Source organism: Sciurus carolinensis, chromosome 17 (assembly GCF_902686445.1).
Source record: "Sciurus carolinensis chromosome 17, mSciCar1.2, whole genome shotgun sequence".
In the NCBI taxonomy this organism is placed as follows: domain Eukaryota; kingdom Metazoa; phylum Chordata; class Mammalia; order Rodentia; family Sciuridae; genus Sciurus; species Sciurus carolinensis.
This window is the reverse complement of record NC_062229.1, coordinates 746262-856693: the sequence shown is the minus strand read 5'-3', so window position 1 is coordinate 856693 and position 110432 is coordinate 746262. Positions and strand designations below refer to the sequence as shown.

Below are 110432 nucleotides of genomic sequence, written 5' to 3'. Positions count from 1 at the left end.
GCGTGTGTTAGTTAAAGCTTGCTCTGGGGGAGCCCATTCTGAACCCTGAGGTGCCAGACTCCACAGGCCCAGAACTGGGACCAGGCTGCCTCCTTTGCAAATGGGAACAGATACCGAGGACACTGGCAGGTCCATGGATCTCCCCAGGGATCTGGGCTTGGGGCTGGGGTTGTGGGGAGCGCTTCTGCTTAAGATCCATCCAGTACTGGTCCTTCCAGACACGCCAGATCTTGCACCCTCCTGGGGGCCTTTTGAGTTGTGCTGTGTTCTCCCCGCCCTCCCATGCCCTGTGGCCTCCAGGGCGGGAGCCCTAGAGCGGGAGCGGGCTCTCCCCGACTCCGGGCCAAGCATCCGCTCGGCCTCGTGCCGCGCGATCAGCCCAACGGGGGCGAGGCCGAGCCCTAGTTTGCTGCACCTTTAAGGGCGGGCGGTACTGAAGCCCGGCGGGGGGGGTTTGGAGCGGGAGCACAGGGGCGAGGCCTTGAGCTGCGCTGCGAGGCGGAAGCGGAAGTGGCGCCGCGCGCGTCCGGAAGTGGGTGCGGCGGCCGTCGGACCGTGGTAAGTGGCTGCTCCTCGCGCTCCGCCGGAGTTCTCCGGGGCCGCTTCTGCCCGGCTCCGCTGCTGCCTCGGCGTGTCCCGCGGACGGGAGCGCGGGGAGGCCGCCGGACTCGCCCACCGCGGGCGCCCCGGGCGTGGGGCCTGTGCCGCGCCTCCGCCGCCGCCTGGCGCCGCTGGGCCCTCGGCGCCCCAGAGCTGCTTGCAGGGCAGGAGGCGCGTTCGGGCGCCCGGCGGAGAGGAGCCCTGGAGGGTGTGCTTCCCGCTCTGCCGCGGCCAGCTCCTCCTTAGCGTCGACCCGCTGTGACGTCCACCCCCTCGAGCGTCTGCAGAGGGGTCACTTGCTGGGGCCCTTAACGTAGCGTGGAGTGGACTGTATATTCGGACACTGGTTGCCCAGTGTTTGCACCACTGTGCTTCATTTATCCTGTCTCCTGTTGATAGGAACGTGGGTTCTTTCCAGCCGTCCATAATGAAGAGCACCGCTCCCAGTGTAGGTTGACTAATTTATCTTCTGAGACGTGTTCTGTGCTGCTGGACTTGGAACCCAGAGCCTCAGGTGCAAAGCCCTGGCTCTGCCACTGAACCACACACCCCGCCTAACCGCACCATTCTTGCCTTTGTACTCCAGCAGGAGTATTTCTGTAGGCGGAACTCCTCGGTCAGATCCCCGAAGGTGTTCCTTATCTCTAACGAGTTGTTCCAAGTCGCCCCCGAAAAATAGGATGGGTCTGGTGCCCTCCTTTCCTCAGGCTTTGTTTTGCAGAGCTGGTGGGCATGACATGCTATGTCATTGTAAGATTATTTGAAATTCCTATAATCAACATTTTAATACTAATGTTAGTTCATTTTTATGTTAATTTCTACCACTATTAATATTTTGAAATTGGAAAACATGTTATAAACATGTATATATTTAAAAGTCATTTGTGTTTCATATTATTTGCCCATTTTTGTATTGGGTCAGTGGTGTTTATTTTTTGGGAATAATTTACATATTTGGGAAGTTAGTATTTTTTTCTGTCAAAAGTGTATCTCCCTCATCTTTCATTTGTGAGTTTTTTTTTTTTTTTTTTTTCAAAGCTAGGTATTTAAAGTTATTAGGCATCATTAGTTTTTCACTATGGCTTCTATGCTTTGTGTCATGCTCAGAAAAATACTATTCAACTCCAATTTAAAACACTTGATAGTTTCTTTTAGAGATGTAAATACTTTTTCTATATATATATAATTTTTATATGACTTTACATATAATTTTTTTCTAATATTAGACAAAAATGTTGTCAAATATTATAAAATACTTCTGGTAAGAAGCAGAACTATTTCCAAATCATTTGCCCTGACTTAAATTTTCCAGGAACATTTTTCCTCCACTGTCCTTATTGCATGCTGTCCTAGAGCTTGATTCTAGCCTGTTGCTGGACTTGCTGGAGCCCCCACTGTCTAACCACATAATGTCCCAAGGACCTGTCTCCCCTCGTTTTCTTGGGCAGATTTCTTTTTTCTCATTGACACCAGGCGACTTCATCTTGTTCCTCTACACTGTTTTTTTCTAATTGGGATTGCTTAGATTTATAGATTAAGTTGCAATAAAACTACCATCTTAAATACTTGATGCCTTGTATGTAATCCTTGTGATCTCATTCTTGTAGGTGCTCTGTGATAGAGGAACCTGGGGGCTTGGGGGCCTCTCTTCCTTCCCCATGGTGAATACTTGCTGTCTGGGGTGGCAGGTGTGAGTGAACTCAGCTGTCTGTCCAACAGGCTGACAGGCACCTCAAGGCACACGTGGGCAGCCTCAAGGCACTGTTTCCTCTGGTGCCTGCCCAGTTCACATGAGGCATAGGGTTAAGGCTGGACGGTGAACAGCAGACTAGACTGGACCTCAGTCCCTGGGCCCTATCTGGGTACGGGAATGCACCCCTCTCCCTCAGCCCCTTCTCATCCACCTTGATCTGGATTCCTGGGAAGCCATTTCAGGAAGCACCTCCCTTTTCTTCTGTTGTCAGGATTCCTGGGACAAGGGTCAATGTCCAGTTCTCTGTTTTGTAGATTTTCCAGGATATACTTGTTCACACCCCAACAGCAGCAGTGTCTCCTAGCCCAGAGGCTGATTCACGGACCCTCGCTATGTCATCTGCCATTGACATGCTTCAGAAAAGATCTCCAAGAGCAGAGACCGTGCTCTGTTCCCTGGCCCACCAGGCAGGTTACCCTGTAACCTAGGCATGCTGTGGTTCTCAGAGACCCATGGGGACAGGACTGGTCCAGGCAGATAGACCTGGGCACAAGCCTTCTAACTGGCCAGGTCTGGGGCAGCACTCGATGCCACCCACTTCTGGCTCCTCCCCGGGGACCTGAGCACCCCAGGTTGGCATTCCATGAGGGCCCAGCACCTGTGAGCAACCATACTTTTCTCCATCACTCTGACAGCAACAGGTCTTGGTGTCTTCCCCTGATGCTAGGCTGGTGGGACCCAGCCAGTGGTCTTGGCTCTGCCTGGACAGAGGGTGGAGAGGTTGGATGCTCTCTGGGGTTCTGTCCCCTCCACTCAGTGGCCCCTGGTCAGAGATGAACCTCTGGGGCAGTGGCACCTCCTCACTCCCCGAGGGCAGGGGAGTGTGCTCACGGCACTGTGAACCTGGTTTCAGGTATGCGTGCTCCCCAGGAAGGGCTGGTCCATCTGTTCACATGGGTCCAGGTGCGTGGCCAGAGGTCAGGGTGCAGGACTGACCTGTTGACTGTGTAGCTCAGCCAGATGGGCTCCCGCCCTGCATCACGTGGCCCGAGGGCCAGCCTGAGTTTCTGGTCCACCTCCTTCCCATTTGGAAGCTCCTGCCACAGACCATGGTGGCCTCCCATTGACCCAGAGAGAAGCCCTGAGACCCCAGCCTCCAGAACACTCAGTTGCCCTGTCACAGTAGCACATGGGGCTCAGAAGTAAAACTTTGACACACAGCTGCAAACTCTACTGCCTGGTTCAGAGCAGGCACAAACAAAGGGCCATTTGTGTAGAATGGAGGGGGTTCAGAGGCACAGCCTTAGCCAGGGTCACTCAGGGAGTGCCCATCCCACAGCTCTGAAGTGCACCACTCTTGGTGGTACCCTTAAAAACCTCTGAGTCCGGCTGGTGCAGTACCGTAAGCCTGAGGACTGAGTCAGGAGGACTGGGACCAGCCTGGGGGACACAGCAAGACCCCATTTCCAAAAAACTCACCCAAAACAAAAACCTCTGCTCACCGGCCCTGTTAGAACTGAGCAGCTCTTAGGGCTTTTTGTCTTCAAGGGGAGTGGGTGCGACTGGAGAAGCCCAAGGCCTGCCTGTGGTGGTCCAGAGGCCCTACCCCAGTCTCAGCCTTGCAGATAAGATCCCCTTTGCAGTCGACTGGCAGTCTGGACGGTGTCTTTGTGAGCCATTCTTCCTGGGGTCCAGGCTCTGGGTTCGCTTGAGCTCCTGGGAGCATGTGTCAGCAAGAGGTGACCCCTCCTGCTACTCTGGAGGTGCTGGGAGCAGGCTTGGAGCTCCTAGCATGGCGGGTGTGCAAGACCTCTGGGCTGGTGCTTCCTGAGCAGCGTTCTATAGCCTCGCTTTGTTCTGTCCTCCATCTGGGGGCATGTGCCCTGCATGGAGGGGGCTGGCCACTTGCCCCCTCTCTCCAGGCCTGATGTTTGAGCTGCTGTCCATCCTGCGTGTGGGCCACCACCAGGCCATGGTAAGTTATTGAGTTCATGTTAGAGATAAATGTAGATGGTTATGGGGATAAGTTATCAGTTATGTAACAAAATGTGCCATAATTTAAATAAACGCTTTGTCACCAAGGCAGTTCATCCGGCTGCGTCTCAGCCTCACGTGTGGTGGGGACTCCTATTCACGGGCAGGCACAACAGTAGAGAAGGGGCAAGTGGTCTAGGTGCTGGGTGGTGTCGGGGCTGGGCACTGGCTGCCCGGGGTGCCACTGAGGAGGATCTGCCACCCCCTCACCACTCACGCCCCCTCACGCTGCAGGCGAGGGAGCCACTGACAGGTCGGAGGACTGCCCCCTCAGGAGGCGCTGGCGGAGACCCATGGAGACAGTGGGTGGGCCTGTGATCTGGTCTTCTCCTCACCTGCCCAGGCCCCGAGTCTGTCCCCTTTATCTAGTAGCTGACATTTGTTCTTTGTTTCATTGTACACAGGCAACTTTTATTGAAAGCCTGGGACAGGTTTCCTGTGAGTGAGTGGGCACCTCAGTGGGCAGGTCCAAGGGCAGGACTTATTTAACATCTTGGTAAGCTGTACCCAAAAAGCAAGCACAATGCCTGTAAAGCTTTGTGTAGGAGCTTTGTGTTGGCGGCCACACCTGTGATCCTTGGTCTGAGGCTGAGCCAGAGGGATGGATTGCAAGCCCAAAACCAGCCTGGGAAACTTAGTGAGACCCTGCCTGAAAATGAAAAATAAAAAGGGCTGGGTGTGTGGCTCAGTGGTAAGTGCTTGCCTAGCATGTATGAGGCAGTGGGTTTCATTCTCAGCACCACATGTAAGTAAATGAATAAAATAGAAGTCCATCAACAACTAAATATTTAGAAAACAAAAAGAAAAGGTGGCTGTGGGGGCCCAGCCTGTAATCCCAATGATTCAGGAGGATGAGGCAAGGGGATCACAAGTTTGAGAACAGCCTCAGCAACTTAGGTCCTAAGCAACTCAGACCCTGTCTCAAAAAATAAAAAGAAGGCTGGGGTTGTAGCCCAGTGGGCGCGTGCCTGGGCTTAATCCCCAGTACCAAGGTAGAAAGAGGAAACACTCCTGTCATGCCACCAACTCAGGAGTATGAAGCAGGAGGATCCAAAGTTCCTGGCCTGGCTAAGCTATTTAGTGAGATCCTCTGCAACTTGTCAAGACCACGTGGTAAAAAAGAAAAAGGACTGGGGATGTGGCTCAGTTGGCGAAGCACCCGAGGTCAAACCCCAGTACTAAAAACTCAAGAGCTCCACAAGTGCTGCGGTGAGCTGCTGATGTGACCTGCCCCACGCTTGCGCACAGTGCTTTGCTTTATTTTTGCTTTTGTTTTGGTGGAACTTGAGTTCAGAGAAGTTGGGGAGGTAGTGCAGAGGCCCATCACCCAGCCTGCCTCCTGGTTTCGGGCTCTTCCCTCCACGTCCTGTCCTTTTCATCCTCAGCCGGAAGTGTGGAGGATCCCACACCGCACAGCTTCACATCTCCTCGGCCTTAACATCTGGCATGGTTTTTGAGGCCCTGGAGATCCTCCTCGACCATCTTGAGGAGGACTGACCGACCAGGTGTTGTGTGAAGTTCCCTGACCTGGGTTTGTCCGTTTTCTGATGATCAGACTGAGATGAAGGGTCTGGGGGAGAACATGCAGAAGCGAGGCCCCCGTCACATCCTGTTAGGGGTACCCCAGGCCCACACCACAGTACCCGTGATGCACCCGGACAGCAGATGGAGGTGGGGCCCACAGGTTCTCCACGGGCAGTCCCGTCCTCCCCTCCCTGCTGTGTTCTTGGCAGGCCAGTGTTGGCCTGGCCCATCTTAGGTGCGTGACCCTGGGTATCTGTCCTGGGTGTGTCCTAGTCCACCTGTGCTCCTGGCACTTGTGGTCCCCTGCCCACGTTGTGGTCCTCTCCCCATCCCAGTGACACCTGGCTGCTGCCTGCTGGTTGAGCTGTGCTCTGAGGGGCTGCTGAGACCAGTCCCTGAGCCCCCTGGGGCCACCCCATTTAGCGGCAGGAAGTGAGGTCTGCAGAAGCAGGGTGGACACTCAGCTGTGTGCTGAGCTGTTGTCAGCTTGGTATTTTTCCAGAACCCTCAGCTCCAGGTCTTGGTGCTCCAGCTTTGACTTTTCTCTAAAATGGAGGTGAAAACAGGACAGGGTCACACCACAGGCAGTGTGATAGTGGGGTGCATGGGCCACCCCTGGACAAGCAGGCTTCTGCCATTATACATATATGGCCCTCTGGGGTCTGAGTAGAAACCTCATGGGTGGAGTGTGGGCCGTGGGGGCTTGTTACCTGCAGAGTGGCTGGCATGGTCACAGGCTTCGATCCTGGTGATGGATGGAAGCAGCAGATTCCTGAGGCAGGATACCCAGACAGGGACCCACCTTGCCTCGGCTCAGCCCTCCTGCCTGTGCAGCAGCAGTGACTCCGTGGTCTCTCCCCTTCCCTGTGGCTGCCCCTCACACTGTCACTGCTGCACACACCTGAAGGTCTTCAAGTCTCAGCAGTACAGCCCTCAAGTGTGCCTTCAAGCTGCAGGTGGGGCCACCTCTGGAACACAGCCTTGCTGCCTTGCCAGGGACTGTGAGCCACTTTGCCCGCCTCTGGACCCAGTAAACCTCAGTGGAAGGAATGAAGAGTCACAGCTGCTTCCTCCTGTTTTCTGCAGAGGTGTCTGGCCTGGTGCTCTGGGGAAAAACCCACCAGGCACACTGTCCTAGTCACAGCAGATGGGAGCTACTGAGATGAGAGGGGCTGAAGGCCTGCCCAGGTGGTCCACCTGCTCCACCTTCAAAGACACAGGATGCTTCAAAGACATGGCTTCAGAGCCCTAGTCTGGTGAAGAGGAGCAGGTATCCAAGGGAGGGAGACTGTACCCTCCCAAGTCGATCTTTCTCCCTACCTTCCTCCGTCCAGCCACAGCAGCACCCACCACTGGGGTCCCCAGAGGGCTCAGCTGGGGGATACTAGCGGGGATCACCAAATGTGGGAAGCAGGGAGCTAAGGAGACTCAGGGGAAGTGGCCAGCCAGAGGCAAGAGAGGCTCAGTCAGGCCAGGTGGGTTAGCTGGGGGCAGGTGGAAGGGGATGGACACGGAGATCGAGCATGGGGCCAGGGTCGCGATCCACTCCTTGCCTAAGGGCAGCATCTCTGATCTGTGGGGTTACTGAGACCTGCCAGCAGTGGAAGTGGCTCCAGGAGGCCGCTACTACCTCCTGGAGGCCCCAGCGGCTACTGCACGGCCTTCACCGACCAGCGGGAGTTAGGAAGGGGCGGGAGCCTACTGGCCGACTCAACCACGCGCCCAGGGCCTGGGCGTTTGGGGGACCATAGTCATTTGCATCCCCAGCGTCCTCGCTGCTACTTAACAACTTGGCCTGGACGTCCTTGGGAATTTCCAGGGGCCTCCATCAGCTGACCTGTTTTCCGCACCCAGTCGCTGGGTTCCCAGCCTAAGGCCAGGAAGCGACGCCAGGGACCCCTGTATCCCAAAAAGGGCTGGCTTCCTCGCTGTGGCAACTTGACCCCGGCCTGCCCTTTGCGGCCTTGCCCGCCTTCTCCTTTCCTCTCCCTACTGTGGTCCTCCCCAGTCCCAGTGGGCCGTGCACGCGTAACTCCGGAACCCAGCGCGAAACAGGAACTAACATACGGAGGGTCGGCCGGGCTCCCCACCCTCGCGGACTCTGCCACGTTCGACACCTGGTGCCCAGGCAGTGGGAGGGCCTCCGGGCGCTGGGAACACGGAATGGAGGACTTCGGAGAAGTGCGAGAGAGAAAACCGGTAGCGTGGTCAAAGCCCGGCTCCAGGACCGGGAAGCGGGGGAAGGGTCGCGCACGTGGCCTGGGGGCGGAGCTGGCTGCTTCCGCACCCCCACCGCGGCCACGTGCGGATCCGAGCCCTCCCCATAGCGAACGGGGGCGCGCCCAGGACGAAGGTGGAAGTGTCCGGGGAGGGGGCAGGCTCCCGCCGGCCGCGCGCCCCGGCGTGGGGTGGGCGCGCCCGCCAGGAGGCGGGGCGCGCTCCGAAAGGAGGCGTGGTACGCTCCGCGAGGAGGGGCGTTCCGAGATGGGGCGGGGCGCTCTCCCGGGAGAGGGGCGTGCCGGGGTGTGGGCGGGGTTCACCAGTCGGGCTCCGGGTGTGGGGAGGGGGTTCTCCGGGAAGGGCACGATGCGCGCGCCGGGACAGGGTGGGGCTCCCCGGTCTCGCGCCCTAGGATGGAGAGGGCGCGCTCGGGGCAGGAGACCCAGGCGATCTCCTGCGCAGGAGTGGGCGCGCCGGGGGGGCGGGCTCCTCTGGCTTGAGCACCGCCCCCCGAGCCCGCGCGCTGCTTAGAGTGGTGGAGGGCGCGCCGGGCGGGGGGCGTGGCCGCGGAGCCCCGAGGGGGCGTCCTCCGGGCGGGGCGGGCCTCGGCCGCCCCCGCGGGCTCCGGTGCGTCAGGGCGCGTCAGGCGGGGCGGGGCGGGCCGAGCGCGGGCGGCGGCGGCGGCGGCGCGCGCCCGGCCTCCTCCTCCTCCTCCTCCGCCTCCCGCACTTGAGCAGCCGCTACCGGCAGGACGGACTCAGCTCCCGCCGCCTCCGCTCAGCCCGCTGCGCCTGCACCGCGCGTCCTTGCCCGGCATGTCGGCGGCCGTGGCGTGCGTGGATTATTTCGCCGCCGACGTGCTCATGGCCATCTCCTCTGGCGCCGTGGTTCACCGCGGGCGGCCCGGCCCCGAGGGCGCGGGCCCGGCCGCCGGCCTGGATGTGCGCGCGGCGCGCCGTGAGGCCGCCCCGCCCGGGACCCCCGGGCCGCCGCCTCCGCCCGCCGCGGGCCCGGGACCTGGCGGTGCCGCGGCGCCCCACCTGCTGGCCGCCAGCATCCTGGCCGACCTGCGCGGCGGGCCCGGAGCCGCCCCAGGGGGCGGCTCGCCCGCCTCCTCCTCCTCGGCTGCCTCTTCCCCGTCCTCGGGCCGCGCCCCCGGCGCCGCGCCTGCCGCCGCCGCCAAGAGCCACCGCTGTCCCTTCCCGGGCTGCGCCAAAGCCTACTACAAGTCCTCGCACTTAAAGTCGCACCTGCGGACGCACACAGGTGAGCCCGCACGCGAGCCCCGGCCGCGCGGGGGTGGCCTCCCGAGCCCCCTCCCCCGCCGGGACCCCGAAACTGCGTGGCGCGTGGGGGGCGGGGAGGGGGGCGCGCCCGGGCCGCCGCCGCGCCGCCGGGAGGGCGGGGCCTCGGTGGGTGGGGCGCGCGGGGGGGCGTGGCGGCCACGCGGTCCGGCTGCGAGCGGAGGGCGGCGGCGGGGCTCGGGCGGAGCGGGGCGCCGGCGCGGCGAGGTCCGCGGGCGCGATCGCTCTCCCGGCCGGCAGCCCCTGGGTCTCCTTTCGAGCTCCTTTGGGTCTTGCGTCCTGGTCTGGGTGGAGGGCAGGTGGTTGGAGCATCCGGTTGCGAGGTTCTTCTTGGTTCTCCCCCTCCCCCAGCCTCAGTTTCCTTATCTGTGAAGAGGGAGGAGGATCCGGGTCTCTGCCTCCTGGGTGGCCGCGCGAGTTCTCCCACGAGGGCGGCGAAGCTCCTGGCGCTCGGCCAGGGTGGGGGTGCCCGACACGTTTTTTTCTCCGTTCTCTATATTTTTATGAGGTGGAGGGCGCGTCCGGGAGTGCCGGTTGGGGCCCGAGGCTCGTGTGGAGAGCGTTGGAGAGAGACCCCCACCATTTTTCTGCACCGTGCTTGCCCGTCTCTTACACCTCGTGAGGGATGCGGAAAGGTGCGCGGGGTCGCAGCGGGAAGGAATCCAGCCTCTGGGCGGCTGCCGATCCTTGTACCAGCTCTGTGCTGGTCATTTTTTGAGTCAGCTCCTCTTCCTGATCCCCAGGGTTCCACCCACTGGGCTGGGAGTTCGGAGTGGGTGATGGAAGGTGGCCCTTTTGGTCTGGCGATGGGCGAGTTCACCCCTTCGGAAACCACAGGGAAGCAAAGGTGGTGACCTGGGAGCAGGCTGTGGGGCTGCGTTGGGATGGGGCCTCCATCCTGTCTTGTCTACTAGTAGGTGACTTACCTGCTCTGGACTGGGTTTCTCATCGCTGTAAAGAATGCAGGACCGCTTTCTTAAGGGTCCTTGTGGGGGGTCACTCAGGGCAACGGGCACCCAGAAGGGACTTGGTCCACAGCCTCCCACGGAGGATTTAGGGAAGCAGAATTGGCCAGGGTATTGCAGCGGAGGTGGTCTTGGAGATGGTTTGCAGGCAAGCCCCAGGCACATTGCAGGGCCTCCAATGCCAAGTGGAGGGACTGAGGTCCCACCCTTGTGGTGTGAGGAGCCCCACTTGGAGGCTGGAGAGGAGGAGGGAGTAGAGTGGGTATGAAAGTGCTTGTTTTCTACTTTTGTTTTGTGCTCATAGCCTGGGGCCAGGACACTGCCCACCTTGGAGCCAAGCAGTGCAGAATATAGGGTGGACTCAACGTTTCATGCCCAAGGTCTCCACCTTTTGCTGAGCGGCTCCAGTGTGTGTGTCGTGCATGCATTTCTGCAGGGTTTGGGGAGGAGCTGGGGGACAGAAGAGGAGAGCCTGCAGGCAGTGGGCTGGGGCTGAAGTGAGCCCTGGCTGCTTGCTGATGACTTGCTGGTCTGAACTGTAAGGTGAAGTGGAACCCGAGGGAATCCTGCCTTCTCCACTCCCTGCTGCACATCTCCTGTCCCACTTCAGAAAGTGACATGTTTTCTGATGGTGTGGCTCTAAGCACTGGTTTGGTTTTTCCCAGAACATCTTACTTCCTGGGTTGGGTCAAGGGGGAAGCCAGGCCACCTCCCACTGTGGCACCCAGGGGACGCTCCTCTAGGCTCCGAGGCGCTGGCAGCAGCGCGCCTGTGCCCTGCTCTGCGGTGTCAGTGTGGTCATCCTATGTGTAGTGAGAGAGGGGTCTGCAGGTGATCAGGCAGACTTTTTACTACAGCTCCGTGCGTGCTGGGGGAGGGCAGGGTGCCTGCCTGGGGTGAGGCGGTGGATGTCCTGTCCCAAAGTCCCCTCTGTAAGAAGCTTTGGGGGGCTAGGGGGGCAGTCGTGGACCCAGGCACCTCTGATTTAATTGCTGGTGGGTTGGGGACGTTTGCATGCTCGTTCAAGGCCTCCCTTGCTCCCAGGACCACCGTGGGGTTGGTGTACAAGGACCTCCTAATGGAAAGGGCTTCGGTTTCTCTAGCCCTCAAGGGAGGTCACGGCAACTGTCAGGTCCCTTGAGGAGCCAGAAAGGCCTACTTGGTCCTGAGTCCAGCTTGGTTCACCCTGAATGCAGTTGTCAGTCACGTGCTGTGTGCAGAGCTGTTTCCGAGGGCTGTTGTCCGGGAGAGTCCTACCCTTACCCACCTCTGCCTGGGGACTCTTCTACATTAAGGGGGCAGCAGTCTGGACAAGGGCACCACCTGGGGCAGTGGGTAGATCCTGGACCACAGGCTCCTGTGTCCACAGCCCTTAGCCCTGTGGAGCCTGTGTGGGGCTGGGAAGGGCTTTGGAAGCTGTGGGAGATGTTGATGCCGTTGCTGTGGATACTGAGAGTGAGCCAGGAATGGGGTGGGGGCGGGGGTGGGAAGAGAGGCTGGCTGTGGACTCCTTGCTCTTGGAACATCCTCCGTCCCTGGAAGCCCCCTGTCCCTGGCCCCCAGTGCCCAGCGCAGTCAGCAGGAGAGGCACTCAGACCTGGAAGAGGTGTGCTAAGCCACTCACTGGGCACTGAGGTCTTCCCCAGAGGGCTGCCCTGGGCACTGCAGGCTGCTGAGCCGTGTCCCTGACTCTACTTCCTCCACTCCAGGAGCATCCCTGGTTGTGACAAATACCAGTGTCCCCTGGAGGGGCTTCAGGGGTCGGCCCCGGTTGCACTGTCCTCTGAGGAGCCTGTTTACCCAAGTCTGTGAGGGATTCCTGGGTGTCTGCTGCGTGGCAGGGCCGTGCGAGGCCCTGTGGAGAGGACACCAGTCCCTGTCCACTTTCTTACCACTGAGCCACATCCCAGCCCTTTTCATTTTTTATTTTGAGACAGAGTCTTGCTAATTTGCCCAGGCTGGCCTCGAACTTGTGCTCCTCCTGCTGTAGCCTTCTAAGTCGCTGGGATAATGGGTGTGTGCTGCCCAGCCAGCCTTGTCCCAGGACTTGTGAAACACTGGCCAGCCGAGGGATCGAGGGATCGAGGGATCGAGGGATGGGGAGAGCAGTGCTGCCGTGGAGAACAAGGCTTCCTGAGGGAAAAGGTTTCAGATCTGAGGCTGGCTCAGTGGGCGGGGTGGGAGCCGCATGCTGGACCTGGGCATGGATTTTGAGGTGGGGAGGGGCAGGGCAGGCAAGGTGAAGAAGAGCTGTGTCTGGTCCCCGGGGCGGGGGCGGGGGAGGCAGGCTTGGCTTTGCAGAGGAAAATCCGTTTATGGAGAAGGGATTAGGATGGAAAAGGGTGCAGGGTGGGGCAGGTCTGGGAGGGAGGGAGGGAGGAGGGCCAGTCTACCAGTTGGGGTAGGGGAGGAGTTTGGGGCATGGGGTGCAGAAGGCTAGGGCGAACCCAGTTTTCTGATAGGGAAGCCCAAGGTGTCAGCCGGGTGGTGACATTGCTTGCTGAAGAGGGACCCAGGAGGGCAGATAGGGACTGGGCCTCAAAGGGAAGCAGTCCATCTCCTGGCAGAGCTGTGGGTACCCATAGGGGCAGGCTGGCAGTGCTGGGAGGGGGTGTGCCGGGCCCAGGGGCTGAGGTGCACCCCCAGCGAGGGCCTAGGGACTGCCTCCCCCACTCTGCAGGCTTCCTCACTGATGGAAGGGGCAGGGCCCCCCAGCTTTGCAGGGGGTGATAACCACCCCCACCCAGACTCCCTGATAAAAGTGGCCCACAGGGGCTGGGAGTTGGTGAATGATACCAGCCAAGGCTGGCCTCCCTGGGGGGAGCCTCGCAACCTCCCCCTCGGGCCCAAGATGCCCTAGGAGGTGCCAGTCTAGGTGTGAAGTGGCCAGGCAGGCTGGATGGCCCCAGAGGGACAAGGAGCCTTGGGCTCTTGGTGGGCCTTGTGTCCTCTTTAAGTAAATGGGGAGGTGACAGCTCCTGCTTGGGGTCGTGTGCCCCTTCCTTCTCCAGGACACTGCACAGGTGCCTGTGCTGGCTCACAGTGGGGTGTGAGGGACTAGGTAGCATAGCATGAGATACAGAAAACGTGACAAAGGGCACAGGAGGTGGGGGCCACCAGCAGTGGGGACCCTCTGAGTCACGGTGGAGCTCAGGAAGCAGGCGCAGATGAGTGGCCCCAGGGCTAGGTGTACAGCTGCCGCTGCACTCACCCGGCGGGCGTGGGAGCTGGGCAGAGCCACGGGGTCTGGAGATTCCAGAGGCAGTGGGATTTGCTGGAGGCGGCAGGTGAGGAAGTGAGGACCCAGGGATGTGTCTGCTGGTGTTTTTGGCGGGAATAGCACGGTGATTCCAAGGGGAAGCTTGTGGCTTGGTGGAGGTCGAGGGCAGCAGCGGTGGAGTGGGTGGGCTGGTCAGGGGCCAGATGGAGCTCAAGAGCATGGGGCAGCTGTGCCACCCCTGGCTGGCCTTGGTCTCCCGGCCTTTCTGCTGTGCTCCCAGACTCTCCTGTGGGTTCTCTGGGACCTCTTCAGGGATCACGTCCTTCAGGAAGCCCTCTGCCCCTCCCTGGCCGTGCAAGGGGCCCTCCTGCACCCACTGCTGTCTGCTGCTGGGGTGCCTTCTCCCTTACCTGTGTCCCTCCCCATAGTGGGCACAGCCAGCCAGGACACCCGTTCCACTCCAGGCCATCCCAGGTGAGGATTCCCTGGCTCCCTGCCCTGAGCCCCAGAAAGGCTGACACCTGCAGGCCCTCCTGCCGGCGGCTCAGGAGATGTCCTGGCCTCTGTTTTTCTTAAGTCTAGTGCTCTCACAGCTGAGCTATTTCAGCAGGGTGGCAGGTTGGCCTCCATTTTTCTGATCCTGCATGGCACTGAGGCAACCCTGCTGTCCTGAGCTCACCCTTCCTGCCAGAGTCAGAGGGTCAAGTCCACCTTGGCGCTGCCCACAGTGCCTTGCCTGCCTGGGCCCACCCACTACATCCTCCTCCTGCTCCCACTAGCCAGGTGGCTGCACTTGGGGCTCTGGTGGACTCAGTTCTGAGCCATCTCCATCTGCCTCCAAAGTTACCCCCAACGAGTGGACCGAGAGGGGGTGGGAGGGCTGACCAAGCATTCTGCAGGCATGTGCCCAACTTGTGGGGCCAGGAAGCTGTGCACCCCCATGCTGCAGCCCATGTGTGCACGTGTGTGTCCTAGCCACCAAGTGTGGGGCGCAGTTGGCAGGCGCTCAGAAAGCGACCCTGGCCCGGGCCCCTGCCCCTGGCGGGAGCAGGACCATGTGACCATGAGCGGTGTTGGCTGGGGCTGCTGATGTCCCAGCCGCCACCGAGCTGCTACGTGCGGCAGCTGTGTTCCCAGCGGCTGCGGGCGGGCGCTGGCACCCCTCGCCTGCCTCTCAACCTGCTGGTTGCAAAGTGGAACTGGTGGGGGGAGGTAGGGGGCCCTTGGGAGGCGGGACCAGCTTTGCAACCCTGAAAGGGGAAGTAAGTGTCTCTGCCTTCTCCCTGCTGCAAGATGGCCACAAGGACAGCTTGCCTCTAGGGAGGACTGTTGCCCCTTCATCTGGGTCTTCTCCAAAGCCACCAGCCTACAGCTCATGAACAGACTCCCCTCCCCCCAGACTGTGACCCTTCCGAGCTGTCAGATCTGTGTGGCCAGGATTGGGGGTGGAGCTTCCTTCCTGGCTGTGTCCAGCTTGGTCCTGGTGAGAACTGTCCTGCTGGTTGCCCTCCAGCCACTGCCAACCCTGGGTCCACGGACTTGGGGCTGCTGGTGGTCTTGGAAACAATGACCTGCCTCTAGCTCCCATCCGCCAGCTGCCTGGGGTCCCAGCCTCTGGGAACTTGTGGCTCCTCCTGGTGTGAGCATGACCCAGAGCTACCTTGTAAATGCTTCCTTGGAGGGTGTGCGTGGGCTTGGACCCAATTGTCTGTCTGTACAGGGGTGTTGGGTGTACGGGGAGGGCGAGGGCATGGGGGAGGGGGGTTTTCCTTTGGCACCTTTCAGGGTGGGATGAGGGCAGGTGTCCTCAGCAGCCCAGCCCCACCATTTCCCCTCTTCCTTAGTCCTTCTCCCCTTGAGCCGCTTAGACCAGAGGTGTCACCAAGTCATCCTGGGCACAGTTCTGGGCCTTGCCCATGGTCCCTCCTGCTGGTTTCCAGTCACCTCTGTACCCCCGCCCCTGTGGGTTCCGTTTTGGGGCCTTTCCTTGTCCATGGCTGCAGGACCCCCTTCTCTTGAGGTCTGTGCCTGACTCCTGGCATCTCCCACACTGGTGTTACCTCAGGCTGCCCCCACCTGGACTGCTACCTGGCTGTGGGGTCGTTCCCGAGGCTAGGCCTCGGGGCCACCAGGGTACCTGTTGCTTTGTCTCCCTTATTCCTACTTTGGGCTCCATCCAGTGTCACAAGGGGAGCCACACATTTGAAGACTCCCATGCACCCCACCCTTCAAAACCCTTGAGCAGCCAGGCAGATGGCTCACATCTGTCATTCCAGCTAGGGGAGAAGATCGAGGCCAGTTTGGGCAACTTAGCCAGACCCTGCCTTCAGAGGGAGGGCGGCGCTGGAGATGTAGCTCAGTGCTACTACGAATCACCCTTGTACCCGCAAGCTCGCGCCTCGGAACCCCAGCCTTCTGGGTACTCTGCGCGTGGCCCAAACTTGGTTCTTGGGTGTGTTTGGCACCAAATGCCAGAGCTGGTCCAGAGCCCTTGGCGTCCCAGGTAGACCCGAGTCTGAATGGGACTGGCTTGTCCCTCCCCAGGCCTTGAGATCCCTGTTTGCTGGGGAGACCCAGACCACTCGGTTGTCATGTGCTGTGTGCCCAAGGCCGGGTTACGGGGGGCGACGGGGGACCCAGTTCTGGAGCAAAGTGGAGGGACAACAGGCGGCTGGGCTGGCGACGCCTGGGTCCCTCTCTGGTCCCAGGCAGGATGGGCGCGGCCCTCCCGGCGGTGGGAGGGCTATTTGCAGAGGAAGTTGCCCGCCCCTGCCCAGCGCCATCTGTCTTCCGGGACCGGGCGGGGCGGCCAACTGCGGGCTGCCAGGCCCCGCCCCTTCCCAGAGGCCCCGCCCTCACGCTGCGCCCTTATCTGTACGGTGACCCTCCTAGCCCGGCGGCTCCTGGTCATTCTCCGAGAGCTGGAACCAGGCTACGCTGCCAGCCCCAGCTTCCACCCTGTGTCAGGGGCCGTGGAGACTGAGACCCGCTGAGCCTGATCGTTGGAGGCTGCAGGTGGCCCTGGGAGTGCGTGGGGTGGGGATCTTCAGGTTTCTTTGTCCATAGAGGGGCCACAGTGGTCAGTGCAGAGTCTTCGGCGTGGCAACTTGCCAAGCCTGCTTCCTTCTTTACCACCCGATGGTCATTTGAAAGAGGAGGGGTTTGGTTGGGCTCTCTGAGCCCTGGGAGGCTCTTGGATGTCCCACAGGAGGGTGGACTGGGAATTGGGTGGAAGTCTCCTGGGGAGGGCATGGAGTGGTTCATCCACCAAGCCCAACGCGCTGGTTCCAAGCGGGTAGAGACACTAAAACTAGGCGACCTTTGATCCTTCCCAGTGTGGTGCGCTCCCATCTTGGGAAGGGGAAAAAACAGCAGACTGGGGACGCTCTGGCTTCAGGTGTCTCCAGGTTCTGCACACGGCCATCAGAGCAGGCTCCTGGTACTATCCTTTATCGAAGTTTCTAGGACATAAGGAAGGAAAGTGGGAGCTGGGGTCGCGGCTTAGTGGAAGAGCACTTTCCTTGCATGCGCAGGGGTGCTGGGTTCGATCCTCGGCACCTCGTGAATAAATAAAGGTATTGAGTCCATCTAAACCAAAGAATGAAAAAAGGAGGAGAAGGAGGAAAGTAATCATTAGGGTTGTTGTGGGACTCCAGGGTGGGTGGGTTGAAGGTAGTGCTGTCTGTCCGTCTTATTTTCCTCCCTTTGGTAGTGCTGGGATGGAGCCCAGGCCCGAGCACCCGCTGGGCTGCACCCCATTGCTCCCTGCAAGTCCATGTTCCTGTTGGAGAAGGGACTGAGACATGAGGTGCTGGTACCCTGGGGGGCTCCGTGGAGGCCTCTGGCCTCCCTCCCCTCTGACTGCTCTCTGCCCTCTGTCCAGGTGAACGCCCCTTTGCCTGTGACTGGCCCGGCTGTGACAAGAAGTTTGCTCGCTCCGATGAGCTGGCCCGCCACCACCGGACGCACACAGGTGAGAAGCGCTTCCCCTGCCCCCTGTGTACCAAGCGCTTCACCCGTAGTGACCACCTGACCAAGCACGCCCGCCGCCACCCTGGCTTCCGCCCGGAACTGCTCCGTCGCCCGGGTACGCGGAGCACCTCACCCAGCAACTCACTGCCCTGCAGCCTGGCTGGCAGCCCTGCGCCCAGCCCAGCGCCCAGCCCAGCCCCTGCAGGCCTGTAGGGCTCTGGTCCACCCTCTCTGGGTGGGGGCCCCCTGCTAGGCCTCGGCTTGGACCACCAGCAACAGGAGGACACGTCAGCCCTCCGGGGCCCACATGGTTACCAACCCAGAGCCCCAGGCCCCTTCCAGCAGACCCAAGACGCCCCTGCTCACCTCAAGAAAGCAAGGAGCCTGAGACTGGACCTGGGTCAGCCTTGGAGGTGGCCCTGGACAGCATCTGTATATAGCCATGATTGTTAACTGTCTTCCCATCTGTTCTGCAGGGACCCCAGGTGGGCAGCCAGCAGGCCCTCCCCCTCCCCCTCCAGCACCCTCTGCCTTTCCCCAGCTGTAGTGTTTGAGGGGCGGGTGGGCCCAGGGGAGCTTCCCCTGTCCAGGGCTGTACTAGGGACTGAGGCCTCAGGCCGGCCACTCTCTCTGGGTTGGGATGAAGTGTGCACAGAGCCATAGACGGACCAGGGGTTCCCTTGAACCCCTGCCTGTCCCCATCCCCACCCTACTGAAAGCCATTGGAGATGTTCAGGGAAATGGGGGTGCAGCCTGGCAGCCCCCAACTTGGTTACTCAATCTCAGGTGTCCACAGGTTCTGCCCCGGGAAAGGGCTGCTTAGCACCCAGGCCCGGGGAGGGGGAGGTGTTTCCAGAGGGCTCCAGGCCCTGCCTGGGGGAGGGAGGGAGACCGGCGGTTCCCAGGGAGGGTGGCAGCCAGGAGGGTGCTGGGTTACTCATGCCACGCTGTCTGCTGGCAGGGGCCTGGCTCCCCCTCTGGGTGTGTGTGTGAGTGAGCGAGAGACCAAGGGGAGGCTGGTGCTGCGGGCCCAGCCTCTTTGCTTCCACTGGGGTAGGGTCCCCATCCCCGACTTCGGCCTTTGTGGCATTGTGTGACAGACAATCTTGTACAGGACCCCGTTGGCCAGCTGTCCCTGCCCTGCAGGTGGGCTGTTGCCCAGCAGGCCAGGCTCTCAGGCTCCATCCGATCTGGGGCCTTCTGCCCCTCAAGTCCCTCTTGCTCTTGGGTGCCTGGAAGGAGTGGCCCCTGGACCCCCGACTGGAAGCAGGAGGCCCAACTCTTCAGCCTCCTGGGATAGCTCGTTTTTTTTGGACCGGATAGAATATTTTTTCAGGCCCCAATCCCTTTCTTGTTCGGCCCCGTGGGTGGTCCGATGTCCTCAGGGGTGGGTGGGGAGTAGTCTTGGGGATCACCTGCCAGGCAGAGCCTCTTCAGGGTCTTCCCACTGTGGTTTGGATTTCTTTTGGAAGAGGGACCCAGGACCTCCCTGGAGTGGAGAGGGATCCAGGCTTCCTACCCAGACCCAGGAAGGGTCTCTGCCTGTCCTGAGGCAGGTGCAGGGTACCGGCACCCCCACTTGTTCAGAACCTTCCAGTCACCTGATTGGGGGCTTTGGATGACTCTGGTTTCTACCTGGCTCCAACTCCAGTCCAGTGGGACTCAGGGGTGGCGGGAGGCAGGGGTGATGCCCTTCTGGAGCTGGGCTCGGAGGGTCTCCCTGATCCAGTCTGCGCCGGGTCCTTCCCAGGGGTCCTTCCAGGCAGGTGCGTCTGTCTGCACACCCTCCTCTGGCCCTGTCAGATGCCTTAGTCCCTGGGGTGGGCTGGGGGCTGGGGCCCCTTTTTCCTGTGTCTTCGGATGTGTCTTGCTTGGTCCCAGCCCCTGTGCCTGTCCTCTGCAGGGTGGGACTGTGCTTCCAGGGCCTAGGAAGCTGGGGAGCCCTCTGAATCCTTGGCCTCTCTCTGGTATCTAGGGGCACAGACTCTAGCCCGCTTTCCCCTACCCCCACCCCGGGAGCTAGTGGTCTCTGGGACCCAGTTCCAGCCATTTAGGGGTGGCCTCTGAAGGGCAATGGGGGGGGGGAGCCCTAAGGGACTTGTGCTTTCCGTGGGCAGCGCCCCTCCCTCACCCTGCCTGGCCTCGTCCTTGTATTTAATGAATTAAAGCCATTTTTTAAACCCTGCCCCAGTCTTCTGTGGTTTGTTTCCTTGGAGGGCTCCCCGCTGGAGGGCTCCCCGCTGGCGGGCCCTGGGGACTCCGCCCTGCCCGCCAGGGAAACCAAGGCAGTGCGCTGGCGCCCGGGTTGGGTGCCCGGAGAGAGACAGCGCGGCCGAGGCCCCGGGAGGGTGCCTGCTGCAGTGCGCAGCGCGCATCACCCACGCCGGTGCGCCGCGCCCCCCGCCCGCCCGTTACCTAGCAACGAGGCAGGGTGACTCGACGCCCGCCGGGGGCGGCAGCAGCCTGCCCCCTTCGCTTTCCGGCTCCGGTGGGGCGGCCCGGGCTGCATCCCCCCGTGCGTGGGCGAGACCCGCTGCACCCCACTTGCCCATCTGTCCCCCCACTCGGCTCCTGGGCCCGGCCGTCCTGCAGCTCAGGTACTGAGTGCCTACTGTGTGCCACCTTATTGAAAGGGGGGTGGGTGCCGAAGGGGGAGGGACCTTTGCCACTGGGGTCTTAGTGCCCCCCATGAGCGCCCAGAAGCAGGTGAGAACTTTGAACCCCACCCTGGGAAAAAGACTGGGATCTCAGAGCCCTGGGGCCTCTGGCCTCGCCAGCGCCAGGCAGACCCTCCCCCACACACCTGTCCTCTTCGGAGTCCCGCCCAGGTAAGGCTCTGGCCCGCCACCTGGTGACCACCCTGGGAACTGCGCAGCTGGCGTCCACTTGCCTTAACTCTTTCCCCAGGTTCCTTACTTGGTACCAAGGGACCACCGACCTGGGCATGGGCTCTTTGCCTTTATGGAGGACAGCCCCCCTGGCTCCTGACCCACTTATTCCCCAGCCCTGCAGACACGGGACCACTCACCCCTTCAGATCCTGCCTAGTTCTCTGCCCCTTGGGGCTAGATTCTTAGAATGTGGGGTCTACAGTTGCAGCTTTGTCCTAGGTACACGCCCGCCGGGCTTTGAACCCCCCACATGACCCAGAACCACCACCGTTCTTGAGGGGCCTCTGGACCCCTGATCCATGTGGGTGAGCCCTCCCCCCACCTCCTGTGTACTCCCCCATGCCACTCAGCAGGGGCTTCCAGGGAGGACAGCCGCAGTACTCCCGGACGCTTCCCCCTCGGGCATGGCAGCCCCATCTCAGCAGGTTCCTCGGCCCACACCCCGGGGCCTCCTGGACTTGCCTTTCTCTTCTCTTCCTTTGTCCTTCATGGTGCTGGGATGAAGCCGAGGCCCCTGCACAGGCTACGTGAGTACCCCACCACTGAGTACACCTCAGCCCTTTTTACTTTCCGACAGGCTCTTGCTGAGTTGCCCAGGTTGGCCTCAGACCTGCGATCCTCCTGACTCAGTCTCCGGAGTTGCTGCGATGACAGCTGTGTGCCACCCTGCCTGCCTGGACTCACCTTTGTTACTGCCCACATCCAGTCCATCTGAATCTCCCCTGTGCGCTACCTTCAAAATGTATCTGGGCTTGATCCCTAGCACCAAAACCCCACAGAATATACCCAGATCTATCACTTTTTCCCACTGTTTCTTGGTGGGAACTGAACCCAGGGCCTTGCAGTGCTGGGCAAGTGCTCCACCAGAGCCACACGCAGTCCTCCCCACTTCCAGGGCCTCCGTCTGGTCTGGTCCCAGCATTCCTCACCTAGACCACAGTAGTCTCTGCCCTAGTTCTCTGGTGCCCCCAGGCTGTCCTTCCCACAGTAGCCACCAGAGGGGGCCTGTGAGCACCCAAGTGAGGTCCTCTGCCTTCAGTCCTCCATGGTAACCACCTCCACTGGGGTCAAAGCCCAAGTCCTCTGCACGGTCAAGGAGGCTCTGCACGACCTGCCCGGTCCTCTTCCTGCCTCCCCTCCTACCTTTCTCCCGCTTGCTCCCTCTGCTGCAGCTACAAGTGTCTCCCCAAACCCAGGCCCAGTCCTGTTTCAGGGCCTTGGCCCTCTGCCTGAACACTTCTGACATTTTCTGGGTACTCACTCCTTCCCTCCATTTAGGTCTCTATCTAAACACTACTTCCCCCCGTGAATTCCCCTGTCCTAAACAGGAATTTCTCTAAAGAAGATATGCAAATGGCCAGTGTGCACATGAAAAGATGCTCAACAGCGTTGAGCCACGAGGAAAATACAAATACTCACCACAATGGGAAGCCACTTCACACACACCAGAATGGCTAGGATCCAGAGACATATACTACCAGACGTTGGGGAAGATCGGGAGAAGCTAGAGCTCTCGTGCACCTCTGGTGGGAATGTAACACGTACACCTACGTTGGAGACATCAATCCGGCAGTTCCTCAAGGTGAATGTAGTTAACATGTGGCCCAGGGAGGCCTTTCTTAGGTATCCATCAAAGAGAAATAAAAACACTTCCATGCAAGGACTTGTACACAAATGTTCAAAGCAGCATTACCTACAACAGCTGAAAAGTAGAAGGAACCCAAATGCCCCATCCTTGGATGAATGGATATATAAAACAAGATGGCCTGTCCCACACTGGAATATTACTCAGTCATGAAAAGGAACAATGTTCTGACACATGCGACATGACAGAACCTATTCCAATATAACTATTTAAAGCGCACAGTTCAGCGGCTTCAAAGAGCATGACTGTTGTGCAAACGTCACCATCCTTGTCTCCAGAAGCCTCATCGTCCTAAAGTGAAACTGTCCCCATTCCGCACTAACTCCCCATGCCCTCCCACCATGCTACTTCCTGTATCTGGATCTGAGTACTCCCAATTGGGAACCCTTGTGAGTGGAGTCCTGCAGTGTGTTGCCTGACTTATTTCATTGAGCATAACGACCTCAAGGTCCATTTTACGACCCCACCAAAACACACCGGGTTATTCTTGCAAGCTCCCATTAAGATGCGGGCCTACCGCACGGGCCTGTGAATCTCCGTCACGCCTGGCTTCCCCTTTGTACCGTTTAGTGCAAGACCTGGTTTACAGTAGGTGCTCAATAGTTCCTGAACAAATAAGAGTGTGGGCCGGGGGATTCCACCGCTGATGGGGTTCATGCGGGGGAGAGCCAGGCATTCCTTGGGAGCCAACAGTACTCTGGGCGAGGCGAGTTTTTGAGTGCGGACGCAGTGACGCACGCGCGGGCCTCCGCGGCGGCCCGGCCCGGCCCGGGAGACCCGCCCCCGGCCGCGGGGCTCCCCAGCGGGCGCTCCTGGACCACGCTCGAGAAGCGAAGGGGCGCCGCGGGCCCGGATTTCTCTAGTCAGGCGCGCCGTGGACAGCCCAGTCGCCGCGGCCGCCCGGGGCGCAAGATGGCGCGGCGGTAGCCGCGGAGGGCCGGGCGCCGGAGCCCGAGCGGCTTCCGGGGGCCGGGAGCAGGGCCCCGGCGCGCCCCGAGGTCCCCGCGCGCCGGCGCACGGGCCCGCCGCCCCCCGCGACCCCGCGGCGGCGGGCGCCTCTGAGCAGGCGCGCCGCGGGCAGCCCGTCCCGGGGGCCCTTGCGGCGGCGTCCCGGGGGCCTCCGGGGGCCTCGGAGCAAGATGGCGGCGGCGGGGTCCGTGAGGCGCGGGCGGCGGCGACCGCGGCGCCAGTGAGGGGCCCCGGGCGGCGGCGGGCCGGGGCCCCGCCGCGGGACGGACCATGCTACGCTCCACTGGCTTCTTCCGGGCTATCGACTGCCCCTACTGGGCGGGGGCGCCCGGGGGGCCCTGCCGGCGGCCCTACTGCCACTTCCGGCACCGCGGGGCCCGGGGGCCCGGCGCGCCGGGCGGTGGCGGAGCGGCGTCCCCCGCAGCAGGTAATGCCCGCCCGCCCGCCCGGGCTCGGCTGCGGGTCTGGGTCGGGATGCACCGCCGGGCCGGCCCGCGTCCCGCCCAGCCCCTCGGCGCACGCCGGCGGCCAGGCCGCCGCCCGGAGCGCGAGCCCCGGCCTCCTGAGCCGGGCCGGCGCGCCCGCTGGCGCCCTCCCGGCCCCGCGCCCCGCAGCCCCCGCGTACTCTCTGACGCCTGCAGGCCGCACCTCGGGGGCAGGCGCCGCGCCGGCCCGTGGTCGCGTCCGGAGGGTCGTGGGCGCACTGGCTCTCCGCGGCTGTCGGGCGCTCCCGCGGGCCGCACGGGCTGCCCGAGGGCGTCCTGCTCACCCCGCTGGACGGAAGGTCGCGGCAGCCCGTGGTGAGTGCTGCACGGGATCAGGCAGGGTTTCTTGTGAGCAGCGGGAGGTGAGGTGAGGCAGGGCAGCGGTGCCTCGGACGGGAAAGGCCCGAGGGAGGACCCAGCACGGCGTGGTTCCCACCACTGCGGGACTTCTGTCCCTCAGGAGTGGCTGTCCCCTCCCCTCGGGCCCTCGTTTCTCACACCCCAGGTTTTCTCGTCCGGTGTTGGTTTCATACATGTCTCACATTCTCCTTAGGGCAGTGATTTTGGGCTCAGGATCTTCCGACTTAAGGAGCACCCTTGCGAGGTTAGATCGCAGGTCTGTTTTCCTTTGTCAGAGAAAAAGAGTGTTTTTCCAAGAAGACCCACACCTGCACCCAGCGGCCTGGTCCAGCTCTGCGCCTGCTGCCTGGCACCCGGCACCCTTGCCGTGCCAGACGTGGTGGGTTCAGAGCTGCATAAGATGCAAGTCTCCTTTCAGGAGGCTGCTGTGGAAGTGGAAGGGTGGTATGCCCACCGATGCCTTAGCCACAGGTGGGGATGGCCAGGGAGTGCATGTGGGAGGCTTCTCTGTAGCCACGAGCTTCCCTTGCCCCTTTTTATCCTGTTCAAGTGCAGTTTCTCGACGTCTTGTGTACTTGCTGCTCTCGTGTGTGATGTTCTAGGGACGGGGCCCAGGGCCTTGTGCACGCCAGGCATGCACTCCACACCCCGCCTGTCTTGGCTTTCTGAGTCCTCCAAACATTGCCTTCCAGCTTCTTAAGTCAGGAGCGTTGATTCCTCAGGTTGCCCCCTCCATGCCATGTCAGCCTCTTGGTAGGTTTCTAGACCACAAATGGCCAGTTTGTTTCCAAAAAGGTCATTTTTAAAATTTCTTTTGGTGATGTCCTGTGTGCCTCAGAGTCCCATAGGAAAAACCTACCTGCTTGTCTTTACCCGGCCAGTGGCTGCATTTCCTTTTTGCTGGTGGAGAATGAATAGCCCTGTTCCAGTTTCTGGCAGGGAGGAAGTATCTCTGCCTTCTGGAAGGAGGCGCCTTGCCTCGTCTCAGTTCGGCCTTCATGTGGTTTGTTTCTTTTTTTGTTTTGGGTACCAGGAATTAAACCCAGGGGCACTTAACCACTGAGCCACATTCCAGCCCTTTTAATTTTTTGAAATTTTGAGGCAGGGTTTCACTAAGTTCCCTGGGGTCTCAGTCCTCCTACCTCAGCCTCCCAAGTCACTGGGATTACAGGTGTGTGCCACCATGCCTGGCTCCAGTTCAGCCTTTTCCCCAGCCTTTACCGTGTCCATCTGGGCTCTGCGGAAGAACAGAGGAAGAAGCACCCCTTCTGCTGTCCTTTGTTTTTATCCAGCTTGTGTGTGTTCATTCTGATTTCCATCTTGGTTTCTGAGCCCCTATTCTTTGCCAAGCACTTTTGTATGCACCTTTACTTCTGCAGCAAATAACAGGAGAACAAACTCATGTCCATGTTCACTTGGCCTCTCTAGGGGATTCCAGGGGGACATGACAGTGACCTTCCAGAACTGAATGCAGATAGAGGGAGAGGAATGATGCCAGTGTCCATTCTGGAGCACTGTGGAACTGGACCTTTGGCTCAGCTCACAGATCACCATGGCCTTGTGCTTGGTGTGGTGGTGGGGAAACCAGGCTGAGGGAAGGAGGGCGTTTACCCACAACCTACCAGCAAGGCCAGGCTTGGGGCCTCAGGGATCTGTGGGCCATCCGAGGACAGTATTCCTACCTACTGGGTCAGAGGGTTGGTGGTCACCCTCTGAGGACAGGTCAGAAGGACTCCATTTCTCTCTGGGCTCTGTCCCTGATTCGCTTGGCTCCTTTGGGGATGGCCAGGGGACGGGATGGTGTTGGGGATGAGAAGACTGACCTGGCAGGCTTTGTGTGCCCCGAATCCCTGGCTTCCCCACTCCTGCTGAAACTCTCCCATATGACAGCTTCCTTCTGAGTGAGGGAGTGGATGAGAGGAGCAACAGTGATAAGACCCTCAGGGTCCATGGCAGCTTGTCCCTCTTTGGTCTGCGTAGCCACCCGGGAGAGTCCTGTCCAGAGCAGGTTAGACTGTGAGTGATAGGCATAGGCAAGATATACCTGCTTCAGCCCCCAAGGATCTCTGGCTCTGGTCTGGGGTGTCAGACTTGGATAGAAGAGTCATCCTTGGTGGGGCATTGACAGCGTCCAGGGCATAGGAGACTGGAGTCAAGTGCAGAGTTTTCTAGAGTGTTTCCTAGTACTGTGCTTTCTGGAAGGAATAGGATTTGGTTGAGCAAGGCCAGAAAGGAGGGAGGGGTGTTCCTGGGCATGGGAACAGGTAGAGGGAGGGGACCAGATCAGGACTGGGTGTGTGGTTGGAGCAGAGGTGCTCAGGTCACTCCCCTGTAGCTGGCAGGGTACCGAGGTGCTGCATGGGCCTTGAGCTCCCTATGTTGGTGCCACAGCCCTGGCCTTGGGCAGTGGTCTCCTGAGCCAGCACAGTGTATGGCCAGGAAAGATTCCAGTTCCTTTTGGTTCTTGCAGTGTGTGCTTGATCAGGCTGTGTGTGTTCTCTGCACACAGTGGTTGTAAGTAAGGATTGTCTCCATTTCACAGATGAGGAAGCCGAGGCCCAGGGAGGGGAAGCCTCTCCCCTGTGCACATGGGCCAGTGGGTGGGAGCCAGGCCGAGTGCAGTGGTGAAGCCCCAGTGCTCCCTCCCACCCAGTCTTGCTGCCAGATCCCTGGCCCCAGGATCACCTGGTGCCCAGTATGGGTCAGGCTTGGAACTCTACCTTGGGAGAGACAGAATTACTGGACTTGGGGAAACACCTCCTCTTTGAAAGGCTGAGGAAACTAAGCCCTGTGTCTCCAGGGAGACCCAACCCAGGCAGGGCTAAGGCCAGGGAGGTGGTGATGGTATTTCTCTATTGTCAGAGTGGGTTCTTCTTTCTCTGAGTTGACTCAGAACAAGGAGGGGGCCTGGCAGCAATGTCGCCCCCAAGGCTGGGTGCTCCCTGAGCTCTCATGAAGTGTAGGGGTGACATCCTGCCACCCTGTGCCCTCTTCTCAGAGACCTAACATGCTGGGCACTCTCAGGACCCAGCTCTTGCATGGAGAGTGAGTGACTTTAGACTTCCCTCCCAGGGAAAGATCCAGTTTCTCAAAGAAAACCCAGCAGAAGGCAGCGCTGTCCACATCAGGAGGCTTGGCCAGGAGGTGGGGTGGGGGTCTTCACTAGATGGTGGTCAGTGTCAGGTCAGCCTGGCTGCCTCCTTTGGGGTAAGAGCTATGGAGCTTATTAGTACTCTGGATGTCCAGGCCAATTGTTCTGGGTGGGGAGGGCTGTGTGTTGTAGGTGCGGAACAGCATCTCTGGTCTTGCCCTAGTTGCTGATGGTGGTACTCCTCTCCTACCTCCCAGTTAGGACAGTCACAAATGTCCCAGACACTTGCAAGTTCTTTGAGGGACAGTTACCCTGCCAGAGAACCCCAGGTTGTGGATGGTTTCTTGGGGAAACCACTTTATTTTCTCTTTAAGGCTCTTACTATCCAAGGAACCTGAGTCCAGCATGGCCAGGCCTGGCTCCAGAGGCCTAGGATGCAGCTTCACCCTGCGCAGCGGAGAAGCTCTAAGTTGGAGCTTACTGCGGCTGGTGGTGGGCTGGGTGGCTCTGTGGTTCTGTCCTCGTTCTCTGGGAGCTGGGTGGAGGAGAGACACTGGAGCGCAGCAGGTGCTGTGTAAGTGTGGCAGGGCTGAAGCCTCCCTCCCCCACATCCACACGCACAGGTGGGTTGGCCCTGTGTGTCCCATGTGCTGCCTCTGTTTCCTGGTCTTTATCTTTCTGGGCTGGACGTGTTGTTCATTCTAGAAACACAGGGGAGCACAGAGACCTCAAATGCTTCTTAACTGCCATGATCCCTCCCAGACTGGAAGCGGAGGGCCTGGAGCCTGGTAAGCCTTTACAGTAGTCATGAGCTTGCCTCACAAATCGAACTGGATGCTGCTGTCCCCAGTTCTGGGTGTCCTGGACAGCCGGTGGGCTTTGAAAAACTGGCTTCTTGGCCCATTCTAACCTGGAGCAGAACCTCCAGGCTTGGACTTTTTAAATAAGGCCTTCCTGTGCAAGGCCACTTTGGCATTTCAGGATCCTCTACTTAGTGTGGATCAGTAGATCTGGGATCTCAAACTGCAACCTGCCTCCCTCTGGTGGGCCCTGCGCCAGGTCTGGGGACCTTTGTGACTGTTTCAACTGTGGGAGCTCCTGGCCTGGAGTAGGTAGAGGTCAGGGTTGCTGCTCAGCACCCTGCTGTGCCCTCAGCATCCCAGCACCTGGCCAAGGACCTGTGGAGACAGGTGGAAACGATGAAAACACCTGCCCTCCCCCAGCCTGGGTGCTCAGGCCTGCTAGTGTCGCTGGGGACCACCTGTCTGCTGGGAGGTGCCCAGAGGACCTGCAGGTCCCGAGTACTCACCCAGCCCCAACCCTCACAGCTCTCCTGCCTGCTCCAGGGATTTCAGATGCGAGGTGCAGGTGCTTTCAGCCACCTTGGGGATAGTGGAGTCCCAAGTGAAGGTACCTAGCTTGGCATCCTCTGGTGCAGGCCCTGGCTCGGCGGGGAGGTGGGCTTGTACCTTGTCTTGGTTGTCTCCTGCTCAGTGGGCGTGCAGCATGTGTGTGCCCTGCCTGTGCAGGCGATAGGTCTACGCAGTGCAGGGCAAGGGCGTTTCCCTCTCCACCCTCAGCGTCCTCTGTACCTGAGCAGCAGTGAGGAGCAGATGGCTTCGGCTGAGCGGGGGTGTGCAGGGCTGTGCTTACTCTTCAAGCTGTCCATATGCAGTAGATTGCTGTGACCCTTCATGCAGGAAAGACTAAAAGGAATCAAGAGGGAGAACTGGCTGGTCAGGGCAGATGCCAAGGAGTTCCTGGCACTTCTCGGAATATTTCTGTCTGCCTTTCCCATCTTTCCTCGGTGGCCCAGCCCCAGGGGCTCTTGTGGTGACCATGCCCTCCTTGAGGAAGTGGATGTGAGCACCAGCAGTCCTAGGGCAGGTTGCCTGGGCCCTGTGGTGCCCAGCAGTTCTCTAGAAGCAGTTGTGAGGATAACAGGTTCAGGGTGGGAACTTGAACTTCAGGGTGGGAACTAGGTGCTGGCTTCCTAGGGAAACTGCTCTGGTACTTCTTGCCTCAGTATGCAGGAGGGTCCAGAGCCGGATGACCTGGGGTGACATACTGTGGTCCTTATTGCCTTCTGTAACACCCAGAGCTTTCCCTGGCGCTCCCTGGGACTCAGGAAGTACTTGTGGGACAGATGGAGGGGAAGGGTGACAGGCACAGGGTGGGGGAAAGCACAGATGCAGGCTAGTCTCCAGCAGAAAGAGCAGCTGGAACTTGCCGGGAAGTCTTGTGGGCATCAGGTAGTTGCTTGTCTGGCTTTGAAAGATCTGGCTTCCAGGAGTTTGCTTGAGGGCCGGAAGTGGAGTGGAGTGGGGTGCTCTGCTCAGGGTTCTGGACTGGGCTCCTCCCAGAAGGGGCGTGAGGTAGCCCCAGCACTGCTGCTGCCCCTGGGCCAGCAGGGCTAACCGTTGACATGCTTGCTTGTTACCTGTCCTTTTCTACACAGGTCCTGGAGGGCTACTTTGGACCTACTAGTCTGTGCAAAGTCGGGGACAGGGACTTGTGCCAAAGATGAGGACCTGAGAGACTGATTAGCTTTCCTGTTTGGAGCTGGGGATGTGACTCAGTGGTAGTGCCCCTGGGCTCATTCCCCATACCACATACACATACACAGAAGCGTGACCCTGTCCTTATGGTGTCTTCTGTCACCACAGAGGGTTGGGGTTCTGGGTTAATGTTGTGTTCATTCATCTGATCACTGTACAGGTGCTTGTACTGGGCCTGTCTGGTCACAGCTGGGCCCTCTCCTGGTTCAGTGCATTGAGCTGCAGGGTGATGGTGGCTTGGCCAGTTCCCCAGGGAGGGCATGTTTGGAAGACTCTGGGCGCGACCTAGCAGTGTGGCTCATATGCTTGTCCCTTAGTCCTGGCACAGTCTGCTTGTCTGGGGAGACCCCACAGTGGCTCTGAGGTCTCAAAGAGCAGGAGCCACTGCTCAGGCCAAAGGTGGGGTGAGGCCAGAGTTTTCACCTCACTCCCCTCTCCCCACTTCCAGGTTGCCATGCCTGTGGGCACATAAGGCAGCTTCCCTAGGGAGGGTCTTGGACAGCTTCCTGGAGGAAGTGGCTGTAATAGGGAGGGAGTGGTGAGCCCCTTGTGCTGTGCAGACACGGGCCCTCTGTGGTTCTGGTTGAGGAGAATGGCCAGCTGGAGGAGTAACTGAAGGGGTGGGCAATCCCTCTGGAAATCTGGCTGTGTGTCACCCTGCACCTGCCTGCTTTGTCAAGAATAAAACCTCTGATGCTCAGTTGTGACCCTGGCATGTGGGCACTTTCTTAGAAGACACTGTGGCCACACTCTTGGAAACAAACAGCCTTTGAAACCCTGGCCTAGCAAGGCTACTGTGGAGTAGGGTGGAGAGAGGCCAGCAGTGGTCCCCACCCTAGCTTCCTGTGAGTACCCAGGTTCCTCGGTGTTACTAGGCCGGGGGTAAAGGAAAGGTGGCCCCTACAACCCCCACTGGGAATGCGCTTTAGGGTACTGAAAATGTACTAGTGAGGAAGAGTGAGAACTTGATGTTTGCAATTTGTGTATTTGGGCCCTGACAGTGATTCCTGCCCATGTTGGACTATGGGAGAGGCAGGAGCAGTGCAGGGGGAACAGACCACCTCCAGCCCACCCTGGAGGCGACTTCCTTTCCCTCCCCCACTGCCTTCTCTGGTCCTTTGCTTCATGGGTGGGTGGTGGTTGGAAAGGCAGCCCTGATCTCTTGTTCTGACTACATCCTAGCCCCCCACATCATGCTGTGAGCATTTTGTGGGCCCTTTTCCAGCCTGAGCAATGGGCATAGCTGCTTGCTGGGTGTGGAGGCGCAGCCCAGCAGTGTGCTTAATAAATGTGTCCAGGGCAGCTCTTGTGGTCTCTCTGTCCTTGCCTCAGAAAGCTAAGCAAGTGGCATTTGAAGTCTGGCTGGGGAATTGTTTTCCTAGGTCTGGGTGTGTGGCTCCAGCTGCCGAGAAACCTTGCCATCACACCGTGGGTTGCCTTAGGGCAGAGAAGGCTGGGAAACAAGTCCTGGAGGCAGAGGACCCTCTGCCAAGGCTCTGATTCCTTCAGGGAGGCTCCCTGGGAGAGGCCTGTAGCTGGGCTGGGCTTCAGTGAGGCTGGGGTCAGTGCTGAGGCCTGGGCCTGCTGTGGTGCCTGTGTGTGACCCTCTCCAGTGGTCTACTGTGCTTGTGCCCCAGGCGCGTGGGGTCCTCCTAGAGTCAGTGGTCATGGAGATGTGGTGGGGCTGTGTCTAGAGGGCCCTGGGCACCTGACATCCAGGGTGCGACATAAGGAGCTCCTAATGTGGTTGGGAGGGGAGGCCCCTGTGAATCACCAAGGGCCTGGGAGAACAAATGAAGGCCTGCAGTGGGGACCTTGAGCTATACTGTCATCCACTGAGGTGGCCTTTGGGGGTTACTATTTGCTGGAACATATTCCTTGGAAAACCTGAAGTGGGTGGGTCGTCTGACACTATGAGCCAGTGGGCAGCTCTGGGGACTGTCCTTTTTACCTTTGAGTCCTCAGGCCACCCAGGTGACTTCCTGGGGCTGGGGTGAGACCCACTGGCCAACAAGCCTGTGACTTCTTGTGTTCTAGTTGAGCTCAGGGTGCAGGGCCTTGTCTGCTTCCCCTGGTGGTCCTGCTGCCTTCTGGGATCAGTGTGCTGGACCACCACCCGAGTGGGGAGCTGTCAGTGCAGTCTCTTGTCCTTTATCAGTCTTTGGGCCTTGGGCAGAGGCTGGGAGAGGAGTGGGTGTAGGTGGTCCCTTAAACCCATTGGGCCTCCCAGTCAGTGAGGGGAAACCTGGGCACAGGGCTCTGCTGCTCCCTCCCACTCTGTTTCTGCAACTGGGACCCCAGCTCAGGGTGCTGGCAGGAAGTGGAAAAGGCAAAGCTTCAGGGAAGTACTGAGAATTTAGAGGAGGTTCTGCCGTTCATGTCCTGGTCATTTTCAGAGTCTTCTGGTCATTCCGAGTGTAGTTAGAGCTGATGCCAGGCTTCCTGCTCATCCTGGGGGACCAGGGCCCCAGTTCAGAGTCAGGTAGGGTATGGCAGGGGCAGAGAACTGTGACCAAAGTGAGGTTAGGAGGGATGGAGAACTGCTGGGTCCTAGACCCAATGCCAGGGCTCCAGAAAGAAACCCCACCCTCTTGCAGGTGTCCAGCCCTCCTGGCTCTGCTGTTGGGCACCTCTGAGGAGCTGGTGACAGGGCTTCTGATTCAGGACTGGGTCATGGAGAGAGCTGGCCCCGTTGGCTGGAACTCTAGCAGAAGGAACCAGCTCCCCCTGGGACATCCCTGAAGTCACTGTCAGAGGGGCTCTGGCTTGGAGACTGCTGGAGCTGCGTGGGCTAGGTCGGGAGGAAGGGTGTATTCTAGAGGAGCCTTTAGGGCCTCTCCAGTCACCCTACTCTGAAAAAAATGCAATTAATCTTGTTTACTAAACAGTGCTTACCTCTCCAAATCCCTGAAGGAGTTCCCATCTGCTTCCACCTGGATTAGTTCTCAAAATTGGAAGGTACTGTCCAAGTCTCCCTGGTAGGCCCTTCCCACCTCAGAGTCCTCCTTTTTAAATTGTGATTATTTTGCTGGGCATGGGGTGCACACCTGTAATCCAGTGGCTCAGGAGGCTGAGGCAGGAGAATTGCAAGTTAAGCCAGCATCAGCAACTTAGTGTGGCCCTAAGTAACTAGTGAGACCTTGTCTCTAAATAAAATATAAAAAAAGGGGCTGTGAATGTTGCTCAGTGGTTAAGCACCTTAGTTCAATCCCCAATACAAAAAAAAAAAAAAAAAAAATTGTGTTTATTTTGCAGCACTGAGCCACAACCCAGCCCAGTATCCTCCTTTTTTGTGTCCCCTCACCCCACACGAGAAGGTGAGCCCCCAGGTGCATCGAACAGCATGCAAAACATTTTCCTAGGCTGGACACGTGGTGCCCACCTCTCATCTCGGCTGCTCAGGAGGCTGGGGCACAGGGATTGCAAGTTCCAGTCCAGCCTCAGCAATTTAGCAAGGCCCTAAGCAACTTAGTGAAACCCTGTTTCCAAATAATAAAAAGGGTTGGGGGTGTGGCTCAGTTTTTAAGCGCCCCTGGGTACCACTCCCTCTCAGTACACTGGCCCTTCCCTCTGCCCCAGCCCAAGGGTGGGGCAGCTGACTGGGTAAGAGCAGTGGCCCTCCTGGCGAAGCCCTGTCCTCTCCTCAGTGGATGTGCTCAGTGAGTGCTCCCACTCAGGGTCCCCAGCTCCTTGCCCTTGCAGATGGGAGGGCCCCACTTCTCCCTGACAGAGGAGCAGTGCAGCTGCACTTCCTGATTCTGGGGCCCTGGATGTGGTCGGGCCTGCTGGGGCTGTGATATTGGTACCGACCTGGCACTGCCTGCCCACCCCCGGAGAGCCCCCACTGCACACCTTTCCAGCTGCTGACTCTGGCTTTCCTGGTTTTCTTCCCACCCCTCCTTACTGCACAGCTCTCTCTGGAGTTAGGTAAATGCCTCACTTCTGCTTTCTGAACATGGTTTTTAACATGGGCGCAACTTGTGGTTTCAGGGTGAAAGCAGAACAGAGTGAAGATGCGCTATCCCACCTAGGTCCCTGCAGAGTCCCTGTCAGATGGGCACTGGGGCACCCTCATTTGCTGTAGCTGTGTGGTAAATCCTCACAAACTCTGTGGTTGGATCATGGATGTGTGGCTGAACTGCACCCTTCCAAGGCCCTGCAGCCCCCTCCTCCAGCTCCAGAGCCAGCAGCACCGCACCATCCAGTCTTTCTCTGACTTTGGCCCTCCTTCCTTCTCTCATGTGAACCCAGTGGTGACCCTGGGTGACCTCCACTCAGGGCCTCCCCTGATGGCACCTCAGGGTCCCTTCTGCTATGGGAGGTGCCATAGGCACGGCCTCCTGGGATGAGAATGGGGCTTATTTGGAGATCATGTTTAACCACAGACGCCAGGGAAACCTACCAATTCTTTCCTACCATTGAGCGAGACCTGGAGGGGTCATAGCCTGTGTCTGCAGCTGCCCAGCTCTCTGTAGGAAGGTCTGCAGGTCCTACTCAGGATGGTAGTGGACCAAGGACACAGGTTTGTTATAGAAGAAATAAACAGGTTGGGGTGTTGTTCAGTGGTTAGTGCTCGCCTAGCCCTGAGCTTCCTAGTACAAAAAAAGACAATGAAGCAAAAACTCCTGATAGTAAGTATATGGAGAATGTGTGCATTCGAATATGGAACGGAGGGCGGGGTGCAGGCCGGTGGTAAAGTGTTAGCTTGGTATGTGCGAAACCCTGGGTTCAGTCTGCAGTGCTGCCAAGAAAGAAAAGAAAAGCAGAGTCAGAAGCAGACAGTGCCTTGGTGCTGGAAACTCCCAGAACTGGTGCCGGGCTGCAGCCTGTCCATCGCCTTTTGCTACTTGGCTCCCCAGCTTGTCTCATTCCTTTATCGGCCTGTCTTGGATATGCCTGTCCCCACTCTATACAGAAGGAACGAAGATACCGTTGTCCTTGCTGTCCACAAGGGCTCCCACCCTCTGAGGCCACTGGCCAGCTGGCATGATAAGGACCTGGTGGTAGCCTGGTTCCCGTCGTTGGCTTAACTGAAGAGGCTTGAAGGGCACAGACCATGCTGATCCTGCCCCCACCCGCATGGCCTTGTCTTTCGCACAGCAGAGTAACTTGGGGGTGGGCTTAGGAGGTGCTCTTCTTTAACCCCATGTGACCGGCAGGCTTTGGGGGGGGGGGCTCTCCTTTATTTGCTGCTGCTGGTGCCTCCGGCTGTGTCTGCACATCTGTCTATGCATGTGTCTGCGGGGTGGGCTCTGGGTGAGCCAGGATACTGCAAGCGGCTCTCAGAGAACCCTCCCACCCCATCCTGCAGCAAGGCTGTGGCAGAGCCGCTTCACGTGGTGGCCTCTTGGCTGTTGCTGTCCTCTCTAAGCTTCCCCTTCTCTCCTGCTCTGTCTCATTTGTTTCCTCTTGACAGCTGGGTGCAGTTCCCTGTGGAGTAAGCAGGTTGGGCTTTTGTCCTGCTCCTTTGACCTGTGCATTTTCTCCCATCTGCCTCTCAACTCTGTGGTAATCTTTACCAGGCAAGAGTTCTCTTTTTCAGGCTATTGGTTTCCTGTAACAAGTTATCACAAAATTGGTAGCTTAAAACAATGCAGATGGCTGGGGATGTAGCTCAGTGATTGGGCGTTCTCCTATCGTGTGCAAGGCCCTGGGTTCAGTCCCCAGTATTGCAAAAAATAAATAAGTAGAACAGGTTCATCCTCACACAGTTCTGGAGGCCAGAAGTCCTAAGATCCAGTTGTGGCAGGTCTGGTCCCTTCTCAGGCTCCAGGGAGAATCCGAGTCCCGCCCTGTCCAGCGTCTAGAAGCTACAGCCCTCCGCTGGCCAGCAGCATGACTCGCCACACCCCATTCATGGTGTTTTCAAAGCATTTGAACAGCCAGTGCTTTTGCTTTTGTACACCAGGGTGATCCCCATAGACCCTGCCTTTGCGAGTCTGTGTCGGGTGGGGGGATGGCGCACCAGGTGGCAGACTTCCCCCTCCCCCAACATGCTTAGTGCTGGGTGCTTTCTTGGCCTCCGTTTTCTCCCTGGTGAGCGCTGGCCTTGTGAACTTTACTGTACTCAAGAAAGTTTGTGGGAGCTGGGCAACATAGGGAGACCCCAGCTCAAAAAATAGAAAAAGAAAAAAACTGTACACAGTGGTGCACGTCCATAATCCCAGTGACTCCCGAGGCTGAGGCAGGAGGATGGCAAGTTTGAGGCCAGCCTGAGCAATGTAGCAAGACCCTGTCTCAAACATAAAAAGGACTAGGGCTGTAACCCCTGGGATCCAATTCCAATATGAAGAAAAGGGAGGGGCCTGAGGGAGACACTGGGCAGAGTGATGCACACAAACCACTGGCTTGCAGAAGGCCTCACCTGGCGTCCACTGCCAGGGCTGGTTGGTGGCCCAGCCCAGAGCCTGGAACCGTGAGGCTTTCTGGCACACTTGCCAGTCTGTCATGTCTCTGTTGCACTGTGAGTTCCTCGTGTGACTTCCTCGAGCTGAGCTCGGAAGTCTGCAGGACCCTGACCCTCTTTCCGCCCCCCTGCATGGGCCCTCAGGACTGCGGGACCTGGGGCAGCGCCTAGTGCTCTGCAGGCCCACTCACGGCCCTCTCCTGTCTTACTCGCAGGGCTTGGCTATGACCCGTACAACCCCGAGCTGCCCCAGCCCCCAGCACAGAGGGAGAATGGCTCCCCGGGCCAGGGACTGGAGCCCCGCCCAGACATCCTGGAGCTGGAGCTCGTCAACCAGGCCATCGAGGCCGTGCGCAGTGAGGTGGAGCTGGAGCAGCGGCGCTACCAGGAGCTGCTGGAGACGGCCCGCGAGTGCGGCTCGGCTGAGTATGGCTCTGGTGGGGCGTCTGCCCTGGCCCCCTGTGGCCCTGCTGCCAGTTCCACCGCGGCCCTGGACAAGGACGCCTTCCCGCTGACCTTTAGCTATGCCTCCAGCAGCCATGGCCTGCTGACCCCTGATGCCAGCTACCAACCCACCCCACTGGCCACCCCTGCTGAGCTGTGCAGCAAGTATTCACTGGCATCTCTGGAGAGGGGTCAGGGCAAGGTTGGTGGGGGCAGCAGCACCCTGGAGTATGTTCCCAAGGCTGTGAGCCAGTCCCGGAGGTATGGCCGCCCTGTGCCCAGCGGCAAGTATGTAGTGGACAACTCGAAGCCGTCCACCGACCTGGAGTATGACCCACTCTCCAATTACTCAGCCCGGCACCTCAGCAGGGCCAGCTCCAGGGATGAGAGGGCCACCAAGCGGCCCCGGGGCTGCCGTGGCAGCGAACCCTATACGCCTGCTCTCAAGAAGCCCTGTGACCCCTTTGGTGGCTGTGATGCCAGGTTCTCAGATTCTGAGGATGACACCAGTCCAGCTGCAGCAGATGGGCCGGCCACAGCTAGCTCCCCCCCGGCTGAGGCCAGTCCCTCCACGGCTGGGACAAGCCCCAAGAGCAAGGTCCCTGGGAAGCCATCCCTGAAGGAGGGCTTGGAGCCGGAGGAGGGCAGTCAGCGGGAGACCAAGGAGATGGCTGTTCAGTATGATGTGGGGGACCTAGGGCAGCCTCCAAAGGGCCCAGGAGGGGCATCCCCGGCCAGGGCCTCACAGGGTCAGGGTGGCCCCAAGGAGGGCAAACCCAAGAAAAAGAAAAGTGGGAGCTCACTAGCCCTTGGCCACAAGGACAGTGCCCGGAAGAAGGACAAGACCAAGGACAGAGACCCAGGGCGGCCTGAGAAGGTCAGCTCAGAAAAGATGGGCCTGCAGACTGGCAGCCCCCGGCACAAGACGGAGCGGCCAGAAGGGACCAAGAAAAAGCCATCTTCAGCCACGCCAGTGGCCAGCTCAGGGAAAGGGAGGCCTGACCGCCCAGGGCGGCAGCCGAGCCCCACTAGTGGGGGCCCCCGGCCCCAGGACTCTCGTCCCAGTCCCCACCAGCCGCCCGACAGGAAGGGCAGCAGGAAGACGCCATCGGGGAAGCTGGTGGAGCGCAAGGCCCGCTCACTGGACGAGGGTGCCTCTCAGGAGGCCCCCAAGCTGAAGAAGCGGGCCTTAAGCCACGCGGAGCTCTTCGGGGATGAGAGCGAGGATGAGGGCCCAGGGCCTGGGGCCCTGCAGGTCTTGCCCCCTGCCCTCCCCAGCCTCAGCTCTGACTCAGAATCTGACTCGGACTCCAGCCTGGGCTTCCCTGCCCCGCAGCTGCCCAAGCGTCTCAAGGCCTCCCCGCCCCCATCCCCTGTGCCCTCCTCCTCCTCCTCCTCCTCAGGGGCTGGGGAGGGTACAGAGGAGGACGTGGACTACTCGGCCCTGGAGAAGGAGGTCGACTTTGACTCCGACCCCATGGAGGAGTGCCTGCGGATTTTCAACGAGTCCACCAACGTGAAGACGGAGGACAAGGGCCGGCTGGCCCGGCAGGTGAGGGGCACCGGGCACTTGAAGCTGGGCTCCTGGTCGGGCCAGCCTTGGGGTTCAGTCCGGGCCCTGCAAGGGGACGTGCCGCCCTACAGCTGTTTCCGGACGACTCGAGCCTCAGCATCCAGGAGAAGCTGCTCCTTCAGCACTGGCCTCTTAACTCATTTAAAATTCAGGAACCCTCGGTGGCCGCCTGCTGCCCCCTGCACCCTCTCCAGAAAGAGGACCTTGACTTACAGCCCGCCCAGCCGGGTTCCCGCGGCAGCGTTTGGACTGACCGTTCAGACTGACCGGCAAAGGGGTATCGGGCCCGACCCGCCCCTCGCCCTGCCCTTCCAGCCCCCTCCCCACTCTGACCTCTCTTCTCACTTCTCTTCTTTCCCCTGCCTTTCCTTCCTTCTAACCCCTCTGCTCTCTTTCAGCCTCCCTGATTTCTGGTCCCTGTCCCTGTCTTTCTTCCCTCACGCCACAAAAGCATTAGGGATTCCTGGTTTCCTGTGGCCAGCCCTGACCATTCTGGGCTTCCTCATCCAGTGTCCCCACATCCACCACCAGAGGGAGCTCTCCTCAACCAAGTCGGACTAGGCCTGAGCCCTCCAGATACTGGCCTCCCAGGGCCTGTGTTCACAGTGCCTGAATTCCTGCCTGTGTCCTGCGGGAGCAGGAGAGGTGGGACGGGCTGTGTGGAATTCCCTGCTCCAGCCAGGACAAGGCCTGGCACTGGGGCCTCAGCTGCAAGACCAGCGCAGTGTCCAGCCCGCCCCAGGTTTAGGGCCTGGAAGGGCACATCCTCCACTCTCTGGAGGCCAGGGTGGGGAGGAGGGCATGTGCCAGTGTCGGGTCGTCGAGGCCTGGCGGAGACGTCCATGTTGAGGGGCGGCCGTGTGTTTCAGCCCCCTGAGGACGGGAGGAGTGAGGAGAAGGGGCGTGCAGGCCTGACCACCTTGTTCCCAGGGCAGAAGAGGAGAATCTCGCATCTTTCTAAGCAGGGCAAGGAGGTAAGAGCTGGCCTTTCTGTCCTGGGTGGAGACTGGCCAGGGGAGGAGGGTGTAACCCCATTTGTTCCTGCCCAGGGAACTTGGCAGATTTGTTTCTAGCACCCCCGCGTCCTGCCTGCATACTATCCTCAGGTTCTCCCCAGCGCTGGGTAGGTGTCACAGCAGGGGAGGCTGCCTTGAGTCCTGGCCCTGGTGGGCTGTGATCTGGTGCAGGTTGCTCAACCTCTCTAAGCCTTTGCTTCCCGTCCTGTATTTATGGGGTATAGTGAGTTAGCACCAGAAAGCCCGGGATAGAAAACCTGGCTCCAAGGTCAGCAACAGGAGTTCCAGTGGATTCTGTCATCAGCCCTTCCTGGGAGGAGGGGCTGAGAGATTCAGGAAGCTAGAGTCCAAAGGAAGTTTTTATCAGGCAGGATTGGATTGAAGCGTTGCCCTAATCAGAGGCCAGGGATTCCCGCCCCACCCTGCCTGTGTATCAGGATCCAGTGGCATGACCTTGGTCCTGGGGAGACTGGAGCCAAGGAGGCAGGCCAGGCAGATGCTTCTGGACCTCAGGCAGTGTGAGCTTAGGTGCCAAGACTCTGTGCCGGTCCCCTCCAGAAGTTTGGGGGTGACTGGGGGGCCACCCACCCCTGGAGCCTCTGCTTCCATGCTGGCAGCCTCCCTGGGGCCACCTGTGCTGGGTGCTCCAGATATGCAGCCAAGCCCCAGGATGTGACCTCATCCAGGCGGAGCCCCCGAGGAGGGGCCCAGCGGTGCTCCCAGCCCGGCCCCCAACTGCCCAGGAGGTGTGCTACAGGCGGGCCCAGCAGATGCAGAGGGAGTCGGCCAGCTGGCTGCAGGCTGCCCCACGGCCAGCCGAAAAGCCCTCCTCCGTCCACATTGCTGCACCTGGCGAGAAAAGGAGGATCGCCCACATCCCCAACCCCCTCTTAGCCGCGGGTGAGTCCCCACCCCAGCCCTGGCTGTTGCTGATAGAAAGGCGGGGGTGGAGGGCCTTGGGAATGTTTCCCGTTGGTATAGGAAGAGGCAGAGCCCCATAGTCACTGGGCTGCCCACCCTGTACCACTTAATTAACTTGAGCGCCGTCCTGGGGCCCTTGGTTAACCTGTCTGTAGAGTGGGGTAGGAGTGTTCTGTCTTTGGACCATCTTCATTGTCCTCCCTGACCCAGCCTCCCTGGGATGTTAAGAGGCCAGCAGACCAGTGGGGCACTGGCCTGGGCTGCCAGGGTGGTGCCAGCTTTAGCCCAGGTGTGGCTTCGAATCTGGCAGGATCTGAGTGAGCAGGTGTGGCCTCATGAATCTCTGCAGCCATCTTTGCTGGAGAGGTGGGACTGGGTTTCTGAGGGGGCACTTTTCCCTATCATGCCACACCTTAGTGGGCGGGTGGGCAGGACATTGAAAGGGGAGACAGTCCTGTTTTGTGTGAGTCTCCTCATCTCTGGTCACCCTGGAGGCAGGTGACCAGTGGAATCACCTGGGGGACTTCTCAAAGTGCAGCTTCTGAGCTGGGCGTGGTGTCACCTGCCTGTAATCCCAGTGGCTAGGGAGGCTGAAGCAAGAGGATCTCGAGTTTGAAGCCAGCATCAGCAACATGGCGCAGGCCCAAGCAACTGGCAAGACCCTGTTTCCAAATAAAATATAAGAAGGGGCTGGGGATGTGCTCAGTGCTTAAGCATCTCTGGATTCAATCCCTGGTACCCACCCCCCAAAAAAAGTGCAGCTTCTGCTGGGTGGGACCAGGGCAGCCTGAGCACCTGCCAGGGAGGCAGGCCCTGCAGATCTGCCCATCTTAGCGACCCTTGTGAGTCTAGGCTCCCTGCAGCCTTGGGTCCTGTCCATGGCCCAGGACCTTTCTTAGAGAAAGCTCTCTGGGTGAGTCTAACCCTGCCCTCTCCAGAGCCACTGGGTTGCTACCCCCTTTCCCAAGTCTGTATCTTCCTGGGGTCCCCTGCTCATAGTTGATGACTGGGTGGAGCAGTCACAGAGCATCCTGGGCAGCGTGGCACTCCCAGATGCGGTGCACCCCACCACAGGACTGCCCCAAGTGAGGCGGGGTCCCTGGGTGCTCGAGCTGCCCAGCCTGTACTCCAGAGCCTGCCAGCTGGCTTGCACCAGCCAAGGGGAGTGCCAGCTGGAGGCAGGAGCACAGGGCATCTGCAGCTTGCTTCCTCCCTGGGGCACCTCCCTTGTTAGGTGGGGCCTCGCATGGCCCTGCTTCCCAGGATGGGCAGGAACCATCCTAGGGGCACTGTGGTCCCAGCTGCAAGGCCCACCAGGGGCAGGAGGAGCTCCGGGGAAAAGCTGCCCTTCCAGAGCCTGAGCAGGAGCGTGGGAGCATGTACCCCAGCCGCGACCCCTCCTTCTGCGTGTTGCCCCAGGCTCAGGGCCGACCAGACACCCCACCTCACAGACACAGCCCAGCCCCGCTGCCCTGCACAACCAGTCCTGGAAACAGCCCCCTCCCCCACAGGCCTGCTCTCCTCCAAGGGCGGGAGACTATTTGGTTTGTGACCTCATCAAAGGGACAGGCAGAACACAGAGGCAGTGCCGGACAGGCAGGTGGCTTGTCACAATGACTGGCCGGGGCCGTCCCATACCCTCTGGTCCTTTGCCCAGGAGCCAGGGCGTCCCCCTCAGACGTCAATGCCTCGGAGTCGGGGGCCGGAACATGTGGCAGAGGCCCAGCGTGCCCCTCGCCACTCGCCAGACCACCCCGACGGCGACGTTGCCTGAGCCGGCCTCCACAGCTGATTTTTGTTCCCCGTCTCGATGGACTTGCCAGAAAGCAGATAGAGCCTAATGTCGTTCCGCAGCCCGAGCTCTGCGCCCCGGCCGCTCCCCCTGCACTCGGAGATGCACGTCCTGCTGACTCTCAACGACCGAAGCTGCCTGGTTCTCCGCAGCTCGGTGATGGGCATTCTCTCTTCCTGCACTCACGTCCCCTGTACCCCGCCAGCCCCCACAGGTGCCAAGAGGACCCTCTCGGCCAGCAGCAGCCAGGCCTCCCATGGCCCTGAGCCTGGCAGCCAGCCGCTGAAGACTCGCACGCTGTCAGGGATGGCGTCCAAGACCACCACCACCATCACCCCCAAGCGCGTCGCTCACAGTCCATCTCTACAGGTAAGGCGCCAGCCGGCTGCCCGCCACAGCCTGTCCCCGACTCCCGGCGGCGGGCTCCGTGCCTCCTACCCTCTGTGAGCTGGTGTTTTCGCACGTGTTTACCTCATTTCTGCTGTTTTTCCTTTGTGTGTGTGTTCAGTTAAATAACCTTTAATTTTAGATTGTTTTGTGGATGAACCCAGAACCTTGGGCTCGCTAGGCAAGCGCTCGACCACTGAGCTGCGCCGCGGCCCCGAGACCCTGTTTTTAGAACTTCTGGCCTGGGGAGTCCCAGCCCACACGCCCTCCACCCTCGGGTGCCCTGTGCTGCCAGTGGTGGGGTGTGCTGTGGCAGCTCCTGCTGGTGCCGCTGGCACCCACAGTTCGTGGTGGGGCTGGTGGGGGGCAGCACCCTGCTGAGCGTCCACCCAGGGCCCCCTGCTGGCTCTCTTTTTCCTCCAGAGTCTAAAGAAACCCATTATCCCAAAAGAGTTTGGGGGCAAGGTCCCCACCGTCATCCGCCAACGCTATCTCAACCTGTTTATCGAGGAGTGTCTCAAATTCTGCTCATCCAACCAGGAGGCCATAGAGAAGGTGGGGGTCCCGGAAGTGAGTGTCCTGTTGGCTGGCTGGGCAGGGCTAGCAGCTCGGGCTGCTGTGTCCAGTGGCTGGGGGCGGGGACAGTCCTCAGACATCTCCCTGGCTGTCAGCTCTTGCTCTGGTGCTGAGACTTGACCCGACTGGTCCTGGCAGCTCCCCGGTCACTCCTGCTGCGGGGCTCCTGGGTGCCTGTCAGGGCCTTCGGGCTGAGTGCCGTGTGCCATCTCCAGGCGCTGAATGAGGAGAAGGTGGCCTATGACCGCAGCCCCAGCAAGAATATCTACCTGAATGTCGCCGTGAACACACTCAAGAAGCTCAGGGGCCTGGTCCCCAGCACTGTGCCCGGTCTCAGTAGTAAGTTCTGGAGATTCAGGCCTGTCGCCACCATCCCAGGGACGGGGAATAGGGCCTGGGCAGGTCAGGCAGCCCTTAGCCCACCAAGGTCCCAGACAAAAGCCCTGACGGGAAGCATAGTACCGCCAGACTGCGTGTGGCTCCCTGCGCCCGGGCTGCTGCGAGGTGGGACTGGCCTCCTGCCCTGGGAACAGCCTCTTCTCACCATTAACCACCCGCCTTGGTGAGCACGGCCTCGGAGCTGAGGGGCCGCCCGCTAATGGAGCCGCTCACGGCCTCTTCACAGAAGAGGCTGTGGCTCCCGGGCTGCGCTCTGTGCATTAGCTCTGGGGAGGAAGAAAGAGCCAGGTTAAGACATTTCATTACTGCCTCTCGAGAGGGTGCATTAAGCAATCAGCTGGCGCGTCCCCGACTCGCTCTCGCCTCTTGTGCTGGCCTCTGGGCCCCCCGCCTCCATTAGCTTCTCGGCCCACACGCAGGTGTCTGGGTGGCCCCTGTAGGCTGGGCGACTGTAGCAGCACAAAGCCCTGGAGACCGTCGGGGGACGGTTCCCGCAGCCTCAGCCCCTCCCGCTCCGCTCCTTTCCAGGTCTGAAAAAGCCCCTCCTTGGGGCACATGGGCTGGCAGGCAGCAGAGGCCTCTGGTCCCCACGGAGCCCTGCCAGGGAGGGGCTGCTTGGCACTGGGGTGACTGCACAGGCTGTGCCCCCTGGTGCTGGGCGCCGCCCTTTGGGCAGCAGCAGGGAGCTGGGTGGCCGCCAGGGGGAGAGCAGTCAGTGGTGACCGCCCAGCCTGGGACAGATGTACGTACACCCCTCTCTTCTCTCTCTACCCACTTTCTTCCAGAAGCCAGTGGCCGGAGGGTTGTGTCCCACGAAGTGGTCCTAGGGGGGAAGTTGGCTGCCAAGACCAGCTTCTCACTCAGCCGCCCCAGCAGTCCCCGGGTGGAGGACCTAAAAGGTGAGCTGGCCTTCCCAGCCCTGGCCACCTTCCCAGCCCTGGCCGGGCTGCCTGGGCTGACAGGCCGCTGTCCACAGGGGCCGCCCTCTACAGCCGCCTCAGGGACTACCTGCTCACCCCGGAGCAGCTGCAGGAGAATGGCTACCCTTTCCCCCACCCTGAGCGGCCCGGGGGCGCCGTCATCCTCACGGCCGAGGAGAAGAAGCCCAAGGACCGTGAGTGGCCTCCCCACTGCCTGGGAGACTGGGTGCAGAGAGGGGCCGGGGCCCAGCGCCCAGCACCCAGCCCTGACCCTGCCCTGCGCTCTCCACCTCAGCCTCCTGCAGAATCTGCTGCCGCTGTGGCGCCGAGTACCTGGTGTCCTCCTCTGGCCGCTGCGTCCGTGAGGAGGAGTGCCACTACCACTGGGGGCGGCTGCGGCGGAGCCGAGGTGAGGCCCGGCCACGCCCCCAGACCTGGCGCAGAACTGAGCCTTCCGGCACCCGCTAGCCCTGCTGGCTCCCTCCCACTTGCTCTCTCCTGTGACAGTGTGCGAAGGCCCCACTCCTTGTCCCCACTGCCCTTCCCGTCCTCTGAGTCAAAGTGGAAGCTCGGAGGCGGTGGCCACCCTGGGAACAAAGGGTTCTCGGGTTCTGCCGTTCCCAGGCCCACTTGGTGCGCCCTGGCAGTCCCAGCGCAGGGCACGCGGCGTACCTCGTTCTGCCTCGTGGCTGTCCGCATGGCCCTCCGTCAGCCCCCACTCCTACAGGGCTGCGGGGCCCAAGCCCCTGCTTCCCAGCTTCCGAGCTGCTGGGCGGGGCGGTCTGCCTCCTGCTCAGCCTCTGGGCCCGTCCTCACCCCATGGGGAGGCCTGGCTGCCACAGCAAGGAGGGGCTGGCCCTGTGCTCGGGAGCCCTGTCCTGGCACTGGCAAGGCCCAGTGGTGGAGGAGTCGGGAGGGCCGGCTGTGCCCTGACAGCTGCCTCTCCCTCAGTGGCCGGGGGCTGGGAGACGCAGTACATGTGCTGCTCGGCCGCCGTCGGCTCCGTTGGCTGTCAGGTCGCAAAGGTGAGTCCCCGCCTGCCTGGTGTCCCCTCTGGGTTCCTGCCTTCCGACTCTGGGCTGGAGTGGGGTCAAGGGACACAGTGCCACCTGGCCTCAGGTCCTGGCACAGGGCCCAGTTAGCCAGCCCTCACCACGGTGTCATGGAGCCCACCTCAGGGGTCTGGGCCGTGGGTCTCAGCAAGCTCCCAGCGCAATCCCGGCGTAGGCTGAGGCTCACTGCCAGCGTGGAACTTCCCGAGGTGGGATCTGGCCTTCTCTCTGTGAATGGGCTTGAGGTGACCAGCATAGCCAAGCCTGGCCCGTCCTGAGTCCCCTTCCGTACCCCCAGCAACACGTGCAGGACGGCCGGAAGGAAAACCTGGAAGGCTTCGTGAGGACCTTCGAGAAGGAGCTTTCGGAAGACACCCACGCGGGGATCTACGCCCTGGACTGCGAGATGGTGAGTCCTGTGGGCGCCATGCTCTCAGCTGTGCCGCAGGGGCTGGAGCCAGCAGAGCCTACTGCCCTGAGGCCTGGTTACCCTGAGGCGGGCACCTGCCCAGGAGGCTGCTCCCTGGAGGGACGTCCAGGGTGTCCTGGGCGCCGTGCTTGATGCAGCTCCCTTCCCGTGGCTGAATCTCCCCTGGGGTCCCTGTGCCACTCCAGGGGTCTGCAGGCCACCGAAGTCCTGAAGGCCTCTTGCCTGCTTCCCTGTCTGTGAGTGGGCTGTACCTCCGCCCCACAGCCCTCAGGGACAGGGACGAGGCTGTGTCTGAGGCCTGTCCCTTGGCTCCCGCAGTCCTACACCACGTATGGCCTGGAGCTGACGCGCGTCACGGTGGTGGACACGGAGCTGCGTGTGGTGTACGACACCTTCGTCAAGCCCGACAACGAGATCGTGGACTACAACACCAGGTGTGGCCCAGCCCCTCCCAGCCGGCCACCGGCCGCCGTCCCCTCCCTACCACCTGCTCAGCCCACTGTCCATCTCCCCCACCGCCAGGTTTTCAGGGGTGACAGAGGCTGACCTCGCGGACACGAGCATCACGCTGCGGGATGTCCAGGCTGTCCTGTTGAGCATGTTCAGCGCCGACACCATCCTCATTGGACACAGCCTGGAGAGTGACCTGCTAGCCTTGAAGGTAGCCCCCACCTGGGCTGGACCGATGGGATGTGGGAGCCACACCTGCCCTGGGCCTGAGGTGCCTGCCCACCCTCTCGCAGGTCATCCACAGCACCGTGGTGGACACATCTGTGCTGTTCCCTCACCGCCTGGGCCTCCCCTACAAGCGCTCCCTGCGGAACCTCATGGCCGACTACCTCAGACAGATCATCCAGGACAACGGTGAGTGGCCGGCTGGCCCGGGGCTCCTCCCCGGCAAGGGCGGCCAGTGACCCTGTCTGCCCCACAGTGGACGGGCACAGCTCCAGCGAGGACGCCAGCGCCTGCATGCACCTAGTGATCTGGAAGATCCGAGAAGACGCCAAGACCAAGCGATGACTCCCGCCCGCCCGCCCGCCACCCACCCACCTCTCCTGCAGCCCCGGCCCGTCCTTAGCCCCAGGCCTCTTCCAAAACAGTGCAATAAATCTCGAGAGCTAACGCTGTGCGCCTCGCCAAGACACGGAAAACAGAAGCGGGAGGAGCCAGCGCCATGAGAGCCACGTGCAGAGACCACCCTGGAGCCCCGGCCCCTGCCGCGGCCCCTCATGCCTGTCCCCACATCCTTGCCCCTCCTAGGCCTGTCCGTCTGAAGACTGCTGCTTACCAGGCAGACCCAGCCCCCACCAGGTCCCGGTTGTATGTCCAGGGCAGTGGGACCTGGTGGGGGCAGGGCGGGCTGTCGTGGGCTTGTGTGACAGGGGTTCTTTTTTATTTTGTATTGTTATTTTTATTATTCTTAATTTAAACCTGTTGACTTGCACAGTTACCTCCCCCACTGGAGGAACAAGGCCCGGGTGCCACCTTCCCTCCTGGGGGACAGGGGTGGGCTCAGCCAGACCCGAGCCAGTGGCCCGGGTGCCTTTCACAGAGGTCCAGCCCAGGTGGGCCTGGCTGTCCTGCTCTGGGCTCCAGGCCGCTCCTTGTGCTTGGGTGGCTGGCTCCCAGAACCGCCTCCCCGCCCACTGAGGCTCCGCGACCTCTGAGAGCCACGCCAGTCCCCAGGGCCCGCCAGCCTCTGGCCACTGTCTTCCCACCAGAGCCCTGCCCTCCTTCCTGTGGGGTCCTCTGTGCCCCATCCCCACCCTGGGCAGGGACAATAAAAGTTTGTATGGATTTTAGACGTCATGGTCTGGTGGTGCTCCTGGTGCCCAGCAGGGCCTCCGCACACACCCTGCAGGGGCCGCCGTCTCTGTGGCTGGGTGAGGGAAGCAGGCGGGCCATGGCTGACTTTCATCAGATGACCTCTCCGGGCCCAAGCCATCCCTGCTCTGAGGACCCTGTCCTGCAGCAGCCCTGGAGCCCTGGGTGGCTTAGAGCAGCCTGCCATGCTTCCTGTCCCCTGCCTGAGGGACGCTGGGTGAGGGTGGGTCCAGCTCCCCCCCACTCGCCTGCTCTGGGGTGGGGCTGCGTTGAGACAGGAGCGATGCCTGCTGGTGTCTAGGGAAGGCCTGGCCCACTGAGTGCCTCTCTGTCCCCTTGCCAGGAAGTGCCGTAGATGTTGCATGACTAATGCTCTCAGCTCCACCAGCTGTGGCTAGTGTCCCCATCTGTGAATTGCACTGGCCGGGTAGGGTAAGGGGAGGCCCAGGACCATTAGGCCCTCAATTCTGTGTGTTGAAGGAGTCAAGCTGCAGTGCCTCCTGGACCAGGAGACAGGGAGGGACCTCAGTTTCAGGGCAGGGGTGGAGGCCTGGGTCAGGATGCCCGTGGACTGCTGGGAGGAGGCGGCCTGCCATCCTGGTCTCTTAGGCTGCTGGAGGCCAAGAGACAGGGCCCAGGCCTCCGGACATGGAGGCTACTCCCCCAGCGCTTTCTGTCCCAGGCTGCAAGGAAAAAGGACTCCTCCAGCCCGGGGTCCTTGTTGGGGTATGCCGCCCTGCAGGTGTCCTTGGTTAAGTCAGGCCATCTCCACCCTTGGGGGCTGATCTCGTGACCAAGTTGACTCTCCCCCACCTCTATAAGCAAGGCATTTTCTAATAAAAGGTGCCGATGTATTCACAGAAGCCCGCGTCTGTGTGTTGCCAACTCCCTCTCCCCAGGGCACACCCGCTGCCCCAGGGAGGGTGTGGGCAGTTGGGGAGCTCCAGAGGCTGGCCCTCAAGCCAGCTGGTAGTTAGGGCCAGCTCCTCTTGCCTGCCAAACTGAGCTGTGGCCCTGGGGGCCTCACCTGATCTATGTTTGGGAAGTGCTTTGTCCTCACTGCGATGACCCCCCTGCGGAGGGTGGGGAGGTCAACCCCATAGCTCTCCCTAGACTTTTCTAAAGGGTACTTGAAAAACGCGTTGGTCTTTCTCATGGCCACTGGTCGGGTACTGGCCAAGTGCTGTGGCATTAGTGAATGAGAGGAGCTGTGCCCTGGCACCCCGAGGAGTCGAGCAAGCTGCACTTGGTCTCCAAAGGCAAGTGTGCTCCCTGGGAGCCTCGGGGACCTGCCACTTGCAGGAGGGAGGGGGGCCCGTGTATTCCCCACTCACTCAGCTGGCATCTGCCTGTAGGTGACACTGGGGGACAGTCTGATGCACACAGTCGCCCTGGTCTGTGGGTGAGGGCTGGATGGGCAGGGGCAGGCAGTGAGCCCAGTCTGGTGCCCCTGATTTCCAGGTCTCAGAGAGTTCCTGAAAGCGAGACATTAAAAGGGGAGCGCGATCCTCCCGCAGACCCTGCCTTGGACCCCAGCTCAGGAAGCCCTCAGGGGTGTCCCTTCTGTCCCCCCTTCCCCACACCCTCCCCTGGCCTCACCTGAACTCCAGCTGGATGCTCCCTACCCCAGCCCCACCCGCACCCTCAAGGGACCTCTTCGGAAGGACCGTCCTCTGGCGGCGCCTACTCGGACACCATGGGGTCCCGCGGCCGGCAGGCTGCGCGATGGGAGGTGCTCTAACCTGCAGGAACCCCGGACGCGACTCAGGCGCCTGCACGCACCTGCGATGGCTGTGTCCTTCCACTCCCAGCCCTGCACACGGCCCGGCCCGCGGGACCCGACTCTAACCGCCCCGACCTGCCTTAAAGATCTTGTCTATCCCTCCCTGCGGGATAAGGCGCCGCCCACTCATCATCCAGCCCGCAAGGCCCGCGCAGGTGAGCGGCGAGTGCTCCCGCTGCTGTGCGGTTTTCTTTTTTAATAAATTTAAATTTAAAATTTTTGAGACAGGGTCTCAGTTGCTTAGGGCCGCGCCCAGTGGCTGAGGCTGGCTTTAAACTCGCGATGCTCCGGCCTCAGCCTCCCGAGTAGCGGGGTACAGGCGTGGTCGCCCCGCCCCTCCCTCCCGGCCCCGCCTCTCCGTTCCCGGAGGCCCCGCCCGCGGTCTGGCCCCGCCCCCGAGGCTCCTCCCCGCCCCTGGCTGATCTCGGCTAGGCCCCGCCTTCTCCCTGGCCCCGCCCTGATCCCGTGCCGCCCGTTTCAGACCCGTTGGCACCGGACTAACAGCTCCACCAAGTCCACAGCCTGGATGCCCAGAGGCCCGCCCTAAGCAGCCCGGCCCCGCCCGGCCGGCCCGCGCAGGTGAGCGGCGAGTGCTCCCACTGCTGTGCGTCCTTGGGCGCCTGCGCGCCTTCTCTGAGTTTTGGCTTGGGTTGCAGCTTCCGGTTACAGGGCGCCCCCTAGAGGTTCGTGCATAGGACCCTGGGACTGGGTACCAGAGAGCCTGGTGCCCACTGGACAGAGTTCCCTGGCCCGGGCGGAGCTCTGGGCCTTTGAAACCTGCACTGCTGCCGCCGGGCAAGTGCCTGGGACTTGGGTTACTGGGGCTCTGGTTAGCTGCGAGTGGGGTGGGAGCAGGCCAGCGCTGTGTCCTCCTGTCCCCAGGTAAACTTTGGGGGATTCTGGCCATCTGAGTCTCCTCCAAACCCAGTGCCCACACACTGGATCTTCCCACTGCCAAGCCCCGCTTCACCTCAGCCTCACTTTCCCTCATTTGGTGAATGGACACTGGTCCTGCTCAGGTTCCAGGGAAGGCCAGTGCTGGCCCTGAGCCAGGCCCTGCCCCACCAGGCCCTGGGGACACTGATGACTCAGATGCCTGTGATCCCAGCTCCAGGGAGGTGCAGGGTTCAGCAGAAAGGGAGAGAGTAGAGGACACAGGTGATCGGAGCTGGGATGGGGGACACCCTGGACAGAGGGCCAGCTCCAAGGAGGCGCAGGGCCCAGCCTGCACGGTCACTGATGTACAGAGTGAGGCCAGCGGGGTGAGGAGGCTGCCCCCTGCGGAATGGGGCTCTGGTGGGGTTTGGTGCCACAGGCTTGGGGTGGGCCTCCACCCCTGGGTTCGCTCTGTGGGGTGGGGATTATTTGGGGAGCTGTCAGGGAGGAGCTGCTGTATAGGGGTGACTTGCGTGGCCTCCTAGCAGCTGGACTGGGGCTCCTGGTGAAAAGCCAGACTCAAATTCCTGAGCCTGTTAGCAGGAGGGTTCCCAGCTAGCGGCAGACGGCACCCGCCCTTCCAGGGCAGCTGCACCTGGCTGGACCCTGCCCAGGCTCCCCAAGGCCAGACCCCACTGTGGGAAGTATGACCTGACCCTGGGCCCCATTTGGTTCGTCAACAAACATGGACTGAGCACCTGGCCTGGGCCCCAGGGAGAGGGGCAGGGACAGCATCCGGGCAGTGGAGTGGAACCCCTCCTCGTCCCTCAGCCTGGCTGCAGCAGGGGTGGGGGCCGGGGAGACTGGTGCACGTGGGAAAGGTTTGGTGACTGGATCTCTGAGCCCAGGGTGGTGGCTACTTGTGGGGGTGAGTTTGGGGGGTGAACCCCTAGGCCCCGAACTCCTTGAGGGCCCAGAAACGGGCAGCATCCAGCCCAGGCCAGGGACACAGACGTGAGCTTGTCCTCGGGCTCTTCTCCCTGACAGCCCCACCAACATGGGCAGTGATCGCCGCAAAGGAGACCCGAAGAATGAGGCACACACAGGTGCATTTCCCGGTGGAGGGAGGGGTTGAACGGTGGACTCAGGGTTTGAGACCAGCCGAGCCGGGCACAGGGTCCCAGGTTCCTGCCTCGCGGAGCCTCAGCTTACCCCGTCTCGTGGGCTCGCAAGGGACGTCAGCGAGTCTCCAGGCCCCTTCTGAGTGGAGGTGGCTCGGGAGGGCAAGCTGCTCCTGGGACCCCTGGGCCAGCGCCCGCAAGCACTGTGGGAACTGGGTTGCTCCCCAGAGGTGCCTCCGTTTGTTTACGAGCCGCCCAGGCCCCGGGGACCCTCCGCCCCGCTGCCGCGCCCTCAGCTCCTGTCCCTGCAGCGTTCACCTGGGAGGTGAAAGCCAACGACTGGGGCTACTACAAGCAGTTCAAGCAGAAGTCCTGCCTGTGCTGGCACAGGGACAAGTACAAGGTGGGCCCCGCCACCCGCCAGGGCCTGCCCCGCCAGGGACGATGTCCGTCACTTGATGCACAGCCCGAAGCTCGGTGCCCGTGGGCTGCCCGGGACACCTGGAGGCTCAACTCCAGCTGGCACTTGGTCTGCTCGTGCCCGGGTGGCCAGGGACCTGTGCAGGCTGGGCAGGGCAGCTGGGGTCCCCGGCTGGGCAGCACCCCATGAGCCTGCTGGCGGCTCCCGTTGCAGACCAACGTCATCCACACGGCCAAGTACAACGTCTTCTCCTTCCTGCCGCTGAACCTCTACGAGCAGTTCCGCCGCGTGTCCAACCTCTACTTCCTCCTGATCATCGTCTTGCAGGTGGGAGTCAGGGCTGCCTTGCCCGGGCCACGTCCTTGCCTGCAGGCAAAAGCATCCACGTCTCCTGGGAAACCCTCCCTGGCCACCCGTTGGGGGCTCCTGTTGACGTCCTCCTTGCCCTTTGCTGGGTCCCGGCGGCCCTGGAACACAGGAGGTGCTCACTGTGCTGCATGAAGGTGGACGCACACGTCCTCCAACCTCACTGGCTCTCGCTGACTCCCTGGGCCTGGCCGGCAAAGCCGACCGCAAAGAACCAGGAAGGAAGTGCAGATGGGTCCTCAGGACCCGCCAGCAGGGATGGTCGGTCAGCACAGGGCAGGCATTCAGCCGGAGCCTCCTGTCCCAGCCGTGGGCACTGTCCCCACCAGCCCGCCCATCCAGCATCTTGTTTCTGGTCTAGCTAAGGCCAGAGGCCCTGCGACCATCCATTGGGTGCTTAGGCATGAATTGAGCAGCTTGTGTGTGCAGCTTCTAGGCTGGGCACAGGGTAGAGGGACCCAGCAGTGACCTTGACCTCTGTCTGCAAGTGACTCAGGACCTGGTGGGGGGTCGGGGGCCCTTGGAGGAGTGGGGATGAGCTCAGACCTGAAGGACCAGGAGGAACGGGTTGCAGGAGGTAGGGGTGCTGGGGCTGAGGCTCCGGGGGGCCGTGCTCAGGGGCCCAGCTGACCTGCCGTGCGACCCGCTCCTCCGTGCAGGGCATCCCTGAGATTTCCACGCTGCCCTGGTTCTCCCTCTTTGCCCCACTGGTCTGTCTCCTCGTCATTCGAGCCTCCCGTGACCTCATGGATGACATTGTAAGTGAGGTCCGGGGGAGCCGCCTGGGGAGGGACCGTGCGGGAGACCTAGCTGACCCTCCCTGTGGGCCCAGGGGCGGCACAGGAGTGACAAAGCCATCAACAACAGGCCCTGCCAGATCCTGACGGGAAAGAGGTGAGGCTGCAGCGGTGGCTTAGGGACACGCCAGAGCCAGCGGCTCCCGGAACCAGGGCCTGGCCATGCAGGGCAGGTGTCTGCAGCTGGCTGGCACCTGGGTGCTCCTGCGCCTCCTGGGCGAGTCCGGTCAGGACCCAGGTCTGCCATCTACCAGGCCAGAGGTCAGCCCTGGGGTGGGGACAGAGGACCAAGACCTGTTCGTCTGCTCCCGCCATGTCTGCAGTTGAGATGAAGGGCAGGATCAGGCCATGCTGACCAGCTTTTGGACATAGGCCCTGGGCCACTGGACAGGCGCAAGGACTGTGGGAGGCCAGGGAGGTCAGGGGAGGCCTGGGGCGGCAGCCCGAGCCACACTGCCTGCCGAGGGCTGCAAGGAGCGAGTGTCCACCTCGGTCCCAGCTGCCCTGGCCTCTCCCGCCTCCCGCCCTGCAGGTTCTCCTGGCGGAAGTGGAAGGACCTGTGTGTGGGGGACGTGGTGTGCCTCAGCAAGGACAGCATCGTCCCGGTGAGCCGCCTGGCCTGCCTGCCCAGCCCGGAGGGCGGCCGCCACCGCTGCCACATCCTCTCCCTCCTCCACAGGCCGACCTGCTCCTGCTGGCCAGCACGGAGCCCAGCAGCCTGTGCTACGTGGAGACCGTGGACATCGACGGGTGAGAACCCCCCGCATTGCAGGCCTAGCGGAGGTGCCTTCCAGGCTCCTGCAGGGGAACATGGCACCGGGCTGCGGTGCCCAGGGAAAAGGGACCACCTCCTGTGCAGCAGCCTGTGGGCTGCCTGGGTGCAGCCCTGCCCTGGGCGGGGCCTGCGGCCCTGGCTGGGCCTCTCCTGCCAGGAGCAGGGCCCAGCAGCAACGCGCTTCAGATCCTGTGGGGAGGCTCCCCGCCAGGGCCCCATGTGTTGCCACCTTTCTGTTGCCAGGGAGACCAACTTGAAGTTCAGACAGGCCCTGCCGGTCACCCATAATGAACTGACCAGCACGAGGAAGATGGCGGCCTTCCAAGGTGAGAGCAGGGTGCCTGGCCAGCCAGACGGCTGTCCCCTGAGTCGGCAGCCGCCAGTGGCTTCTCACAGGCCGGTCAGGGCTGCCCTCCGCCTAGGACTCGGTCCCCCTGCCCTGTGATCACGCCAGCTGCTTTCCTCCCACGCTCACAAGAGCAGCGGCGCAGACTGCCGGTGGTCCCGTGAGGGTCCCGTGAGGCCTGAGCAGGCCATTGGCAGGGGCGGGGGCCCACGGGCAGGCCCCGGAAGGTTCTCCATGTGCCGGGTGTGGCTGCGGTGGCTGGGCAGAGGCCTGGAGGGGGCGGTCCAGCTGTTCCCTATCTCACTGCAAAGGCCAGTGTTCCTGCTGGCGGTGAAAGTGAAAGGTCGGCCCCCCCTCTGTGGACTGTCCAGACAGGCCAAAACGGGCCTTGCACGCCTGACCCCTGTTGACCCCATGGGGACAGGCTCAGGGGGGTAGGAACATTTCCTGGCCCCGCTTGGGGCGGGGGCAGGGGCCACGGGGGCCGGGCCAGCGCCTGGCCCCAGGGCCCAGTACTTGCCCGGCACCCCATGACCACCAGGCGGCCACAGGTACCGTGCTGTGTGAGGAGCCCAACAGCCGAATGCACCAGTTCGTGGGGGTCCTGGAGTGGAACGGCCAGAGGCATCCCCTGGACGTCGGCAACCTTCTCCTCCGCGGCTGCAGGGTCCGCAACACAGACACCTGCTATGGCCTCGTCATCTATGCCGGTAGGGGCTCCGCGCGGAGCTCGGGCCTCGCCGCGGACGCCCCGGGGGTCGGAGCGGCTGATGGGCCAGGGTTCACAGGCTGAGCACACGGAACCAGCACCTGGCAGGAGGATCGGTGGGGTTGCGGGGGGTGGGGGTTTGCATGAGAGAGGAGCCCAGAGGAGCCAGGCTCCAGGCCAGCCCAGCAACTTAGCCAGACCCTGGCTCAAAATAAAGAATGAAAAGGGCTGCGGTGTAGCTCAGTGGAGAGCACCCGAGTTCAGTGCCCAGTAGAGGGGGAAACGGGTGGGGGTGGGTGGGGGGAGGACAGGTGGATGGACAGGCACGAACCCTGCAGGTTTTGACACCAAGATCATGAAGAACTGCGGCAAGATCCATTTGAAGAGAACCAAGCTAGACCTTCTCATGAACAGGCTGGTGGTCCTGGTGAGCTGCCACCAAGAGCCCTTGCAGGGGACATTGAGAAAGGGCAGGTGGAGGGCCGGGCTCACTAGCAGAAGCCCTGCTGTCACCTTCCTGGCCCAGGTCCCCTTCCTCCGAAGCCTGCCACTTGATCCAATGGGCAGATCTTTGGGCCAGAGACTGTTTTGTTGAAATAATAGTTTTTAAGAAACGTTTAAAGCCTGGCAGGGAGGCTGTCGTCTCCGCCTCTGGGGAGGCTGAATCAGGAGGATCACAAGTTCAAGGCCAGCCTGGGCAGCTGAGCAAGACCCTGTCTCAAAATCAAATGGAAAGAGCTTCGGCTGTAGCTCAGAGGCAGAGTTCTAGCCTACCAAGTGTTATAGAATTTGACCCTGACCTTTCCAAACCTGTGGGAAGTGACAAACTGCTCGCCCACCCTATGCTGGAATGTGACCATTCTCAATGTTTTATCCATCATCCTCACTGTTTTTAAAAGTCACTGTAATTAGAAAAACAAAATCAGAAACAGAAACTGGAAAGACCCTGAATGTTGCCCTCCCGGAACCTTCCAGCCCCCTCTCCCTCCTTGTCCTTTCACGGGGTCCTCGCTCTTGGCTCTGCCCTGCAGATCTTCCTGTCCCTGGTGGTGGTCTCTGTGACCTTGGCCCTGGGCTTCAGTTTGAAGGTGAGAGATTTCAGAGAGAAGCACTACTACCTCTGGGCCATGCACACGCGGGGCTTGTTCCTGGAGACCTTCTTCAACTTCTGGAGCTTCCTCATCCTGCTCAGTGTCATGGTGCCCATGGCCATGTTCATCCTGTGGGTCCTAACCCCAGCCCAGCCCAGCCCCTGCTCCTGCCCAGCCCCAGCCCCTGCCCATGCCCCTGCCCAGCCCCTGCCCATGCCCCTGCCCAGCCCCAGCCCCCACCCAGCCCAGCCCCTGCCCCCTACCCAGCCCCTGCCCATGCCCCTGCCCAGCCCCTGCCCATGCCCCAGCCCAGCCCCAGCCCCCGCCCAGCCCAGCCCCTGCCCCTACCCAGCCCAAGCCCCTGCCCAGCCCAGCCCCTGCCCATGCCCCAGCCCAGCCCCAGCCCCAGCCCCCGCCCAGTCCCTGCCCAGCCCCTGCCCCCGCCCAGCCCCCGCCCAGCCCCTGCCCCCGCCCAGCCCCCGCCCAGCCCCTGCCCCCGCCCAGCCCCCGCCCAGCCCCTGCCCAGCCCAGCCCCCACCCAGCCCCTGCCCCTGCCCCAGCCCAGCCCCTGCCCCAGCCCAGCCCCTGCCCCTGCCCAGCCCCAGCCCCAGCCCCCGCCCAGCCCCTGCCCAGCCCCAGCCCCTGCCCAGCCCCAGCCCAGCCCCAGCCCCTGCCCAGCCCCTGCCCCTACCCAGCCCCAGCCCCTGCCCAGCCCCTGCCCAGCCCCTGCCCCTGCCCAGCCCCAGCCCCTGCCCAGCCCCTGCCCCTGCCCCAGCCCAGCCCCAGCCCCTGCCCAGCCCCAGCCCCTGCCCAGCCCCTGCCCAGCCCCAGCCCCAGCCCAGCCCCAGCCCCTGCCCAGCCCCGCCCAGGGGCACAGGCAGCCCGCTGTGGCTGACTGGCGTGCATTCTGTGTGCCTGCAGGGCCGAGTTCATCTACCTGGGGAACAGCATCTTCATCAACTGGGACATGCAGATGTACCACGCACCGCAGGACATGCCAGCCAAGGCCCGCAGCACCAGCCTCAATGACCAGCTGGGCCAGGTGCAGTACATCTTCTCGGACAAGACCGGCACGCTCACGCAGAACACCATGATCTTCAAGAAGTGCTGCATCGCCGGCCGCATCTACGGTGGGCCCCGCTGAGGACCAGGGCCACTGCGGGCCCTGCGACGAGCCCGAATCCCCATCCGTGGCCACACTGCTCCAGACCGCCTGGCTTCTCCGGCCGCATGCGGCGACCCTGGAGGTCAGGAGGCGGGCGGGCAGGGTGTGGAGCTCTAAAGCAGGGTCTCTCCCCAGGTCCAGAGACCAAGTCTGGGACCTCCGCGCAGGTGAGCCCCGCCTGCGGGCTGCCGGGACGGGGCGGGGGCCGTGGCCTGCCCCCACTCAGCCGTCCCCCCCCCAGGAGAAGCCTCACGGGTGGAAGTACCCTTTCCACAACGAGGAGCTCCTGGGCCTGGTTCAGGAGGGGCGGGACCCTGCGGTGCGCGAGTTCTGGCGCCTGCTGGCCATCTGCCACACAGTGATGGTCCACCAGAAGGACAGTGAGTTGGGGGCCCCCAGCCTCACCCCCCTCCAGCGAGGGGCCCTAGGGGCTCCTGAGGTGCCGCCGAGCTTCCTTGGCCTTAGCCTAGCCCTGTCCAGCCTCCAGACTCCGTCCCTGTGCCTGCAGTGAGCTCAGTCCAGGTCCCAGGCATCTCCTCAAGGCTGCCCAGGCCTGGGGCCAGACAAGGCCGCTGAGCGCTGGGGTCAGAGGAGGGGCTCCCTCGCGGAGGATGAGGAGCTGGGGCCTGGGGGCTGAGCCTCAGGAACCTGGCGTGCAGCGGGCGGTCCCGCAGGCCCCACCCAAGTGCCCCCCTCCCCTGGGCTTAGAGCTTGCCCAGGACCAGGCACTGTTGTCCCACCCACGTTTGCAAGCCCTAACCCACTGGCGTCCCCTCTAGGGTGGACCTGGGGACACCACGAGGCCCGGGAGCCCTCACTGCCTGCCGCCCCCTTCCCGCCAGACCAGCTGGTGTACCAGGCGGCCTCTCCTGATGAGGAGGCGCTGGTCCACGCAGCCCGCAGCTTCGGCTTCGTGTTCCTGTCGCGCACCCAGGACAGCGTGACGCTGCTGGAGCTCGGGGAGGCCCGCGTCTACCAGGTCCTGGCCATGATGGACTTCAACAGCGTGCGCAAGCGGATGTCCGTGCTGGGTGAGCGCCGGGCCCCGCCGGGTGCCCCGGGAGGGAGCACTGTGGGCAGCAGGCCTCTCCCCCCGCAGTCCGGAACCCGGAGGGCTCCATCCGCCTCTACACCAAAGGCGCGGACACGGTCATCCTAGAACGCTTGCACAAGAGGGGCGACGTGGAGATGGCCACAGAGGAAGTGCTGCTCGTGAGTCCCCGCGGCCGGGAAGGCGAAGAAAGCGTGTAGAGGGCTGCGGCCCTTGGGGCGGTGCGGTCAGGCAGGTTGCCCTGCGGGAACCATTCTCCCCCCGCCGGGAGTCGGGAGGGGCTGCGCTCCAAGGTGCCCACCCAGATGCCGCTCTGGAATTCACATGGTGCCGCAGGGCGGGCTGGGCTTTGGCCTGGACTCCAGTCCTTCCTTTGTGGGTGAGGCTCAGCTCCCCTGCTGGCCTCCTCCGCCTTGGTTTCTGCCCTGGGTGTTCCCCACACCTGGGCACTGTGGGCCTTGGCCTGGAATTCCTCTCCACGCTTTGTCACTCACCATCTCTTGGTCCTTGTGGTCAGCTGTGGCCTCGCAGAGTCAGGGACCCTGAAGGCCTCTTCCTCTGGCCCAGCCCCGATCTGCATCCGGGGGCAGTGGGGAGAGTTAGGTGACCAGTCTCTCGTAGTAGCAGTCAGAGCCAAGGAGCTTGGCAGGAGGTGTCCCTCGCCCCTTGGAACCGACGAAGCCCTCCACAGCTGGAGCCACCACTGGGGAGGGAAGCCTGGGCAGGTGTGGGGCAGCAGGGAGCCCCGCGGGCAGCTTCCTTGGGGCCACCCTCCAGTGAGTGTGTGCTGGGCCCGTCCCTCTGGCAGAGCTTCCCAGAGGGAGGGGCTGGGGAAACCTGGACTCGGCAGGGCAGTGACGGCGCCCGCTGCCCTAGACCTTTGCGAAGGAGACCCTGCGGACGCTGTGTCTGGCCTACAAGGAGGTGGGCGAGGAGGCCTATCAGAAGTGGCAGGTCCAGCACCAGCAGGCCTGCCTCCTGCTGGAGAACCGGGCACAGGCCCTGCAGGACGCGTACGAGCAGATGGAGCAGAAGCTGGAGGTGGGCCCTGCACGGGGCTGGCCTCTGGGCTGGGCCCCGCGCAGCCTGCTCCCTGACCCCGCTCTCCACCAGCTGCTGGGGGTCACGGCCATCGAGGACCGGCTGCAGGATGGCGTCCCAGACACCATCAGGTGTCTCAGGAGAGGGAACATCAAGATCTGGGTGCTCACAGGGGACAAGCAAGGTGGGTCCCCGCCCCTCCTGCATCCAGCACCCTCTCATGCCTCGTCCGGCATCCCGCTGTCCACCTGGCCCCCTGTTTGGAGTGCCCCCTCCAGATTGTCCCTGGGAAAGGGAGAAACCACGGTTAAAAGTGTGGGACTCTGAGGGGCCGCCCAGGGTCCAGCACCCTGCTGAGCGTGTGTTGAGGGTCTTGTCCTCACAGGAACGCTGCAAGGTGGGGCCCTCAGCACCCGTGCGTAGAGCTGGGTGCAGCAGTGGTCAGAGAGCTGGAGACATCTGCCTGGAGGTGCCCAGCCACATAGGCAGCCTGTGAGTCTCTGGGTCTCCGCCTGGCTCTCAAAGGACAGGGCTGGCGCCCACAGGCTGCACGAGGTTTCCTGTGCCTTTGGGGATCCTTCCTCTGGGCCTGCACACAGACGCTGAGGCTGACCTGTGGGGGGGACGCTGAGGCTGACCTGCGGGGGGGGGACACAGACGCTGAGGCTGACCTGCGAGGGGCATAGAAAGACAAATATCCAGGCGGAATCACGCTCACTTTTCCCAGTGGTTTTAAGAGATGAAACTTGCGAGGTCCCTAAAAGCGCGGTGTGTCCCGGTGCGCAGTGCCTGGCCCCCGCCTCCCACTCCTCCCGCTCTGACCGCCCAGCCCAGCCAGTGGAGAGTCTCAGAGCTGGCTCTCCTTGGCTGGTCCGGGTGACAGCCCTGCTCTGAGCCACTCCCCGCGGAGGGGACGCGTGCCCGGGGCGTGGCGGGTGGGTGCACCGAGGCGCTGAGCAGGGCTGCTCCGCAGAGACGGCGGTGAACATCGGCTTTGCCTGCCAGCTGCTGTCGGAGAACATGCTCATCCTGGAAGAGCGGGAGATAAAGTGAGCGGCGCGGCGGGGCGGGGCGGGGGCTGCCGGGCAGGCGGGACGCCCAGCTGACCCCGTTGCCCCCAGCCACGTCCTGGAGACCTACTGGGAGACCAACAACAACAAGCAGACCAACAAGGGCTACCTGAAGTTCACGTCACAGGTCAAACTGGCCATGGTCATTAATGGGGACTTCCTGGTCAGTGTTCACTTGGGGTGGGCAACGGGGGCCCTTGGTATGGGGAAGGACCCTGGGGGAGCTGCGGGCTGGTGCTGGGCACCCCACGGAGCTCCCAGGGGAGACTGTCAGAACGTAGAGTCGGCGTTGAGGAGGCCAGAAGAGGCCCAGCCCGGGGGGCGGCACAGGAGGCTCAGGGAGGAGGAGGCCTGGGAGGCCTGCTGGCCAGGTCGTGCATGGAGCCAGGGGTCGGCCAGACAGATGCACCCTCCTCCCTGTCTGCCAGGACAAGCTGCTGCTGTCCTTGCGCAAAGAGCCCCGGGCTCTGGTCCAAAACGTGGTGGTGGACGAGAACAGCCCGGAGTCCAACCAGCTGAGGAGGGACTTCCTGCAGGCCAGGCGGATGTCGCTCATGCGGCACAGCTTTGGGCCCTCTCTGGTGCCTGCCCAGTCCAGCACCACCAAGACCCAAGAGAGCCCTGAGGTGCGGCGGGAGCGGGCCTTCGTGGACCTGGCCACCCGGTGCCAGACGGTCATCTGCTGCCGGGTGACGCCTAAGCAGAAGGCCCTGGTAGTGGCGCTGGTCAAGAAGTACCATCAGGTGGTGACCCTGGCCATCGGGGACGGCGCCAACGATGTCAACATGATAAAGAGTGGGTGGTGGGCAAGGGGCCGGGGGGCAGGTCCAGGCAGCAGGCTGGGTGGGGCTGGGCAGCTGGGCAGGGCAGCTGTGGGCTGACTGAGCGCACGTGCCCTGCAGCTGCGGACATTGGTGTGGGGCTGACGGGTCAGGAGGGCATGCAGGCGGTGCAGAATAGTGACTACGCGCTGGCTCAGTTCAGCTTCCTGCAGCGGCTGCTGCTGGTGCATGGACGCTGGTCCTACATGCGCGTCTGCAAGTTCCTGCGCTACTTCTTCTACAAGACCGTGGCCAGCATGATGGTGCAGATCTGGTTCTCCTTCTACAACGGCTTCACTGCCCAGGTGGGCCTCCCTGCGGCAGCCTGTGGGGCGCTCGTCCTGGGAGGCCAGCCTGAGGTCACGGGGGGACGTGCAGGGTCCAGCACTGCTGTGCCCCTGACCTGTCCAGGATTGCTTGGTGAGCGGGCTCTGTCTCCCCGGGGTCTGTGGAGGCAGCAGGGGTGAACCCTGGAGCCCGGAGGAGTGGGTGCGGGTGGCCGATGCCCAGCATAGGCTGGATGCACTGTCCTGGGGCTGAGAAGAGACCTGGTGGCCATTCTCCCTCTGTGTCAGGAGGTGCCCGGGAGCTGCCTGTCCCCCGTCCCCGGCATCTGAGAGGGAACGCGACAGGAGCTCCCTTAATACGTGTGCAGTGTTGGTCTGACTCTTGATGTCTAGGGATCTCATTTTTAAGAGGCTCGGCTTTCTTACATCCGTTGGGCTTGTTGGCTGCTGGTATACAGAAGGCAGCTGGCCCCCGTGTGCCCTCGTTGTGCCCGCAGCCTCTCTGAGGCGGCCGCTGGCTCCTGCATCTCTCCTCTGATCCCGCGGGCTCTCCTCCGTTTCTTCCCTGTGTGTGTGGGTGTTCCTGGGGACTGGGTGCTCTACCACTGAGCCACATCCCCGGCCCATTTGATTCTGAGACGGCCTCGCTCACTTGTCCGCTGGCCCCCAACTTGCAATCCTCCTGCTTCAGCCTCTGCTTTCAAATGTGAGTGGTTTTTGTTCCTTTTCTTGCCTAATTGCCTGGCTAAGATTTCCGGTTCTGTGTCGGATAGCAGCAGTGGACGGCGCAGCCTCATCCCGCACCGCGCTGCAGGGAGAAGCGCTCTTCCCCGCGTGTCTGAGGACCTGCCCCTTGTCCTCCACTCACTTGTTCGTCATCTGACCACATCGGTGTGGGCTCTTGGGAATCAGCGTTGCTCTGCACTGCTGCCACCCACAGGGCCCCTGGCGTCCAGCCTCCGCGCATCCTCGCTTCCTGGCCTCAGGGAGGCGGGGTCCTTTTGCGCTCCCTGCTCCCAGCCCTGGGACCAGTCACCCCCTCAAGGAGCCCCACGTTTCTCACTAGTGAGTGGAAGTCAGACACCCTGATCTGAGGTGGTGGGGGCCCCGTGCCCCGGGGCGCTGTTGTCCTCTCAGAAGCAGAGCCAGGAAAGGCTCACCTGCCAGCTGGTGTGGGAACCCCCACCTCGCTCATCTCTCAACTTACCTGTCTGTGTTTCGCCATCGATGCGAGCTGTCGTTGCATCTGTGTCTCTTACCTGTCCGTCCTCACCTGCTGTCTCCTCTCGTCTGCGATCGCTGTCCTCTCTGCAGTCCTGTGTCTGTGACCCACCTGCCCGTCTTACCCGTCACGTTGCCTCCCTCTCTGCCATTCCTCTGCCTCTGTGCTCGCTAGAGCCCACGAGTGCCAGCCTGCATGCGCCTGCCCCTCCCCCAGCGCCAGGCGGCCCGGCCCTCCGTGGACCCATTGGCAGCTACTTTTCCAGCGCGAGCAGCTTGGTTCTCATTGCCCACAAGGTGCTTGCTGCCGGCTTCACCCTGAAGTGCGTGCAGGTGGCGGGAGGGCATCTGGCCTCTTCTGCTCTGTGCCCTACGGGGAGTCCCTGAATCTGAGGCACTGTAAATGGAGAAGAGTCTACAGATTCCTGCTCTCTAGCCATGGCGGCTCTTCACGGAGCCCCCGGACAGAGCTGCTGTCCTTCCGTGCCAGGCACTCTCCAGCCCTCCCCAGCCTCTCTGCCCGTCCTGGTCTGGTTGTAGCACCGACCTCGGCCCTAGGCAACTGCCTACCTCACCTGGACCCCTCCCCAAGTGCCCGGCCGGCTTGGCGGGCGCCTGGCCGCGGGCTCCTGACGCTGCCTTGCTCTCCCGTGCGGCCCGCGCAGCCCCTGTATGAAGGCTGGTTCCTGGCCCTCTTCAACCTGCTCTACACCACCATGCCGGTCCTCTACATTGGGCTCTTCGAGCAGGTGGGCAGGGTCTGGCCGTCTCCCCGCCGGGGTCCAGGTGGGCGGGTCTCGGGCCTCCGCCTGCCCCCGCAGGAGCCCTCTCCTGGGTGCCCTCTGAGGGGCCCTCTGCCAGTCCCCTCTTCTGTGGGACCCGCCCCGCCCCGCTCCACTTGACTGGCCTTCACTCCGCTGGCTGGGTGCGGCTGGGGTTGTGCTGGGCGCCTCCTGCCCGCCCCGCCCCACGAGCTGCCGCCGCAGGACGTGACCGCTGCGGAGAGCCTGCTGATGCCGGAGCTGTATGTCGCGGGTCAGGAGGACAAACTCTTCAACTACTGGGTGTTCTTCCAAGCCGTGGCCCACGGCACGGCCACCTCCCTGGTCAACTTCTTCGTGACGCTGTGGGTCGGCCACAACTCGGTGGGGCCTTCCAGCTTCAGTGACTACCAGTCCTTTGCCGTTATTGTGGCCGTGTCGAGCTTGCTGTCCATCACCCTGGAGGTGGGCAGCCCTGGGGCCCTGGTCCCCCGGCCCCGGCTTCAGGGGCCTTACCAGGTGGGCCCAGGGACTCGGGGTCCTCAGCTGTGCCCTCCTTGTCCAGGTCATCCTGATCATCAGGTACTGGACGGTGCTGTGCCTGCTGACCATTCTGCTCAGCCTTGGTTCCTACGTCGTCATGACGCATGCCACTCAGAGCTTGTGGCTCTGGAAGATGGCCCCGAAGACCTTCCCGTTTCTGTGTGAGTCCCCGGTGGGGGTGGCAGTGTGGGTGCCCGCAGTGTTGGGAGGGTGTCGAGGCATGGGGTGGTCCCTGATGACAGCTATGTGAGGGGCGGAAGGTCACAAGTCACCTGGCGGAGTGTCCCAGGAAGGGGCTGAATTCTGCAGTTGTCCATGGTGGCTTGGGTCGGGGAGGGGATGGAGGTAGGGGCACCACGAGGCCCTGCCGTGACTGTCACCCTGCCCAGTTGCTGACCGAAATGTGCTGGCCCACCCCTCAAACCTGCTGGTGATCCTGCTGAACGTGTCCTTGAACACGCTGCCTGTCCTGGCCTTCCGTGTCATCTACAAAACCCTCAGGAAGCCATGTCTCAAGGTGAGGCTGGGCTGCGGCAGGGGTGCCCCACATGCCTGGGGTCTGTGAACCCCTCCTGGTATTCCCAGACCCTGAACTGGGGGACCCGCAGGGGGGCCACACATCCTGGCCAGCCTGGCTTCACACACGGACTCCAGCGGATCCAGGGCTCAGGGTGCAGGAGACAGGAAGAACCTGGAGTGGTGTCAGCAGAGGGCACTTAAGAGCAGCCTGTGTGTCCATCAGTAGGGATGGACACACATCACGTCCCATCCACACGGGGAGTGGTTCCCAGCCACGGGAAGGAAGGATGTCTGGCACATGCCGTAGCACGTGCGGACCTGGGGCAGCAGTGCTCAAGGACGTAGGCACACACCACGGGATCCTTTCAGGGCGCTCAGAGGCAGGAAGCAGTGTGGTGGGGCTGAGAGGGGACTCGAGTCAGTGCTGAAGGGACAGAGCTGCAGTTTGAGGACACTCAGAGAGGAGGACATTCTGGAGATGGGCGCCGGGAGGCTGCCGGCCCTGTGCATGTACTCAAGCCACTGGCCTGCACTTCAATATGGTTGAGATGATTGATTTTACATCCTGTGTATGTTATTGGAATGAAAAAGGGATTACTTACTAGTTCCTGTAGTCAAAACTTGGAAGGAAAGTTGCCACTGGGAAAGGACTCCAAGGACTGGCTGAAATGGTGGACCAGGACATGGCCACAGGCCATGCTACTTGCTACCACACAGGACACGTGGTGATCTCAGGGCCCCTCTTATAGCTCTGCCACCAGAGAGTACTCAAGGCACCCAGTGACTGGTGCAGAGTCAGGTCCAGGGAAGGACCCTGATTGGCTGGTGCAGAGTCAGGTCCAGGGAAGGACCCCGATTGGCTGGTGCAGAGTCAGGTCCAGGGAAGGACCCCGATTGGCTGGTGCAGAGTCAGGTCCAGGGAAGGACCCTGATTGGCTGGTGCAGAGTCAGGTCCAGGGAAGGACCCCGATTGGCTGGTGCAGAGTCAGGTCCAGGGAAGGACCCCGATTGGCTGGTGCAGAGTCAGGTCCAGGGAAGGACCCCGATTGGCTGGTGCAGAGTCAGGTCCAGGGAAGGACCCTGATTGGCTGGTGCAGTCAGGTTCCAGGTAGGACTCTAGTTGGCTTACTTGGGCAGGGAAGAACCTGGTCAGGGCCTGCACACCAAGGGCTCTAAGTGCCCTGTGGGGAGGCATGATGATGTGTGGGCGGCTGATAGCCCCTCTGCTCCACAGCAGGAAGAGGAAATGCCCTCCGAGGACGTGGCTGTTGTGGAGCCCGTGCCTTACCTACGCAGGGAGCCCCCCACCCGGCGCTCCAGCTACGCCTTCTCCCACCGGGAGGGCTATGCAGACCTCATCACCCAGGGCACGATTCTGCGCCCATCTCCCAGAAGCAACGAGGAGGCCTGCGAGTCCCCAGCCCCGTCCGATGACGAGCTGTCCCCGAGCAGCAAGGAGTCACGCTCTCACGCCTGGAAGGTCTCGGTCCTGAAGAGGAGCAGTCACCAGCACCAGGGGAGGGCGTCCTCGGAGGACACGCAGCACTACACCACGGGGAGCTCGTCCTGCGCTGTCGCGGGGCCCGCTGCGTCTGGCTCGGACAGCCGCTCCACTCTCACCAGGAAGCCGCGCAGCCCCACCAGCAGGCCTCCGGGGTCCACCCAGGAAAGCAGATCATTTCCCGAGACTCCGTCTCAGTTCTTCACGGCTCCGTCATGGCCCTCAGACCGGACTTCCGAGAGCCAGTCAGAGTCCCTGGAGGGGCGGCCATCCTGGACTCCGTTCAGGAAGAGCTGGCCAAATGCCTGGCAGAAGGAGGCCCACCCTGCCAAGGAGGAGACGGCGCCACTTCCCTCAAAGACCCACGCGTCCCCTGCAGAGACTCTGCCACCCACTGCGGAGGAGTCGTCCCTGAGCGAGCAGCCGATGGAGGTGGAGCCCTGGGAGGTGGACAGGCAGCCCTCGCCCATGGAGTGGCTGCCCGCCGATGCAGCCGAGCCGCCCTCGCCTGCCCCCAGCGGGCCATTTGCAGCCCCTCAGAGACCGTCCAGCTAGCAGGAGGCCTGACCCCCAGGACAGGGCCCCACACCCTCTCCATTTTCTAATAAAGCAGGGTCCTGACCCCAGGGCTGCCGGGGCCACTCCTTTCCTCCGCGTGTCTTGCTGGGCATCGAAGGAGCGCTGCCTGTGTCTCTCCCCTCCTTACCCGGGCACATGGCCTGGGCAGCCTCATTGCCCTGGGAAGGAGAAGGAAGCAGCAATGGCTAATGGCCCCGTGGGCCCCAGGGAGATGCCAGTCTGCGTTGCCTGCATGGCCGACCCCGGGCTCCACCGGGCCCCTGGCCGCCTCCCTCAGGTGAGCTGCCCTCCCCTGGACCCCTCGAAGCAGGTCCTGGAAGGTCCAGGTCCTGGGCCCTGTCTGGCTCGGCCGACTGCTTTCTGATCTCAGTGGCCTCCCGGAAGCGGGTCTGTGGGGTGGGTCCCGGGCCCAGGAGCAGGGCTGCCAGGGAGAGGCAGGCCCCTCAGCCCTCCCGCTGCCTCCCCCCAGCCCCTGCAGTGAGCCAGCACACACACCCGGGTGAGTGACTAGAAAATAATTTATTGAAGAAAAACCAAAGCAAACCCAGCACAAGAATGGTTGACAATGATGAGGACGGTTCTTCACCTGTGAGACCTGTTGCCTGGGGGGCAGGGGGCTACTTGTCTGTCTGGCTCTGGGGGAGCGGGGACTTGGGATGGTCCCACAGGGTCTCCCCTGCAAGCTGCCCTTTGCAGTCTGTTTAAACTTCTGGGGCCTCCTTCCCCTGCTGCTGAGGTACCCCACCTAAACCAGCCCTTGAGGGTCTGATGGGACCACCAGGAGGAGCCCAGTGGCCACTCTGGGCTGAGGGGAAATGACCAGGAGCACCACCCCTACCCCACCAGGCCCAGGCCCAGGCCCAGCCCTGCAGCCGGGGCCTCTGTCCTGCAGGGGAGGCAGCCTCTCTGGCAAACCACACTGCCCGGGCCTCTCCTACCAAGTGGGCCGCCCCTCGCTGCAGCCCTGCCCAGGAGCACAGCTCCAGGGCTCTGGGGGTGGCCAGACCCCTGGCCTCATGGTAAAGGCAGAGTCACAGGCAGAGGGACATGGTCCCAGGGTCATCTTTCCTGGTGCTGGGTCTGGGGGGCCTTCTGTCCTCCAGGATCCTCAAGCGGGCCAGGGGATGGGCTCCCGACAGGGCCACATCACCGCTGCCCCCCTGCCCCCGTTCGACCCAGGGCCAGGGAGGCTGAAGTGTCCGGTGAGGGCGTTGCGGCCATTCGGATCTGGGGAAGTGGAGCGCTTGGCTCCCGGACCCTGGTGACGAGGCTCCACCTGCTTGATTGTCTTTCTCCTGTGACAAGATACTTGGGAAATCCAGTAAAGTGAAACCATCTGGGTAGGGGTTGGGATGGGCAGGATGGTGGTGACGCCCAGGGGCACTTGAGGCGGCAGGCCAGGCAGGGGACTCGTGGGTCTGGGGGTGAGGAGGCGCCGGGCACGGAGCCCTGCTTGCTCCGGGACCTTCCTTCCTCTCCTTGGGCTCCTTGCCTGCTGGGAGGACAGCTCCTTGGAAGGGGAACAGAGACACAGAGCAAAGAAGCACGGAACAGCACCGACGGCGGCATGGACACAGCGATGGACATGAACCCGGCCGCACCCCCCGCCCCCCTCACTTAGCACATTATCTCAAGAAAGGGTACATTAGCCATGCATCAAAACAAACTCCATTGTCTTTTTTTTTTTCATTTTTCCTTTTTTTCTTAAATTACATTTGAACACAGAACACATAGAATAATAAATACTCTTATAAGACATGACTCCAAAAACCAAGAAACAGAACAAGCCAGAGATGGGAAAGGTACACCTTGCACACCCTCTTCCCAAAGACTCATCTAGATATGCATCTGTGACCGCTGGTCCCCTGCCCCTGCAGCCGCGCCTCCCCTCCCGCGCCCACCGGCCTCGCTGCCCTGACATTCAATACGTCTCCCACGGAACGGGTCAAAGAAACGACATGCCATCGTCTGCAAAATTATAATTTAACGGTATAAAGCTTCAAGTCACGTATTCCAAAAACTAGCTAAGGATTTTTTTTTATCACATAAACTATACATTAAATATTTTGAGGTATTTCAGAGAAATTGTCAAAGGCTTGAAGGAATTGTGCTGGAGGTCAGGTTCCCTGCATGGAAAATGATCTTTGGTATGGGATGACCAGGTGGGTATTGGGGACATTTGGGGTCCAGGCCTGACAAAGGGGCTGACCAAGCTCCGGCAGGGCACAGGAGCCAGTGTGAGCATATATGTGTGTGTGTGTGTGTGTGTGTGTGTGTGTGTGTGTGTGTGATGCGATGGTTGAAAACAATTCACGGGGACTGGGGTGCCGCTCAGGGGTGAGTGCTTGCCTACCGTGCGCTGGGCTCTGGGCTCCTTCCCCACTTCGGAGAAAGAGAGGAGAGAGAGAGGGATGCTTTGCGGAGGCTTCCCTTGGCCTGACCTGTCAAGACTAAAAGGTCCACAACCAGAAATGCCCAAGGGCAAGGCCTCCCCTTCCAACGGGAGACGGGCAGTCCCTTGCCCTGGCCCTGGGATCTGGAAGGCAGGGAAAGGGCAGGGTCTCGCCCAGCACAGGAGTCCCAGAAATTGTCCCCTGCAGCCAGGCACTGTGTTCCATGAAGGGCATGGACCTGGGCAGCTCACTGCCTGCGAGGGGCACATTCACATGGCATAACATGTTCTTTGACTTAAAAGTTCATTTTTTCCCTTCTGATCTTAAGAAAAATGAAAATGTTTTTGCAGGCCCTGGGCCTGTGCGCTCCAAGGACCAGGACGTGTTGGCGGCCAGGGCTGGGGAGGGAGTTCTAGTCCTGGCGAAGGGGAACTAGGGGGGTAAAACGGGGTGAGGGGGCCCAGGTGTTGTGGGGAGCCTGTGCTCTCCCGGAAGGGCATTGCGGTGTCCGGGGACCACCGTGAGGCATAGGAGGCAGTGTGTGTGTGTGTGTGTGTGTGTGTGTGTGAGTGAGTGGCTGGCTGCGTTCCGTGTCTATCAGTGTGCATGTGTGCATGTCTGTGTGTCACGCGTGAGTCTGGGGCAGGGTCACTTGCCGAGTGGGGAATGGGGACTTTTCACTTTTGGGTTTCTGCCCCCAACACCCAAAGGTTCTAGAAGCATCACCGAGATCAGTTGCTAAGAAGCTGGGAGCACAGCGCGTCGATAAGGACAGAGGACACTCCACACACATCTTTGGTTCAAGAAAAAGGCACTCATCGACCTCGCTATCCTCTCTCCCTCTCATTCTCTGGCGCTCTGGGGGAAGGGCGGCCCCTGGCCGAGGCTGCAGGGAACCCTAGCATCCAGCACAAGTCCTTGGGGGAATCTTTGGTATCAGGTGTGATTTTTCCAATCACAGACTTGAACGTTGAGTGAGGTAGCCTTTACCTAGGGGGATTTCATTAGCAATGTCTCTTGCATTCTCCAGGGGAAGCGGGAGGGCCCTCCCTGGGAGGCGGCCCACAGGTGGGGCCAGAGGAGGGGGTTCCTTCTGGCCTCTGGTCTGGAACCCCAGGGAGCTAGGTTCCTGGGATCCAGCTGCTGGCCAGTCTTGGAGGTCACCCAGACCAGACAGGATGAGCAGGGTGGGTGGGTGCTCATCTTCCTTTCTCACCCCCCCCCCTTTTTGGCAAAAAATGGAGCAGGCAGATTCCAACGTCTTCAACACCGTCCTTCTCTCCGTGGAGAGAGATGTGACCAGCGCGAGGTTCCCCCACCATCTCCTGCAGGTGAGTTCTGCACCCCATGAGGAAGGGGTGGCATGGTGAATTCCAGAGGGTCAGGGCAGAGGCCAGCACAGGCCTGGGCAGCTGGGTGCTCTGCGGCAGGGTCTGGGGGACCCGACGTCGTCTTCCTGTTCCTGGGGTGCGTGGGTCCCTGGTCCACTCGTCAAGGTGCCTGGAGATAAAGTGAATAACCAAGGGTGCGGGGAGGGAGGCGTCTGGGATCTACCCGCATGTTGGAGCTGGACCCTGGCGCCTGGGGTGGGGGCGGGAAGGGCGCTGGCCCGCAGGCCCCCTCCCCAGGCTTTAAGGCAGGCAATTCTTGGCACAAGGAGTCCTGGCCGCTGGGAGGGGCAGCTCTGGGCTGTGGGGCGCCGTCCTGCCAGCGGAGGGGGTGGCTTGGGGTGGGCGGGGGCACTGCAAGGATCCAGCTTGACGTGGGTTTTGGCGACTTCCAAGGGGCCGAGTTCTCGGGGAGGGGACAAGGGCACACAGGGCGCCTCCTCCACGGAGGCGCTGGGGAGGAAGAGGGCAGGTCCCCTGCCTTCCTCCTGGGTCGGGGGTCTGGCGAAAGGGGCTAGTTATTCTTAAAATTCCTTTTTTTAAATACCCGGTTTATATTTCTAGTATGTGCTTCTTGACCCGCTTTAGGTAACAACACAGTGAGCCTGGTTTTCCTCGAGGCCCCTGGGCGTCCTGGATCGAGGGGCTGGGGCACCCTTTCTGCCGACCCCTCTGGCCTGGGTGGGATGGAGGGAGGAGGGGCCCTTTGTGCGCTCGGGCTGGGGTGTGCGGTCCCCTCCCGGCGCGGCGCGCGGCGCCCTGCGGCGCCGGGCGGGAGCGGAGCCTCAGGCCTTGGAGAAGGTGGCGGCGGCCCCCGCAGGGCCCCCGGGGGCGGCGCCCGGCTCCTCGGCCCAGCGGTTCATGCAGCGGCGCCGCGCGTTCATGAAGAAGTTGCTGACGGTGTTGAGCTCCAGGCCGAGCTGCTGCGAGATGGTGACCTGCATCTCCTTCGACGGCCGCTTGTTCTCCTTGAAGATGGCGATCAGCGTGCGCCGCTGCAGGTCGGTGAACACCAGGCGCTGCTTCTTGGGCTGCAGCGCGCGCTCCTTCTGCTGCTCCTGCTCCTTGCGCTTGCAGGCTGCGGGCGCAGGGCCACCACAGCGCCACCGCGCGGCGGCCGCGGGGACCCGGCCGGAGGGCGAGCCAGGAGGTCCGGCACCGGGAGGGAGAGGGGCGGGAGGCAGCGGCGGTGGGAGGACATAGCGGGGCGGAAGGCGGACAGGACGGACAGGTGCAGGGGACGAGCAGGGAACGGGGAACCACGAGACAGAAGCAGCGAATGTGCAGAGAAGGGGTAGCAGGAAGGACCACGAGAGGGAGGCGAGAGGGAGGGAGCCGGAGAGGAAGGTGAGGACGGTCAGGGGGCGGGAGGCAGGTAGGGTCGCAGGGGGACAGAGAAAAGGTCACAGAGTGAGCACTCTCCACAGGCACGGGCTGGCCAGCTCCAATCCCCCGCCGGGTGCCCATCCCAGGGACCCTCCCCAGCCTCTGCCCCCAAGCCCCTCAAACTCCCCTCTAGATTCCTGTCCCCAACCCTCCAAGGCTAGGTTTTCCCCTCCTTTCCCCGTCCAATGAGGGACGTTGGGGAACTGACAGAAATTCCACCATGAATTATTCAATCACTGTGGACCTGGGTGGGAAAAGTGGCCAGTTAATCAGCCTCATCCCCAGCTCCCAGGTTCTGCGAAAGGCAGTGACTGTCCAGACCTTCCCCCTGTGGGGCCCGATGGCCCTGGGGACCCCTGCCAGGCAGACACCAGAGTCCCCGACCCAAAGCAGATAGCGGCCCCTCCCACAGGAGCAGGCTGAGACCTTAGAGGGGCAGACTTCTTCGCAGCCCTTGGCCGCCGAGGTGGTCTAAGGCTGAGGGCTTGGAGGGGACAGTGAGGGTGCGGGGCCATCCTGCCCACTCCCAAGGGACAGGCCACTGCCCACCACCGCAGAGGCTCAGGAAGGGGAAGAGCGGGGAGCCTGCGCAGGGCCCGCTGCTGGGTGCAGTGGGTGTCGCCCACCAGGACTGTCCCGAGCTGCACGGCTCGGCTCGGGAGCCTGTGGCCTCAGCTTCAGCCTGATCAGAAGCGCTGGGCGTCTGTCCCCTCCCACGTGTCACTCCAGCCCCTTCCTTCCCCCGTGCTCTGTCCTCCAGATGAGGACAAAGGCAGGATGTGTTAGTGGGTCCCTGCTGCCAGCCCCTCCTGCCAGCCTTGGTGGCCTAGTGGGAGCACACAGCAAGGTGTTTGGTTCCAGAAGAGTTCGAACCAGATGTCCACCTATGTCTTCGACAATAAATGAATAAACTGGGCAAGGGGGTGCCTGCCGTAATCCCAGCAGCTCAGGAGGCTGAGGCAGGAGGATCACAAGTTCAAAGCCAGCCTCAGCAACATAGTGAGGTGCTAAGCAACTTAGCAAGACCCTGTCTCAAAATAAAAGATAAAAAATGGCTCAGTGGTTAAGCACCCCTGGGTTCAACCTCTGGCACCACATGAGTAAGTTAAATAATGAATAAATAAATATTCCCTTCCCCGTGACTCATTTCTTGGGGACAGGATTTTGCCTATTTAGAGTGTGAATTGGCACCATCTCTCTCCCTCTCCCTCTGAGAAGGATGTTCAGAGCTTCTAATTGACTGCTTCAGATTTTATGATTAAGCAAGATGGACACAAGTTACTGGATATTTTAGAAAATTATCTAATGGGATGGAGAGAGTATTGAGAGAAATTGTTAAATTTCAGAAAGAAATAAACGAAACAGGGAAAGCTGTCAATATTGTTGGGGGGTGAGAGAAATGTATCCATGAAACAAGATCATGATGCTACTAAATAAAAAGAACAATTAAAGAGAAAGAAAACGAAAAAGGGGGGATTGGACTGTAACTCAGTAATAGAGTGCTTACCTAGCATGTGCAAGCCCTTGGGTTCAATCCCCAGCACAGCAAAAATATAATAATAATAATATAATAGCTGGAATAAAATTATTTTTTGTAAAGATTGGATGATAAAGTTAAACAAATGTCCCAGAAAAGAAAACAGAGTAGATGCAATGATGGAGAAAAAAATTATCATGAAGTTAGAGGATGGTCATTAGCAGCTTTGTCATTTGATCAAGAGGTAATCTAACACTGGAAGAAGAGATGATCAAATAATGTAAAAATTAATTCCAGATTGAAGGATATGAGTCTTCTTGTTAAGAGTCTATCAATTATTCACATCAGTGAATGAGAAAAGGCACTGGCCAAGACTCATCCTTGTGAAATTTCAGAGTACTAGAAATAAAGAAAAAATCCTGAAAGCTTCCAGAAAGGGAAACCAGATGTCATACAAAGAATGGAGAATCAGAGTGACCTTGGGCTTCTCAGAAACAAAGAGAGTATAGGACAATACTTCCAAAATTCTTTTTTTTATTAACCTTAATGTTTAAAGTTTTTAAAGGTTGTGATTAAGCATATTATTTATATGTGCATGTGCATCCACACATGCATAAATGCTTCCAAAATTCTGAGGGAAAATATATATTCTGATAGAATTGCCAAATTTCCAAACATCAGGCATGAAGGCAGAATAAAGATACAGTCAAGTTGGCGTTCTGCATAGCCTTTCTCAGAAAGCTACTGGAGGATGTACTCCATTCAAATGCAGAGGTAGATCAAAAAAGGGAGATATGGAATTCAGGAAAAGTGATCAAAGTTAGGAAAGAGAAAGGGGCCCCTTCAGGATGGGGATAGGGATACCCTGGAAGGCCACTGGAGGAACCCATCAGAGACCTGCCCCAGAAGAGCAGCCCTACTCAAGACTGGAGCAAGAGCCCCTCGGATGGTTAAGAGGAGGTGACCTGATAAGTGAGGAAAATCCTATTCACCTAATCCTATTCAATCCTATCCTGTGTTTTGTTGGGGAATATGGGAAGAATTTGGGATTAGCAAGTATTAGCTCCTGGAGCATCAAACATTTCTACCAGAAAGAACATGAAATCCTAGTATTCTACGGGGTCAGTTGTGGACAACATGCAAGAAAACAATAATAACATTAGTCACTGCATATTGATCTAGGCAAAAGGCTGCATTTGTACCTATACTGAGAAGCTGACAGAGGGTGGAGCCGGGGTTGTAGCCGAGTGGTAAAGCATAAGCATATGTGTGAGGGACTGGGTTCACTGCCCTGCACCAAGATGCATCTATTTGGCACAGTTTCAGCGATGGACAGTGTACCAGGCAGCCTTTTGGTACACAGCAGGCGGGGGAACAGGTGCATATGTTTATATTTTCACATGCATGAAAAACACTACAGAAATGCCAGGAACCACCCTGACCTCCTCAGGGCTTGGCCACCCTGTGAAGGTCTGCAGGGAGCAGGCACCTGGGCTCCGGGCAGGGATCAAAACGCCCAGGCTCGAGGTGACAGGCCTTCGACTCAGTCATCCTTCATTCATTCGCAGCCACTTACTCCTGAATTCACACTTCAGTTACAGCAGGGACGGACTTGCAGACTCCACGGAAGGCTCACAGGACTTTGGTGCCAAGGCCCTCGGTGCATCCTACCCTTCCGTTCCTGTGATAATAGTTCCACAAGGTGTGAACCCGAAGGCGAGCCACTGGCCCGGCACCCTGCAGCCAGAGCTGACCTCCAGGGACCTTGCGAGGAGGGAAGGCTGGGTCCTCCGGGTCTCCATCCTGCGCCTAATGGGGACCCAGAGACAGAGGCTGGGGGAGGGGCTTGCGCAGCGGAGTCGAGGGAAAAACTTCGCGTTTTGTCGATCACAGCAGAAAGAGGCTCGGCTGTCCCCCGCCCTTCCCGGCGTTCAATCTAATTACAGCTCCTCACAGCCCCAATCGATCGCGCTCCCGTCGGAGCTGTTTACCGGGAGCGGCTTCTGTCGTTCGTCCCTTCCCCCACAGCCCCTGCGGAGCGCCAGGCCCCGGCGCAGCCCTGGCCAGCCCGGGCGGCCGCCCCAGTCCAGCCTTTCACTGGAGTGGAAAAGAGGCTGCGAGGGGACTAGGGTACCGAGAGCAGGGGAGAGGGGAGCTGGGATGAGAAGCCCGGACTCAGCCACTCCCGCCGACCACCCAAGGCCGCTGTGGCCCCACCTCCTGAGCCTCCGCCACCTCTCCAGGTCAGTGTCAGTTCAGGGCACCTCCAGGCCTCCTCGTCCAACATCATCTCCTCCTCCTCCACCTCCATCTCCATCTCCTCCTCCCCCTTGAATCTTCCTCCTCCCACCTCCATCTCTTTCTCCTCTTCCTCCACCTCCACCTCCTCCTCCACCTCCAACACTTCCTCCTCCAACATCATCTCCTCCACCACCTCCTCCTCCTCCACCTCCATCTCCTCCCCCACTATCACTTCCACCTCCAACTTGTTCTCCAACATCATCTCCTCCATCTCCTCCTCCACCTCCAACTCCTCCTCCATCTCCTCCACCTTTCCCTCCTCCACCTTCTCCATCTCCACCTCCATCTCCTTCATCTCCGCTTCCATCTTCTCCTCCTCCTCCTTCACCTCCATCTCCTCCTCCCCCTGTATCCTTCTCCTCCACCTCTATCTCCTCCTCCAACATCATCTCCTCCTCCACCTTCTCTACGTCCATCTCCTTCTTCATCTCCACCGCCTCCTTCACCTCCTTCTCCTACCCCACCTCCACCTCCTTCACCTTCACCTCCATCATCATCTCCTTCAGTGTCAATTCTTCCACCCTCCACTAACACCTTCTCCTCCATCATCTCCATCATCTGTATCAATTCTACCACCATCACCTCTGCCTTTATCACTTCCTTCACCACTACCTCCTCCATCACCTCCTCTCCCATCCCCTTTTCCATCCCCTCCTCCTCCACTACCACCCCCTCCATCACCTCCACCTCTCCCATCTCCTCCTTCTCCATCTCCTCCTCCTGCATCCCCTCCTCCACATCAGCATCAGTTCTTCTCATGCCTCCACCATCACCTCCACCATCTGCACCAGCTCCATCAGCACCACCTCTTAGACCATCAGTTCTGCCTCCACCATCAGCGTTACTGCTCCGGCATCGCCTGCACTCCCTCGGCCCCCATGTGTCCTCCATCAGGACTCCACCACCTGCCCCACCTCCTCTGGTACCACTCTCCCTCTGTCCTGCCACCTCCTGTGCCTCTGTCCCCGTTGCTTCCACTAACCATTGCCAGCCCCTCCCTGCTGGCCCCTCTGCTGCCACCACCACGCCCCCTCTGTGTCCATCACCCTGGCCTCCCCACCCCTCGCCACACCACCAGCCTCTGCTATCACCACGACCTGCCCTGCTCTCTTGGCCTCCACCATGACCACCAGCAAGAGCACCCCACCTCCACCTGCACCTCCCACAGTCCGTCCACACCTCAGAGCCCACCCCAGGCCCGCCTGCACATGCCCAGCACAGAGGTCACTTCCCAGGCTCTGGATGGAGAGGAGCCTCAGGTACAGCCCCTGGCCTCTACCCGTGGGTTTGTGACAGCTGGAGGAGCGGCTGGTGGGACCATCTTGTGGGACTCTTGGGGCTGGGGGACAGCAGGCTTGCTCTGGGACTGAAGGGGAGTCATTCCCCGACCCGGCCCATGCAAGCCTCAGTCCCCTCATTTGTAAACTTGGGAAGGACGTTTTTGCGGTGCCGGCCAGTCACCCTGAGCCCTCTCCCGCCTTCCTCCAGTCACCCTGTCCTCACCTCTCCACTCAGCTCCTCCTCAGCCACACTGGCCTCATCTGAATCAGGCCTGGGCCTTTGCACTGGCTGTTCCCTCCCCCAGAGTGCACCCCACCCCCTCCTCTCTCCCTGGAGGTTCATGCTGATCCCCAGCTTCAGCCTGCTCTTGCCTCTTCTCTGCCATATTTTCTTTCTTTCTTTTTTTCTTTTTTTGTGGTGTCGGGATTTGAACCCAGGGCAATGCAAGGTAAGCACTCTACCAACTGAGCCATCTCCCCAGCCCAGGGACTGAGTCTTTGAAACTAAGAGCAAAAGATCCCCGAAGCTCTGATTTCAGAACATCAGTCGCCTCCACCTTGTCCTCGAGGGCTCTAGGAATGAGGAGCTAGGACTGGCTCCTGGAGGGTCCTGGAGGGTCCAGCAGCCCTTGGAGGACACCAGCCATCATGCAGAAGAGACTGAGGTCTGTCCTGAGTCAAACTCATACTCAGGGCCCAGCAGACACGCTAACCGGGGCCTATGGGCAGCGTCCAGACTCCTGTCTCAGGGCGGCTGTCCCTTGACCTCCAGGAACAAGCCACAGGATTGGGGCATCTCCTGGAAGGGGTGGGGACACGCCGCCGGGAGTGTCACCTCCTTTGCCTGGTGGTCCCTTACTGTTCCCACTAGGTCCAGCAGAGGGCAGCTGTCCTGCCCCAGCCTAAGCAAGGGACAGGCCTGTTGGCTGTACAGGGGCAGTGGGGGACCACAGGACCCCAGTTCAGGACGCAAGCCCTTTGGTCAGACCCCTGGGACTTGCCTCCACAGCGTGTGCACCTCTACTCCCTGCCTCTTCAGAAAGCTGCTGGGGTCAGCAGGCCACCAGTGCCCTAGGGTTACTGCCCGGTGTGGACCCTGCCGTGGGGACTGTGCCAAAGTTTAGGCCAACGCCCTGAAGGAGGTGAGGCTGAGCTTCTGAGAGAAGCTGGGCGGGGCCGTGAGGCTCTCCCAGCTCAGACCCTCATCAGCTCTTCTGGAACCTTCCTGGAGAGGAGGCGTGGAGAGCTGACAGGAGTGGGGAGCTGGGCTGCACCTGCCCCTGGGGTCCCAGCACGGGGCTCCCCCGCAAGTCCTTTCGCTCACCCCTCAGAGCCCTGGCTCCCTCAGCAGGAATAGTTCTAGGAGACACGGGCTGCTTGTCCCCTCTCCCTGGACTCTGCTGAGGGGACCGGCTGGTGCTGGTGGAGGGCCTGGCAGGGTTGGGAGGTTGGGGGTGGCTCTCAGCCGGGGTTGGGTGGGGGTGCTGGCCTGGGTCAGGTCACCCCTCCATGGATCAGAGAGAATCCTGGCTGCGGCTGGAGCTGGGGGTGCACCTGTTGGCCACAGTCCTCTCTGAAAGAGGTGGCCTCCCTCCTGGCCCTCTTCCTCCCAACTCAGCCCCCTCCCCCGCCTGCCTCCCCTCCCCCTCCGCCCCTTTCTCTCCCTCCCCACTCCTGCTTCCCTCCCCCTCCTCCAGAGGCCCTTGGTGACTCTGGGTGTGTGGGTGGTGAGTGCCCGTGAGGTGCAGTCCCTGCCTGCTCCCTGGGTCAGTGGGGTCAGGGGGGTCCTCTGTGCTTCTGACCAGGACCATCCCTAGCTGAGCTGCAAAGGGGCTGAATCTGCGGCTCAGGCCCTGCAGGACTCCCGGGGGGTGCGGGGCTGAGGTCAGGACCACCCGCAGGGAACCAGGAGTGCCTGTGCCCATAGCCAGAGCACTAGCTCCGGAGCAGCAAGGTAGGCGTGGCCCTCGGCTCCGTTCACTTGAGCTCTGTGGAGCCAGGGAGGTCCCTCTGCCTGCCCCCCTACTCCAGGTCAGTGGGGACGCTGCGCTGCGCTCCATGGGCCAAGTGGCCTTGAACACTCACCCTGGGCTTTGGGCCTCCGGTTTCTTGTCTTATCAAGGGTCCCACCGTAGCCCATGACTCTGGGGTCCCCACCTGCAGGCGGACACCAGGGCCCCACCGTGCAAGGGTCATGAGGGTCCAAGCCCACGGCAAGTCCCGCAGCTCTCTCCTGCCTCCTCCTGCACGTGGTGGACACCTGCCGGGGGGCCAGTCAGAGGCATCCCCGAGGAGCGACCCGCGTGGGAAGCAGTGCTCTCTGACCTCCAGTAGACACAGGAGCAGGGAAGCCAGGTTTCCCGCTGAGCAGCCTGGAGGGGTGCTTGGGGAGGCCTGGCTCCCTGGGGTGGCCGTGGGTTGGGAGGGTGGAACTGGCATTGGTGACGGCTGGGGGAGGGTCAGCGAAGCCCAGAGGAGGCCAGGCTGACCCAGCCGCAGGGCCTGAGGCGGGGCACTGGGAGGCAAGGCCCCCAGGCTGGCGGTGACAGGAAGGCTACAGGGGAGGGTGCTCAGTGGTAGAGGAAGAAACGGTCCCCGGATGCAGCCAGGGGCCCTTCTGCTGGGCAGCAGTGTGGGGCGCTTCCCCCACCTGTGGGTCCACTTGGGCAAGGGGTGGGGAGGAGGGGGCAGGAACCAGAGACGCTGGCCCCTTCCTCTGGCCACCTCTGCCCTCACTGGGCTCCAGCTTCACTGAGCAGACAATTCAATACACAGCCTGGTCTCCGGCTGGGATGATGGCCGGTTTCCGTGGCAACACCTCCTGCCCTGACCACCAGCAGCCAGGCCCCAGATATGGGGACACTGACATCCCCCGCCCTGGTGGCCTGTCCCTGCCCGGCCCAGCGGTTCTGAGCATCCCCCACTGGCCTCTTCCAGCCAGAGACCCAGAGACAGAGGACTCGGCCAAGGTCTCCCGTCCTCCCTCAGGAGCAGGGTCCAGGGCAAACACTCTAAATCCCGCAGCCTGGACCAGCCAGAAGAGGGGTCACCAGGGTGGACAGGGTGTGGAGCTTTCTTCAAAAAGAGGGTTCAGAGTCAGGTCCTCACGCTCAGTGAGGCCCCAGAGGCCGCCCGGCCCTTACCAGTGCCCACCCTGTCCCTTCTCTGCCTCCAGTCAGGAGGCCAGCGTGCCCACCTGCAGCCAGCACCCCATCTTGGTAGAGGCCCACCTCCCTCTCTCCCACCCACCTCCTCTGATGGCATATTAATGGCCCCATTGTAATTTAGTTCTGAACCTTTCAAAGACTTACCAGGGCAGCCAGCGGTCAGCACCCTCTCTGCCCGCCCCCACGGCTCCCCCTAGGGTGGGGGCAGGGGGTGACTCATGGACAACATCCAGCCCCAGGGACCCGCATTCGGGCACCCTCCCTGGGGGCAACCGACTTAGTGGCCCAGGTACACACTGCACACACACACGCCCACACCTGCAAGGAGCTTTGGTTTTCAAAAAGACATTCAGGATCCGACACTGAGAAATGAATTTGAAAAAGATGGCCGGAAAGGAAACAGATAAGGAACCGGTCAGGAGAGGCCGCTCAGGAAAAGGGACGGGGCTGACCCAGCATTGCAATTATTAGGAAATTAATCCACAGATAAACACAGCAAAGTGACCACCCCTCCTGGCTCATTCCCTGCAGCCCTGTGGGAGGGCAAACGATTTTAAACAGCCTACGTGTGGGCAGGAAGAGGAAGCAGTTAAATAAAGAATGAAAAGCAAATACTAGACTACTAGGCAGCCAGCAAAAAGCTCTCTTCACTGCCCACTCGCCGGCCTGGGGAGGCTCATATACTTGAGGCTCTTGTTTACAGTTTTCTCCCTGGCCTTTTTTCTTTCTTTTTAATCGAACCCCAGATCTTGGAAAAAGGAAAGGAAAAAGAAAACAATTGCTGCCTCTTTCAGTGCAGACCCTTTGGGGAAGAACCGGAAAGCCCGCCTCCCACCAGGAAGGAGGGATGGCAGCCTCTGCTCATCTAGACTTGGAGGCTGAGGCAGGAAGATGGCAAGTCGGAGACCGGCTTCAGCCCCTGAGGGAGAGCCTGTCTCAAGCTTTTAAGAAATGAAAAGGGCTGCGGATCTAGCTCAGCGCGGTGCACCTTGCCACTGGGTTCAATCCCCAGCCCCGTGAAAAAGAACAAGACTAATCTGGAAACTGACGTGTCACCTCTTTTTAAACAGCACAGACTCTTCTTTAAAGAACCCCGGGAAACGCTGCGGCAGTAAGAGGACGGAGCCGGCGTGCTGAGCGCACCGGCGCCGCGCCGCCCTGGGCGCCACCGAGGAGGCCGCGGGCCGAAGGCTGCGACCCCGGGGCTCCTCCGGGGTGGAAACCGGCGCACTGAGGGCCGCGCTCCGTCTTTGAGCCCTTAAGTGTAGAGGTCGCCGGCAGCGCAGGGGTCGCGGTCTGCTTCCGCCCGGCCTCTCGCGCCCAGATCCCTCGGGGCTGCCGAGGGCCGCGGAGGGCGAGCGCGCACCGCGTGCTTCTAGGGTCGGGCTCTCCGCGAGGGTGGAGGTGCGGAACGCGGCGGCTCCGGAACGACTGGGCGGCTCTGCAGGTGGGCCCGACAGACTCACGGGCGTCCCGGCGAGGGTCCCGAGAACGCGGGAGGAGTGGGCTCCCGTCGTCCCCGCCCAGCGTCCCGTTCACCCTGCGAGCAGGCTCGACCCGCTCCCAGCGCCCGGGACTCTTCCCCCAGGCGCGGGAAGAGCTCGACTGGCTGACGCACGTGGAGGCTGGACGACCTTCAGCCACCCGCGCGCCGTCTCCAAACTGCGCAGCGCTGCGCCTGGAGACAGGTCTTCAGATGCCCGCCGGCCTCTCTGCTGCCTCCAGGTGCCAAAGCTGTCTGCAGGTGGTGGGGGTCAGAGTCTGGGTCTGCACACCTGTCCTGTGAATGCCTACCCTCGCGGTCTCCCGGGCGTGACACCACGGCCCGCAGCTCTCCCACGCATCTCTCCGTTCTTGTTTCTCTGCTGTAACTTTGTGCCTTTGCGTGTTGAGTCTGGGGCCCCTCGCCCAGACACCTGCCCAGCCGGCAAGGCTCCAGGTGAAAGGATGGCAGTTTCTATCTCCACACACATCTACACCTACTTGGCAGAGGGGAAACTGAGGCTGCAGGTGTCCTGGGCCTGCCCAAGGTCAGGCAGACCTCCCAGCCCCCGGTTCTGGGCCCAGCCTCTCCCCTCCCCCATTAGTGCGGCCTTCATATTGATCAGGGTCTATATTTAATTAAAAACTTGATCCAAACCAGCTTGAGCTCCTTTGGTTAAGCTGGGCCGCTTGCTGCTACACACAAAGAGGCTGCAGGGGCCTGGCCTCACTCCCTACAGCTGCCCCAACTTCCCTGCGTCCCAGCCTTTGTCCCCATGGGTCCCCCCAGTTAGAAGTGCCCTCCCTGTCCATGCAGGAAGATGAGAGTCAGAAGAGATTGGACAGGAAGCTACCTCCACATCTCAAGGGCTCTGAGAGGGTCTCATGGAACTGTGGGGAGCGCCAGGCTTCCAAGTGCCCATAAAAGGCCCCCTGAGCTTGTGGGAGAGAGAAGAAAGGGGTGAACGGGGAAGACCAGTAAGGAGGTGACTGCAGCAGGTGGGGTGGGCGGTTCAGACTAGAGTGGTAATGGTTGATAGGGAAGAAACAAACACAGGAATGGGAGAGAGATTTAAAGAGGAGATGGGGGGACGCTGGGTTGAGACTTAACCTAAGGGGACTTAAATAAAGGGGCTGAATAAAGGGCCTGAATGTCAGTCCATCCTCCTGCCAAGCAGTCAACTCCCCAGATCATCTCTGGGCTTCTTCGGTGATATGGAGGATGTGGAAGTGACTGTCCTACCAAGGCACTCCAATGTCATCACAGAGAGGAGTTATTGTGCCTGGTCCTGGTGGGGGCTGGACCTCAGTGCTGGGCCCAGGCTCACCCTAGGGGCTTGGCATTGGGAAAGGCAGAAGAGCAGGGACCCTGGTCGACCCAGTTGGATGGGAGGAAGCTGAAACCTGGCCCTCACCCCTCTCCTTGGGGACTCTGGTGGGAACTGTCTTCCTCTAAGGAGCTGGAGGGGGAAGCACAGGCCCCACTGCTAAAATGAGTGGCTCCAGTAAACAGGAAAGGTGGATCTGGTCACAGTCACCCACCAGAGGGCCACCCAAGCAGCCCGTAAACTAGACAGCGCCATGCCCAGCGGGCACCCCGCTCCGGCTCTGGCCTCAGAGGGCCTCCCCACTCCCAGCCAGCTCCAGGGAGCCCTCCCTGCGTGACTAGGAGGTCAGGGTGCTTGGGCTGCCCAAGCCTGGGCTCAGCAGGTAGAGGAGCTGGAATCCCCCACACTCCCCCATTATGGATGCTGAGGCTGCTGGAGCCTGGCTCTGAATCATAAAGGGGCGCGGCTTTGGCAGGTGCCCTCCTGGCCCTCAGCCTCAGCTTTGCTTGTCTGTAAAGTGGGCACAGTAACTGCAGTTAATTGAAAAGGGAGTTGCACAGACCGTTGCATCTCTTACTTCTCGAGTGGGGACGAGGACCCAGGTATCCCAGGTGATCCTGCCCATGCCTGCACTGCCTTCCCTCCCTGCATCTCCACCGGATCCCAGGCATGGTCCCAGCTTGTGCTCCCTGAGAGGGAGGGCACGTGCTGGGGACACCAAAGCCACACTGGGCATCATGCATGGTGATCTCTCCTGGATCCGGCACTTAGAGCCCCTGCCCTGGGAATTCCCCTGTGGGTACCTGCAGAGTCCCTCCAGGCCCCTCCGTGGGTCTCGGGCTCACGGTTCCCCTCCAGCACCTTGGCCCACTCTCTGAGGGGTCATTTAATTCCATCCATTTCTGAGATGGGGAAACGGAAGCTCAGACTCCTGCCTGAGATCATTCCGTCAGGGATGCAGCCCCGATGACCCGGGTCTCCGAGGTCCCCGACACTGGTATGCTGCCCCCTGGGGCCAGAGCTCCTTTCTGGGGTGTCTGTAAGAGGTAAGGTCTTCACAGAGGGAATGGGGTCTTTAAGAGGGGACAGCTGTCTCTACCCGGACTCGAAGCTTGCACTGTTGGGCTGGGGCCTCCCCCATATCAACCCCGTCCTGGATGGTGGAAGCAGATTGGGGTTGATGTACAGAACAGGCCCACGGAGCCTGGCTGGGACCAACGTGCCCCTCTTTTCCTTTTCCATTCCCAACCCCTCTGAACCCCCAGCACCCTCTCTGCCCACCCAGTGCCAGAAACAGCTCTGGTTTTGATCTTCTGACAAATTTTCCCATCTAGGGGCCAAGCATTCCATTGGCCCTGGATCCCTCCCTGCCTTGGTTTTCTTCACGATGGTCTCCACCATCCCTCAGGGGTTCGGGGCTCCGCCTCAGCACCCTGCTCAGTAAGAAGCAGGAGGAGGAGAAGGACAAAGACAGGGCCCCCTTTTCCACGGACCCCATCTGATATTTTATTATGTATATGTATATTTTTCTGATCAGTTACAAAAAAATACTTTTCCTCCGGAGTTGCAATTTAAACAATATTTGAAGATGGCCGAAGCTATCGACCCAGGCACAGTGATGAATTAGAGACGGTAATTCGAATTCATCGACCGTCCCGCCCCTCCCCCAGCCCCTCTCCCATAATCACAGTTTGCGGGGGAGGGGCCTCCGCAAGGAGACCCTGGGTGAAGCCCCCAGCCCAGTGGGAATGGGGTCGGGGGCTGCAGACTGGGACTTGCCGGCATTTGCAGGACCCAGAATCAGCTTGTCACAGTCAGAACCTCGCTCCACCACCAAAACATGCACGTTTTACAGATGGGCAAAATGAGGCACACGGAAGCGGCGGCCCGGCCTGGGACTCAGCTCTTTAGGGGATTTCCTGGGCGTCTCAATCAGACAAAGAAACCGCGGATTTCCTCCTTCTCCCTGCCCGAGGCTCGCTCTCACCTCTGCTCGGGCGCCTGCTTTGTCTCGCTCTGGCCTTCCCTGCGCCTGTTTCGGTCTGCTCTTCTTCTTCGCCGCGCTCCTCCCTGCAGTTCTCTTTACTTTCTGCTTTCTGTCTCCTCCCCCATGGTCCCTTTCCTTCCCTCTCCTATCTGCGCGCCTCTGTCCTTGACCTTCGGTGTCCCTTTCTCTCCCGCACCTGGGAGACACTCGCGGTTCAGGGACGAGTGGCTGACCTGCGGCCAGCGTCAAGAGGACGGGGGCAGAAAGTTCTGGGACGGGGCGGAGGCCGTGGGAAAGGTAGGAGGTTTGGCCGCGCTGGGCCCGGGAGGGTGGAGGCAGGGTGCGTCTGCCCCTCGGGGTTGGAATTGTGCTGAGGCCGGTGGCTGAGCGCCGCGACTTGGGGCGTCTGCAGGTGCTTGGGGCTGTCGCCTTGCAGGGCGGCTGTGGAGTGGGGACGCGCCCCGCCGCCTCCCGCTAACCGCACGATTTGCCGCCACTTAACCGCTCTTCATTTGCGCAGCGACCGGAACTAAAGGCCTCGGCCGGAGCCTAATTACCCCGCAGCCTCGCCGCCTCGGACCTCGCGGGTGCAGGGTGCAGGTGTGCGCGCCCGCAAGGGGAGAGGGAAGGTCAGGCTGGGCTGACCGGCAGACCTGGGGACAAGTCAGTGGTCCCGGTTCATTAGGTTCATTATGTCCCAGTGTCCTGCCCGAGGCCCAGTGTGTGCCGAGCCCTTCTCACCCTCCTGTCGCCCCAGGCTACTGAGATGGCCTCTATTCTAGCTAGTTTCCTAAATGGGGAAACAGGCTGGGAAGGTTCCGGGTTGGCTGCAGAGTCAGGAAGGGATCCAGAACCCCAGCCGCGCCTCAGTTTCACTCCGTAATCACAACAGCTGCAAGCAGGCAATGGGCCTGGGGACCAGGCGGTGGGCGGAGGAGCACAGACCAAGGGCTGGGGCACCCGGCAGTCTCCAGCCACCGTGGCACTGTTCCCCGAGCAGTGCCCTCCTTCCCAAGGGGGCGTGCACTTCTGTCTTGGCTGGTGATGCTCTGGGTGATCCGTGGGCCCCCCAAACATGCCATTTGAATGCCACTGAAGGGTCATCTTACATAGTAAGCTGCTGTGGGAAATGCCACGACTCTGGTCAATTCAGGGTGCACCTGCGGTGGTGTAGCGGCCCCCAAATGTATGCCCTGGATTTGGGCACAGAGGCATATAAAACACCTGCTCAGTGACAGCGGCTCGCTCCTGGAGAGGGCTCCCCTTCCACAGAGCAGATGGGATGTGCTCTCTACCACCTGAGGTCACACGCATCACACGCTGCAGGCCGCCACTGTGGACTGAGCATCCACAGTGAGACCACATGTGCCCCCGCATGTGTCATGGGAACAGGACACAGTGGTCCAACCCTCACCGGAAACTGTCCAGGTTCTAGCAGCCATTTCTAACACGGCCCAGCAACCCGCTGGGGGATATAGTTGCCTGCCACATTCAAAAGGCAGTTTATTTCCCCGTGACTCCAAGTGGAAAATCCAAGAATCCCATATGAGGCTCCAGTTAGACACCTGGTTTTCAGAAGGGGAAACTGAGGCATGCCTGAGTGTGCTGGCCTCCAGGAGGCTGTCCAGTCTGCCTGGGTGTGAAGAGAGCAAGGCTTGGGGGGGGGGTGGCACCTTCTTCCCCACCCCCTGCTTGGTGGGATGAGCAGGGGTGCAGTCAAACCCTGCTTGTCTCCTGGCTAATGGGGAGTCTGGCTTGAGCCCCCGCCTGCCCCCACCCTCCTCGCCCTTGTGTGCTGGAGAAGCCAATCGATCTGGCACTGGAAGCTGCTATTGTCCCTGTGGCAGGGGTGTGCAGCCCCCTCCCCAACATGGCTAGGGAGAGACCTCCTTCCTAGGCCAGGAGCTCTCTTGCACCCTGGCAGACACAGGATATAGGGTTCTGACCTGGGTTCCTGGAGACCCAGCTACGGTCAGCGAGAAGGGAGGAGAAATGGGGATCCCCAGAAGGCTGCTGCCTGGACGGGATTGAGAGAGATTGAGGCAACAGAGAGAAGAAAGAAGGAGGAGGAACTGGAGAAATCCTGGGAGCAAGCTAAAAATAAAGAGCAGTTTGTCGGGACAGAGGGATGCGAAGTAGAAGGGAGAAAGACAGACCGGGATTGCAAGGTGGGCGCCCGCACCCCAGCCAGGAGCAAACGCGGGCAGAGGCGGGGCTCGACTCGGGTGTGAAGGCCTCTGGGCCGCCAGAGCTGAGGGTCCCCAGGGCCGCCCCTCCCCCGCCCATTCTCGGGTGACCTTTGCCAGCGGCCGGAGTGGGGGAGGGGGCTATCGATCGCAGGGGCTGAGCTACAAAGAAGAGAGCGCCGGGGCTGGGGCTGAGCACCGACTCCATGGCCCGGGGCTGGACGCTCAGCGGTCCCTCTTCTTGGGCGCGTCAGGAGGAGGGGAGTGGCACGCGGAGCTGACAGCAGTGACTTGTCCGGGGACACAGCAGCAACACCACCCCTTTCTAGGCGCGCGCGCGATCGTGTACACACACACACACACACACACACACACACAATGAACTACACTGAGCGATGCTTCGGGGAGCGGCTGGGACCCTCCCAGCAGTCCAAAAGGACTAGGGACCCCTACCCGTCCGGAAAGGGTAGCGGGGTGACAAGGTGGAGGGAACCCTCGCAATTCCTTTCTCCCTTTTGGTGTCAGTACAAACCCGCAGAAGCTCAGACCGCAACCTAGCCTTCCGTGAGCCCGCCCGGACTAGCAGGGCTCCTGGTAGGAGCGCAGGGAGAGGGTCCGGGCGCACTGCCGCCTCGCGGCTTGTCGCTGGGGAACCCAGAGCCCGCGCTCTGGGACCGGGCGGTGAGTGACGCGCTCCTACCTGCGAGGCGCAGCGCCGACATGCGCTGGAACTCCGGCTCCTGTAGCCACTTCCACATCCTGCGGAAGGTCTCGCGGCCCGACTTGAGCTTGCTCCACGGCTTGGGGTTGCGCAGCAGGTCGGAGAGCGTGCCCTGAGAGCGGCACAGGATGCGCTGCGCGAAGATGGCCTGCGGAATGCTGTAGCGCTTCAGCTCCGCGGTGATGCGCTGCGCCACCTCCTTGGTGTTGATCTCCTCGGCCGCGGTGCCCGCCCCGGGGCCGCCGCTGCCTCCGCCTGGGCCGCTGCCGCCAGAGTGCGGCCCATGCGCCCCGGCAGCCGCCAGCCCTCCGAGCGGCGCCAGCAACCCCGCGGCGCCTCCGCCGCCCGATCCACCACTACCTGCACCGCCTCCGCCTCCGGGCAGCCCTCGGGCCAGCGCGTCCTCGGCTCGCCCCAGCAGCGCGGCGTGCGGCTCGAAGGCAGCGGGCGGCAGCAGCTTGTCCCCGGCCAGGTGGCCCGGCGCCCCGTAGGCAGCCAGCGGCGGCGGTGGCGGCGGCGGCGGCTGAGGGGCGCTGTGCAGCGCCGGCGGTAACGCGTTGGGCAGCGGTGACAGCGGCGACCCCATGGCGGGCAGCTCCTTTCCATAGGGCCCATAGAGATGGCCCACAGAGGCGAGCGCAGCACGCTCGTCGCGCATGAGGGTGAAGCTGCCGCTCACACTGGCAGCCAGGCGTTGCGGCGGGGGCGGCGGGGGCGGCGCGGCCGCCGGGTGCGGGTGTGCGTGGGGGTGGCCGGCGTGCGCTCCCGCCACGGCCGCGGCAGCGGCGTGCTGGTGGAACTTGTCGGCTACAGCGGCGAGAGGCGGCAGGTGCTGCAGGGGCGTGAGCGTCGTGTAGGTGCCACCCAGACCTGGCGCCTCGCAGGCCATACCCATGGCTGGGTGCAGAGGGCCCGCCAGCTCCCCGCGGAAGTCGGCGCCGCCGCCTGCGCTGCTCGCGCCGCCCGCGCCCCCGGCGCCCCCGCCGCCGCCGCCGCCGCCGTCCAGCAGGCTGGCCATGCCGGCCACCAGACCCGGGCGCCCGGGCGCCACCAGGCTGCGGTGCTGTGCCGCCGCCGAGCGCGCGTGGCCCGGGCTCAGCAGCTCGCCCGCCTGCGCGTGGGCCACACCGTGCAGCCCCCCCAGGCTCTCCAGGCTCAGCTCCATGCTCCGCCGCCGTGCGCTGGCCGCTCGCCGGCTCGGCCTCCCGCCCGACGCGCGCGCTGTTCGGCGCCGGCCTGGCGCGCTCAAGGCCGCTGCATGGCCCCCGCCTGCTCCCCGGTGGCTGCGCGCGAGGCTGCCCGGCTACGCGGCGCACGGCCCGGCCCGGCTGCGAGCACGGCCACCAGGATGTGGCGGGGGAGCAGCCGCTGGCGCCCGGGCCCGGGTCTGACGTCAGCGCCCCCGCCCACCGGCTCCCGCCGCCGCTGCCTCCTGCCGCCTGGCTCTCCGCCCGCCCCGGCCCCCTCGAGCGCGAAGCAGGCTGGAGTGGGTCAACCTGGCCGGAGGGGGCCAGACCCGGGGTTCTAGGTTCGGTATCCCTAAGCCTTTCCGGCCCCCTGGGGCCGCCGGTACCGTAAAGCTCCCGGTACAGTGAATGGGGATCTGAGGACAGTTTCGGTCAAAGGGAGGGCAGGGGCCTCGCCTCCGAGTCTATGCTTTGTGGTTCTTCCCAGAGAGCCTGGAATGTGACTTTCCTGCATGGATCCTAGTTCACCTCCTCAGAATACCTGGGAGTGTGAGTGATGGACTTCCAGAGATCTCCTCTGCCCCCTGCACAGAACCCCAGGAAGAAGGTGGCTTCTGCAAGCTCTGCCCTCAGGCAGACAGGGAGTCACAGTGCCTCACATGACCTTTTTGGGGGAGAAGTGGGGAAAGAGGGAGGTCACAGTCTACCTTGCCCCAGGTGTCAAGATCAGCCACGTGGACCTCAGTTTCCCCAAATGTGCAATGGAATATCCAGCCTCTGGTGTTCCAAAGGCCCCTCCCAATTCCAGGGTCCTTCTACTTTCCTCCCATCCCACGTGCCAGGAGCCTGAGGGTTACCATTCACAATTACCTGTCACCCTCCAGCCCAGAGAGGCCGAGGACACATGTCCTATTTCCATGTCCCTGGAGTTTTCCTTGGGTGGGGGAAGCCAAGGTGCTTTTCACCCCCTGGAGACAGGCAAGGCCCAGGGTCCTCTTGGAAATGGGGTAAACAGAGGGGCTTTCTATAATCAGAGGGATCTCTGTAGACAAGATCCCTCCAGGGGATGAGATGCAGGTCAGAGAGGAGGGTCCAGAGTACCCAGGTCCCCCCTGGAGGGTCCTCCCATCTTGGAGCCTGAGTCTGAAGGTAGGAGGGTATCCAAAATGCAGCCCCAGCCCTCTTCCTTCCCTCCCATGACATCGTCCCCAGGGTAAACCATTTAGAAGTAGGGGTCTAAGTCCAGGGCCAGGGAGGACCCAGTCAGGGGCTCACTGCCCCCTACATGCAACCTGCTGGGCAACCTCAGACTTTCAGAATGATTCTCTGGCCCCTGTGGACCTGGCTGCACATTGGCGAGTCCGTGTCCAGCAGTGTGGCTAGGCCAGACCCGGTGCCAGTCTTCTGTGGTGGGGAGAAGGGTGAGGAGGGTCTGTGCTATCCCCGGGCAGGGAGGGGGCTGTGCCTGCGTGGACTGGGCTGTGGGGGGCAATGGTTGATCCAGCACCTGAGCTTGGGGGTAGAAGTAGAGTGGTGTGCTCCAACGCCCGGGTGGGATAGGGCGGACGGGGACCCCTGTTAGTGCTTGGTGCTTAGGACTGAGCATCCAGTGAGCACCTGCTCTTTATCAGGCACACTTCCCTCACACCACCCGTTCCCTTATGGTTCAGACCCAGTTTGTCCCCTCCATTCTGGTGTTGTCCAAAAGCCAACACCACCCCAGCCAAACACAGGTCCTCGGACTTCCCCACTTCAGGGCTTGTGTACAGTTTCAGGTTGTATACACCATCACACTTTTCTACTAGGTGGGGGGCCTGGTCTGGGCAGGTGACTTTCCCCCTCCCCTTTCAGCTCTCTCGGGGCGGGAGGGGGAGTCTGGCTGTGCTTGGGCTGACTCTGAAGTCCCCAATTCTACTTAGCAACAATCACAGATAATTAAAAATAATCGTGGGTTCTAAAAATCAATCAACTGCTGTACAACTATAACATCCTGGGCTCAGAGAAGGGGAGCTGGGGCTTAGGTCTCTACGGGTGGAAACAGAGAGGGACGTTGTCCCAGATGCCAGCTGTGGGCAGCTTGCTGGGGAGGTATTGGGGACGATCTGGGCTTCCTTCTTTATACATCTTCTACAGCCCCATTGTTTTCATTTTTATAACAAGCACTGTGACTTTTCAAATGGGGAAAGCCACCATTTGAAGGAGAGAGTTGGATCTGGACTTTGAGATAGTGGCTGCTTCTCTGCTACCTCAGGATTGTCCCTTACAACTGAAAGGGGCCTCCCAGCTCCTGAACTGGGCCTTGTCCAGGTGTGTCCAGTCCTCGATCTTAGGTTGGGGAACTTGGGGTCCCTCAGGGACAGGGATCTGGCCCTTTGTAGAAGCTGTGGTCCCACTAGAGAGATGGAGCAAAATTTTGCTAGTCCCTAGAGGGGGAATGTGGCCCCCTGGTGCCAGGGGCCCCCAGCATTGGTTCTTAGTAATTAGCGAAATAGAATTGAGCCGGCCATGGGGCAGGCGGGTGGCTGGGGCGTTGATCGATCCAGGGTCATTAGGCAAATTGCGGGTGGGGGAGGGGTGTGCTGGATGGGGGCAGGGCGCCCCCATCCCTGTCCCTGTGGGACCTCAGACATGTCGCAGAAGCTCTCTGGCCTCAGTATCCCCTCCGGGAAAATTGGAGATTGACTCTAGGCGCCAGCTTATGCGCCTAGGGGTGCCTCAGCTCTAGCTGGGCAGCGCCGGGCAGGCACCCACCCTCTCTGTGCCAGCCCAGACCTGAGTGAAGCTGGGAAGAGCAGCCTCTGAGACCTAACTCGAGGGCTGTGAAAGTCGGCAAGGGAAGCACCCGCTGAGGCTCGGGGCTTCTGACTCTGGAGTCCAGTGGGCTCTGTCGCTTCCACCTCCAGAAAACCACTCAAAGCTTGAATGTGGCTTAATCGGTATCATTTATCCACGGCCGTCCCTGTTCTCAGCTCTCCCGTGGCAGCTAAGAATATTGGGGCGTGGGGGTGGGCACCCGAAGTTTCCCTCTCCGGCCTTCCCAGCTGTCTCCGCAGTCCGCCGCGGATTCCTTGGTTGGGTCTGTCGCCCGAGGAAATGAGAGTCACCAGCCACTGTCACCCTTCTCCCCTTTTATTGGAGCGAGGTTTTACTAAATCACGGAGATTCATACCCGCTCCACCCCGCTGGAGCCAGAGGTCCGCGCCGCCGCTTCCTCAGCCCCCGAACCTGCGGGCGCCCCAAGTCCCGGCCGCCAATCCGGGCGCGTCCCGCCGGCTGCCGCCGCCTTCGTTCGGGCGGGGTCAGGGCCTCGGTTCGGACGGAGGAAGGGCGGACTTTTCGGCCCGGGCGGGGCGGGCCGGACTGCACGGAGTCCGCAGGCTCCACTCCTGGACGGCCGCCCCGGGAACGTCCCCGGCGTCGCACCCCCCGTGGGCCGACTCTGGGGTTTCGCCTCCGGAGGGCCCAGCGTCCCGGGATTCCTGCGCGCGGTCCGGGGCGCCGGGGCCCGCGGCGTGGATGCTTCCCGGGCTCTTCCGCGACAGCTGCGCCGGATCGATCCCCGCGCCCGCCCGGGCTTCGTCGCCCCCGCCGCCGGCGCGCGGCTCCATCGAATCCTCCTCGCTCTTGGGCCGCGCTGCCCGCCGCGCGCTCGGCAAACACCGCACTTGTTTGCTTGGGGCACCGGGGCTGGGCGGCAGGGGACGAGGTGGGGCAGCCCTGGGGCCCGCGTCCCCTGCCCCCTCCCTCGGCCCGGAGGCAAGCAATTAGAGAAGGGAATTCCGCCCGGTCACCACTCCGCTGGGGAGGGCGCAGGGGGACACTGCCCTGCCCGCGCCTCGGTTTCCCCACCCAGAAAGTGACAGGCTGGGGCTGCGGTGTCCGAGTTCCGGCGAGGGGAGAGGAAAGGTTTACCCAAGATCTGTCCGATCTCCCTCGCCCGCTTCCCCTGCTTTCGCTTCCTCTGCGCGCCGCCGGTCGGGTGCAGATCCCGGCGCTGGATAGGGGTCTGAGGCGCAGCCAGGTGTGGGTGGGGACAGCAGTGCGTTCCCTCCCGCAGGCCCGGACCCCTTTTTTCTCGGCTCTTTTGAGATCGTCTCTCCGCACCGTGCGCTCAGGAGAAAACTGCAAGTTTGTACTGCAGTCTGGGAAACTGAGGCCAGGTCGGGCGGGGTGTTGGCTGCCGTCCCTGGGGGTGGGGAAAGGAACCGGACGGGGCAGAGAGCTCCAGGGCTCCCTCCCCCTGAACTCCTCTGACCCTGCGTGGCTGGGCATTGCAGGCCGCGGACTTCCCCGGCGCAACGAAACCCGCGTGGAGCGCGTCTCTCAGGAGTCACCCAACTGCCGCCCCCGCCGGGGTGTGCTCCTGGCGTCGCTGAGCTAGACCCTGTGCCCCTAGCTTGCCCGGTTATCACTTAACTCCCTGAGCGCCCTTCCTGGAAGGCAGGTCCTTTGACGATTAAAACCGTAGGAAAAAATTATATGTATTAGTCCCAGTGTTCTTGCAGAAAGCCAGCCGCGGATCTTGGAGCACAGCGCTGCGGTTGGGTGGCCGAGGCCAGGGGTTGGATGAGTGGGGCTGTAGACCCGTGGCCCTCCCAGATGCAGACTTAGCATGGGGTCCCCAAGCCAGAACTTGCCTGGGTGGACACCCTGATGTGTCCAGACTGTGAACAGGACTGTAGAAACGTGAAAGGACAGGCGCTTGCGTCCCACACTTGGAGACCAAGGTCCCAGCCCAGAGTGAGGACCCCGCCCCGCTCCCAGGGTCCAATGCAGGTGGGCTACCCTGGGCATCTGATCCCTCCCCCTCCTACCTCATTCCAGGCAGGTGGCGACCCATTAATGTGCCATTTATCTGACCACACCCGAGTCCTGTCTCCGAGGCAACCTCACCAGCAAGAATCTGCATGCGCAGGCAGGGTGGTGAAACTGAGCTTCTCACTTATTTTAATAAACCTCTCTGTGTGCCCCGACCCCCCCACCCCCACCCCGGCCCACCTAGAGCTCTCAAGTTTTGGAGGAAAAGACAAGTGCTGCACTCCACTGCAGGCACCCAGGTCAGGACACAGGGAGCGGAACCTCCTGTCTCCGAGGAGGGACCTAGAAACTGGGTCTTGAGGATACATAGGAGTGCATCAAGGGATGAAAAGACTCCGTGTGATTGAGAAGCGGGTAGAGCAGGGGCTGGAGTCTGCTATCAGCCTGGTCCCGGCACCTCACAGGCCTCCATTAGGAAATGTTTGTTGAATGAGTCAGTGAGATGGAGCCTGCCTCAAGCTGGTGGGGGCAGGGTGAGAGTCAGCCTGGAATGCCAGGCCCAGAGCCCGAGGGTTTGTCTTCCAGGCTGGGAAGCAAAGCAGGGAGGGCTCCAGGGGCCCTTTGGAAGACTCCCCCAGTCAGACGGGGTGGGAATGGAGCTGGCGGCCTGTCCGGTGAGTGCCTGTCTGGTGGGAGGGGTTTGCCCCGAGCCCACAGGTGAGTCGCCCATGCAGGAAGGAAGCTGTTTCTCTCCCTTGTTCCGTCAGCAGCAGACTCCTTCCTGGACGGGGTCCCCAGTCCCCTGGGGAGCTTCACCCAGCGGTCCATTTCCATCATTCCAACGCTCTGCCTGGTGGGGAGGGGGCCCCCCATGGTTCCCATGTGTCGGATGAGGAAGTGGAGGAGAGGGAGGCTCTGAGGTGTGCCTCCGGCCACCAGTGAGCTGACCTCGAGCCTTGACATGTGTCCAGTTGGTGTGTCTGGCCTGGATGTGCTCCAGTGTCCCTGTCTGGCCAGAAGTGGAGCAGGTCTTCCCCCAGGGATGCTGAAGTCTTGCCTAAATTCTGGGGTGATGGTATTCTCCTGCAGGAGGGTCCCTGCGATACTCCCAGGGAACCCAGGACCCCCAGGCCCTGGTGAGGGTGCAATGATGGTACACAGGAGGGGCGGGCATCCTGCACTGAAGGGGTCCCTACTCCAGGCCTGGACCCCAGTAGCCAGGTGGCTCAGCCCAGCCAGGTCAAGGCGTGGAGGGGATATGAGGCTCCTGGGTGGCTCCCCAGCTGCTCCACTTGGTGAATCTTGAAAGACACAGGAGCAGAAGGGCCTAGCGGCTAGGGAGGCAGCCTGACCCCCAGGAGCCCTGCTGGGGTGGGGCAGGGCTGGCGCGCAGGGCAGGGTGCTCAGGCAGTGAAAGGAACGGCCAGCTTTGGACGTTGGAGCTGGGCTTCGTTCTGGGCCTTGGTTTCTCCCACTGAGAAGGCAAGGGGGGGGAGCCTGAGGGTCTTAAATGGCGAGGGCTGACTGGGGTCTCGGAGGACCTTCCCCTCCCCTCCCCCAGCCCTCCTTCCTCCCTCCCTCTGCCTCCCTGCCCTCTCCCTCCCTCCCGGCCTGGTCCCTCCTCCCTGCGCTAAGGGCTGCAGTTGCTGCTCAGCCCTCCCCCCCAGCAAGCACCCAGGCCCCTCCAGGTGGATCCTGTGCTAGGCTGCTTGGCTTCCCTCCCTTCCTCTTCTTCAATTTAAACAAAACAAATCATTTCTGATATCATTAAGCCCCTCTGAATTGGAGGTAAAGAGGCAGAGTCTCCAGGAGCCCTCTCCAGCCCTCTCCTCGCCCCAGCTGTGCTCGCACCGGAGCAGGAGACCTGATGGGGACATGAGGAGTGTCCTTCCTCTCACAGGTTAGCCAGGAAGGTCCCCTTAGAGGTGGCCAGGGGTGGGGAGCAACAGGCTTCCTTAGGGTCACAGCACCTGCAGGAAGGGAGGGGCCGAGCCACAGCTGGTCAACACCTTGCCGGAGAAACAGGTGATCCCAGGCTCCTGATTCCCAGTCAGCCTCTTGCCAGTCAAGGGCCCTCTATCCCAGAAGCGGAGTGGCCTCCCGGGCGGCCTCCTTCCTGCACCCGCTTCACAGGTGGGGGACTGCCTTCTGTGACAGTCACTCAGAGGTACTCTGCGGCTGTCCTGTGGCCAGCTGGCCTCGCGTCAGCCCCTCAGGCTTGCTCCCCGTGGGCTCCTCCAGTACCTGCATCAGGGGCTTTGTCCCCGTAAGGTTAAGGACCAGGCCTGGATTCCCATCTCAGTTCTCATTGCCCATGTTGCTGACCCTTCTGAGCCTCGGTCCTCCCTTCCATGGCGTGGAATGAAGCAGCAGCACATCTGGAAAGTGCTCAGAAAGGGCTCCTGACAGGTGGAGCCAACAAGATGTGTCCAGCCCCCAAAGAACAAGAGCCAGGCTGGAGAGGGCGGGCCAGGGACTGAGGGAAGGCAGGGAGGAGGGGGGGAGAGGCTGCCCAGAGGAACCAGGAGGCCCTCCGGCCCCACTGCTGGGATTGATCCTCCCATCGACCCAGCAAGGCCAGCTCTGCACTGGGAGGCAGGAGGAAGGAGGCCAGGTGGGCAACGGGAAGGGAAGCAACTCCTTCCCCTCTGGAACCTGCAGATCTGGCTGCATCCAAGCTGGACCACAGGGGCCCCACTTCACAGGTGAGCAAACTGAGGCCTAGAGGAGGGTCCTGGGGGAGGCAGCACAGGGTCCAGGACAGGTGGACTTAGGCAGCCTGGGGTCCAGCTTTGGTTTTACGGCTTCCCTCCAGAGTCCTTGACTGGTCTCTGTGCCCCTGACTTTCTGATCCTCGGCCTCCTGGGGTGGAGTTGTCTCTGCCTCTTCTCAGGGAGCCGCAGCGATGGAGGTGCTGGAGGGGACGTCCAGGCAGCCAGATGCTCCTGGGAACAGGGCCTCAACTCACTGCTCAGCTCACTGCTCCTGGCAGGTGGCAAGGCAGGGCTGTCATCTAGGACCTATGGATGAGTCAACCGCGGCCCCCGCCCCTCGGCTGCCATGGCTGCCTGACAGGAAACTGGAGGGTGGACTCAGGCCATGGTGGGGTTTGCGATCGGCTGGCCTAGAGCCCCTGAGCCCGCCGACCCCTTCCCAGCTGTCTGGGCAGTACTGTGGATCTGATGGCCTCGGTGTCCTGTCTGTTAATGGATCACACAAGTAACTGTGGATCAGTCGCAGCGCTCGGCTCGCCTGGCTCATGACAGGTGCCCATCTAGCTCAGCCGTGGTTCTGACGTGAAGGTGGCCAGACTGGGCCAGAGTCAGCCCCATCCCCACGGGGGCCCAGCACACTTCTGCCTGACCTGAGGCTGCTCTCCTGCTTCCAGCCCGAGTGCCCACTGTGTGCCCAGCTCTGTGCCTTGGGCTACGTGCTTTTAACTGGGAGCCCCAGCAGCCATGGTTTGGGGTGCCTGTCACCTGGCTCAGGCCAGGGCTCTAGAAGCTTCCAAGCCCACCTGAATACTGGTGTTTGTGAAGACGCCTCGCTGACCCCGTGGGGGGCCCTGGGAGGGCTGTGGATCCAGACCTGCCCCTATCTTGTGGCTGGAGAGGGCTCCCAAGGCAGCCTGGGGCATGGAGTCTCAGGGCCTGGATGGGCGGAGGCTGGTCGCGACTGGAAGGACTGAGTTTTCCTGAAGCAGCACTTTCTGCCTGCCCATGGATCAATGCACAGTGGGGGCATGTTTATGAATGATTATTTATGCCCATGGCGGCCCCATGTCCAGAGCCCTTGTGAGGAGAGAGGAGGCTCCAGCCCGCCCATCCTCCTGTGGCTGACTTCTGGGTCCTGCACTAGCCCCCCCCCAGCACACCTGCCCTCACGGGCTGGAACTGGGCCTGGGTTGCCACCCAGCTCCTCCCGTTTCTGCGTGGGGCTCTGGGCTGGTCCTCAGGGCCGTCTGTCCCCATGACGAGTGGAGGAGGAAAAGAGTGAATTCCTGTGGAGGCCTAGGGACAAGCGTGTGCCGGGGGCTCTGTCACCGTGAGGTCTTTTGGGATGGATGGGATTGCAAAGAGGCCGAGAGCACAGGAGGCCTAAGGGTAGTGAGTTCACAAGACCCACGTCCCGCATTCCAAAACCCCTGCACACAGGGCTTCAGTTTTGACTCTGAGCTCCCCAGCAAGCAATGCAGAAAGTGAAACACTTGCGAAAATGCCCATGTCTGACCACGACGCTGTCATGGCCACCTGGAGGCATGCACGTGGGCCTGTTTGCAAGCCCAAGCAAGGTGTGGTTGGCAGAACCCCAAAGTGGCCTAGATCTCAGCCCCCTGGCATTTCATCCTGCACAACAACCCCCCGCCAGTGTGTGTGGAGCCTGTGACTTGCTTACAACCAATGGAATGTGGCAGAGGTGTGTGTCCCTCATGTGCTTCCTTGGTGTTGGACAGATGGACCCCTATCTGCAAACTAGTGATCAAAACATTTGGGGAAAAAAAAAAAAAAAAAAACATTTGGGAAAAAATTACATCTGTCCTAAGCATGTACAGACTTTCCCCTAAACAGCACAGTGTAGCAGCTATGCACACAGTCGACATTATGTTAGGAGCGACCTAGAGTGCATGGGAGGAGGTGAATAGGTACTATGCAAACACGATACCCTGTTATGTAAGCCCCTGGGATCCAGGGATTTTGATATCTGCAGGGGTGCTGGAACCCATCTCTCAGGGTTGCCCAGGGACAACTTTATAAGACCCCATCCTGGCAGACTAGAGGCAGAGATCCTGTTGACAAGGTCCTTCCTTGGAAGGGACCATGAGGCAGGGAACAGGGGATACCCTCCAGTTGCTGGGAGCAGCCCAGGTTGAACAGTCAGCAAGAAAACCAGGCTTCAGTCCAACAACCAAGAGGACTTAAATTCCACCAACCACCACGGGAGCTTGGAGAAGGACCTTGAGTTCCAAAAGGACATGAAGCCTAGCCAACCTTGACTACAGCATTGTGAGACCCTGGAAAGAGGAGCCAGCCAAGCAAAGCCCAGGTTCTGTCCACAGAAACAGAGACAATGAATGTGTGTTAGTGTGGTTCGCTGCAATGCCTGTTATGCAGCTGCAACTGACTCAGACACAGGGGTGTGTCCTTAGGTTCTGCATTGATGCTGTGGCTCAGCCAAGGCCTCCTGCCCCATAATCAATTGCACACTTGGCCATCATTAGCATCACACCTGGCACTGCTTTCATTGAGCACCTACTGTGTGCCAGGCTCTTCACTAAGCACTTACCCTGGGTCATCTTTGTTCATCCCTGCAGAAACCCACTAATTGTGCCCATTTCCTGATGGGGAAACCAAGGCCCAGAGGTTCAAGGGAGTTTTTCACAGCACACTCGGCGTAGGGGGTGGTTCTGAGGTTGTCTGGTTCCAATCCCCACCCCTTCCCTGCCCACCCGGGTCTAGGTTTGACCAGGTCTTCATATTGCCGAGCAACTGGCTGAGTGGTTCTAGAGGCCGCAGCTGAGTCTCTCGACTGTTCACATCAGTACGACCTTCAAACTCACCAGGAATGCAAATTTTCAGAGCCCAGATCCTCTGAATCAGGACCTACTAGTGTGGGGAACTGGTGATCTGTGACTCCCCTCCAGCGGGTCCGGCTGCAGCCTGGGCATGGAGACCCTCCAAAGGACAGGCAGGAGCACCGGGTCCTGCCTGTCCACGGCCCTGGGTCTTCACAGACGGTTCCTTTTCGAGGACAGACGCCCCATGACCCCTTCTCACTGATGCTGGTCGTTCAGCTCCGGTCTCCTTCTCCGGGAAGCGGCCCCTCACTCCACTCTTCCTAGACCTCAGTGTGGGGGCCTGCCTTTCGGGGGTCTTGCCAGGGTTGGCAGGGGCACATTTTCTCCTGGAATTTTTCGGCTTAGTACCTAGTTTCTGCCACCAGGCTGTGAGCTGGGGGGGGGGGGGCGGGACGCAGGCACACAGTAGGTGCTTAGCAATTGGGTGGTGGGAGAGAGTGGATGGACAAGCAGCGGCCCCCGCCTCCCCGCTCTCCACGGCCACAGGAGAAAGAAGCAGATTTCAAACAACCCGAAGATGTATCTCAGCCCGAGCCGCCGGAAGCCCGGCTCCCCTGGCAGGGCGCATCGACCGGCGGAGGGGGCGTCTGGCTGCGGAGGCGGAGGCGGGGGCCCGGCGGGCAGCGGCGATCAAAGCGCCTCACGCGCACCCGCCCAGCCCGCCCCTGCGGACGCCCGGCTGCCGACGGGGCCGGGCGGGGGCTCCGCGCAAGCGGGACGGAGAAGCCTCTCGCACAAAAGCAGGAAGGCGCATTAAGTCCATTATCAATATTTTGCCTGGAAAAAATACAAAAAGCGTTTTCTTCTCTGAAAAATTAATAACCTGGGAGCGGACAGGCTGGGCCTGCAGGCTGGCGGGCACAGGGCCCCGCCGCCCTCCAGCGCTGGGCACCCGGCCCTCCGGGCAGGCCCCGCCCCGCAGGCCCACCTCCGCCCCGCCCACGGCGCCCCCGCCCCGCCGCCGCCCGCGGACCGGCCCGAGCCGCCCGCCTCTGAGTGACCGGCCGCCTAGGAACCCCTGCTCTGTCTGCAGAGCCCAGGTCTCAGCCCGCCGGCGCCGCCCCAGAGCACCTGTGTCCAGCTCTTCCTCCCCTTCCTCCAGGTGACCCGGCAGATGGGAGTCTCCACATCTGGACATGGTTTGGGGCCCCCACAGAGGTCCGGGTCCTCCTCTAGACCCCACCCGCTTCCCCCCACAGGCAGGAGACCACCAGGGTTGCAGGAATTCTGAGCCTGGCTCCGGTGACTTAGGAGGACTTCTAGAGGGAGGTGACCTCATAAACCTGAAAATGGTTCTCCTTCCACACCCCTCACCTTGGATCTCAGCTCAGCTGAACTTGAAAGGCTGGGAGGGTGTGGGGGTGCGTCTCCTCTGCCTGGAAGGGAGAGAACCCCGCTCATTAGGGGAGGGCATCAAACGCAGGCTTCGGACTGGGCGCACCGACAGGCGGGGGCAGTCCACCGAGGCGGCTGCGCTCTCTTCCAAGGCCAGCGCCTTGGCAGGTATTGAATATCCGTGTCGATGCGCTGCTCTAAGTGGAAGAAAAAATCGCTTAATGGGCTGTGTGAGCCTCGCTCAGGTGAGGAGGTGGCCGCTGGCCCAGGAAGGGAGGTGGTGCTGGACCCTTAAAAGGGCCTCTGCTGCCCTCCCCGGCTTTGGGGGGTCTGGGGAGGGCTCGAAGCACCTGCTAATTACCCTTCCACAGTCGCCCCACTTGTTGGCACCCGGAGTCGCCATTTCTTCTAATCTCACCAGTCATATCATAGGCAAGGGATTGCCAGAGGGACCTTTCCTGCACCTGCCCTATCACAGTCGGAGGGTGACAGATGTTAAGCCATAGTGGAAAGGGGCCTGGAAGTCACACCTGAGGAGGACATGTTTGTCCCCAAGGTGTAAGCGACAGAGTAGTTCATTAAGTGGAGAGAAGCGGGAACAGCATCCAGGCACAGGAACAGAGTATGCAAAGGCGTGGTGGTCAGGAGAGCACCAGTGTGAGGGGCTGGATCGGGAAGGGCCTGTGGGCACATTACCTGCCACATACCTTGAGATTAAGGGGCAGCCAGGCAAGTGCGTGAGCAGGGAAGTGATTGGGCTACGTGTGTACACGTGTGTGTGTTCTGGAGGTGGAACCCAGGGTCTCCAGCAGGCTGGGCAAGTGCTCTGCCACTGAGCCACACCCCAGTCCTAGGCTCTAGTTTTTAGAATAGTTGTGGCTGCACAGAAAAATGGAAGAGTTGGCACAGAGTTCCCATATACGGCCCCCATCCGCACACTTTACCATCAACGTTAGTGGGAGCTGGGCGCCACGGCCCTCCTGGAGACTCAGGAGGCCGAGGCAGGAGGATTCCAAGTTCAAGGGCAGCCTCAGCAATTTAGCAGGGCCATGTCTCAAAATAAAAAATAGAGAGGTTGGGAATGCAGCTCAGTGGTAGAGCGCCCCTCGGTTCAATCCCGTGTACAAAACGAAAGGAAACAAAAAATGTTTGGGTGGAACATTCGGCCAGTTAATGACCAAAGGTTAGCACACTGTCATTGACTATTATGGGTTAAATTGTGTCCTAGTGCCCAGCACCTGGGAATACAGCCTTATTTGGAAATAGGTTCAAGTGAAAGTGAAGTCTTCAGGCTGGGCCCTCATCCCATATGACTGGCGTCCTTGTGAGAAGGGCAGGTTTTTGCACAGACCCACGTTGAGAGAACTGTGTGAAGATGAAGGCAGAGGTGGGGGTGATTCTTCTACCAGCCCCAACACCCAGGGTCACCAGGACCCCAGGTGCTGGGACACGTTCCCCCTGAAGCCTCAGGAGGAGCCAGCCCTTGACCTTGGACTTCTGGGTCCAGAGCTGAGCAAGGACAGCGTCTTGTCTAATCCCCCATCTGAGGAACTTTGCCGCGGCAGCCGGGAGGAGAATACATGAGCCAAAGTCCAGCACTCACCTTAAGCTTCACTCTGGTGCCGAGCCTCCACGGGCTTCTGTCCCAGTGCCCTCGCCCACCATGACAGCATCCACAGGATGTCTTCACTGTGCCCACCTCTCAGTGTGCCCCACCCCAAGCCCTGGCCACCTGGCTTTTTTGCTGTGTCCACAGTTCTGCCTTCTCCAAAATGTCACGGTGGGATCCGTCCAGCACGCAGCCGTGCAGACCCATGTCTTTCACTTACAATTCACATTTCTGCTTCTACCGACTTTTCTTGGCTTGGGAGCTCATTTATTGCTATTGCTGAGTGACATTCTCTTGCACGGAGATACCCGAGTGTGTTTATCCACTCACTTTTGAAAGGCATCTTACTTGCTTCCAGGTTTGGAAGCAAAGCCTGTGTTGGTGGCAGGCTTTTTTGTGGCTCTGGACTATGTAGACTCTGGATATATTCAATGCACGTGCACAGAGACTCTCTTTTGTACCAGACCAGAATCCTGTTGTTGGACTTTCAGATTATGTCCAGGCTTCTGCTGGAGCTGTGCATGTGCTGGACACATCCTCTGTGTGGATACCCATAGCATCTGTGTGCATATGCCGGTGAGATAAAGTCCTAGCCGTGCAGACACCGGGGCCATGGGAATTGGCTTACCTGTTTTTTTGGGGGTGTACTGGGATGGAACTCAGGGTCTCTTCCATGCTGGACAAGTGTTCTAACACTAAGCTTATCCCCACACTTATTTTTCTTTTCTTGGTATTGAGATGGCCTGGCTAAGTTGCTCGGGCTGGCCTTCAGCTTGCGATCCTCCTGCCTCAGCTCCTGGGCAGCGGGGCACACAGGCGTACCCGGCTTCCTTTGCCATTTGCTGAGTGCCTGCTGCATGCTGGGCCTGGCTGGACGAACCTGGAGGCACAGTGGGCTTCATACATTGGTGCCTTTGCCAGGTACACATTGTGAATCTCATTAGTTGTTGGCGTATCGGTTTCCTGAAGGATCCAGTTGAATTGATCCAGTCCCAAGTGTATAACGGTAACCATGAGTGAGTGTGTGTGTGTGTGTGTGTGTGTGTGTGCTGATCTTGGGCAGTGAGGGGTTCTGGTGCCCCTCTCCTGCAGTGCTGATGGAGATGAGGCAGGGGCACCTCAGCTCAGGTCCCTGGAGAGGAGGGTGGAGTGATAAGCAAACATGTCAATCATTCGATCCGTCGAACTGGGTTAATAAAGCTGCCAGATGGAGAGCTGGCTTCGGAAATCCATACACTCAGCCATGTCCAATGGGGACATTGTGCCAGGACCCAGCTGACACCCGTCAGGGCCCATGCTTAGACAGGGCAGGGGCAGGACGTGAGGGGGCCTGTTGTCTGGGCCTCAGTTTCTGCGTCTGCCTAGGACGCTTCCTTCTGCGCTGCCAGGCCCACGTGTGCCGGTGCTGGGCTGATACCCTCAGGCACAGCTAGGACGACTGCTCCTCCCGTTCCTTTGCCCTCTTCCAGGCCCTGGGAACCAAGTGGTGCTCAAGATGGACGGGTGTCTGTCTTCCCAGAGCTCTCCCGGGAGGCCGGCATTCAGAAAGCACCTGCCTCTGCAGAATCAGCAGCACGTTCTCCCAGGGAAGCCATCAGGGCTGGACCCAGGCTGGTGAATCCTGCAAGGCTCCCAAAGGGGGTGGGAGTTGCTGCAGATGAGAGCACAGGTGTGCAAGGCACACTCACAGCATCTCACACTCAATGCACAGACGTGCACACGCCCACACCCATGTATGCCTGCTCACTCACACACTCCCTCACAAGCTCACTTATTTGCACACACACATGTGCACATCAGCATGCTCATGTAACCACTCACACCTGCACATCACATGCACATGCATGCTCACACACAAACACATACACACAGGCCTGCACTCGTGCATACCCACTCACACTCACATGCACAAACACACGTGTGCATGCACTGAGTCACACACACAGGAGCCTACTCTCAAAAATGCACCTGCACTCTGACACACTCACCTGCACACCGATACACAGGATCACAGGCTCGGTCCCCTGACACACCCATACAGGCACTCTCTTTAGGGCTGTTGGTCAGTCATGCGCACGTTAAAAACCCAAGCAGCCATTTTCAAAATAGCTCCTCCTTTGATAAAACCCAGCTTTTTCATCTTGCACACAAACCTGCCAGCCTTCACCTCCTCCCCCTCCCCACTCAATAACCAGGTTAAAATAAAAATTGAATTCCAGCATCTGCTTTCAAAAATAACCCCGCACAATCCGGTCAATGCAGCTTTCCTAGCTGTCAGGAATTAGAAACGCAAAGGCTTCAGAAGGAGACCTGAGACACCAGGCACAGTGTGATGAAAAAAAAAAAAAAAAAAAAAAAAGTAAGATAAATGCAGCTATGAGGGGTCTCAGGGAGACTGCTGCTCTGGAAAGTATCCCTGTGCCTGGGCCTGAGGCCGGGAGGCCTGAGCACCAACCAGGGCCTCAGCTGGGTCGGGAGGATGTGGCAGCAACCGACTCTTTTGTCCCTTTTTATTTCCTTCATGACAGCTGCAGAATTGCAAGGACATTTTCCTCCTCTGCAGGCCCCACTGATTTGGGCAGGGTGGGATTGAGATCGTTCATAGAAGTCTCTTGGCACTGGACTTGGTGTGGCCTGCGCAGTAAAGCTAGAATGCATGCTAACTGTTAAAAGTCATGCATTTACTTCACATTGTTCAATCTTGGTTTTCACCCTCAGAGAAGGAAGAGATAGTTATTTGGGGATCCACCTGGGGAACCTCAGCATTTGATAAACAACCTTCATGCATAAAGTAAAGCCTCCTGTGTTGCCATTTGTTCATTTTAATAAAGCCAGTGCCTTGTTGGGGGCTTTGGGGTGTGAGTTTTTGTAAATCGGAAAGTCTAGGGCACGACACACACACACACACACCCTTCAAAATACCCAGTGGCCCTTCCGAGGTCTATAGCCTTGGGTTGGGGCCTCTCTCTCTCAACCTCTGTGAAGCGGGGTGTTACCGAGCACGGAGATCTCGGCCTTTTAGTTACTCTGCATTCTTATTTTTAAAAATGTTCCTTCTCGGAGGGTTGTGGGTTACAGGCGGGGAGTCCGTGGGTCCTGTAATGCTGCTTTTTTGGGGGTGTGGTTGTCAGTCTGGCATGGCAGGGAGGATGTGGAGTCCCGGCCACACTCTCTGGGTGCTACACTTCCTGGCACGGGCCCCATTCTACCCTGCCAATTCCCTGTGACTTCGGCCACCCACTGAGCCCTTCTGGTCCTGGTTTTCCACACACAGAATGGCGCCCAGCCCACCCAGGGAGCCGGCCAGGTGAGCCGGCAGATGGGCTGGGGGTCCTTGCTGCCTCCCCATCCCGCCCCACTCTTTCAATCGCCTGCTCCACAGGAAGCCGTGCGTCCCCGAGATAAGAAACGGGTCAATAAACTTTTTCCAAGATGGTCCAGCTCTCTCCATCCTCCTTGGCCCGCTCTCCGCCCGAGGCCCTCTCCCCGAGTTGGGAAAGGTCAGATGGGAGGCGGCATCGACCGGCGCCCGCAGCCAGGCCCCCGGCCACGCCGCGGCCGCGCTGACCAACTGACCACGCGCGGCCGGGGCGCCGGGCGCGCCGCCGGCCAATGGGAGTACGCTGAGCCACGGTTGCCTGGCAACCCGGCGGGAGGAGGGGCGGGGCCGGGCGGCGAAGGATGCGGGAGCGCAGCCGATCAATCCGGCGCCCGCACGCATGCGCAGCCCGGCGGCCGGGAGGGATGCTACAGCCGGCGCCCAGTGGCCATCGATCGCCGCGGCCCGAGGCGCTTAATAAGCTCGGAGAAGGGCTTCGGGGAGGGGCGCAGGCGCTCCCGCTCCCCGCCACCCCTTTCCATAATAATAATGGCAACAACAGCAACTGTAGCCAACTGGAACCCGGCAGCGCTTCCTTCCTGCAGGACCGTTATGTGGAGGGGGTCAGTTAGGGACCATCCCGGAGGTGGGCGCGGGGCCACGTCGCTGGGTTTGGGGTCCTGGAGCAGGTGGGCTAAGCCCTCAACCTCACCTGCAGGCCCCTGTGTCGCGGGCTGTCCTGGGTCCTTCTCAGGTGGAGGCCACGAGCTCCAAAGAAGGGACCCAGGCACGCAGGCGGGACAGAGCAGGGCGCTCCTCCCGCTCCCCCTCCCCTCCGCCCCCTGCTCTGCCCCTCCTCCCCGCCCTCCTCTTCCTCTTTCTTCCCTCCTCCTGCTCTTTTCTTGATTTTTCCCCCCTGAATCAGATTCTTCACAACATTCAGCATTGGCTTGAGCTAGACCTGGTGCCTAGTGCTTCACACATTCATTCGTTGATTCTTCCAAGTCTTGTGAACTGGGAAATGCATCCCCATTTTACACAGGAGGCACTGGGGAAACTGAGGCCAGCGAGCCTGGGAGGAGAGGCCCTCCCTCCTTCCTCCCCACCCTCCTCTCTGCTCTTTGCCTTTTCCTCCCGACTCATCTTCCTAAATCTTTCCTTTCTCCACCTCCCTCTTTCCTCCTCCTTTGTTTGGCTTTCAAGCCAAGAGGTTTTTCCAGGAATGGCATAAAAAAGGAAGTCCTTAAGCCAGGCTCAGGGGCACATATCTGTCGTCCCAACTACTTGGGAGGCTGAGGCAGGAGGTTCATCTGAGCCTAGGAATTTACCGCCAGTCTGGGTGACATAGTGAGACATAGTGGCAAGACCCTGTCTCAAAAAACAAACAAACAAACAACACTTAAACACAGTTGATCATGCTCAATCCAGCCACGTGGGTGGAGGCTGAGGCTGGGATGGTGGGGATGGACTCCTGCCTTGGGGCTCCCTGAAGCCAGAGCCCAGCATCCTCCAACCCTGGCCTATCAACTGCCTGGCTTTGAGCTGCTGACATACCTTTCTGAGTCACCACTGGCTCTTCATCTTGAAAAACAGGGTGGTAAGCCCTGTTGAGTGGGGTCTTGGGGAGGTGTGCACACAGTGGGTGCAGAGGAAGCCTCAGTTGCCCAGCACCTGACCCTCCTGCCCTTTCCTGCTTCCCAGGGTGGGTGTAGTGTTTGATTTCTGGAGCTGCCATAGCAGAGAACCACAGACGGGACCACCCAAAGCCCAGAGCTGTGTTCTCTGACAATCCTGGAGGCCTGATGCTGGACATGGAGATGCAGGCAGAGTGGGCTCCTTCCAAAAGCTCTAGCAGAGGGTTCTCCCTGCCTCCCCCAGCTTCTGAGAGGGCTCCCAGCCTCACGGCTTGTCTCTGCCTCCACCTTCACTCGACTTCTGCCCCCTCTGTCTTTCCAACTCTCTTCTGTTCATAAGGGAGCAGGTCACTGGATTTAGGGATGCAGTTCATCTTAACTAGATCACACCCACCAAGACTCTATTCATGTTCTGAGACCTGGTGGGCATGCCTTCTTTGGGGACTTGATTCACTCATTACAGCCTGGGGAGAGGAGAGAACACAAGGGTGGCCTTCTTTAGAATCTCAGAATGTTGCCTGCTGTAGCTAGCCCAGGAAAATGCCAACAGAGGTGTGAGGCCTTTAAAACTCACTGGGTAGAGGTTTCACCCAAAGGGGTCTGGGTGACCTTCAACTGTCATCTGCTCTGTGTGTTCCACATGATCACATGGACACCGTCCCACGTCGTTAACATTTCTCCTCCTGCAGCTGCCTTTAATAATCACGCAGCATTCTACCCAAGGAAGAGACAACAGCTGTTTATCAATCCCCCTCACCTGGGCAGCAAGGCTAGTCCTGTTACATTTTGTTCTGGCACAGCCAGATGGCACATTTGCAAGGATAACATGCCGAAGCAGGTTGGGACAAGAAGGTAGGTAGTGCAGACCCCACCCCTGCATGCCTACAACTGGAGAAAGGGATCCGTTTGCTGACCAATTCAGGAACCAACCTTGCAGAAGCCCAGGCACACCAGCAACGAGGTGGGCGAAATTCACACAGTGTGAGATCGACCACTTCAAACGACAGCTCAGTGGCAGTTAGTGCACTCACAACGTTGTGAGGCTGCCCACAGTACCCCACTGCCCAGAGCAGCCCCTGCCCCTCCCACCCCGCACCCATGAGCCATGTCCCGTCTCTGGACCCCCCTGCCCTGGACTCTCCTGTCACTGGTCACACACTGTGGCCTTGTGTGTTGGGTCTCATGAGCACGAGGTCCTTGGGTCTGTCCACGCTGCAGAGGGTGTCAGAACCACATGCTTTTCATAAAAATTACTTAAAGCATTGTGGTAAAGTACACCTAACACAAAGTTGATCATATTAAACACCTTTGTGTGTCTGTGTGTGCTGCTGGGAATTGAACCCATGGCCTTGTACGTGCTAAGCAAGTGCTGTGCCACCCAGCCAAGCCCAGCCCCTGTCAATGGTTTTTAAGTGCTCAGTCCAGGCACGGAGCAGTTGCAGGCTGAGCAGCTGTCCCACCGCCATCTGGAACTCTGTCATCTTCCCAAATTGAAGCTCTGCCCCATTCCACACTGACTTGCAGTGCCTCCCCAGCCCCCAGCTCCCACCATGCTACTTCCTGTCTCTGGATCTGACGACTCTAGAGACCTCCTGTGAGGGTGTCCTGCATCCTGCATCCTTGACTCATTTTATTGACATAAACGTTCTCAAGATCCATCAGAGTTTTACTCCTTTTCATGGTTGCATAATATTCTATCCAATGAAAGGACCACGCTGTGTATTCATTCATCTGTGGATGGACACTTGGGTTATTTCCACCTTTGGCTCTTGTGAACCCTGCTGCTGTGAACATGGGTACATCTCAATCCTTTTTTTTGGGGGGGGTGCTGAGAATTGAGCCCAGGGGTGCTTAACCATGGAACTACATCTCCAGTCCTTTTTGTTTTCATTTATTTATTATTTTATTTTTGAGACAGGATTTTGCTGATTTGCTTAGGGCCTCACTAAATTGCTGAGGCTGGCCTCAATTTTGTGATCCTTCTGCCTCAGCCTCCCAAATCTCTGAGATTACAGGTGTGTGCCACCATGTCCAGCTTCATCTCAGCGTCTGTTGACCTTGTGGATTTCTTCAGGCAATAAATAGGCCCTACGTGGGGCAAAGCGCCCCCATCCCCTCACACAGTGATGAAGGGGGTGTCCAGAGAGCTGCAACTGGAGTGCCAGGTGTGGGGCAGGACTCTGGCTCTGCAGCAGAGGCCAAGTCGGCTCTGGACAGGTGGATTTTCCTCTGAGCATTGGGCTTCCAATTCATGACCAGGTGGTTGTGACAATTAGACAAGGCTGTTCAGAGTTTCTGGAACTTAGGCATGACACACAGCAAGCCAGGCTGACTCTTTGGGGCGTGTGGGCAGCAGGCGTGGGGTGCAGGGCAGAGGGAGGCTTGGGAGACTGCCTAGGAGGACCCCGGGGCCGGGCATGGAGAAAGCGGGGTGGGCAGGTTTCTTGCATGGGGAACGTGAGGAACTGCCTGGCTAATAGGCCAGAGCAGCAGTGTGGGTCTGTGCCTGAGCAGAATGCAGCTAGACCTGCAGTGGGACAGGTCATGGGGTGGGTGGAACATCAGGTTTGGATCAGCCTTGGGGAGGCACGGGGAGGCTTAGGGCAGGGTAGGCAAGGTCAGCTTGTGTGATAGATGTGAAGGAACCCTGGGGAGCCAGCGGGGTTAGGGGAGAAGGGCCACGGGGTACCCTGGAGGTCACGACCCGGGGGTGTGGAAGAATGGCCCCGGGCCAGCCCTGGGGCAGGATGCTAATCGACTCATGCCGCTGCCTTTCTCCAAGTGCTCCCTGGCGCGGTGCCACCTTCAGGAGTGGCAGAAAGTTCGTCCCCTGCCAGCCCCAGGCTCCGCCACCCCCGGGCGGCTTCCGATCGCCAGGCCTTTGCACACAGTTTCCTCCGCTGGAAGGATGGGCGGAAAGGCAGGAGGACAGGCAGAGGGGTCGCGGATGCCAAGAGTTCCTGACAGGTGCCTGTTATAAATTTCAGGTAGGGCAACAGAGGCCCTAAGAGAGGCGAGGAAATGAACTCAAGGTCACACAGCGCCCCGTGGACCAGCCGGGTTTTTGTCTTGATTCGGCTTCGACCAAAATAGCTGGAGGGTTTTTGAAGTCCCAGGGCCACACTGTACCCGGGAGGGCCAAGCAGAGAGCAGCTGGCATCTCTGGGCGCCCTGGGCGGCAGAGCCCCGCCTGCGCACGCGCAGTGGGGACGCGCTCCCCAGGCCGGGTTGCAGGCGGGCGGAGGCGGGTGCGCGGGTCCCGCGCGGCCTGCGCCGGGGAGCCGGTCCTCTCGCCCCGCCTCCCTTGCAGCCCGCTGCGGCGGCCGCACCGATCAGCAGCCGGCGATCGATGGCGTATTGAGCACTTTTCAAGCTCCGGTGATTTTTGTGGATTCAGTGTAAACCGCAGCCTGCGCCCCCGCTCCCATCGACCCGGGCCGAGGCGCCCCCTCCCCACGATGGCGGCGCTGACAGCTCCTGCTGCCGGCTCTGGGCCCTGGCACCTCGCGCAGGTGGCCCCCTCTCCTCCGGCAACCCGCGGAGGGAAGCGGGTGGGCAGGGAGAGACTGAGCGATTGAGGGAGAGATGGGGGCTGGGGCCGGGACTGCAGACCCTGCGAGATGGAAGGGTGGGGGCTCCGGTGCTGGAGGGTCCCTCAGGAGGGAGGACAGGCCGGCCCCCACTCCCCACCGACTCAGGGATTGCTTCCTCTGGGGAATTCGGCTCTGCACCTGCCAGGCATCCGGCTGATCCCGGCTCCCAGTCCAGGCTCCTGCTACTAGTGAGACCCTCTGATCTGCTCCAG

The 110432-nt window shown here is 60.8% G+C and overlaps 4 protein-coding genes and 1 long non-coding RNA gene across 5 annotated transcripts; 3 read left to right on the top strand and 2 right to left on the bottom strand.

The window, feature by feature from the left end:
* Window positions 1-5226: 5226 nt before the first annotated feature.
* On the bottom strand, window positions 5227-8235 carry LOC124968385 (uncharacterized). Its single transcript, XR_007105698.1, has 3 exons — window positions 6562-8235; window positions 6193-6396; window positions 5227-5897 (listed from the first exon to the last, which is right to left on the bottom strand). It is a non-coding gene; the product is annotated as an uncharacterized LOC124968385 (long non-coding RNA).
* A 256-nt stretch (window positions 8236-8491) lies between these two features.
* On the top strand, window positions 8492-19717 carry Klf16 (KLF transcription factor 16). Its single transcript, XM_047530712.1, has 2 exons — window positions 8492-9337; window positions 17444-19717. Exons 1-2 carry the CDS (start codon window positions 8887-8889, stop codon window positions 17743-17745), a joined length of 753 nt encoding a protein of 250 aa, XP_047386668.1. The 5' UTR covers window positions 8492-8886; the 3' UTR covers window positions 17746-19717.
* Window positions 19718-22925: 3208 nt separating this feature from the next.
* Window positions 22926-47248, top strand: Rexo1 (RNA exonuclease 1 homolog). Its single transcript, XM_047530711.1, has 16 exons — window positions 22926-23463; window positions 36152-37932; window positions 38823-38927; window positions 39656-39869; window positions 41888-42051; window positions 42493-42624; window positions 42861-42984; window positions 43830-43943; window positions 44021-44158; window positions 44260-44373; window positions 44916-44989; window positions 45315-45425; window positions 45765-45880; window positions 45969-46107; window positions 46190-46310; window positions 46378-47248. The coding sequence occupies exons 1-16, from the start codon at window positions 23307-23309 to the stop codon at window positions 46464-46466; spliced, it is 3693 nt and encodes a 1230-aa protein (XP_047386667.1). The 5' UTR covers window positions 22926-23306; the 3' UTR covers window positions 46467-47248.
* A 1629-nt stretch (window positions 47249-48877) lies between these two features.
* Atp8b3 (ATPase phospholipid transporting 8B3) lies at window positions 48878-66166 on the top strand. Its single transcript, XM_047532404.1, has 29 exons — window positions 48878-49208; window positions 49535-49632; window positions 50977-51035; window positions 51362-51453; window positions 51685-51798; window positions 52497-52595; window positions 52670-52731; window positions 53167-53239; window positions 53314-53384; window positions 53653-53735; window positions 54307-54465; window positions 54803-54891; window positions 55496-55686; window positions 56477-56685; window positions 56856-56887; window positions 56962-57100; window positions 57563-57751; window positions 57820-57932; window positions 58648-58812; window positions 58885-58996; window positions 59786-59861; window positions 59934-60045; window positions 60311-60677; window positions 60785-61008; window positions 62877-62960; window positions 63198-63437; window positions 63538-63676; window positions 63905-64032; window positions 65269-66166. The coding sequence occupies exons 3-29, from the start codon at window positions 50987-50989 to the stop codon at window positions 66088-66090; spliced, it is 4233 nt and encodes a 1410-aa protein (XP_047388360.1). The 5' UTR covers window positions 48878-49208; window positions 49535-49632; window positions 50977-50986; the 3' UTR covers window positions 66091-66166.
* A 4514-nt stretch (window positions 66167-70680) lies between these two features.
* Onecut3 (one cut homeobox 3) lies at window positions 70681-88375 on the bottom strand. Its single transcript, XM_047532323.1, has 2 exons — window positions 87190-88375; window positions 70681-70973 (listed from the first exon to the last, which is right to left on the bottom strand). Exons 1-2 carry the CDS (start codon window positions 88373-88375, stop codon window positions 70681-70683), a joined length of 1479 nt encoding a protein of 492 aa, XP_047388279.1.
* Between the last annotated feature and the right edge of the window lie 22057 nt (window positions 88376-110432).

Excerpts from the sequence above, each read along its gene's own strand:
- Klf16 (XM_047530712.1), top strand. The coding sequence starts at position 8,887 with ATGTCGGCGGCCGTGGCGTGCGTGGATTATTTCGCCGCCGACGTGCTC. Across the intron at positions 9,338-17,443 it reads GCACCTGCGGACGCACACAG|GTGAACGCCCCTTTGCCTGT; the intron begins GTGAGCCCGCAC and ends CCCTCTGTCCAG.
- Atp8b3 (XM_047532404.1), top strand. The coding sequence starts at position 50,987 with ATGGGCAGTGATCGCCGCAAAGGAGACCCGAAGAATGAGGCACACACA. Across the intron at positions 56,686-56,855 it reads CATCGCCGGCCGCATCTACG|GTCCAGAGACCAAGTCTGGG; the intron begins GTGGGCCCCGCT and ends GTCTCTCCCCAG. Across the intron at positions 59,862-59,933 it reads CTGGAAGAGCGGGAGATAAA|CCACGTCCTGGAGACCTACT; the intron begins GTGAGCGGCGCG and ends CGTTGCCCCCAG.
- Onecut3 (XM_047532323.1), bottom strand. The coding sequence starts at position 88,375 with ATGGAGCTGAGCCTGGAGAGCCTGGGGGGGCTGCACGGTGTGGCCCAC. Across the intron at positions 70,974-87,189 it reads GTCGGCGCTGCGCCTCGCAG|CCTGCAAGCGCAAGGAGCAG; the intron begins GTAGGAGCGCGT and ends CTGCGCCCGCAG.
- Rexo1 (XM_047530711.1), top strand. The coding sequence starts at position 23,307 with ATGCTACGCTCCACTGGCTTCTTCCGGGCTATCGACTGCCCCTACTGG. Across the intron at positions 38,928-39,655 it reads TTTCTAAGCAGGGCAAGGAG|GCGGAGCCCCCGAGGAGGGG; the intron begins GTAAGAGCTGGC and ends GACCTCATCCAG. Across the intron at positions 42,625-42,860 it reads ACCAGGAGGCCATAGAGAAG|GCGCTGAATGAGGAGAAGGT; the intron begins GTGGGGGTCCCG and ends TGCCATCTCCAG.